This window comes from Heterocephalus glaber, unplaced genomic scaffold (genome assembly GCF_053883595.1).
Source record: "Heterocephalus glaber isolate CG9 unplaced genomic scaffold, H.glaber_assembly_v1.0 deba00001446, whole genome shotgun sequence".
Taxonomy (NCBI): Eukaryota; Metazoa; Chordata; class Mammalia; order Rodentia; family Bathyergidae; genus Heterocephalus; species Heterocephalus glaber.
In genome coordinates, this window is record NW_028258298.1 from 1,794,825 (window position 1) to 1,936,745 (window position 141,921).

General features: G+C 47.3%; 2 protein-coding genes and 1 long non-coding RNA gene across 16 annotated transcripts; 2 read left to right on the forward strand and 1 right to left on the reverse strand.

Moving 5' to 3' along the window:
- The first annotated feature begins 3,536 nt into the window (after positions 1 to 3,536).
- Positions 3,537 to 81,400, forward strand: Igsf9b (immunoglobulin superfamily member 9B). 11 transcript variants are annotated; one of them, XR_015452408.1, is made up of 22 exons: positions 3,537 to 3,753; positions 13,204 to 13,401; positions 15,017 to 15,163; positions 20,127 to 20,278; positions 20,481 to 20,598; positions 21,535 to 21,676; positions 21,985 to 22,130; positions 24,522 to 24,664; positions 24,954 to 25,094; positions 25,188 to 25,304; positions 25,549 to 25,699; positions 26,648 to 26,771; positions 28,849 to 29,024; positions 30,517 to 30,743; positions 31,481 to 31,565; positions 33,496 to 33,657; positions 33,983 to 34,028; positions 34,582 to 36,234; positions 36,839 to 36,932; positions 37,625 to 37,670; positions 43,631 to 43,668; positions 43,877 to 43,998. XR_015452408.1 is itself a non-coding variant. In XM_087214270.1 (21 exons), the coding sequence occupies exons 1-19, from the start codon at positions 3,690 to 3,692 to the stop codon at positions 37,668 to 37,670; spliced, it is 4,038 nt and encodes a 1,345-aa protein (XP_087070396.1). In that variant the 5' UTR covers positions 3,537 to 3,689; the 3' UTR covers positions 43,631 to 43,668; positions 43,877 to 43,998. The 11 variants fall into 11 exon arrangements, 8 of the variants coding, with proteins under 8 accessions (XP_087070396.1, XP_012934298.1, XP_021098442.1 ...); XR_002388774.2 differs by lacking the exons at positions 36,839 to 36,932; positions 43,631 to 43,668 and adding an exon at positions 46,655 to 46,673; XR_002388772.2 differs by lacking the exon at positions 43,631 to 43,668.
- LOC110345436 (uncharacterized) lies at positions 80,953 to 82,691 on the reverse strand. The gene is made up of 2 exons (XR_002388776.1): positions 82,586 to 82,691; positions 80,953 to 81,481 (listed from the first exon to the last, which is right to left on the reverse strand). It is a non-coding gene; the product is annotated as an uncharacterized LOC110345436 (long non-coding RNA).
- Spata19 (spermatogenesis associated 19) lies at positions 82,646 to 87,323 on the forward strand. 4 transcript variants are annotated; one of them, XR_002388775.2, is made up of 7 exons: positions 82,646 to 82,892; positions 83,069 to 83,125; positions 84,163 to 84,255; positions 84,416 to 84,507; positions 85,436 to 85,502; positions 86,048 to 86,123; positions 87,148 to 87,323. XR_002388775.2 is itself a non-coding variant. In XM_087214274.1 (7 exons), exons 1-6 carry the CDS (start codon positions 82,815 to 82,817, stop codon positions 86,112 to 86,114), a joined length of 465 nt encoding a protein of 154 aa, XP_087070400.1. In that variant the 5' UTR covers positions 82,646 to 82,814; the 3' UTR covers positions 86,115 to 86,123; positions 87,058 to 87,323. The 4 variants fall into 4 exon arrangements, 3 of the variants coding, with proteins under 3 accessions (XP_087070400.1, XP_004862716.2, XP_021098444.2); XM_087214274.1 differs by having other exon boundaries at positions 85,436 to 85,513; positions 87,058 to 87,323; XM_004862659.4 differs by having other exon boundaries at positions 85,436 to 85,513.
- Positions 87,324 to 141,921: the final 54,598 nt, after the last annotated feature.

Genomic DNA, 141,921 nt, shown 5'->3' on the forward strand with positions numbered 1-141,921 from the left:
GTGGTGGGGATATCCATCTTCTCCCTGCAAAGTGATACTATGTATCTTCCAAGGCTGAAATAGAAAGGGTAATAATGTCTTCCACTTTATCAATTCTATTTTGGGATGCTAGCCTTGGAGCGAAGCCACCATATTGTGAGGAAGCCCAAGCAGCCTGTGGAGAAGTCCACATGAGGATGAAACTCAGCCATGGGCTGCCAAGCCTGGCTAAAGATCAGCAGAGCTTGCCAGCCATAGCACGAGAGGGCCATCTTGAAAGCACAACTTTCATGTGCCAGTGGAGCTGATGTCATGTAGAGCAGACAATAACTGACTCTACCAAGCCCTACCCAAATTGCAGGTTCATAAGCAAACAAATGACTTGTTATTTTAAGACACTACATCATTTTGGGCTGGGTTTTTACATGCCAAGATAACTGATACAGTTTCTTAATTCTATAGACATGAAACATACTCTTTTGTACTTACTTTGGGCAAATTCCCTTGATTTAGAGCTTCCTGTCATCCTCACAAGAAGCTGTCCCTATGGCCATCCTACCCTAGATTCTAAGAGGGGGTCTGCAGCCACCAAGGAAGATGAGAAGTGACAGGTAAGCGAGCTATAGTTCTTAAGTCAGTAAGTGAGCTATAGTTCTTAAGTCAGTAAGCGAGCTATAGTTCTTAAGTCATGCTTGTTCAGTGAGTGTGAACAGGGAGTGAGAGGTTCATCTTCCACACCTGCACCTCTGTTGCCACCTTCTCACATGTCCTCTGAGGGGCATGGACATGTTTGGGTGGATGGCTAGCTGTGATTTTGCACAGGATAACAGATAAGACTGGCATTCTGCATTTCCAAAAGCAAACACTGCTGTGAGGTTAACAGAAGATGATAGATGTTCTCATACCTGATACATATAGCATTCCTAGAAAGATCTGTGTACTTATCAGGGATATTGATGACCAACCAGGTACACGTAGGAGCTGCTCATGGGATTGGTTGTCTTTCTCCCTTTTGCCCCCTTTGGACAGCTGGGATCCATGCTGCCTTTGTATACCCAGCTAGTTGTTCATGCCAAGAAGGAGCTGCAATCCATCCTGGATCCACAGCTCTGTCACATGTCAAGAAGGAAAGATTTGACTGCTCTAGTTCCTCACTGTTGGCTGGTGCGGTGCCTCTCTACTGAGCTGATCTGAAACTCTACTGACACGTTTGATATTAATGATGATGATCCTGAGCTCTCTCTCTGTGTATCTCAATTTTCTTCCCTTTCCTCTCTGCTGTCACTTCCCTGTTCCTCTCCATCACCAGTAGACCTAGCCCAAGGAATCTTATTCTCTTCTTTAGGTAGTTCCTTTGAATTCCTTCCCAATCCAACTCATGCTTTAAGCTCTATATACTTTTTCTTTCCAATCTGACAAATAGCTTTAATTTTTCAGCAGAAACCACCACCTTGAATAGGATGAAGTGAGCAGTGAAGCAAATATGACTGAGATGGATCGTGAGAGTGACTCTATCCTTTTTGTCAGCCTGCTGGGCACTTGTAGAAAGCTTCTTTGCCCAGATGCTTCCCATTCCTCTGCCTGTCATACCTCAAAAAAGAGAAGAAACTTGGACTAGCCCGATGGAGACTGGCATTTCCCTCTAGGCCACATTAGCTGCTTAGAGGTTTTGGAAGGGGAAGAATCCTGTTACCACCAGTTGTTTTAGGCAGCTTTTTGTTACCATAACAAAATTCCCAAAGCAGATTACTTCATAAAGAAAAGAAGTTTATTTTAGTTCACAGTTTTGTAGGTTCAAGGGTATGGTACCTGTATCATTTCAGTTCTGGTGAAGGCCCCATGGCAGATGACAATGGAGAAGTGTGTGTTGGGGAAGGCAGGTACATCTTAAGCCGGCGGGGGGAGATTGATTTTCATTCTGGGGCATGCTGCCAAGGAACATGCGTGTCAACAAGGTCTAGAGCTTCCGGCTCACTTCATAGCTCCAAGAAAGGCATCGTGGCCCAGAAAGAGAATGGAAAGCAATGGCCTGGTGGGTGCTTTCTTGAGTGTGGTGGGGTGGTTGTGGTGGTGGGGGTAGGAGGATATTCAAGAGCTCTGCTTCTCCAGATTATACTCAGATGCTAACCCTGCACAGTGTGTGTGCTCCTCCACCAGGGGTCCCGGTTCTCCTTCCTGGCTGGCAGTGAGCGGAAGTTCAGGCCTCAGGGAGGGCTGTTCCTCCATCATCCTGGCTTCTTGTTCTTGTTGGAGCTTCATGTCCTAGAGCCAGGCCTCTGTGGCTCATGGATGGTGTGAAGATGGAATTCCTGAGCTCTCCTTCACTGTCTCTCAGCCTTCCTTCCTAGGCCACTGGCCTCTCCCGGGGAGCTGTGCAGCTCTCACTCCTTGAAAGAACAAACGTCTTCCCTGCAGCCTCAGAGCACTGCTGTGAGGTGACTGTCGTAATGTTTCCATGACACTCATTTATTCCTTCTGGAAATACAACTGTTTTCAGGGGAAGGATGTGGAGAGGTCTGGGCAGGGAGACTGGGAACGCGAGGACCGTCCAGCAACCTTACCTATCTTCCTCTATAGGAGTAAGGAGCCCCTCTTTCCTTTTCCCTGTGTCTCTCCACCCCAAACCCCTAAGTCGCTCCCCCAATCCATCCTGGCTTCATGCAGCTCGGATGGGGCTAGTCTGAGTGAGGGGGAGGAAAAGCATCATGTGCATGAGGAAGCGGTGTTTATTCAGAAGGGGGAAAACTTTTATTGCTCGAAGTTGGGATTTAGTAATGATGAGCAACAAAGACCGGCACCGGGGGAGGCAGTGTGCTGCACATGTGTTCCAGAGGGGTCCGTGACACACTGCAGCTGAGCCAATGACTCATTCCGAATCCCAGCGACTTTTAGAGGTCATTTTAGTCATCCCCTGCCTTCGGGCTGGATGGAACCTAACTCACCGTCATGTCTGGGGGAGGTGGTGTGCCATTCAGAGGGACGGTGTGCAAGTGCAGGGTGGGGGAGGGGAGGCGGCGCGTGACCTCTTTGAAGAGCTCTCCAGCGAAGGACCTTCCCAGCCTTCCCAGGCTGCCCGCTCTGGGTTTCCCCATCACTGAATCAGTGTGGTCCTCCGGGAACTGCTTTTAGCTGGATGGAAACCGGATGTTGGGTTCCCTGGGTGGGCGGGGGCTCGAGCCCCACAGACCTGTCTGGGGTAATTGATACTCCAAGGGTCCCGTTAGCCAGTCCTAGAAGCTACCATTTCTTTCACCATAAACTTGCCATGCAATGTGAACAGAGAACAGAACAGAGCGAAGATGCTACAACGCCTTCTCCCAGGCAATGCGCATGATTCTGCGGCTGTGTGCTCGCCACTCTTCAACGCACCTTGAAATGGGCTCGCCTACTTTGGGCCGCGACGGGCAGGCCGGAAAGCCAATCAGAGCCCGGGTTTGTGGGTGATGTCCAATGGGAGGGCGGCGGGGGCGGGGCTGAGGCTAGGCTTTGCCGCTGACCTGGCTGCGCGCTGCCTCCGCTAGTAGTGCAGGTGCCGCTGCGCCGGGCCGGAGGCTGCGCTGAGGAGCGGGCCGGGAGGGATGGGGAGCGGGCCGCCGGGGCTGCTCGGGGACCGGCGCGGGGAGTAGCGGCGCGGGGCGCGCGGGCGAGGCGTGCGGGCGCAGGGGCACTTCGCGATAGGATGAGGCTCCGGGCTGGCGCGCGGTAGTACTATGATTTGGTATGTGGCCACTTTGATAGCAAGTGTGATCAGCACCCGAGGGCTCGCGGCTCAAGGTGAGTTGAAGTGCAGCGCCCCTCTGCCGCCCTCCTGGCTCCCGCCGCTCCCGCCCCGGCTGGGCACTGCCGGGCACGCGGGCGGGCGGGGCCGCCTGGGAGCCGAGGTCGACCTCGCCCCCCGCGATCCCCCGTGCGCCGCGCCGTGGCCGGGGTCGGAGCAGCCTCTGCTCGGGCTCGGGATTGCCGGCCTCGGGTCTCGGCCGCTGCAGCGCGCGCGGGGACGCCGCCGGGACCGGCACCCGCACCCGCGCCCTGGGCCCGCCCTGCCCACGCGTGTCGGCCGCCAGAGGTCGGGTCCCGCTCGCAGGGCCGGGGGCTCCCGGGGAGAGCGGCGGAGGCTGGGGCGAGGGGTGCCCGCTGTGGGCTTGCCCCACTCTGGGCTCGCCCCGCCTGGCATCTCCCGCGCCTGTGCTAGCTGCGCCTGGGCCGGGGCCGGGCAAAAGTTCCCCGGACCTGTGCCGACCCTCGTTGTCCTTCCTGGCCGGGAGGCTGCCGGCGGGCTGGGCTCTGCACCCCGGAGCGGGGCGCGGCTTCTCCTTCCTGGAGAGACGCGCAAGGGAAGCTAGCGCGCCCGGAGATGCGTGCGTGCGCGCGCGGGCTTTTACTGGGAGCCGGGCAGAGCGCCCCACGAACCTCTGGGTGGCACCCCGGCTCCCGGTCCTTGTATGGAAGTAGCAGCGGAGCTGGAGGCTGCCAGCGCCCTGAGCTCCTGGCTCCCAGCGCACCGGCACTGGTCCGGCGGGCTCCCAGGCCGGGGTGAAGTCCGCAGGCCAGGCGGGACGCGGGCTCCCCGCAGAGCCGGGGCTGTGCTGTCTACAGTGTTACCCGGGCGGTCCTCTCGTCACCTTGTTGGGGAGGGGGTGATTTGAGAAAGTTTCTGAAACGGAAGGAATATGTCTCCTGTGCTACTTGGGAGGGGGTGTCTGAAAACAGAACAGCGAAGGAAGGCTGAGAGAAGGATGGCTTTGTCAAGCGATCTGTTGATCAGGGTTGTTTTAAAACTCCCTATGTCCGGTGGGGACACTGTGGCCAGGGTGACTCCAGAAGCTGGGTGGGATGGAGGTGGATGCATGGTGGGTCGGGTGTGCCTGAGAGTAGCGCCTCCTACTCTCGCACCTCCTTGTTTCCCTGCAGTCTTCCAATGCCCTCGCCCTTCTCCCCTCTGGTTTTTGGTATGTTCCTGGTATGGGACTGTCACCGAAAGCACACAAGGATGTGCTGGGATCTTGGAATAAAGAGACACTGAAGGGAGGCTCGGAAATAGCTCCCAAACCTAAGCCAGCCTGGGGGCAGTGGACTTTTTTTGGAAGTTTAAGCACAGAGTCAAGGAAAATGGGTTTGTGATGCAGGAAAATGGGTTTGTATTGCAGAATGGCAAGACAGGAGGAAGAACTTCCCGATCTTGAAGATCGCTGGGCATGAAGGTTATACTTTCTGAGGGTGGGGAGGTGCTCTGCCCGGCTGCTTGGCATGCAATCTTCTCTGAAGGTGAAACATGATTGGTCACGGGGTCTTTTTAGCTTAACATGGCTTTTTAGCTTAACTACGCATGGTAGTGAACAACCTAAGTTTAGAGTTAATTATCTGTGTTCAGCTCTTGGCTGCACCACATGCTGACCCCATGACCTTGGACAAATTGCTCAACCTCTAAATGTCATTTGTCTCAGTGGAAAAAGGGTTAACAGTATGAGTTTATAGATTTCTTTTTTGTTGTTGAACAATTAGTGCTATAAAGAACTGAGTGGTTACCTGTTCTATAGTATGTGCTTATTAAACATTATTTCACTATCACTAGGATAACTGGCTGCTCCTCACTTTCTCTTGGGCCATTCAGGGAAACAGAGCTGGGAGTGTGTTGGGGAAAAGTTCAGAAGGCTGTCTAGAACTGAGATCCCTGAATGGGCTGACCTTGTCCCCTGCAATGTACAGACATACATCTGTGCAGGGTGGCCTCAGAGCCACTTGGAAGTCCTTTACAAGGTCCATGAAACTGAGTGTGGTTGGGACAGAGCCTTGTAGAAGGACACAGAGCCTAGCCTTGGGAGCGGTGGGTACCTGCCTACTGAGGAGTACCAACCAGTGCTGAGGCACTGGTGAGCCTTGTGAGAATCACTGAAGAGGTGGCTTCTGGGAAGATTCCTGAATTGGAGGGCCTGCAAGATGCCATTCATAGGATTTGGCATCCGAGGGAGGAGTGAAAGGGGGTTGCCAGGTTGGGTTGGGACTCAACCCATTCCTGTGGGGTGGGGGTGGGATTGGCCTCTTCTTTGACTTTGACAGTACGTGTAGGAGGTGGTTAGGTCAATGGAGGGATGGAGAGGTGAGGAGGAGAGGGGCTACTGGCATGGCCTCAGCATCCCAGATGTCTGTGAGCAAGCCAGCTGTTTCTATGCTGTGGGAGGACTCTTTGCCAGGCCTGGCTGACTTGGACCCTCAGATAGGGGAGGGAAGTCTGGTCTTTCCAAGGCTGACTCTGCTGTCTGCCATGGAGTCTGTGCTTGGATTATCCTGACTCCAGCATCCTGAAATAAAGTGGGTTCTGACAGATCCCGCTGCTGGTTGAAGCAGTGTCCTCTACTCTCTACCGAGCCTTGACCCACCCTTCTTCCTTTCCGAAATGGAGACCGGAGGGAGGAGGTTCAAACCCAGTGGGCAGCTGAGAGGAACCCGGCTCAGGAAGTGCCGGGGTGTGTGTGTGTGTGTGTGTGTGTGTGTGTGTGTGTGTGTGTGTGTGTGTGTCCAGCACCCGCATGCTGACGGCAGGGCTGTACCTGGTAGCATGCACCCTTGGAGAGGCTGGGGAGGTGATGGATGTGTTGGATAGGGCATGGTGTTTCAGCTACTGGCCTGTGGCCCGAGGTAGGCCAGGCTGTGGAGTTGTCAGGGCCCAGATCCTGGGTGGTTCATGTTTGAAGCTCTGAGCAAAGTGACAGAAAGCTGACATCTGGTTACCCAAGGAGCAGAGGCTGCCTCTTGGGGAGATCTGGAACACAGCATCTCTGCTCTCCTGCCTGTGCCTTGCTGTCTCTCCTGGTGTCTGCTTTTCCTTTCTGCCTTCTGCCCTGCCAGGGTGACTCCTCTCAGAGCCTGGCCCACTCTTTCTCAGCCTTGCTTGGCATCTACTTGTCTCCTCACAGTTTTCCTGTTTGCTGTGGGGGTGAAGATGAAAGAGAGCTGGGCCCGAGAGTTAACCAGTTCTCTTCCCTATGAGTGCCCCCATCCTGTGATCTCAGCTGCGGTGCAGGGTTCCCAGGGAGCGATCCCCTCTGACTGCTTCCTAGGATGGGTTAAGTAGCTTGTGTGAAGAGTGGATCTGAATGGTAAAAAGCTGTAACTGGTGAGAACATCCAGCTGTCTAGAGGTGTGTGTGTGTATATACACATGTATCACGTGTGCACCTGTGTGCATGTTCACGTGCCTCTGGATGCACTGTGTATGTACACACCTGTGTGTATACATGCATGTGCCTGTGCATTCCTGTATTGCACATGTGCTTCCTTTTGTCCACCTGTCTGCATGCAGCATTATGTCTATGTACATGTGTGTGCAAGTGCCCATGTGTTATGTGCATACATGTGGAATGTGGTGACACAGCAGGGGGAGTTAGGTGCAGATGTGAGGTAGCAGCCATCCCTCTTGAGTGCTTCAGTGGCAGTGAGACTACACATGCTCTAGCAGACTCCATGTTCTGCACCTGAGGTGAGAGCTCAGAACTTTCCAAAGTTGGTGGCTCCAGTCCAGGGGCTGCATTGAAGGATGCCTGAGGTTCTGGGACAGAGCCTAAATGACAGGTGGTGGGGGCAGTGCTGAGAACAGCCTGTCTTGCCAGGAGGAAGGCTCCTGGCCATGGTTGGCACCCTTCAGGTAGAGTAGGGTCTGTGTCCCTGGGAAGATGGAGGAGATGCTGGAGAGGCAGCTCTGAGGCAGTCCCCACCCTGAGGTACTGCCCGTGGTGTGGGCCTGGTCTGCCAGAGGCACTGACCTATTTTTCTCAGGAATCTTCCTGCTTTTCTGCTCTATCTTGCATGAATAAGCAGGAGAGGAGCAGATATGGGGGCTCAGTGAGGGTTTTGGAGAAAGAACCCATGGGGGCCAGGGCTAGGAGGGAGGTCCCAGACAGCCTGCCTGCCCCTTGTCAGCCCAGCCTCTGTCCCTCCTTAGTTCCCTGGCCTCCCTCCTGGTCACATGTGCTTGTCAAGATGGGCTGTGGCATACAGCTTGCACACAGACACACATCAGGAGGTCAGTCACTGTCCTCCTTTTCTGGCTTCAGAGTAGGGAATGTTGATGATTCGCTGGGAGTAAATGTGGAATTTTTGTTTCCTGCTTAGTTAGGATACCTGTAAGCCCCTCAGCAGTAGCCTGGCCTTGTGGCAGGTCCAGCCTGCTGTGCCTTCCCCTGGTGGCCTTGTAGGCTGCTGCCTGGCTGCTTGGGGGCCACACAGAGTGTGGGGGCAGGCCTCCACCCACGTGGTGGGGTGCAGGTTGTGAGGGTGGGAGTGTGGCTTCGTGTTTCTGCTGAGGAGTCATTAAAGGAACAGAACTGAGATTAGATTACTGACTTCCTTCCTGCCAGTGGCTCATGGGGAAAGGGCTCTTGGAAATACAATCTAGCAGAGCAAATTAAAGTCTCTAATAGCACCAGTGGCTCACTGGCTGCTGGGGGAGCCCAGCCCAGAAGGGTTAGTGGGGAGTTGGCCATTCCTGGCCCTTCCCCCTAGTGCCTAGCTGTTCACGACGTTGCCAGGTTTTCTGGCTGGGCCCATGCTGGACTTACCTAACCTTCAGAGGTTTGGTGGGTGGGGTACTGGAAGGGCAGTGAGGATGATGCCTTAGAGGATGGGGAGACACTCCTCTAAGAGGAGTGGGGTCCTTCCTAGAAGCACAGGGACACACAGGAGGGCCTCTGGGCCTCTTGCTTTGTGAGCAGGAGAGCAGGGGATCTGGTATCCTGGGCTTGGGTCTCTGCTCCTTATCAGGCCCTCTGGGTGCTCCTCGCCCAGGCGTGGGCAGTGGGGAGCCAGCCCTCTGCCTGCCTTTTGTGGACACCACCCACTTGGTGAGCGTCAAGTCTGCCAAGCTCTCTGGGATCTCCTGGAGCTCCTGGCTTGTTGAGGAGGAGGGATTGGGGACTATTGGGGGCCGAGCCTTTTTTGGGCTCAGCAGGGATTATTTTTAGGTTGGCAGATGGAGGTGGCGGTGGCTGTCACTGGTATTATTAGACAACAGGCCTGTGGTTTGAGAGTCTGGTGTCCAGAGGAGGAGGAGGAGGAAGAAGAGGAGGAGGCTGCCACTGGGTCTGTACTAATGAGCCACAGAGGCAGGTGCATCCCTCCCTTCCCTAGCCCACCACCAGGATGCAGGCTGGGGTTCCAGGGTCTCAGGCCAGGGCTGTTCATCCCTGTCCAGCTGCTTTCTGAGACAGGCCCGCCCTGTGAGCCTTCCCTGGTCCTCCTGGGCTGTAGGATCTGGACTCATGGAACCTGTTCAGAGTGTGGGGTGGGGGCAGCTGGGCCCTGACCCAGTGGTGCAAGGAAAGGGATGGTGATGGGGAGAGGCTTTGGTCTCCTGGGCCAAAAGGGTGGGTGGGATAGAGTGGGAATCCTGACCCTAGCACCTGTTACCTGGGTCATTTTGGGGAAGCTACATAGCCTCCCTGTGAAGACAGCTATCCTGGTCCTGGGGCCATTTATAGATATACAGTGACATTTATGGCATTCCTAGCAGAGCCTGGTGTGTAGTAGAGCTTTGTAGTATATTCAGTTTGCCTGCCAGCTCAGGCTCTTTCAGCCTGCCTGTCTTTCCTCTGGCTCTGAGCATTTCCCCTTCTCAGGACCCTTCCTCCTCCAGCCTTTCTCTGGTAGATGAGCTCCAGGTTGTGAGTGTTGGATGTGGGGCCGTGCCAGGCCTTGGAAGGCCTTGTGGTTCTGGGTCCAGAGTGGGTCTGCCGTCGGCTGTGGTCTCAGATACCCACTGGGTATCACCTGGCCCAGAGAATGGAGATTTGTGCTCTGTGGGGCTTCCCAAAAGGTCAGCCAGGCTGCAGGGGGCCCCCTCACTCTCCTACCCTCCAGCTTTCTCCTCCTTGCCAGGTGGCTTAGCTCCAGAGTGGCCAGGGCAGACCCCCAAGATGCAGATAAGCCAGGTTCAAGGTACAGTTTGCTGGCTTCTCAAAACGGAGCTGCACCTCATAGCCTCCTTCTGCTGTGCCCTACCCCCTGGCCATTGCCAAGCCAGTTTTCCCCTGGAGGGAGACATCCTGACCCCCCTGGGCTGCTGTGAAGGGGAGGGATCAGAGCGACCCCTGTGGTCCCTGTCCCCAGCTACCCCCAGGTCCCCATCCCTCTCCCTGGTTCTCCCTGCTCTGAGGATCTGTCTTCATCCCAGTGTTTGTCTTGCTGTCCCTGGCTGGCTGGGCATGTGTCCGGCTCACGGGAGGCCCATCTGTGCCTCTTCCTCTGCTCCTGAATCTCTCCTGAGTTTGGGTTTGCTCCCCCGCCATGTTTATTTCTCCTTTGTCAAGCCCCTCTTCCCCTTTACTGCCACCCTGATTACTTTGTCCCTTTTTCTCACCCTGAACTTTTCTGGAGAGTGTTGTATTAGACATACTTGGCTCAGCAAGGATCAGGCTTTGGGAGAAGTGTTTGTGGGTGATAGAGTAAGACTGCATGCCGAGCACGTGTGTGTGTGTGTGTGTGTGTGTGTGTGTGTGCGTGCGTGTGTGTGTGTGCGCGCGTGTGTGTATGTGTGTGTGGTGAGGGAAAGCAGGTGTATATTTTAGGATCTAGAAAGCGAGGCATGGCTGCCCGCTGCCTCCTTTCTGAGAAGCCATCTGGTCTGTCCCCCATGTCCTCTCTGGGGATGTCCTCTCTGCAGCTCTTCTCTGGGGTGGACAGGGTCCTTGAGAAGATCTGCTGGGTGGGGGGGTTCCTGCTGCCTTTGAGAGGGCTTCATGCTGGAGGTTGCCTGCTCAGCCTAGGGCTGGCTGGGCCGGAGGCGGGGCATAGAAGGAAGGTGTGAAGGAGCTGCCTCATTGCCGTGCAGTGAGAACGAGGCAGCTCTGGGTGCAAACGAGCAGCTGGCACTGTGGGAACCTATTTTGAGGCCACTGACCTCTTGGCATTGCCCCCAGTACCCTCCATCCCAGCAGCCTGTTCTGCAGAGCCAGACTGCACTGTTCGTGGTTCCTGGCTGCGCCCAGGCTCTGGAGCCACAGGGCCTACCTGTGTGATCCATTCTGCCTTCCCCCAGGACCCAGGCGCCCAAGAGTGACCCCCTTCATATCCCCCAGACGCCTGAAGTTTTTCTCATCTCCTCAGTCTGTGCTGCAGACAGGGTTGTTGCATGTGTTGCACAATGCCTGTGGGTGCCCACACAGATGTGCACACATGCTTACATACGTGTGCACACGTGTTGCTTCTCCTGCTTGCTGTGGCACCTGCTGCTCACCCCTTCCTCTGGTCCAGCGTTGGCCTTTGTGTTCCTGGATGCAGCTGCAGCCTTGGCCTTCCCAGGTGCCCTGGTTTGGGGAGGTGCCTGCTGCAGCTGGGCCCTCTCCTTCTCTCCCCGAGGGGCTGCACTACCAATGGAGCCTGAAGCCAGGTTGGGGTTGGGGAGCTGGGAAACCTGCTGGGGCCCAGGGCAGGTGAGTGCAACACTGCTCTGCTCCAAAAATACTCTGTGATCTTAGCTCTTTCTCTAGAAAATAGTGATGTCACCGGGAGCCAATCGGCTTCTGGAAGGGCTTTCCTCCTCCTCCTCTTCCTTAGGCAAGTTGCAGGGGAGAGGGAGGGGGAAGAAAGAGATGCAGAGACACACAGATGACATACAGACAGAACTGGAATTCACAGACATGCAGCAGAGACACAGCCCCTCACACAGATAAGCAGTCAGAGCCCTTCCCCTCACACAGACTGACAGACAGCCATGGACCCCTGCCCTCCACCCAGTGGACACAAACTCGTAGGAGCAGAAACAGGAAGATAGGCAGGCAGGTGGGCACTTACTCATGCAGTGGGAGCAAGAGAAAGAGACAGAGAGAAAGATGCTGATAGAGGGACATGGGGAAGGAGAGGACACACACACACACAGAGAAGAGCATGAGACAGACATACATGTATGAACCAACAATAGATGGACCAAGACACATAGAGATGAGTCAGTTAGAGAAACAGAGATGCAGAGAGACATACAGGGGACAGAGATGGAAAAGGAAACAGACAAACCCAGAGAAGGAGACACACACACACACACACACACGTGTGCGCAGCCAGACACAGATATGAAGGACAAACAGAGGGCTGGAGCCCTCGGTGGGTCCCAGGTGCAGAGCCAGGCCAAGCCTGCCACTCTCCTGCAGCACTGTTCAGTCCCCAGGGAGGGAGCTGGCATCGGCTGCTGTCCCAGGTGCTGCCCTGAGAATCAGATGCCCAGCTGGGCCCGGGGGTGGGGGTGGGGAGAGCCTGTGGTCCCTGTGGAAGTGGTGGGTTCAGGGGAGGCAGGCCTGAGGCTGTCCTTCGCTGTCCCTTTCACTGGCTGTCCTGGACAAGGTGACCTTGGGTCTCCCTCGCCCCGGTGGCCACAAGACCCGGCTGGGTGGGAGGAGTGTCTGCTGGAGTCATGCTGGCTGCATGACTGTTTGGGGCCCTGGAGTGGAGCCGCACTGCGTGGGCAGCGCCCTCGTGGGTCAGCTTTGCGGCTCTCTCTCCTTGCAGCTAGGGTGGGGGCGGAGGCCTCCTCAGCCAGCCAAGATGGGTAACCCCATCCAGTGGTCTCTGCCTGATGTCCTCTGCCAAAGGTAGGGGCTGCCCCAGGTCTTCCTCCTCACCCCCAGCCTCTGGTGTCCTGATGATGATGTCTGGGGCATCTTGGAGCGTCTGATAGATTTGAGGCTCGGAAACGGGGCCGCAGCACTCCCCCTCCCCTCTGCAGCATGGCTGGCGCAGTGCTGGAAGGAGGGGCTACAGAGGCCAGCCCAGGCCGGTGGGGTTTCCCTCTGGTGTTGCCGGGAGCAGCCCGGCTTAGCTTGTTAGGGATTCCCTGCTCCTGTGTGCAGCGCTCTTGTTTAGTGCTGGAAAACCAGGCTGAGGGGGCGGGGCGGAGGAGGCCGGCTGGCTCTGGGAAGCGCCTTGCTTCAGGAAGGAGGTTCCTCAACCACAGCAGCTCTGCTGGCGGGGCGGGGCCTCCGGCTCCACGTCCTCCGCTCCTTCTGGTCCTGGGGGAGAGTTTCCGAGCTGAGCACCCATGGTGATACCTGCTGCCTTTGGGGATGAGAGAGGGATGTTCTCGCTCCCCCCATTGGTAGGTCCTGGAGGCCCCCAAGACAGGGGGTATGAGTAAGAGACGGGGCCGGAACCTGGGGGCCTGGGGGCAGGTGTAAGGAGGGGGACAGAGGCTACTGCGGCAGGATCCGGCACCTTCCCCCGTCCCGACTGGGCTGCCCCACAGGTGCCCACAGCCTGCGAGAGGAGCCTGAGTTTGTGACTGCGAGAGCCGGCGAGAGCGTGGTCCTGCGATGCGACGTGATCCACCCAGTGACGGGACAGCCCCCGCCCTATGTGGTAGAGTGGTTCAAGTTCGGAGTCCCCATCCCTATCTTCATCAAGTTCGGCTACTACCCGCCCCACGTGGACCCTGAGTATGCAGGTAAAGGGTGAGCGCAGAGGGCTGGCCCGCCTTGCCTTGCCGCCCTCTGGGCTTGGGCCTCACATTCCTTCCGCCCAGGCCTTGGTGATCACCCTGCGGTCTCCAGTGCCCCCGCCTCTGTCTCTCAGTTCTTTCTCCTCCCGGTCTGTTATCTCTCTTCCTTCCACCTTTGCCTCTTTCTCCTGTTTTTGAACTCTGATGGGTTTTCACTAAGTGGCAGGAGGCAAGGACACAGGAGGACAGGGCACAGGAGGAGAGGCAGATGGGACACAGCAAGGGCTGGAGAGGGGCCAGGAGCACAGGGTAAGCTAGGCAGGGGCTCTGTGGGAAGGGTGCCAGGACCCCTGTCCAGAGAAATGAGGAGTCACGGCCCCACGCTGCCAAGTGTAGCATAGCTGGGACTTCAGGATCTGCTGTCTGCCAGTGCCCATGCCCTCTCTCCTGGTTCTGAAGCTGGATGTCCTCCTGAGCTGGGTATGGTTTGTCTCTCTGTCCCCCTCTGTCTGTGTCCCTGGCCTCTGCCTCCTCCTAGTCTTGCTTGTGTCTGCCATGCAGTGACTCTGGCTTCCTGGTGACTCACTGGTGCCACCTGCCAGCCTGGGGTGTGTCCCCAAGCATAAGTGTGTGCTGAGGTCCAGAGGGAGGGGACTGGCAGGGCTCTGCCTTCACTTTGTCTCTCCTGAACTGCCTTTCTCTCCTGACGATTCCCTGTTGGTCTCTTCCACCTGAGCCTGTTTCTCACTCTCCTCCTGACCAGGGTTATTTTGATGGCCTGGGACTTAGGCTGACTGCCAGTCCCAAGACTGGACAGCAGAGGAGAGGTGGCTCTGGACCTGGAGCTGGGGTGAGATGAGGGTTGATGCCAGGAAGGGGCCTCTGCAGAGAAGCTCACCCTCTTCATGTCCGAGGCCAGAGGTGGCCTCCTGATGGAGTGGAGGAAGGGTGGCTAGGGGTCTCCTCTGCCTGTCTTCCTGGTCCTCATCCTGGTCCTGTCCTCTGGTTTATAGGCCCATTGCCCTCAGCTCCTGGATCATGGGCTTTGGTAAGAGATGTACCTGGCAGCAGGACTGGGAGGGGCCTAGTGTTGGGCCGCCATCTCTCTGCCCTACCGTGGGGAAGGCGGCAGGGAGGGCGCTGGTGAGGCCGTCCTGGGCACTGAGCTGGGGCAGGTATGTTGTCCGGCCTTCGTGGAACTGCTGTGGAACCTGCAGAGGCTCCAAGCTTATCCTCTGTCTCTGTCTCTCTGTCTCTGTCTCTCTCTCTTCCTGCTCTGTATCCATCATGCATCATGCTTTTCTTTTGTCCCAAGAGATCTCCAAAAGAACAGGTGCATTCTAATGGGCGGAGGCTTTTCTCAGTGCTGCACACTGAACTGCTCCCTGGCTGGGGCAGGGCTAGCAGGGAGGGGACAGAGACTCCCTTATGAAGGTGTCCTGCCTTTCTCTTTGCTCCTTGCTGCTTGTGGAGGTGGTACCAACTGTTACCCTGGGGCCCTCCGTTGGAACTGGTTTGAGGGTCACAAGCTGTCCCTGCCTTTGGCTAGGGTGGGAGGTGGGGAGGAGCAGCTGACCTGGCCTGATGGTCTCCCTGGCTTCTGTCTACTCTCTTCCCCCAGGCCGGGCCAGTCTTCATGATAAAGCATCCCTGCGGCTGGAGCAGGTGCGCTCCGAGGACCAGGGCTGGTATGAGTGCAAAGTGCTCATGCTGGACCAGCAGTATGACACCTTCCACAATGGCAGCTGGGTGCACCTCACCATTAACGGTGCGTACAGCCCCTTCCGGGGCGGGGCTGCTCTGGAGGAAGCCCCTCTTCTGACTGCCCCCTGTACAGTCCCTCAGCCCTGCTGCTGCAAACCTGAGCCCCAGTGAGATCTCCACTTGCTTCTGTCAGCCCCCTCCCGTGCCACTTCTCTTCTGGGAGCCCCCATCACTGGGGTGCATGGGAACAGCAGCTCCTGTGTGCCAGGTGGTATCAGAGCTTCTTCGGGGGGAAGCAGGCTTGCTTCTGGAAACCTGGAGGGTTTAGGCTCTGTGGGGGCAAAATTGATCATTGCTAGTATCACTCCTGGCTGGGGGTCATCCTGCTAGTCCAGAAAGAGCCCTCCCTCCAGTGGGATTTCAGAAGTTTCTTCTTAGGTTGTTACTGTGGTTTCTTGTTAAATGCATTTATTTGAGTAATAAGTATTGAGGGTCTGTTATGTGCCCAGCTCTGCAGCAGATGAACGGTAAATGCGGCCCCTGCTCGTATGGGGTTTACCAGCTCATAAAACGTAGGAACAGTTTTAGTGGCTGTTATTTATGGCTCAGGTTAAGTGGATCCTGCTGTGTACAGACGCCTTTCCAGTATTAGGAGGAGCAAGGAAGCCGAGGTGAGCTTGCCCAGTTCTGGGTTGGCTTAGGCTATAGGCCTGGGCCCACAGGGGTACAGAGCCAGGAGGCTGGGTCTTCAGGGTCACCTGGGGGGAAGAGTTCCCTCTTTGTGTCCTTGGGAGTCCGTACCTGGAGATGCTTTAGAGGCGCCAGGAGGCTTAAAGCATGGAGGAACACTGGTCCCCATAGAGGGAGGGGAATGGAATATTTCGCTTTGGTTTTACTTTGTTCTTTTGGTCTGACACTTATTCTTTATTTAATTGGTGGCAAAAGTATATTGAGCATCTCCATATTGCAGACGTTGTGCTGTCTTTGAGGCTTTGATGGCATGTATGTTTGGATTTGCCACATGCAGTGTGGTGCTTATGTTCTGGTGTGTGAGGCTGTGGATACTGTGGTTAGAAGAAATTGATGTTGTTTCCGGCTTAGAAGCTTCTCTCAGGATTGATCTGCCCTAAAGCACGACTCCTTCCCCCTACTGACTGGTAGTAAGTTTGTCAGACCTGTGCTCCTTCTGGGTCTGAGAACCTGTCCAGGATCGTGGAAGAACAGAGTATTTTTACATTCAATATATTTTTATTTTTTGCAGTGCTAGGGATCAAACCCAGGGCCTTGTGGATTCTGGCCAAGTACTCTACCACTGGGCGACTCCTGAGCCCTAGAGCTGAGTATTTTAGCAAAGGCGCTGGCCTGTAGGACAGGAGACTTTAAAGATGACGGCTTGAGGTCAGTGTTTGCTTAGGCATTAGATGGGTGTGGCTCCTGCCAATCACTCCTCAGAGCCTGACTGCTGGCAGATTTTAAATCTTGGGTGCTTTGTCCTTCGTATCCAGCAAGCTATGAGTCACCTCCCTTTGATGCCAGGTGTTGTATGTGCAAGTAATGAAAACTCCTCTTAATATTAGTCCAAGCAAAACATAATTAGGAAGGTAAATCTGCTCCTCGCTTCGCTGATTGAACATCAAACCCTTCCTTTTTTCCCATACCCTTCCTTTCCTAAACAGAGTAAAGCCATCTGGAGGAGTGGCCTCTTTCCTTTCACATCATCCTGCTTGGTTGGTAGTGTCCACACCAGTATGCAGAAGCCACTCATCCATTACTCATATGACCAGAAGTCGAGTTTAGCTTGGAATTGTGTGTTCTGTCGAATGTCTGCCTAGCAGGAGTGGGAACTGGTTCTTTGGAAATTCCTAATCGCTCAGAGTAGAATCAGTGTGAACAGGACTCTTGAAAGATTTGGTTTATTTCAAGATCCTATTCTATGTTAGCTGTGTAATCCTTGGCAGGTTAGGTTACTTCTCTGAGCTTCAGTTTCCGCAGTTAAAAAAACAATGCCTTTTGCAGGGTTGTTGTGAGGACTCGATGGAAATGCACCAGAATGTATCTTGCCCAATGACTGGAACATTAATTACATGTGTATAATTACGGGTAAGATGCTGGCCATCTCCTTCTCAAGAGAGAAAAAGGATAGAGCCAGATGAAGATGTTAGCAGGGATGTCAGGCTGGAGGAAGTAAGGACTTTAGTAGTGGAAAAGTCCTTGTGAATTCAGCAGTGACTGCTCATTCAAAATATATTCTTGAGTGTCCACCCTGTGGCAGCCTCTGTGGACATGCCAGGGGCTTTTAAGGAGACTTCCAGAGACAGTCAGGGCCAGGGATGATTGTGTGGTGGGGAACACACAGGAGCGACAGCTTCCTGAAAGAAGTGGCCTCTGTTTGGAGCCCTGGTCAGGGAGAGATTTAGCCAGGAGCAAATGGGAGACGGGGAAGGGGACTCTGGAAGTCCCAGAGCCCTGTGGGAGGAGAGCGGCTCACTCAGGGAACACAGGCAGGTTGTTCATAAAGAAAAATTGAGCAGAGATGCTAAGATGCCACACCATCTGCCCATGCTCAAGAACCAGGCATGGCATCAGACTTTGTTGTGGTACAGCAAAGTTTGCCGTGACCCAGGGGTCACCTGTATAATAGGCAGAAGAGAGCAGATACCTTCCACCATGAGAGACATTTCCCTTCCCTTCCTCCTGAGTTCTGCGGTTCCGTCAAGCACAAACACTTCCAGCATTCCATTGCTCCCAAAGTAGAATGTGTAATGTCAGGCATTTTCTGACAGGGATCACCTTTGGAAATTGAAAGGCCAGGGAAAAATTAGAATGACAAGTGGTTTCATTCTCTTTCTGTGTTTTCTTTGAAGACCAGTTGGGTGGAAACAAACCCAATTATTTCTTTATCACATATAAAATGAGCAGGAAGCCCAAGCCAAGGCTTCTGTTAGGCCGGTGAATTACTTGGAGGAGAGGCCAGCCTGTTCCTAACCTGCACTATTAATTATAGGGCACTTGCAAAAAGAATTAAGCCTGGAAATACAGCTGGCACGCTAACACCTAATCAGTAAATAATCGAGAGTCAAACCATTATTTTCCTGAAAACTCGAAATTGTTCAAAGTACTTTCCTGATTAGCACCTAAATAATAAAGTAATTATGTAATTAGTAATTAATTTGTCACTCCAGGTCATAATTTAATTTATTATCTCTTTTTTAAAGCGTGACACCAGAGGTAACAGAGGCTGTGGCTGTGTCAAGTGTGTTTCAGGGGCAGGCTGGGTAGGGAGGGCTCAGTGGGAAGTGAGGCGGGCACACCAGCCAGGGCCTGGGTCAGTGTTCAAGAGCCCCTTTACAAGGGCCTGGGATGGCTCATCCTGCCATGTTTAGCGTTGGAGAGGATGTGTGTTGTGCACACTTGTGTGTATGATGAAGCACACTTCCTGTCAGCTCATTATCCCTTGCCGCATGCCTGTGCCTGTGCTGAGCCAGGGGCTTTGGCAACTGTGGGCCACAGTGGTCTCCCCAGGCTCTTGCTCTCAGAAGTTCTGTGTATTTTCATTTGCGGGGATCTGTAGGTGTGTGTGTTGTGTGCCCTTATTCATGGGCGTTAAGCATACTGCTAAGTGCTCCATGTTCAGAGGGTCCTTATTACCACTAATGGGGACAGAGAGGAAACAAATGACATGGCCTCAGTTAGTTAGAAGTGCCCTAAAGGAAACAAAACAGTAAGGCACAGAGAGTGCTGAAGTGACAGATCAAATGAGCTGACCAGGTGAGGCAGAGGTGAAAGGTACAGAAGACCTGAGCCCTGGATTGAGATCTGGGTTCTAGGCAGAGAGAACCATATGTGCAAAGGCCCTGAGGTTGGAAGCTCTTGCCACATTGCAGGAAGACAAAGAAGCCTATTGTAATTAAAGCACAGTGAGCGGAAGTGTGTTGGCAGATGGGTTTGGTAGGGGAAGGACTCAGCCCTAAAGCCCTGTGACTCAGTCTCCCACAGGGCTTTGTGTAGAGCAGGGAGCCCTCCTGAAACGACTTAGTACTTCAGTGGCTTCCCAGGGAAATAATGATAGTGGTGGCAGAATAACCAATGTTTGTTTTAAACATGTGCCTGCATTGAGCAAGATTTTTTTCACAGTGTTATCTCATGTATCCCTCATATCCATTCTAGATGATGCAGGTTTTGGATAAAGCCCAGAGAGGCTAAGCATCCTGCCCAAAGTCAAGCTTAGGGGTCTTGAGGAACCCCAATGGGCTCGCAGGCCAGCATGGTGGGTTTTCTGGTGGTGTTCAGAATTGGGGGCCACTTTGTCCTGCTGAAGACTTTGGCACCCACAGTCTGAGGGGTTAAGATGGATGGAGCTGCCTGCTCTCACAAGCAGCTCAGGGGAGTGGGACTATCTCTTAAAAGCTGATTATCCAAATAGGATGGTGCTTTACTCACAGCTCCAGCGCAGGGGGAAGATAACCTTTGTGGTTAGAGGGGAACTGAGGAGGGAGCTTCCCGCCCTTGTTATCCATGAGATCCAGAGGGGGAGGCAGGTGGGTGGTTTCCTCTCCGTGTAGAACCAGATTGCAGCCTGGGCCTGGGGTCTGTGTCAGGCCTAGACAGGGCTCTGATGGCAAATGTCCTGGAAATGTGGGGGGCCTGGCTGAGCTGGGGTGCAGGGGGATCCTGAGGGGAAACAAGGGTGGTAGGAGATTGTGGGGGGGGGGCTGTCCCGTTCATGTAGTGATCTTAGTGCTAAGCACAGCAGCTTCTCCACAGTAGATGCTCAGTAAACATTTCAGTGGGAAGTAGCTAAGTTTGACGGGAAAAGCATAGAATTTGGCCCAGCTAGACTGAGATTGGACCCTAGGTCACCCCTCCCTGTGATCCTCACCTGCAGGCTTTTACCACCTCCTGCTTCCTCCTCAGTTGTCCTCATCTCCTGCAGGTTGCAGGGAGTTCTGTGTGTGTGTGTGTGTCTGTGCGTCTGTGTGTGCGTGCGTGTGTGACCCCATCCCTCACCTTCATGGTCTCCTTTGCAGCCCCTCCCACCTTTACAGAAACACCCCCCCAGTACATCGAGGCCAAGGAGGGAGGCAGCATCACCATGACGTGCACAGCTTTCGGGAACCCCAAGCCCATCGTCACCTGGCTGAAGGAGGGGACACTCCTTAGTGCTGGTGGGAAGTACCAGGTGAGTGCCGCTCCGCCTGACCTCCCTCCCTCTTTCCTCTCTGTGTAGCTGGCCACTGCAGGCGCCCCCCCGGCCGTGATCTGCCCTCCTTACCCCAGTGCACTGTCCCTGAGCCATCGCAGCCCGGCTTCTCTGACAGCATCTTTGCCCAGTTGGTGGGCCCATGGTTGGGTGCTGAGGTCTGTCTGTCCTTGGCCCCCAGGTGAGTGATGGCAGCCTGACGGTGACATCTGTCAGTCGGGAGGACAGAGGCGCCTACACCTGTCGGGCTTACAGTATCCAGGGGGAGGCAGTCCACACCACCCACCTGCTCGTCCAAGGTAGGGGATTACTTCAGCCTCTGCGGCCCCATCCTCTTGCAGGGGCCTCCTGGCAGCTGGTGGAGACAGGCAGGCAGGGAGGAGCCAGGCAAGGGCTCCTGAGTTCCACATAGCTTGTGGCCAGATCTCCAGCCCTGGCTCCCCTGGGAAGCACATTGCAATGTGGCAGGGAGGCCCCAACTGAATGGGTTCTGGTTTCCCTCTGCCTAGATAGCATGCCTGCTGTGTCTTCACCTCCCTGGGGAGGAGACCTCCCTCGAGTCATCTGTCCATTAGTGCTGACATCAATAAGTAAAGATGCGAACACAGTCCAAGCCCCAGGCATTTAAACAACAGCAGGCATTTGGCAGAGCTGGGGTCTGTACAGTCAGCACCACGAGATGCCAGTGTTTCAGGCTGGGCACTCACTGTGCAGGGTGGGTGGGGTCCCCTGGAGGGGCTCTGCCTTTCCAACCACTGCCTGTTGGGAGGGGGGTTGGTGGCAGCTGTGTTCTGCTGACAGCTGCTGAGGTGGCACCCGCTCCTTCTAGGGCTGAGCAGCGGGCTAGGGCCAGAGGTCCCTTTGCAGCTCAGCCAGAGTCTGGCCAGCCTCACCAGGGTCTGCTGGAATTTCACCCTCCTCACTCTGCCCCTCTTCCGAGTTGCCCTCTTAACAGGCTGCTGAGGACCCCAGGCCTCTGTCTTGTCTGGAGTCTCCTGCTCAGGCTTTGAGGGGACAGGGATGGGCGGGAATGGGGTGTGTGTAGGTGGGGTAGAAGCTGGCTGGGGCTGTGTGGGCGGGGCACGGGCACGGTAAGAGCCTAGAAGCAGCTCCGTGGTGACTGCTGGGCCCTGCTGCTTCCGATGCCCCTTCCTGAGCACTTCTGAGTTTCCCAGGAGCCTGGGCGGCAGTCCTCCACCATGGCAGAGGTGATGTTTGTTCCCTGTTCTCTCCAGGGCCTCCTTTCATCGTTTCCCCTCCTGAGAACATCACTGTCAACATCTCCCAGGATGCTCTGCTCACCTGCCGGGCGGAGGCGTATCCGGGCAACCTCACATATACCTGGTACTGGCAGGATGAGAACGTCTACTTCCAGAAGTGAGCAGCACCCTGCCCTGCCCCTCTTGGGGGTCCCCACTGCAGGTGTCCAGGGCAAGAGCTCTGAGCAGGGACTGTGCCCTTGGCCTCAGGCTCTAGAGGATTGGAGTGGGGATGGATTGGTCCAGGTGTTTCTCTGCTGAGGCTAGAGAGGGGAAGGCATGGAGGACTCTGGGAATACTGGGGAGCAGGAGTCTGGAGCATCGGGGGAGGTGTATGTGACTCGTCGCTACCTGGTTGGGTGTCTGTTGGAAGACCATCTGTCACTTGCCAACACCCTTTCCCTCCATCTCCTTGGGGTTTTGCAGTGACCTGAAGCTGAGGGTGCGGATCCTGATTGATGGGACACTGATCATCTTCCGGGTGAAGCCAGAGGATGCTGGGAAGTACACTTGCGTCCCTAGCAACAGCCTGGGTCGCTCCCCTTCAGCCTCAGCTTACTTGACTGTGCAGTGTGAGTATGGGTGGGCATTGCAGAAGGTTTGAGCCCCTTTGGGTGGACTGGAGCCCAGAGGCCCACGGGCCAAGTATCATTTAGGGGAATGTGGGTGGAGGAATGAATGAGGGAGCAAGTGGGACAGTGGGCAGGGCCAGGACCGAGCTGGTCACAGCTGAACTGACACTGGCTGGGCATTCTCCGTGGGCTAATTTGTACATTGAGCTTCAAAGATGAGCAGACCTGTGTCCCTGGCCAGCTGTCTCTTGGAGCAGAATGGCTGGCCTTGCACTTAATGCTGGCCCACGCTTCTGAGCCTTGAAGGAGTCACTGGTGAGGGTTTTTCTCCAGTATCTGTGGGGCACTAAGAGCCAGCTCGAGTCATCTTCCTGCCTGCTTCGCTCTGTTCTTCTAGGCTGTGGACAGTGTCGGGTGGGCGCAGAGGATGCTGTTCTAGGATGACAGTCCATTCCCACACCCAGCTCCCTCTGGCAGCCTGTGCTCCTCTAGGGCTGCTGGGCTCCAGATGAGTGAGCTGCTTCTCAGGCAGGATGATCAAGCCTGCTGTGTGAATACAGTAATTCATTTGTTAATCTGTAATACTTGAGCTCCACTGGTTGCTTTTCCACCCTCTGGCAAGCCAAGCATTGTGAGAGTGAAGCAGGGAGAAGGGTGAGTAATGAGGATTAATGTCTCCCTTTTGGTTCGTGGATGGCCCTGTCACTCAGCAACAAAGGCCCGCTTTTCTGCTGCAAGTGACAGACTGACAGAGAGGGCCTGTGTGGGGGACTGGAGTGGCAGGGCAAGAACTGTAACAGTCTAGAGACCGGCTGGCCAGCTCAGCCCAAGGGCTGAATACAAGTCGGGGCACAGTCGGTGGCCTGGAAGGTGGAGTGCCTCCGACTGCTGACTGGAGTGAGGTGCTGCAGGCGACTCCCCGAGTGGACAGGGTGGTGGAGCCAGGCTGGGCCTGCTGGGCCCTGGGGCCCTCACCCTGTGCTCATGTCCCTTCTCATTCTGTGGAACAGCTCTGCTGGCAGAAGCAAAGGCCCCACTCTCTACCTCTTCTGTCACAACCCGAAGGCCTGGTCACAAGCTATGTGAGTCCCAAGCTTCCAAGAGCTGTGGAGCTGGGCTCTCAGGTGCATCCTGCCAGACGTGCGGTCAGAACAGCAAGTGAAGAAGGTGTTGTTCAGGGACTAAGGATGGGCCTGGGCTGCTCTGGAGCAAAAGTCCTGAAGTCAGGAAGGAACAGACGCCGCCTCATAGGCGCCCCTGTCCCTCTGGCCTGACATAGGCTGTGCCCCGGACAGGAAGGTGCAGTGGCTCAGGGTGCAGAACATCCCGGGGCAGTGTTCTTCAGGATGGTAACCAGGACCTCATCCCACCGTCTTTCTGTTGGAGAGGTGTTTTGGTTTCCCTGTCTCTCCTGGCACTGGCGCCACCACCCACTCCCACTTGTCCTTTTTTACCTCCTTTCTGCCTTCAAAGAGAATCCGGGGGGTTGAGATTTATAGGTGGGTGAGACAAGGATCTTTATTTCTGCTAAAGAGCAGTGTTCAGAGTATTTCCCATTCATAAACCCTGGAGGGAAAAAAAAAGACTACCATACGAAAGTAGGAAGCTATGTCTAAATATATAACGCGGTCTGGTATTTATGTAATGCTGTTCTCTAAAGAGCTCAGAATGCTTAGAAGATAGCAGCTCATTCATCCTCACAGCTTCCCTAGTTCTGGATCCTTCTCTGTAGCCCTTGCGGGGACCAGGGAGAACTGAGAGGAGGTGACTCAGCCTCCAACACAGGGCTGCTGTCCTGCAGGCTTTGTCTGTTTCCCGGCCAGGCTGGAGTCTGCATTTCAGTGGCAGGGCCCAGTGGAGAGACTGAGGCCAAGGGAGGCCGGACATCCAGCAGAAGGGACAAGAGAGGACAGAAATACTCACTGGGGCTACAGCTGAGATGTCTCCTGGGTAGAACCAGCTTTGCCTTTTGGTTTAGGATGCAGAGAGCTGAACTGCTTGCTCCCGAGACAGACTGGGATAAGGAGTGGGGAGGGAGGGTGTGGTCAACATGGAGAATTCGGAGGCTAAGGGGACTGGAGCTCCAGAGTCTGCCTGGCAGGTGAAGTCCAGCCTGGGGGCGCACTGGGACTGGGCCTGTGGAAATGTACCTTTGAATGCCTCCAAGTAGTCTTAACCCAGTGGGTGGGCAGAGGAGCCTGCAGCCTGACTTGGCGGCTAATGGTGGGTTTGTTGTCTTGTTATCCATGGTGGGTCCAGTCCTGGGCCGTGTTGGGCTCTGTGGAGCCACCCGGAGTCGATGTGCAGGCTGTGTCTGGCAGGGCTCTGGGTTTGTTTACCTAGATTGCTCAGCAGATGTCTCACATACCCCTCTTCTCTCCTGCTCTGCAGACCCAGCCCGTGTCCTCAACATGCCCCCCGTGATCTATGTGCCTGTGGGGATCCACGGCTACATCCGCTGCCCTGTGGATGCAGAGCCACCAGCCACCGTGGTGAAGTGGAACAAGGATGGCCGGCCCCTGCAGGTGGAGAAGGTGTGTGGGTGTGGAGCTCAGAGGACAGCAGCCCTCCCAGGACCCAGCTGCTTCCTCTGGGCCCAGTTCTCTGCTGGGCCTTCTGTCCCCAACACAGAATCAATCTGGGGAGACAGTGAGCTGCTTCATCCAGGGTCTGGCAGGAATTTGGCTGCTCTCTTAGGACACAGGGATGATGCCCACGCCCACCCCAGGCTGTAGCTGTCATTCTTGGCCCAGCTTAGGTCGAGTCCCAGGGTGCTGGGCAGAGTATCTGGCCCCTGACCATTGCCTCGTCTGTGTGTGGCAGAACCTGGGCTGGACCTTGATGGAGGATGGCTCTATTCGGATCGAGGAGGCCACAGAGGAGGCTCTTGGCACTTACACTTGTGTGCCTTACAATACCCTGGGGACCATGGGCCAGTCTGCTCCTGCCAGGCTCGTCCTGAAGGTGAGGCACCAGGGCAGTGTTCGGGGGCGGGGGGGGGCCAGTGTTCTGGGGCAGCCCAACCCTGACTATGCTCACGTGCCTGTGCTCCCCCAGGATCCCCCGTATTTCACGGTGCTACCAGGCTGGGAGTACAGGCAGGAGGCTGGCCGAGAGCTGCTCATCCCCTGTGCGGCCTCAGGGGACCCCTTCCCTGTCATCACCTGGAGAAAGGTACCTGGGCTCTGGAGCTCCTGGGCTGTGGGCAGGTGGGCACCCTCAGCCAGTTCTGCTCTGGACCTGCTCTGCTGGCCAGACATCCAGGGGAGAGTCAGCTTCCTGTAGCAGTGGATGCTGAGGGGGCAGAGAGCAGGGGCCGAGGGCCCGGGGTGACCTAGTACCCTTGTCACGCGGAGCCGAGATGGCTCCTCTTCTGACCTCTGTCCAGCCCGTCCTCTCCCTCCCCTTGTCCACCAAGGTAGGGAAGCCCAGCAGAAGCAAGCACAGTGCCCTGCCCAGCGGGAGCCTACAGTTCCGTGCCCTGAGCAAGGAGGACCACGGGGAGTGGGAATGTGTCGCCACCAACGTGGTCACAACCATCACTGCCAGCACCCACCTTACCGTCATTGGTACGTGCACAGGGGCATCCGCATGTCAGGTACTCCGGCTGCCTCAGTCCAGTCCTCAGCAGAGTGGGCTCAGTGAGGGAAGATCAGCCCGGGTCCTGTTCACCACACAGGTGGCAGCCGCGTGGCCAGTGGGCCATGGAGACTGAATTGATGAGCCTGTGAGAAAGCTGGAGGGGCTAGGGTGAAGGAGAGTTGGTGGTATGGCATCCTGGACCAGTGCTGGGCTGAGGCTTGGAGGGCATCCTGGCTCAAGGAGGCTGGGCAAGAGGCAGTGAGAGGGTTCCTCCCTCCTGGGGTGATTCCTGGGTGTGGCCGCCCAGGCACGTGTCTCCATGGCCTCAGACCTCAGGTCCCCTTTAGCCTGTCCCTCTGACAGCCAGTGGTGCCCAGGCCAGCACTCCCTGAGTGTTCACTACCAGTTTTAGGCTGTGGACCAGGTGGTCTGCATTCCTTGTCATTCACAATCGAGAATGTGGCATTTGTTGGGATGGGGCTGAGGAGGTGTGGGACTGAGTGCTGCTGGGCCCGGGCTCAGCCCTGAGCTGACCTGTTATCCTCAGGTGCTGCGTCCTGCTGGGGGAATGGGACTGTGTCCCCAGGCAGGGCCTTTGCCGGTGCCATTTGGTTTTGCCCAGGACCTCAGGAGGAGTGCTGCTATGCTCTCCAGAGGTGCACAGGAGTTAGACCTGGGACGAGGAACCTTCTGGCTTGTGTTTGCCCCACCTCCCTGTGGAGATCCCTGCATCGAGACTGCACGGTGGGGTGGGCTTCCTTCCTGCCCCTGGAGGGGCAGAAGACCTGGCACTCAGCGCCTCCCCTCCCCACCACTGTTGTACTGCATTCTGCCACTCCCTGCTTTGGTCTCTTGGGGTCTGAGCAGCCCAGATGATGGGCTCCTAGTCAGTGGGCTCCCTCCTTTCAGTCTGAGAGGTCTCCCTTGGTCTCCAGGCACCAGCCCCCACGCCCCAGGCAGTGTCCGGGTCCAGGTCTCCATGACAACTGCCAACGTGTCCTGGGAGCCGGGCTATGATGGAGGCTACGAGCAGACATTCTCAGTTTGGTACGGACCTCTGTGAGTCAGCCCCGCATGCTTCGCTCTCTGCTTCTTCCTCCCTGCCTGACTCAGGCAGTCCCGGGTGGGGGGAGCCTAAGGCAGTTGTGGTCTGCGAGTGCCAGCCCTGCAGGTGGCAAAGAGGCAGTCAGAGACGGGGTTCTTCTGGGTACTGGGTATGTAAAGGGACTCTGCACTCCTGCCCTGAAAGTGGAGGCAGCCAGTTTTGAGTCATTGCCTGAATCTCCCTGGACCATCTAAAGCTCTCCCTGGCTTATCTTGGTGCTCCCCATTTTTAGGGTCCTGCCTCATTCTTTTTCTGGGTTCCTCTGGCATCTTGAAGAGACTTCTGATGATTTTAAGAGCTGAAATAGCCCAGCCTGAAGCATAGGATCTACTTTCATTTCTCACAGTTGTCCCAGGAGCCAGTTTGGAGAACTGGTGCTCCCCTCCCCGGCCTTGCTGCCATGTCCACATTTCCTCTGTAAGACCCTATGTCTCGTGTTCTCATGTCCCTGTTATGATTTAGGCAGATGCAATGAAGCGAGGTCTTCTTTGCCCAAACCTTAGGGCAGGCAGAGATCTCAAAAACGCATGCACCAGGGTGACAACCAGAGGATCAGAAAGTGGGAGAGCGGCCCGGGGACCCCTCATCACCCTGGGGCTCCTGTTGCTCCTGTCCTGAGCCGAGGCCTGTAGCCACTTGGCCCACAGATGACCTGACAGGGAGGATGAGCCCCTCACTTACTCCTCTTCAGCCCTGTCCCACCCAGGCACATTTCCGGCGGGCTCAGGCTGAGCTTGGGGAGGAGGAAAACCCTGACCACAGAGCAGTGCTCAGGGGCACTCAGGGAGAGTACTCGGCCCACTGCTCAGCAGCAGGAGGTGGAGAGGGTGCCTGCTCTGTTTCCTCAGGAGGGTTGAGGGTTGGATGTCCTGGGTATGGGGCGTCATGGGTCCTGGATCGACTCACTGCAGTTACAGCCCCCTCCCACCCCATCTGTGTCTCTTCTCTGAAGCAGGGCTGTGGGGGCTGCTGTGGGATGTGTGGCAGGGGGTGGGGTGGGCATGGCCGAATCCTCTCTGGGGGTGCTGAGCAGAAGGTCTGGCACAGAGTGGGCTTCCCTGGCTGCTTGTGGCTCTCTCCACCTGCTGCTCATCTGCATCGCTTTGTCACGGTGTGCTCACTGCCTTTGGCCCTGGGCGGGGAGGGTGCCTTCCCTCCTTTCTGACTGCCTTCAGCTCTCTGTGTCCTGACTTAGATGTTTGGCGCTAGCTTCCTTTTGCTGTGCCTTCCACTGCCTTAGCTCACCCTTCTGGGCATACAAGGTGGCAAACCTTAAACCTAGAGGGAACCCCTGGGTATGTGTGCAGTTCCAAGGCAGGGCAAAAGGAGCAGGCTGGCTCTACGGGGCAATGTCTCCTCCCAGTGGTGATGTGGTGGCACTGCAGCAGATGGCTTCATTGGCTCCTGGGATGGCAGCCTTCTCAAACAAGGACAACTTTTGCCTGCTCAGTACTCTTTATGTACAGTATGATGTCCCCCTTGTCTGAGATTTCTAACCCTCAAGGCCTTAGGCATCTTGATCCCACGTTGGGAAACCCCAGGTCACTTTTGCCATAAGCCTTGGACGTCCTCAGATGACCCAGATCTGATTGGGTTGAGTGAGCCTCCCTGGTTACTCGGGGTGGGCAGCTGGGTCCCCCACCTGGGTCCCTTCCCTTGTCCTGCCCACACCCATGTGCTTTATCGTCACTCTCCAGTGTTCCTCTTCTCCCAAGGCAGAGCCTACTCACAGTATGGTGCTCAGGGTGGGAATCTCCCACAGTGCACTTGGTGATGTGACCGTAACTTCAGTGTGGTTTCCGCCCCAGGGCCTCTTTCTGTGGGGGAGGAGCCAGTGATGGAGTTAGCTGGTGTCATGAGGGTTGGCACAGCCAGAGCTGGGCAGGTCACCCACCTTGGCATCTCCTTTTCCCACCCTTGACCCTGGGAATGTAGTCCTCTCACCCCTTCTCCCTGAGGACAGTGCGTGACACTCTTCTCTCCAGGGTGACCCACCCACCCTTTGTTCCCCATCCTCTCTCTTTTGGCCAGGATGAAGCGGGCACAGTTTGGGCCCCATGACTGGCTGTCCTTGTCAGTGCCACCGGGCCCCAGCTGGTTGCTAGTGGACACCCTGGAGCCCGAGACTGCATACCAGTTCAGTGTCCTGGCCCAGAACAAGCTGGGAACCAGCGCCTTCAGTGAGGTGGTCACTGTGAACACTTTAGGTGAGCACCTTGGGGCTGGCATGTGTTGGGCTGTTCCCCGCAGAGCTGGGGCACACAAAGGTGATGGTAGTGGTGTTCCCATGCTGTCCTTTGGGGTTTAGAAAGTGCATGGCACCATACCGAGTACTCTCTGTGATGGTGGCTTTGGGTTTCCTTCTTAGGACTCAGCATGTCCTTCTGCAGGATCCCCTGGTCCTGTAGCTTGGTACTTTTGGTGGAATTCTTGTTGCAGCCTCAGGGAAGGAGTTTTGTATCTTACCTTTCCTCAGTAGCCTCAGGCTTGCATATTCAGTGGGGCTGGGACTCACCCTTCAACACTGCTTGGCTGTAATTGTTTCCCCTCCCCAGAGGCCTGAGAAGGGTCTGGGTGAGCAGGCTGTTTCCAGAATCCCTCCCTGTACAGCACCAGGGTGGGCAGAGGGGCAGGGTGGTCACCCCTCCTCCACAGCACTTCTGGCAGGCCTCATTTTGTGCTCCTGGCCAAGAGGGGATTGAAAGTGAACAGCACTCTGTGGCCTTCCTCTGGTTCCCGGGAAGAGTCATGTGTGCTTAACATCAATGTTACAATGTGAGGGCGCCTGAGAAGCACCAGTCTGCAGCACTGTGCAAACATCATGTATGTATTTACCAAACCTAGGTGATACAGCTATGAGAAATGGCACAGTCAAGCACAGGACATGCAGGATGTGTGGAGCTGGTGCTGGCTGCAAAGGGCATGCTACTTTATAGAAACTTTTTTATAAGTAGAAATACATTCTAATAATAAAATGTACCAATGTAGCTGAGGTCACGCCTGCAATCTCAGCACTCTGGGAGGCTGAGGCAGGAGGATCTCAAGTTCAAGCCCAGCCTGCGCAATTTAGTGGCTTATTCAGACTGTCTTGAAATTAAAACAAAACAAAAAAAGGAGCTGGGAATGTTGCTCAGAGAAAAGACCTGGGGTTCAATCCCTAGTAGTGCAAAAAAAAAACGAGTCTCACATAGTAAATACATAAACCAGTTGCTGTTGTTTATTATCATTGTCAAGTATTTTGTCCTGGACACAACTGTATGGGCTGCACTGTGTACAGCAGGCAGTGCAATAGGTCTGTGTACAACAGCGTCACCACAAACATGAGTACTGTGTTGTTCCATGATGTGAATACAGCTACTGTGTTACTACCAGACAGCAACTTCTCAGTTCCATTCAGACCCCACAGGCACGTAACATGTAGCCCTTGCTGACTGCACCTCTGTGTGGCCCATGACTACTTCATTGCACTTGGCTCTTCTCCCCTGAGCTGCTGTTCCTTCTCTGGTTAGGGGTACTTGGTTCCCTCATGCATGTTCTTTAGACCTACTCTGGAGGTTGGGGCAAGATGATCTAGGCCACCGGCCTTGGTCTCCCTTCCTGAGGACCAGGAGGGCTTCTCTAGGTGACGCCGCTAACAGAGGCTGCAGCTGCCCCTGCGTCCGCCGCCTTCCTCTTCCTCTCCCTCTCCCTCTTCTGCAGCATTCCCTATCACAACTCCAGAACCTCTGGTGCTGGTTACCTCACCAAGGTGCCTCACAGCCAATCGGACCCAGCAGGGTGTGCTCCTGTCCTGGCTCCCACCTGCCAACCACAGCTTCCCGATCGACCGCTATATCATGGAGTTCCGAGTCGGGGAGCGCTGGGAGATGCTAGACGATGCCATTCCGGGTACCGATGGAGATTTCTTTGCCAAGGATCTGTCACAGGTGAGGCCTGGCTTTTCCTTGCCTCTTTCCTCAGTCCTGAAAGCGGTATGGCTTTGCAGAGCCACTGGGAGCTCTGGGTGATACAGCTCAGATGCACGGGGTCAAGTCCTACACTGTTCCTCCTCACCTCCATTCCTGGGTGCTCCCGGACCTGCTGCTGAGGCTGCTGAATTCCCCCAGAACAGGGCCAGCTTGGTGGCAGTGGGGACTTATCCCACACACAGACACAAGCTCGGGCTGGGCAGTGTGAGAGGCTGACATAGTCCTCAGACCCCAGGTGTTTGCTTGGCCTTGGGGAGGTAGGTAGAGGAGGCTCCAGAAGGATGGTCTTCAGAAAGTACAGTATCTGCTTTTCACTGGCCCCTTTAAAACATAACTCTCTCTCTGTCTCCGGAGAGGAAGCTGCTGTTTCTGGGTACTGCTGATCTTGCGTATCTTTCTTCCCTGAATGCTGGTTTAGGGGCAGTTGTGCTGGCATCGCTCACAGTGCCTTCTCAGACCCCCTGTGCACATGTCTTCCCAACTCTTAGCGACCTCACGTTCGTAGCTTGAGATCAGTGGGAACATTTACCCCACAGCAGTGTCCAGTGCTGCCCATCACTGGCCAGGAAGCTCTTACTAGGACCCTGGTGCTCTGGGGTCCTGTTCCCTGGAAGTCCCGTGCAGGTTAAGTGGTGGCAGGGATGGTGGTCATCCTGGGTGCCTTGGCTGACCGGGTATTGTCCCTGTGGCTGTAGGACACCTGGTATGAGTTCCGGGTTCTGGCCGTCATGCAGGACCTGATCAGCGAGCCCAGCAACATTGCCGGTGTCTCCAGCACAGGTATGTGTGTGTAGGGGGAGTTGAAGGCCGGAGGACAGTTGGGGCGGAATTAAGGAGGTGGCCAGCAGAAGCTATACAAGTTGTAGCATCTCTGAAGCCGCTGAGATTCGTGCTTCTGTGACTCGTGGTATTGTACCCCACTGAAGGGCTAGGTTTTGACAGTTCTGTAGTACAGCCACAGAAAGAAATTCAACCAATCTTCTCATTACAGTCATCAAAAAGAGCCCTGGTAATGTTACTTCTCCCATGTTTGCTGTCTCCTCGAGTGCTGTGCTCCGATGGGGGTGGGGCAGTGGATTGGAGGATAGGAGCCAGCCGGTCAACAAGTGTTTGTAGGATGCCTGTTATAGGCCTCTTTATAATTACGTGGGTTTTACTGGAAAATTGTTGTTTGGTGTTGTTTTCCTCCCTTCCTTCCTCTCCCTAGATTTTTTCAGGCTAAATAAAGCCAACTCCCTGGCATTTTCTGCATTTATCGCTCTTTCTCTTGGCACCCGTCCCATTTCTACATGTCTTCTCTCTAGCTCCAATCCCGAGACATAGCCGTGTCCCCCCCGGGAAGTGGTGTCCTTGGTACAGAAGGGGCTCTTGCCTAGTAAGCCAGCAGTGGCACCACTTCTGTAGGCACTGTGTGTACTGAGACTTCCGGGCCCAGGGGGCAAGGATCTTGGCCAAGAAGCTCATGCAGCAAGCCCTGTGGAGCTACAGAAGCGCTGGCATGGGGAGCAGAGAGCTGTGGGCTCCAGGGATCCTGGGAGGAGTGTGAGTTCTGTCTCCTGGTAGGCACCCTGGGGCTCTTTTGGTGAAACACAGCCGCCTCCTATAGGCAGCAGAACTGAACTCACTTCTGCCTTGGCTCCCCTCCAGGGCTTACACTCAGAGGTGGAGGAGCAAGGAAGAGAGCAGAAGGCTGCAGCATTCTGGGGCTCATTTCCATGAACTTTTCTGTGCTCATAGCTTTATGCTCGGCTCTTGTTAGGAAGCGTGCCTTGTCTAAGGATTCCTCACAGGCCAACCAGGACGTGGTCACCTCAGCATTTCCCAACATTAAGGCTCCTGTCTCCAAAGGCCGTGGTGTTCTTTTCCTCTCAACTCATTGGCATAATTTGGGTTATTTTTATCCATCATTATTACTGACCTAGTAGTGCACACTGGCCAGGTATATCAGGGTGCGTCGGTTTTCCCTTTGATGGACCTGCGCACATGGCCCTTACTGACTGAACCGCCCTGAGTCTGGTGCAATAGACAGGGCCTAGTCCTGGCTCTGCCATTCGTTAGCTCTGCATTTGGGCACAAAGTCAAATTTTCACCTGTAAAATGGGAGCACTGATCCTGTTGCTACTGTCCCAGCCAACACAAGCATCTTCTGCAGTGCAGATGCCCAAGGCCTGCCCTTGCTGAAGGAAGTAAGTTGCATGACTGTCCTGGGAACAGTTAGGCAGTGGATGGCTCAGTTCTTTGCAACAATCCCTGTCCTTGCTCTAAGACTTTGCTCTCAAGATGCCTTCCTCTCTGAGCTCTGGGAGAGAGCAGGGAAAGCAGAAAATCCTGGACTAGAGGTCAGGACAGCCGGATTCTGGTTAGGGCACTGATAACGTGAGCTTGCACTCAGCACATGCCAGTGTGCTTTAGAGACTGAGAGCAACTACGTGTGCTGTCTCCTTGCGCTAAGGAGAAGATCTGACAACACACATCCGAGTTCTCTGCACATGTAGAGCACCAGGCAGATATCACTGCTGACTGATTGTCCATCCCCACGCTCTGCAGAAGTTACTGGGCTTCTGCACACTCCCCTTCTCCCTTCTCACAGGGCACGCAGACCTCCTCAGTGTGGCACAGAGTGTGCAGCTGAGCCCCAGCACTGTGGGGTGCACAGCCTGGGGATATGGGGCAGAGAAGGGACTCACCAGCACTCTGACCCTCCTTGCAGACATCTTCCCGCAGCCAGACCTGACTGATGATGGGCTGGCCCGGCCTGTGTTGGCTGGAATCGTTGCTACCATCTGCTTCTTGGCAGCTGCCATCCTGTTCAGCACTCTGGCCGCCTGCTTTGTCAACAAGCAGCGCAAGCGCAAGCTCAAGCGAAAGAAAGGTGGGTGTGTGCCGACTCCCCCTGCTCCACCTGGCTCTGTGTCAAGTGCTCCCCATGAGGAGAGGGGACCACTGACAGCATGGGCTCCCTGGGAGTGGAAATAGGGGAGCTGGGATCTCATAGGTGGAGCTGCAGGGGACTTGTTTGGACCGAGGGAGGAAGGCAGGGGCGGTGGGGGCTGGGGTAAGTGAGCTGGAGGGAGGGCCGCCTGGTGATGGTTGCAGGCCTCTGAGCTGGACACTTCCCTCTGTGGCTTTGCTCAGGCCCTGCCTTTGACACCAGTGGGTCAGGCCTAAGTGGGCTCCCTCCCGATTTTCCCTTGCAGACCCCCCACTGTCCATCACCCACTGCAGAAAGAGCCTGGAATCTCCGTAAGTGTTTCGGGCGGCTGGTGGTATGTGGTAGCAGGGGGAGGCTGGGCACCAGTGAGCAATTGCCGTGGTTGGGCCCACTGCCCTTCTTCTAAGTTGTTTCCTGTAAACTGGGCTGTGTGTTAATTTTAAACAGTACACAGAGCTCGAGGGAGTGGTAGATGATCAAAACTAGCCGGTCCTTCGTTTCTCTTTAGCCTTATGATGTTTTTCTATAATTTTTATCGTCCTAGCAGATTTACCTTCTTAATATGTTTTAAGTCAGTATTAAAATGAACTGTATTCCTTGACCAGCCTGGAAAGGATGCTGGAGGTGTGCTTAGACAGCATGTGCCAAATGAGGGGCAGGATGTGGCAAAGGAGCTTGTGGTTCTTCCTTCCAAAGTGGACAGTCTAGATGGCCTGGTGGTGGCCAGAGTGTTTCTCATCGAAGCACACAGCCCCTCAGGCCCCTTTCCTCAGCGTTGCCTTCCTGGAGTTAGTGGTCATCCAAAGGGGAAGAAGCCGTTGGGGGGCGGTGCATAGCCCTCACAGCCTTACTCTCTGCCCGCAGCTTGTCCTCTGGCAAGGTGAGTCCAGAGAGCATCCGCACGCTCCGTGCCCCGTCCGAGTCCTCTGATGACCAGGGCCAACCTGCTGCCAAGAGGATGCTGAGCCCCACCCGGGAGAAGGAGCTGTCCTTGTACAAGAAAACCAAGCGGGCCATCAGCAGCAGAAAGTACAGTGTGGCCAAGGCCGAGGCCGAGGCTGAGGCCACCACCCCCATTGAGCTGATCAGCAGAGGTCCGGACGGCCGCTTCGTGATGGACCCCTCTGAGATTGAGCCCTCAATGAAGACCCGGCGCATTGAGGGCTTCCCCTTTGCGGAGGAGACAGACATGTACCCTGAGTTCCGGCAGTCTGATGAGGAGAATGAGGACCCCCTGGTGCCCACATCTGTGGCTGCCCTGAAGTCTCAGCTGACCCCTCTGTCTTCCAGCCAGGAGTCCTACCTGCCTCCACCAGCATACAGTCCTCGCTTCCAGCCCCGTGGGCTTGAGGGGCCCAGTGGCCTGGGAGGCCGGCTGCAGGCCACGGGCCAGGCCAGGCCCCCAGCGCCCCGGCCCTTCCACCATGGGCAGTATTATGGGTACCTCAGCAGCAGCAGCCCTGGGGAGGTAGAACCACCGCCCTTCTACATGCCGGAAGTGGGCAGCCCCCTGAGCTCGGTCATGTCATCCCCACCCCTGCACACTGAGGGGCCTTTTGGCCACCCTACCATCCCAGAGGAAAATGGAGAAAATGCTTCCAACAGCACTCTGCCCTTGACTCAGACACCTACGGGAGGGCGTTCCCCTGAGCCCTGGGGCCCGCCAGAATTCCCCTTCGGGGCCCTGGAAGCCCCAGCCATGATGTTCCCCCACCAGCTGCACGCCCGTGATGTGGCCGAGAGTCTGCAGCCCCAGCCCTGCCTGCCTCGAGGACTGCCCCCCACCTCCCTGCAGGTGCCTGCAGCCTACCCGGGCATGCTGTCTCTGGAGGCGCCCAAGAGTTGGGCAGGCAAGTCTCCTGGCAGGGGCCCTGTCCCGGCGCCCCCAACAGCCAAGTGGCAGGACAGACCCATGCAATCCTTGGCTAGCCAGGGGCAGCTGAGACATACCAGCCAAGGTATGGGCATACCTGTGTTGCCTTACCCCGAGCCAGCTGAGCCGGGGGGGCATGGTGGCCCCAGCACATTTGGCCTGGACACTCGGTGGTATGAGCCCCAGCCCCGGCCCCGGCCCAGCCCCCGGCAGGCCCGGCGCGCCGAGCCCAGTTTACATCAAGTGGTGCTACAGCCCTCTCGGCTCTCACCTCTGACCCAAAGCCCCCTCAGCTCCCGCACTGGCTCCCCTGAGCTCGCTGCTCGTGCTCGGCCTCGTCCGGGCCTCCTGCAGCAGGCGGAGATGTCAGAGATCACCCTGCAGCCGCCCGCTGCGGTCAGCTTCTCTCGCAAGTCCACGCCATCCACTGGTTCCCCTTCCCAGAGCAGCCGCAGCGGGAGCCCCAGCTACAGGCCTGCCATGGGCTTCACCACTCTGGCCACAGGCTACCCCTCCCCTCCACCGGGCCCTGCCCCTGCAGCGCCCGGGGACAACCTGGATGTGTTTGGACAGACACCTTCCCCTCGGAGGATGGGGGAGGAGCTGATCCGGCCCGAGCCCCCAACAACGTTACCTACTTCAGGGTGAGTGTGAGCTGCCATGGGCCACCCCTCCCCACCTCCTCCCCATGCCTCACCCTGCCCACTGCCTTCCACCACCCCAGGACGGGGCTCGCGTGAACAGGCTGCGGCATCTCTTGGGCAGGAGTGCTGGCCGCTGCATTGGCAGGGTGTGGTCACAGGGCCAGGGTGGGCTCAGGTGTGCCCATGAGGAGCTAAGGGGTTTTCTCCACCCAGCCCTGAGCTCATTGGAGGCCCACAGCTGACCAGGGATCGTGGGAAAGGGAGGGGCCGTGGTGAATCAGAGGGGGACTCCGAAAGTGGTAGCCTGGGATCCAGGCCCTCTGTGTGCCCGTGATCTTGCTGCTGGGGACAGGTTCCCTGGTGTTGCCCATAGACCTGTGTCCCACTTCCTCCTTTCCCTGGCCCCTCCTTACAAGCAGGACCCTGGAGCCAGGAGCCACCTGCTCTGAACGCCTGCCCCCAGCTCCCCTAATGAGTGAGCACTGGCCAGCCCCTGTCCACAGCCTCTCCAAGAATGGTGCATCCTGGAGGCTGGGATGGGAGGGAAATCTCAGGCTTTGTGTGCCAGGAGCCACATCCCCCCACACACCTGTGTACCTCGCAGGAAGCTGCAGAGAGACAGACAGACAGACAGACACGCCCCTGCGATCAGCCCGCCCGAGAGAGAGCACTCTAAACTGTAGCAGCTGGTGTTCCAGGTACCAGAGCGGCCTGGACGCCCACCTGCGCCTCTTCTTCTGTCTTCCTGCCCCCTCCTCCACCTCCTTGCCTGTCCTCCCTTCTCCAGTTAGTCTCTCGTCCGCCTTCTTCCTTCTCCATCGCCTTTGGGTTCACCTGACTTGCTCAGAAGAGCCGGCCACCACTCTGTGCCCACCTCGCCCACTCTTCCTCTCTCCCTCCCTCTCCCCCTCTCTGGTTTGTACTTTGGTCTCTTCTGGATGTAGTAGCCTGTGGATGGGAGCAGTTCCAGAGGAGGCTGTCCTGGTGGGTGAGGATGGGGTGGCCTGGGAGGCCGAAGCTGGCGCCCTCCCCCGCCCCACCCCCTCCCACCCTCTCTGGTACCTGGAAGGGCAAGGTCACCTCTACCCTCCATACCCACCAGGTGGGCGCTCTGTGGGTAGAGCAGCGTGTGGCTGGGGTGGAAGAGAGCTCTAGGAGGGCGCCCGCCTCTGTCTGCAGGATGCTGTCGTCGCCCCTGTCTGTGCTTTGTGCAGCACGCTCACCTGCTTTGTTCCATCATGCGTCTGGTTCTCCGTCTCTCTCCTCTCCTCCCTCACCCATTCTCTGGCCTCGCCTGTGGGACTCTGCTCACTGTGCCCCTCCCCTCTGGGTGTGCGTGGGTGGTTCCCCCAGCCTTGTTGGTAACTGCTTTGTTTCTGATTGATCTCAGCTATCTGGGCAGTGTTGTCGAGACAAGCCTCTCCTCAGCTCAATAGGTAAGGGAGCTCCTCGGCTGGGCCGGGTGGGGGTGGGCAGCGGACGGGGCTTCCGCAGGGCCATTGCTTCCTTGACAGGGGATCCAAATCACATCCCCTCACTGCCCGTGGGGACAGCTGCCACTCCTCGATTCCCATGGCTTCTGGGTTCCCCACATCGTGCTGTCTGGGCTGCTCCAGCTGCCCCCTGGGCCATGCCCAGCACCATCTGGCTGCAGCTTTTAGCCTCCCAGTCCACATCCAGCCCCTCCCAGAGCCCCTGCGGTCCCCTCTCATCCTGCTGCCGACATCTAGAGCCTCCCTTGGCAGCCGGGACTCTGCATGCACCCGAAGGACCAGAATCTGCTTTGCCTCTGCACTCTCAGGCCCTCTGTGAGCCACACTGATGTTCAGGATCCTCCCTCACTACCCTGCACAGTTCTGCCCTGTTTTCCCAGCAGCCTCAGGCATAGTTCTCCCTTCCTCACCTAGCCCTAGACGCTTAGATCTTACCCTGGGCTTGTGTTTCTTCTCTGCATTCTTGGGATCTTAGTGATTCTAGGTCATCTCAAGGAGTCAGGAGTCCCCCTAACATTTGGGGCTTCCTCAGGGTCAGGTGGGCTCTGGTCCTGTTGGGGCGGGGGTGACAAAATGTCACCACTTCCTCATGCTCCTTGCATCCTGCAGCAGGTTCTTGGTTAGAGGACTGAAGTGTGACCTCCTCTCCAGTCCTAATTGCTTTCAAGGACCCTGCAGTAGCTTTGCTGTCCTCCTGGAGTTATATTGTTAAGGGGTCTTGGCAGTAGCTCCCCTGGGGAAAGTGGGCTTCCCCCAGGCAGAAGGGAGCTGAGAGGAGAACACTGCCCCTATCCCAGTGTGGCCAGCTCTCACTCTGCCTCCCTCCAGGGCAGGCCAAAGAGGTGTGGCCACTATCAGACCCTCAGATCTCTCAAAGAGGCTCAGGGTGACCCACAGAGATGTGACTTTTTGGCCTGGACTCTGCTTGTGCCTCGGGAGCACGCACGCTGTCCTGCTTTCTGGATGCAGAAGGGGAGCCTTCCATCTGCGTGCAGTGGGCTGCCAGTAGCTGTGTCCCTTCCCACCTCAACATGCCCAGGGAGGCCAACTTTCCTAACTCAGGGCTATACATCTCACTTTGAACAGCGACCCCCATAGAGACAGCTGCCTTGTAGAACTGTCCGAGGCCACGAGGCCCCAGGACTGTGTGTGAGGCTGTCTGGTGCCACACTGCAGTCAACCAGCACTGGCAGGAGCCCAAGGGCATTATGAGCTCACCTGCTGCGTGGCCTCCTGTAGCCTCCTGTGTGGATGCTGTGGGGGAGAGAGGTGGAAGCTGCCCTGTACCTTCCCAACCTCTCCAGTTAGGACTTCTCTTGCCCTGAGGGTCACAGTCGCTTTAGACCTGCTCTCATCCTAGCTTTTGCCAAGTATCTCAACTCCCTTCCCACCTGTTACTTCCCTCCTGTCCCTTCCTACCACACTCCCCCATTCTTCAGTGCTCCCCCATCCGAGCGAACCTAGTTACCCTACCACTGCTGTGGCAAACCCAGAAACCAGGGGCAGCGACGAGGGACTGTTGTTCTTCTCCCGGGCCTGGCCAGTGTCCCCAGCCTAGGAGAAGGAAGTCCTCCCACCTCCTCTGAGTTAGACCTTCATGGTGCTGGTCAACAGGAGCCTCTGCTCATTCTCCTGCTTGCTAAGAACCTCCCTGGGGTGCAAGAGCTGCTGGGGCCATGGGGAGATGGCGGCTCCTTTGCAGACGCCACCTTCACGCCATGCCTTTGCATGTATTTCCTCTCCGTCCCGCTTGGAGAAGTTGTGACACCTCCTGTCGATGTCCGTTCGCGCTGTTTCTTTCCCGTTGATTTCTCCTATTCCTTCTGCCACTCTTGTTGTTTCCCCCACCTTTCCTCTGTTCTCTCTCCCCCTTTTTTCCTCTTCCCAACTCCCATCTCAGTGTGGGGAGTTGTTCAGTGTGGACCTGTACTTCTGTGGATGGCTGGGGGCTGAGCCATTGCCCAGCTCCCATCTGGTGTACCTCTACCCCTCATGTCTTTGTCTGGTGCCCTTTCCCTTAAAATCTGCTGTGACCTCAGTGACACCGGGCTCTGGAAGCAGGAGGTAGCCCCCTCTTCTTAGGTGAGCCATAGAAGGGAACTCCCATTTGGATCGGAGCCCCTCCTGAGTTCTTTATGCTGACCCACTGGAGAGAGTCCACCTGTGTGTGTGTGGCTGGTTGGGGCTGACCTGCAAACTCTCAGCAGTCCATGCAGTCCATGGGGAATGGGTTCACCTTTTCCAGAGCCAGAACATGTACATGAGTGGGTTTCCTCTGCCTCCTCTTAGCCACAGTGTCGCACCAGGCAAGTGGAGTTTGTTCTCAGGTGGTGAAGAGAGGAGAAAGAAGTGCCCTTTGTGTCATTGCCTCAGCCTGGTGGCTGGAGGATTAGGAACTTTGTCATAATAGTCCATCCTTAGGGAATCGAGGGAAAATGTGTACAAATGGGTTTTGTCTTTCCTGTCCTGAGGTTTGCCTCCTTCTTGTGTCTGGTTGCCTCTTCCCTCAGCTACCCTAAGTAAGCAGAGAACTAAGCCATAAGACGTCTTATGGGAGGGAGATCAGTTAATTCCTGGCAATTAAGTTTTAATAATTAGGGAACTGGGATTTATGGGAAGTGGGGACCCAGAAAAGACCATAGACTTTGATGCTTTCATCTTTCCGTAGAACCTTTACTTCCTGAGAGAAGAGGAACCCCAGGATTTACAGCATTCCTGCGTTTTCAGATGAATTTAGGCCGATAGGAAGGAGATCTCAGACCTCAGCTTCTTAAGAGTGCCCATGGGCAGGTTGTATTGTAAACGGCCTTCCACAGGTCAGATTCTGGTTACTTCACAGCTTTATTCCAGGGTTAGGAAGGAGTTGCTTCATCTCACCTTCTTATATGAGACAGCACCAAAGACTTCACAACCAGAAAGGCTCCAGCTAGGCTTGGCATTGACAGGGACATGGTCCCCATGCCAAAAAGGGGAGGGAATCTGGCTCCAGAGGGCTTTCCGTGCAGTTGGTAAAGTCTGAAGGAACGTATTTCACATATCTTTTCTGTATAATTTATCAAAAATAGACCCATTTTGCTTAGCCCCTTCCTTTCACCTGTCCTGCTAGACACTTGCTTTTATTTTTGCCTTTGGCATTAGATGAGTGTCCTGGTGCATCTGGGAACCTTCTTCTGTCACATTGCCGTGTTTGAGTGCTGAGCCAGGAGCTGAAATAGCTGGGCAGCAGGTGTCCTGGAAGGTTTGGAGTTTGGCTGGTTCTCAAGGGAAAATTGGCTTCTTGTTCTCCATAGATCATTACTGTTTGGGAATTTTTGCCCAAAGCCATAACTTCAGTTGGTTTCCCCCTCCTGGTATGTCTTACTTACCTGGCTCTGACCCTGAAGCACAGGACATCAGCATGTCTATTGCAGGGCAGCTTTATTTCTCACATGTAGTGTGGGAGCAGTGTTGTTCTATTGTAGCTTCTACACCTGTGTCTATTGGAAGAAAAAAGAGCAGTTTAGCAAAATGCTAGAGTCAGATTGTTGGATAAGTTGCTAAGCCTGTCTAAACTTCAGTTTCTCCATATAAAAAATGGGATCAATGTAGTATTCAGCTCTGCGGGTTGTTGTAGACATTAGAGACAACTGTACTGAACATAGGACGGTGCCCAGCCTGGTAAGTGGTAAACACGTTAATGATGAAAATGATAATAATCATATGTTGGTTATAATAGTAATAACCCCTTGGAAGTTTCACCTGGTTTGAAGACAGAACTTTTAGTGCTGCCCTGTACAGCTTCCTGCTGTGCACTGACCTCACTGGGGAGGAGTCATTTATTATAGGCTAGTTGGGACTGACCTGCGAACTCCTGGCTTTCTATGCAGTACACAGAGAATGGATTCATCTTTTCCCTATCTATAGAAAGTCCACGAGTGAGTTTCTGCTGCCTCCTACCCACAATATCTCACCAGGCAAGTCGAGTTTGCCTTCAGGTAGTTAAGGAGAAGAGGAGGAAATGCCCTCCATGTCACTGCTTCTGCCTGTTGGTTGGGGGTAATTGAGACTGTTGTAACTGGGATTATCCAGGGCTCTGTTGGTGGCCACTGTCCTTGCCTATCATGTGCCACCTCAGACCATCCATCGCTCAGCTTGTATAGTGTTTCTGAAGAGGCTGGCCAGGACCAGGAAGTGGGGAAACTGAACAGGTAGACTCATACCTTTGATCTTCCTTTTAGGGAGCATGAAGAAGCCCTGGTCATGGCCAAGAGGGGATCAGGACATTTCCCCAGCCTCGGGAAGGCAGGCTGTCTCCTGCCCTTTGCCTCCAAATTCCTTTCTAGTTGCTGCTCCCACCATAGATCTCTGCGGGTCTTTGTAGAAGATGAAGGAATGGGTCATTGGCATACTGGGTCTTTGGGGAAGACCTGATTTCTGTTCTGGAGCTGGATAACTTCTCTGTGAGAGGTGTGGGCCCACATAGGGTGCTTGGTGCTACTGTTCAGGCTGTGGAGAGTCAAGAAGACGTCTCTGACTTGAACTTTGAGGGAGCTTCTTGGTACTTTATGCTCTGAAAGACTCTAGAATGATACCCATCAAAGAAGATGGAGGTTGCTCTATGGCCAGTAATGTCAGGAGAACCCAGAGACCAGAGGCTTACCTCCACTGTGTCTGGAAGTCTCTTCTCCATGCTCGCGGGGACATCTGATGTGGTGGAGATGGGGTTGCAGTCTTTTCATCTTTATTTATTTTTTTTAATGACTTCAGGTGCCTCACTCACATTTGGGGACTTGGTCCTCATAGGCTGTCTTTTTCTTTTTTTTTTTTTTTTTTTTGGTACCAGGGATTGAACTCAGGTCCTTGTGCTTGCACAGCAGGTGGTGAAACCACTGAGCTAAATCCCCAGCCCCTATAGGCTGTCTTTTGATCAGGATTTACCAAAACCTAATTGTGGTGGAGATGGGAGAGGGAGATGTGGGTGTTGAGGAAGGGAAGAGCATGTTATTTCCATCCGCCATAACCCAGAACATCCCTACTTCTCTGATCATGCGCCCATACGTGCTGGTAGAAAGAAAGAGTGCCCTCTCCCTGCTTTACCCTTTATTCCTCAGGCTCCAAGTTGGCTTACTTTGAGAAGAAATGAAATGGATAACATTTTTCTAGGTTTTCTTCTTTTATGACTCTTGAAAAGTTCTGTTCCAAATGCACAATTGTCTTACACTACTGTCCTCTCAGTTTGCTTTCATCCCCTGTGATACCCGCGCTACAGGACTCTGGTTAAATATTTGTCTGTGTCTTCACCATACAGTCAATCTATCAGACAAATGATGATGTCTGTTCCCAAGCAGGAGCGGAGAAAGAGAGACCTGTATGCAGGGGTCTTCTCTGCCAGCAACCTCAGCATCTCTGTTGAGGCTTAATATATAGCATTCACTGGATGCTTGTGACCAACAGCAAGGGCTTTGTGAGGGCTGTAAATTGGAACACCCTGTCATAATCTTCCTTCTTCTGTCTTCTTACAAGACCCAGTGAATCTGAGCCTCATCTGCAAAGGGTCAAGTAGGCAACACTTCTGCTATGTTGGCCTACGACAAGAGCTTGTCGCCATCACTGCGGAGGTTCCAGCTGCATCTTGCAGATGAATGGGAAGATCAGTGAAGCTGGGCTTTATGGAGTTTCCACTGATGTAGGCATTGGGTTTCTCACTTAGCCCACCCCCTTCTGGGGTTGGTGGACAGTTAAATGGGATTGGAATTGCTTGCCTTCTGCTTTAATCTGCTCTTTTACTTTTCAGTTGAAGGTCTTAATTGTGATGACTTCTAGGAACTGCAGACATTGAGCCTGCTTCTGTTTTGACCCATACTCATCCCAGCTTGAGTGATGTGATGGGGCTTACTATTAAAGACTGTCTCTCCCTTTCCTAGGGTCTTCTCATCACTCTACAGCTTGGTTCCCACCTGAGGTAGGCCACCTGTTGTTGGAGCTTTCTGGGTTTTCTCCCTTCCAGGAGCAATAGCAAGGCAGGTGTCAAGGGACCATAGTGGACACCTTGGACTCCATCTCCTGGGCTCTGTCCTTCTGTGGACCAGCTCTTTGGCTTTCTTCCAGTCCTCTTCCAAAGCTCCCCGCCTCCGGGAGCTGACCTGTACCTCTCTAATTGTCCCTTGCAGAATACTCCCACCTGCTCCCGGGAATGCTGCTGCACCTGAGAGGCTGGAGGCTCTGAAATACCAACGGATAAAGAAGCCCAAAAAGTCATCCAAGGGCTCCTCGAAGTCAAAGAAACAATCCGGTAAATGGTGGGAAGCATCTGTGCCTCTTTCCACCTGGCTTTGTCCTTAAGGTTGAGGATTATTGGGGCCAGGCTCCCAGCCTGGGCTTTTCTAGAATTGAATCCACCAACTTCTCTTGTTCTTGATTTCCTTTTAACCATTCATTTTCAAGTAATCACAAATGATTTTATGTAGAAAGCAAGAAAGGTGATAATCTGATTGCCTTCCCCTCCCTCCCAGCCCCTCCCCCAGCTAGGGACCCATCTCTCTACGGTTTGTGAGCCTGCAGAGCCTCTTCTGTCCTACAGCTTTAGAAAATACCAGATATGGTTTTAATGTGTTTCTTAACAACGTAAATAGTGTATATATATATATATATGTATATTTTCCCATTCTACAGCACACTTGAAAATGTCCCAATCTTATGTATTTATTTCTCTTGTATTACTTCAAGCCTTCTGGTTGACAAGGGAGTGATAGGGCTTGGGGTACATATGGCATGGGACTACCCTCTGCAGGGTGACCAGACTTTTCTTTGTAGATGGAGTGAGGTTTCCCTACTACATACAGGGCAACTCCACTGAAGTATATCTTGTGGTTATCCAGCAGTGACTGATACCTTTTAAGACAATGTAAAAATAATTTAGCCCTCTTTTAGAAAATTCCTTAATATTTATCAAATTCTCTTTGCTGATGGCTCTAGGAATATTATAGCAGACTGTCAAGGAAGAATGCTCAGCAGTTTCCTTGCAGATCTTTGATAACAACTGTAGAGTAACTTTCCTTAGAGCTAGAGTTATGGAAGAAAGTGTTACGCAGAGGTGAAGCCTACTGCATTGCTGGGAGATGGTGATGGCCAATCAAGAATTTAGCCTTGGGGGCAGGCATCAGTTTCCTACCAGTTTATAGGTGGAAATACTGAGGCAGAGAAAAAGAAAATGAATATTTTACGGCTTGGGTAAGAAATTGGAGCCCAAAGCTGAATTTTCGACCAACTTAAACCCATTATAATTTAAGACCTGTCTGTCTGTCTGTCTGTCTGTCTGTCTACCTTCCTACCTGTCCTATATATGTGTGTGAGTGCATGTATAGTCAGTCACGTGTCACCTAGTGATAAGGACATTCTGAGGATTGCATTGTTAACCTGTTTTGTCACTGAATGAGCATCACACAGTGTGCGTACACAACTAGGATGGCCAGGGTATCACTGGGTGGTGTGATCTGTGGGGCCACCATCAACAAATGCCATTGTTATGTGGTGATGACTTTAATTTATAATAAGTCAAATTTCTTTGCTTATTGGAGAATAAGCTACAGTGGATGTTTATGTTCTCACTTGTAGTGAGAGTGGTTCTGGTACCTGTTCTGTTTTGACAGCTCTCAAATGTCTGTCTTCAGTCCAAGTATCTTCTTTGAGGTCAAGTTCATATTTGCAGTTGACTGTTGAACTTGCACTTAGATGTTTTATAAGCCTGCAAAGTGTCCCAAGTAGAATTGTGGCTTATCTTTTACAAATCTGCTTCACCTGTCTTCTCCAGTTTAGTAAGTTGTGCTGCTTCCTACCCAGTTGCTCAGGCGGCTTCCTCCTGCATTCTTCTCTTGCCCTCTCAGTTACACTGAATCCACTTGGAAAGGTCTATTGCCTCAGCCTCAATAATATGTCCAGAATCTTGCCACTTTTGCTGTCTACGCTACCAAAACTGCAGAGTGAGCTCCCTTTTCTTCCTGGGCTGCTGCAGAACCTGGCAGTATCCCTGGGTCCCAGTCCATGCTCCTCCGACAGCATGTTCTGCACAGTCACCATAGCTTCAGAGAATGTGACAGTATGTGTGTGTGTGTGCGCACACACTTATGATGGAAACCTTCCAGAAGCTTCTCCTTGCCGCCAAAACAGATTTCAGAGTCCTTGACACCCTGCTTGTCTTTGCAGCCTCTCTGTGATGACCTCTGGGACATACCGCATTTACTCTCGACTCCGGGTTCACCTTCGAATGGGAATAATTTCCCCTCATATCTGGGGAAGGCTCAGAATCTCAGACATCCTTAAAGAACTAACCTTCAGGGGATAGGAGCAGTGCCTCGGTCATTGGTTATCATGGGACCCTATTTTATCCTTCTTTGTCAGAATCTGAAAACTTTTTTTGGTATTTCTTATGTTTTGACAGTTTGCCCCTCCTTCCTCCTTGCTCATTTACTAAATATAATCTAGAAAACAGAGTCTTTTCTTCTGTGTCCCCAGAAGGGCCACTAGGTGGAAGAGTAGCCATGGCAGGCCATCCAGAGTCCCACCCTGACTCTATTGCATGTCATTAAAATCTGTTATGGCTTGGGGTAAGTGAGAAAAATGTAGAGTTCCCACCCATTCTTAGAAGCCCTGATTCCTGGCACCTAGAAGAGGCACTGCAAAGGAAACATTTATAGATTAATCAGGGAGATCTGTGAATTTACAGAAAGAAGAATCATCTCCACCTCCCTTCCCTGACTCATGAAAACAAGGGAGCAGGGCTGGGCTGTCTGTCGTTGTAGCAGACAAGAAGGTGTATTCTCTGTAGTGGTTTGGTCTCAAGTCCCATGTGCTGAGATGATCTCTTATTTCAGTATTGGAAGCTTAGAGTGTGCACTCCGGCCTTTTCATCCCCTTTCTCTTCTTTTGTGTGTCTGTTTTCTCATCTTTAGACGGTTCTGCCTCTCAGGCTCAGCAGCTTCCCAACTCTCAGGTTCTGTGGCCCGATGAAGCTGTCTGCCTCCGAAAGAAGAAGAGACACTCTCGTCCTGACCCCTTTGCCCGGCTCTCAGACTTGTGCCACCGCCAGCTTCCAGAAGACCAGACGGCTATCCTCAACAGCGTGGATCAGGATGACCCAGGCCACGCCACTCTGCTGTGACTCCACACTACTCTAAGTGTCCCCAGGGCAGGGTGGGGCCGCAGGTAGGGAGGGGTTTCATGAGGGGGGCCTTGTCCCCCTCTGTCCACCAAGGGATGGCTCAGTGTCCGGCTTGGCCCTTCTCCCCCAGGTCCTAGCCACCTGGCCTCATCTGCAGGACAGGCTGGGGGCAAACCTTCTGCCTGTGGTCAATCGGTGACAGGAAGTCATCTGGCTCTGTCCCACCTCTCCCTCTTCACTTAGGTGGAATTTTCTCACCTCTTCAGATGTCTTTGGAAGTGAAGAAGAGGAAAGCAATGGCTTTTACTGCTCTGCTTCTGTTTCAGTTTTTTGAGTTGTGGGAGAGGGCTGGACCTCTGTCCCATCTTCCAGACTCCACATATATATAGATATAGATACAAATGCACATGTATGTAGTTGGTGGGTTTCTCTATGTGTATATATATGTACATTGCAGCAAAGTGCTGTTTCCTTCTCTGGTCCATGGAAAGGAGGAGCATAGTGGACAGCTGGGGTTTGTGAGTAGGGATGGCCATGGTTGGCGGGGCACCCTCTTGTCTGTCTTGGGGGACTGTTCCTGTCGAAACAGAGTTCATGCCTCTTGGCTGAATTCACCATTGTCCTCTTTGGCTTCCTCCATCCAGAGCAGAAATGAGGCCCTGCTGAGATAACCAGCTGGGGTTACCAGTGAGTTACCACTGAACAAACATAAGCTTTTATTGCTTGGTTGCTGGTAAGGAAAGGGTAAGCAGGCGTAGGGCCAGCCTGGTGTCTTTCTTCTCCACAGTTTGTCTCACACTTCAGAAATGTAAGCTGCCTAGTGGTGGGGTAGACAGGCAGGGCCCTGGTGCACATGCCCGAGCCCACGTGACCATGCCTCAGTTCCTTTTGGTCCAGCCTGGGCCCGGAGCCCTGCAGCCAAAGGTCCTCTCATCTGGAGCCACCTGTGCAGAGCCCCAAGCTGCTGAGGCTCTATTTATATCCGTCTCTACTTAGCTCTCTGGGGCGCTGCTCCGCCATGCTGATCGGCTCCTCCTTTTCTCTTGTGGAAGCTAATTCTCCAGATTGATTAATTGCCACTTGTGCAGAGCCACCCGCCAGTCCTCTGCATCCTCACCATGCCTGCCTGCTGCCCTGCTTTGCTGGGGTCCTCCTCCCTCCTCAGAACCCACACTCCTGTAGCGTGGGCTCTGGTGAAGTGAGGGTGCTCCTTCCCCAGGACGCCGAAGGCGAGCTGGCCCAAGCTTAGGAGTGAAGGTGGGAGGGGTGGTAGCTGGGGACCTGGCCCTAGTCCTCCTCCTGCCAAAATCTTGTCCTACTTAAAACCGTCAGCACCCAGAAGCTTTCGCAAGGCAGTCTTCCTGTTCAGGAGTATCCCTGTTTTCCCAGCAGGTCACTGGGCCGAGGGTTGGGTGGAGAGTGTGTCCTCGCTCACCATCCCCTGCTCCTGTAGCTTGGTCTGGCCCAGGATGGCAGGTGCCACCGGGTTCCTGGAAGTGTTTTCTTCTTGGTGTTGCTGTCCTGTGGTTTGGGGACATGGATCTCTCCCCAGTGACCTGCTTGGACATCGGCCATGTCAGAGCCCTAGCAGGCTTCTGCTGGTCTCACTGTAGCTGCCAGTGGCTTGGCTCAGTGGCAGAGGTGAGGTGTGGCCTCCAAGGCCTAGGAAGCTGGTCCTTTTGCTGGAGCTTCCATCTTGGGGACAGATACTGTCTCTGCCAGCCAGGCCTGGTGCTTCCTTCTCTTTCCTAGTGAGCGGGGTTCTCGCTCCACCATGCAAGCCACACCATTACAGTTCATTTCTGGACATGGGTGAAAGAGGTGCAGAGGGTGGTTTCTGTCTCTGGGACTAGCTGTGGGCCTGGGGTGAACACCAGATGCCTTCCTCTGGAGCCCGAGAATCCACTTGACCCCTGGGTAGCAGCTCTGGCAAAGTTAAGAGTAGAGCTGGGTGGCTCTCTGTGATCCTTTCAGTGGTGATGCTACCTCTGTCACTCTGCCACAATGGGCTGCTCCTGGGGCGTCTCCCAGGGGCTGTCAGGAGCAGGCCTGCCTGAACTGTCAGCTGGTGTGAGATGTGAGGCTCACAGTGGGTCACAGTGGCCTCTGTCCCCCTCTTGAAGTGTGTGACTTCTCTTTCAGGATGTCCAGCCCAGGTCCTGGGGTGCAATGTGAATATGGAGCATCAGGGCTGCTGCACATTAGGATGAATTAGGCCCTGAAGCCATCTGGGGCTTGCAGCTAGGAAAGGAAAGAAGGGAAGTTGAGGTGGAAAGCTGCTTTGTTGGGATGTCATCCAGGGCTGGGAAGCACAGCTTGTGGCTGAGGTGCTCTGGCCACCCCTGGGCTTTCCTGGGCCCTGTGCTAACAAGGTGCTGACTCCTGCCTCCTTTTCTTGCCTCTGGCAGTGCCCCTTACCTCAGCTGAAAAGACCAAATGGCAGGAGCTGTGCTTTTGCTGGCCACTGGGTGGCAGCTCTGCCGAGGCATTGCCAGGGCTGGAAAGGGACGAAAGGCCTACCTGTTCCTCAGTGGCCTCAGACTTGTTCTCCTTCCAGCATGGCTTCCTTCTTGTGACTGTGTCCTTGGAGGCCAGCATCCTTCCTGCACCTCTGGGAGCTACTTCAGTCCTTTAAGGACTGCAGAGGAAGTTGGCAGAATCCAATTTCGTTCACCCATGGGATGGAGGATGGAGGTGTTGCAGGCACCCTGTTTAGTGCTGCGTGTGGACACATGAATGCAAATCTGTATGATGAGTGTATCCATTTCTAGGGACCAGTGTCCTTTGGACTCTGCCTTTGAACATGGCAGTGACCACTAGGAAGCTTCCTAGGACTTTTCACCCTCTACTCTGTAGGAGATCAGTCTTCCTGACTTCCCCCTTTAGGATCTGGTAGCCTTGCAGTAGAAGTAGTTCAGATAAAAACCTGTTCTTATATCTTGGATTTTTTTTTCTGCAGCTTTATTCTATATCTTGGTTCAAAACAGTGGCTATTGGGGCAACAGGTGGTCCACACAGACCAGGAAGACAATATGATGGTCTCTGAGGGGCTTGAAAGTCTGCAAGTGCTTAGGGAAGAAGATGAGCAATACGGAGGTGAACGCTGTTTCTTGATGAACTGGCTGGCCACCGGTGGGCTTCATGGCTGTGAGCAGAAGGCGGTGTGTGAATTGCCTTTGGTGGTTCCTGCCCAGCATCTGGCCAGGACCCTGCCTGCTGGCCAGCCTTTCTCCCTTACAGTCTCTTGGAGAGACCAGGGTGGGAGAGGCCCTCTACACACCTACTTTCTCAACAGGAAGAGTCCCTCTGTCCCAAGGACCAGCAGGACCTGGGTCTCTCTCAAAGGTCTAGGTCTACGCCATTGTGAGATGGCTCCAGCACCAGTGGGCTGGGTAGGGTGCTTACTAGTATTTTTCCACGCTCTTCACCTTCATTTTTGATCTAAAATATTTGGGGTTAGATGGATTTCAGCCGTTTATTCCTCTGTCCTTTTCTTGCACAGGAAACTAGATAAGGTTCACATACAGAAGTTCCTTTTTTTCTGGCAAGGCTGACAAGCAGATTCAAGAGGAAACAGATGCCACAGAACATCAGGCATCTTTTCTACCACCCAGGGTTTGAATCAGACCTGACGTGTGTGTGGCTGGAGCAGTTTCTTCCAATATTGTTGGCAAACGTCTTTTGGGGTTTTGGGGTGGGATGGGGAAGAATTGTAGATAAAGTACATTTTATTAATATGTAGAGAACCCTAGGAGAGAACACTAATGTTTAATCTTGGGCTTGCTTTTAGCATGTAAAGGAGCTTTGGGGGGCATTGCAGGGACTTGGGAGGCAGCAGGAAGGAGTCAAAGGGCAGAGATGGGCAGGAACAAGGAGCAGCTCCCTGACACTCTCTGGGAGCTGGGAGCCTTTCCACCCGTGCTCTTGGCTCGGTCTGCCCTTTTGTGTCTTCTCCAGATCAGAGGCAGAACAGGCTCCAGGCAGATGGAGACTTGGGGTCCTGCTTCATGACTGCTGAGGAGAGGGCTCAGGAGGGTCTCAGGGGCCAGCTCTCTGTTAAATAGTCATTGATGAGCAGGAATGCTTTAGGAGATGTTAGAGAGCTGGAATATGAGGAAGCCTGATCCTTTGCCATGGTGAGAGAAGGAAAGAGTGTAGAGTGTTGAATCTGTCATGGGGTAGGAGCAGGGGTCCTGGGACAGAATGGTGGAACCCAAGCAAAGGCACCAACCCTTGCCACTCTCCTTGGGAAATGTGCACACCAACAGTGTAGTGTACACACTGGGGCATTATCCCAAGGAGAAAAAGTGACTGCCCAGTGAGGGGCAAGTGAAGGGGAGGTGGCACTGGAGGGTTTGGGGAGAGAAATGGGAAGGGTCATTGCCACTGAGAACAGGTTGGGGCTGGGATGGCATGCAGGCTCAGACTGTTGTCTCAGAAGAGGTCTTGCTTCTTCTAGAATTAGCTTCTTGCACTAAGTGCCCAGACATGGTTATCTTTGTCATGTGCTTCAGCTTGATGTATTTGTTTTTGGGGCATCCTCAAGTCCAGACTGGTCTTGAAATGGCCAGCTCTAGGTCAGTAGAGAAGGAAAGATTGTTCTCAGGGGCTCCTTGTTCTTGGTCTCATAAGCAGAAGTGGCAGGCTGCCTTTCTCTGTCCATCATCTGAAGATGTTCATAGGTCCCTGGTGACAGTGATGGCTCGGCTATTGTGCTCATCACCCTTCTTGGGTTACAGAGGATTCCTTCAGATCGTGGTGCTGCACGGTGATGTTAGGGATTGAGGTTTTGTCTTTATCTTCTTTTGAAGGTTAAAGGAACCAGCCTACAGCTGAGGTAGGAATGCATTTCACCCTGAAATCAGAGACCAGCCTTTCTTCCTTTCTTATTGTCTCCAGTTTTGTTTCCTTTTGGATCAAGAGGTAGAATTAAAAATCTCTTTAAAAGAAGTCAGAAACCAAGGATCAAAGCCAAGATTGGACTTCAGCACTCTTACCAACTTGATGTTTGGTTCTGGGTCTCTCTTATCTCTGACAATGCACCTGCACAGGGCCAGACCCTTATTTCTGGGCCCCTATCTATACTTTCAAATAAGCCTTTCAGGAACAAACATGCTACCCCCACCAGATGTTTTGTGTGTCAGTTTGCCAAGAGGGTAGAGGTTTTTCAGGATCAAATTTTAAGCTGATAGAAAAATTCCCAATCTATTGAGTCTAGTCCAAAGACACCTGTAGACCCTAAGGGTTTCTGTGTCAAGGAAAAATTAATCATTATTGGAAATACTGTTAATGGTTGACCATGCCTTAGAGGTGGAAGAGTTAGGGTATCTTGACTGATAAATACTTTGGCAGAACAGCAGCCAGTCACCGGTATTGCTTGGAAATTCTCTTTTGCATGGGTTAGTAGCAGTGGCTAGGGATTCTGAAGAGAGCTGATGAGACAGCTATCAGCTTTGGATGCTGGCTGGGAAAGCTAGACTGTGAGCTAACCAAAGAGGAATGAAGCCTCTCTTCCTCTCCTTGGTCCTGGGTTGTCTGCCTTTCCCATCCCACTACATGGTGATGGGAATGGCTGGCTGAGCCTATTTTTCTTTTGGGTCTTGAAATCTGTCTCACCAACCCCATGCCCCTGCCCCCAGCACTGGATTTCCTGGATTCATTTTAGGAACTAGGGCTAGCTCTCCCCATGTACCCCACATACTCACGAGTTAGGTTCCCTTTCCTTCCCTCCTGCACTTCTGTATGGCTCCAGGGATCTTGAACTTGTGCATGGTTTACGATAGGGAAGTGGTTGGGGTGGGAAAGGGAATTTGGGAGGGTACTGGGGTTGGGCTGGGGAGGGGTGTTTGCATTTTCAGCCTTAGCAATACTGCAAGCATGCTTTGGGCTGTGTTTGGGGTTTCACCTAAGTAGATGGAAGGGGCCAGTGCCCAGTGCCCCCTCATGTCTATGATGAGGACCTGGGGGCATTATATGTCCTTCTGGCTTAGGGAATCTATGAAACCTTGTATCTGGTGAGGGGACGAACCCTCCTGATCATCTTGCAGTCCTCAAAAGGGAAACTCTACCAATGAGTATTTCTGTTGCCTACTGTGGACAATGAGAGGCCTGTCATGAGTTGACATTGTCCTTGGCTGGGTCAGTGGAATGGGATTCCCTTACCTGTCTTTCTGCAGGTACTAGGCATCTCCCTGGTCTCTAACCCCGCCAGCTGTTTATTCTAGTGTTCCTTTCCTGGATTCAGGAAATGTGTGTTGTGGGTGTGTGCGAGAGTCTGTTGTGTGTGCATGGAACCTGTGTGTGTTTGTGTGTGTGTGTGTGTGTGTGCCTGTTGTGTGTGCATAAGAGATTGGTAGGGACACACTGCTTTGCCTGGATAGCATCAGGCATAGGTGACCCTCTTTTTTGTTGGCTCTTTCTTTGCTGGACAACTTCTGTTTTGGTAGGAGGGTCACATTAGTAATACACCATCTTGGGTGTATTTTTTATGGAGATTGTATATACAATTATATAAATACATATAATGTGTTCTATTTTAAGGAGACGGGGAACTTATGTTGGGGGGTGAGGATCAGATGCAATAGTAGTGACTTACACTGGGAGCCTCAGGCGAGTGGTCCACACAGAGTGGGACTGGACAAGCCAGAGACGCAAGCTGGGCTGGATGCATGGGGCCTGTGCCCCTGCACACATATATAAATATAAGGAAAACCTATATAAAGTCTGTCTAGCTAGCTTATCTATATATCTATGAAGTCATAGTTTGCTTTATTTTTGTACCTGTGCTTAGAGATGCTTTGAGCAGTGTCACCTTCCCAAGCAGTCTGGGAAACTAGCTCATGCCTTGATGCCGCCTCCCTCTCTGTCCTTCCTGGGTTACAGTCTATGTTCAGAGATGCTTGGGTCTTTCTCACAGAAATGTGTATATATGAAAAAACTTTAAAATTAAACAAAGAACTCACTTGTAGAAGGACAAGTGAGCTGAAGGTTGTGGGCGAGTTATGGGATTGACGACCCCAGAAAACTCTGGTCCAAGTACCTCTTGGCACTGGGAAGGGTCACTGTGGTGAGATGCTTGATCTCGTGGGGGTGCTGGAGAGCTGGAAGTGCCACAGAGCATCCCTGTATGGCTGCGCTTGGTATCCAGCTCCTTGGAAGGAATCCAGCTCAGCAGCTGGGAAAGGGGATGGTCATGATAACTATGGCTGTCCTGGCTTGTAGCACCTGGGCTTAAGCAACTCTTGGCGGTATGGCAGTGAGAGAGTTTGCAAGGCTGACTGTGTGAGCCCAGGCTTGGAAAAGAGATACCCTGGGGATTATCACTGCAGATTTTTGGAACCAGTGTGAATGTAATATCTAGTATAAATATGTCATTGATGCTATTTTCATTTATTTTTAATTTGAAAATAAAATGCTGTTGGAAATGGGATGGTCCAGTCCTGGGACAATGAGTGGATAGTCAGAAATAAGAGATTAACTTTGGGCAGATCCGGGAGGATGGGTCTTCCTGGGACCTTCCTTCTGGTACCCACTTGGGGACTTACAGAACTGAACAACGTATTGGACAAATGTGACCAAGAATGGGAGATTCTGGCGGGAGGGTCCACTTGAGTTTGAGCAGCAAAGTGTGTGTGGGCTGAAGGATACCTCTCTGAGAATTCAAGACCTCATATATGCTGCAAAGGCAACATGCCTTGTAGCCTCGGCATGCAGCTCCTGGTGCTAGTTCTTCCTTCTGACTTGCTAAGTGCTCAGAACAATGTGTTTGAAGCTGGTGCAGGGCCAGATGGTGCAGGGATTCTGGGGAGTCTCATGACTACAGTCACTCATCTCTTATTTCTGCTTGAAACTCAAAATACGGCAATGCTAGCCCGTCTTTCCCAACCAAAATGTGATGTTCTCCAAGAGCTCTTGTCTGTGGATTTGACCATTTGAGGATCTCAGATGCCTCAATCCCGGGAAGGGCTCTTTTTTGCTTTTGAGGAGTGTTATGAGAAGAGGAGGTTGGGGTAGAGCTTGCATCTAACTTCTGATTCTTACTGGATCTTATATGGCCCTGCCATTCATTAGGACACTGTTCTTGGGGCTCCACGATTGTGTGTTCAAAACATTTCCTATTGTCCACAGACATCACAGGAGAACAGGCCTGTTCATGCAGTACTGGGAGGGCTCCAATTCTGGCTGCAACTGATAGGTGACTGATCTTTCCCATATCCTCCCCAGGAGGCCAGGAGAAGATGCAGCCAGGTATTTCTTATAAGATTTTCTGGGAGGTGGAGCAAGAGGAAGAGCAGCGAATTCTAGGTCCCTCCCCAGCTTGCACCCTCTACTGAGCTACCAAAGAGGGGTTTCCATGACTATGCTTTTGGCTCTTAGAGCCAATCTTTTCTCTTTCTCTGGAGACTCTGTCCTGTTCCTGGTCACATGTAAGCTGCAGAGTCAGCCAGTTCAGCACACAGTCACCTCAAAGGGCTCATCCTCCATGAGGTCCAGAGTTCCTCAACATTCCATCTCTCTCCACATTGAGCCAAAGGCTTGATCCTTAGAAACCTCAGCAGCACCAAGGTGCATGAGATTGGGAGACCCTGCACATTGTCATCGCATTTCTCAGTGTCAAGTGGATGCTTTATTTGGGAGAAAACAGGGAAGACAAGGACCTTGAAATTTTGGAGCCTGGACAGGAAGTGTTACTTACCTATGCCCTTTCCTTGACATCTCCCAGAAAGAGGGTGCAAGGCTGGGCATTGGAGGGGAAAGGACAGATATCCCAGCATCAATCTCCCATTTCTCAGAAGAGCCATCCTTTCACAAAGGCATGTGGAGCAGAGGGGATCGGGATCTGACTGTGTGGAGTAAGCAAGATACTCTATTTTTGAACCTCTCAATTAATGGGACAGGTGGGTGGGAGGGGTCTGGTGATGAAGCTTTTGAGGCCTACAGCCACTACCAGGGATCTGAGCTGCCCCCTATGCTGTTACTTATTCCTTGGTCCCTAGATAGTGGAAGGGATATGGAATTTTGGTGCTTTTCTTTTTGGTAGGAGGTTGAGAGAATCTGTAGAGTTGTTCTAGTTAAGCTACCTCTGTCTGTTACATGGAAGCAGTGTGGAGTAGATAGGTCTGCTTGGAGTTGCTCTCCCAAGGATCAGTGTGGGCACTGTTCTCTTCCACATCATTATCAACAGGGAGCTAGGCAAGAGGGAAGGGCTTGCCCATTGTCCTTGGAACTGCCTTGGACAAAATAAAAGTGGGTGGTGAGGGCACAGTCGCGCCTGCACAGCACTTCCGTGGGTGAGGAAGTGGCTGTGCCTTTGGGCAGGGGTCCCTGCTGTTGCACACTGTGAAGCTGGATGGGGAGGACTTGCTCTGTGGGATGATGCGGATGCTAGAACTTGAGATGAGGAGTGGGGAGGGGAAGGGTAGATCTGACGCTCCACTTACTAAGTTGTATCCATCAGAGTGAGAAAGCCTTCAAGTTCCATTTAGATTTAATTTCCTAACTGCTGTTTGTGGGGCCAGAGATGGAGGCCATGGACGAGGTGTACGCCACCAGTTGCCTGTTCTTGTCCATAGCCTGATGGGGAGGGATGGCCTCCTGCTCATGTGAGCATCTCTCAGCCCTGTTACCCACTTACGCTCTCCCACCTGGAGGGACTGTGCCATCCTGGACGTGCTTCTTCCATCGCACATAAGGAGGCAGTTCTGTTTCCCACCTCTCATCGCCCTGAGTTCTACAGACATGCAGAGGGTAGGGGTGAAGAGTGCTTCAGGAGGGGCAGCTCCCACCGCCCTCCCCAGGGCTCCTAGCAGACTTCAGACCTTCAGATGCCTGGCAGCCTCCTTCTTTTGGTTCTTTTCTAACAAGTCTGGATTGACTCTTGGTTTCGTCATGAGATTTCTTGCTCTCATTTCGAACTCTCTTTTCTTCCTTCAGCTTTCTTTGGGGCTTCCCCCATTCATACCAGGTCTTCATGTGAAGACTATCCAAACCTCATTTCCATTTCTTGAATGTCGAGTATTATCTCATCACCACACTAGGGTGCTTTATGGTGCTGTCTGAGAGGCCAGCAGGGTGGAACTGGCTCCTCCCACTGGTTCTTTAGATCTTGCTGTATTTCGTCTTCTTTTTTTCCCCCATAGCGATTTGGGGTGGGTGACTTGGGAGTAGATTTGTGTTTTCTCTCTCTTTCTTTTGTGTATGAATGAACTGGTAAAAGTCAGTTATCATGAGTAGCTGACTTCATGGTATTGACTGGTTGGCTGACTTTGGTTCCAAATTAAAGACAAACCAACATGTTGTATAGCTGCGTACAGAACACTTTTGAGTGTGAATTTGGATGGTGACTAGAGGCTTACTTTTTGAACTTCAGGTATGTAACTCAAAAGTAAATAAAAACACTATTTTTTCAGTAAGCTTTTTTTTTCTTCTAAAAGATAACTTAGAAATCAAACTACAAAACATTAAATCGGTGCTGTACCTAAGCCTTATACAAACATTCTACACTCTGTATAACCTGTGTCTGGGGCACTCCTTGCTCCATCACCCTCTTCTCAAAGCCTGGAAATGCCAGTGTATGCCAAGCCTGGGGTCTTGGGTACCAGTGGGCCCAGGGGACCCCAGGAGCAGAGGGTGATGGTGGAGATGGGGCCTGGTTCTGCTACCTGAGCAGATATGGGAAGGAAACCAGGTGCTTGGGTGTGTGTGGCATGTGTGTACACATGTGTATGTTTGTGTGTGTGCAAATGTGTATGCATGAGCATACAGGTGCACAATGCCAAAGTGAATGCACCAACTGGGGCTTGAAAGGGAGACCCGGGTGGGCCCCGGGAGTGGGACAATTGGGATGAGGGGGCACACTCCCTCCCATTTCCTGTCTCCTGTTTCTTCTCTGTCAGGGAGTGGAGGTATACTGGAAATAGCTACATTCTTAGCTGGGTGCTTCTTCTTCAAAATCTCCAAATGCTAAGCACTTCTAAAGGCCCCATCCAAGGGGCAGGCATCTCTGGCCACCAAATCAGACTGCCAGGACTAGGAGGAACCTTTCTTCTCCCCAGCCCTTACTTGGGTTTTGAGGAAGAGAGCTCCTCCTGCAGGGTCCCTGCATCTCCCCTTCCTGGGCCTGGATCTGCTGTAGCTGCCACTCTCCAGCTGGGCTACCATTGGCTATCTTGCTCCTTCCTAGCCCACAGAGAAGACCTCCCTGGAGATGACCCCTACGCTACACTGCTCTGTGGCCCTGAGCAATAATGCCTGCCCTGGTTACCAATGACAGTGATTCCTTTGGCCTTGGACTTGCCACTTAAAAACTGACACCCCAAACTCAATTAGGGAGAGAATTTGCAGTCTGCTTGGGTCAGACTGCTGTGCCAGGCTCCACTCACTGGTATTTTCAGGCTTGCTGAATACTAACCAACTCATTGTCAGTAACACTGCATGTTCATACCCTGAATTAAAAATCAAAATGAGCTAACAAGTACATGAGTGAACCAAGAGCGAGAAAAAGCGGCATGTCAAATGACAAGATGTGTAGCCAGTGAAGGTGCCCTGGGGAGTGTCTCGAGTTAAGCTAAGTAAAAGAAGTTTAGTATTTAAATTGCTCCTCATGTAACATTACTCTGCTTCAGAAATGTTTTGTATTTTGATATAAATAAACATTTGCTAAAAAAAAGTTCACTTTCTAGTTCTGTTTTGTACCTAGGAATTATTTTCTGATGTTATCTAATTTTGCCACTGGCTGCTGGAGCTCCCAAAATCAACCCAGTTTAAACTCATGGCACAACACGATTCTGAGGAATTGAGTCTTGAAGATGAAGGGGCTGCTGTTCATTCACTGAGCAGTTGTGTGCTGAGGGTATATTGTATGAGTCACCAATCTGTGCCCTGGGATCTTCCAGGGAGCAAAAAAGACAAAGCTCCTGCTCTTAGAGGGCTTGTAGTCTAGGAAGATGAGCAACACATGAATACTGCAATAAGAAAACTATGTAGAACACAGTGAGGTGCCCAGTGCATGGAGGATGGTGCTGAGTCAAAGGTGGGGCTTGCCTGGCACCCAAGGGTGCCCAGGGGCAGCCTGTCTCAGTGACAGAGGCACAGGAACTTTTCCTTTCTAGGCTCTTCACACTCCTTGAGATCTTTGCTGACTCTACGATGCTGTGATGAAGGTCACTTTCTGGTTTGATTCCATCCTTCTCCAAATGGGTACCTGACCATGACAGGCTGGCCCTCAGCAAAATCTCTGTCACTTACGAGGATCCAAGGAACTGTGTTGTTCCTTCCACTTGAAGAGATTAGCAGGTGTCTACTTCACCCTCATCTCCACATTTGATTTGGTGGATTTTGCTACCTAAATTGGCCTATTTTCCTTCCCTGACCACATTGTCTTCCTCATTTCTTGACATCTTTTCTTCCTTGTATCAACCTAGGCCATGCTCCCTGGTTTATGGTCAATAACTGTGCTTAGTTTTAATTTCATTTGGGATTTAAGTAGAGGGAGAAATACCAAAATATATTCCTTTTTAAAACAACCAATGAGACAAATAGATCCACCTGCAAGTTTAAAAACATCTGTCATAGGTAATCTTGGTCAAGAGGACCTTTACTATATCAAATAGTGATAAGGGACTTCAGTCTATTTTTGTCCCTATCTATATTTTGCAAAATCCTTTCGCATTTCATTTGGTGTTCATAATAAGCTTATGTATGAAGTGAAATATGTCATTTTTGGTCAGAACCAATGAGCCAATCAGTGGCCTTCCTGTCCTCTCCTCCCTCATACCTTTTCTTGTCCTGCAAAGGCTTTAAAGCAGAAAAAAGTTGTCTAGAAAAGAGAAATAAGGCCCAACACTTTGCCTGCATCCTTCTATATGGAAAGGACACAGCCCCAGGAGTCCTGCAGTCCCCCAAGTGCAGTCCAGGGCCCTGGGAACCACCCAGTATTTAGCCCTTTCCTTGGTAGAAACTCAGGCCCATGACTGTGATGAAAGGCTTCGGAGGAGACCACATGACAACAGAGCTCAGACTTTATCCACCTCCACAACATCTTGGGGGTCTAAGACTTGGCTTTTAGGTTTTGGGGAGAGATCTGGCTGGTCCTGAGACCCCTTCATCATCCTGCAGATGGTACGGGGCAGGGTGAGCCACACTGAATCTGCAACCAGTCCAAGTCATTTTTGTGTCCCCAGCCTCCCCTTTATAATACCTTCCCCCTCTTTCTATAGAACTCTTTCCTTCCTAACCAGGTCCCAGGCCCCTCTGCCCACATACCCAGTGCAAGAATTTCAAGATGCCCAGGTAGATGCCCTGCGGGGAGGCAGGCGGGATCCTGAAGTCCCAGATCCTAGCTTCATAGCTCTGCTGTTGAGAAGCCGTGCATTCCCCTTCCTCCTCAGTCCTCGCTGACAAACCATCTGCATTTACTATGCCATGCTCATCCACCCCCAGGGGGAAATCCTTCTTGTTGTGCTGTTTGGTGAGAGATGGACTTGAGAACAGTACTTACCCTTTCTGGGGAGTGTCTGAAGGAGGGGGTGTGGGAAAGGATGCACAGCTTCATGGTGTGCACTCTCCAGTGTCAGGACTTCTTAGCAGCACCAGGCTGAGCCTCCAGGTTTTGCAGCTGGGCTGCAGCCTTTCCAAGGGTGGAGATACCACGTCCTCCTTGCTGGCCACCCCAATTGCTATGACATTATTTTGGAGCTGTTTAATTTGGCTTTGAGGGGGAAGCACTCTTTCCACCAACATAGGGAGGGAACAGAAACACTTAGAAGTTGCAGACACTCCTCAGAGACTGGACTTCAACCCTCCATTCATCTTTGTCCCCAGCCTGTCTTACCAGCCACAGGGTGGGTGGGTAGTGCAGCGGCCATCCTGCTGCATCTGGAAAGCTGTGCAGGAGACACCAGCCTTCTTGAGGAGAGACACTTAGCTCCCATCTGTCCTTACTTTGGGGGTGTTAGTCACCAAGAGGCAACAGGAAGTGCCCCTTAATGATCCTTTATATGCCCACTGTGTGGGGGGCACATAGTGAGGCACTATGACTCACTAGTGGGAAAGCTCCTTGGGGTGGGGCCCTCTTATACATATTTATAGAAGGAATGAGTGAATGTTCAGAAAAAATGCCTATAATATTTGAGATCATTGAATTTGGGGGTCATCAGTGCCCTTAACAAGAGCAGCTTCCATGCAATGATGGGAGCAGAAACCAGATCAGAGAAAATTGAGGAGACCAGGTTACAGACAGCATTCTGAGAAGCCCTGGGTTTTAAGAGAACATTTGAGGTATAGCAAGGCCAACAGACAAGGAGACAATGGTCTCTGAAAAGGTGCTGTGTGGTGCACACACCATGCTATGCCATGCCACACAGCCACATGGGGAAGCACTGGGTCATAAGAAGAGGGAGGGCAGGGACTGTGGACAAGAGCTGCTACTGTGGAACAAGTTGAAGGAGGAGGATGTGGAGGTTTGAGGTCTAGGTAGTTTAATTTCATTGAGTTCTTCGGTGTAGAAACCCTGAGTGTCTGCACTTGGTTCTGAGATGTTTGGGGCAGGAGGACAGCAGCCCAGATTATGAGAGCCCATTAGAGGAGAAGGTAGGAGGTGGGCTTTGGATGGGGTTTGTCTGAATGTAAAATGTGCAGTCACAGATGAGTTGTTTTACCAGGAATTGGTGCCAGCCCTGGGTGGGGCAATGTCTCCAGGGTCAGTGAAGTTAAACCATCAGAATACAGAAAATAAAAAGAGTAATTAATATTCTTAGTAGCAGAGAAATGGGGTGAAAGTCTGTATCACAAACATGGGCATTATTTGTTGTTTAGCTGGAAGATATTAAAGCATGTTCTTAAGCTTCTGGAATCATCCAATAGGAGAAGCAACTGATGCTACTAGAGAAAGGAACAAGATCCCTAACACAGAGAGTGCAGGGGAGCTAGCCCACATGTAGATGGATTTCCCAGGAGGAAGAAGACTCCCAGATGTCAGGGGAGCAGGAGGGAGCTCTCACTTGATAACTTGTATTTTCTTATGAAGTTAGAAACAAGGTTATTAGCTAAAAGGTCAGAGGCACCATGGTGGTGATAAAAAATTATGAAAAATTAATGAGCTCACTAGGGAAACGCTAAGAACTACTGGACTGGGTTGTGTGTCAATTTGAGGTTAGTGATTATTAATATATTGTGGTTTATCCAGAGTTGGTGATTTTCCAGGAAAGTGTATGGAGTGGGACAAGATAGTTGAGGGAGATTATAAAATAATAAACATCAGAAACCATGGAATCTGAGGTTGGTAAGTAAGATAGGATAAGGCTGATAACAAAATGATAGGTCCAGTGGTTTGGAGTCTTGATTACTGCTTGGCTTTGGAGTAGGAGGACAGGGTTGAAATTCTGTGCTTGAATAATAGGAACCCGTAGTCAGATTCTGGTGTCAACAATTTAAAGGAAGAATTTCCAGTAGCAGTCAGGTCCATGGTGTGCCTGTGAGAGTCACTGGCTCAGGCAGGGTAAAGAAAAGTTCACTGAAGTTGAGGTGTGGGAAGAACTAAGAGCCAGGATGGTGACTGGATCACTGGGCAGGGTTCAGCACCGAGCAGATCACAGGTGTGAACCACTGCACCCAGCAAACCTAGGAGTCGTTCTTAATTCCTCTTTCCCTTACCCCTGACGTTGTCTCTCGGGAAGCCTGTGGTCTCTCCCTTGCAGACATACCCCAACTGGTCTACCCCCTCTGTATCCCCATGTGGTGGCCCTAGTCTCAAATGCCATCTTCTCAGCTTTGGGTGACATTAGAGATCTTTTTACATGTCTTCCTGCTTTGGTCCTCACCCTCCTCAATTCATTCTTTCAGAGAAGCCAGAGGGACTTTTATTTTTTATTTTTTTGAGACAGGCTCTTGCTTTGTAGTGCAGGCTGGCCTTGAACTCACTATGTAGCCCAGGATGGCCTCGAACTTGCAGTGATCCTCCTCCCTCCGCTTCCTGAGTACTGGGATCACAGGAGTGCAGCACCACACCCAGTTTGCTAGAGGGATTTTTTTTTAAATTAAATTTTTTATTGGTACATTGTAGGTATACAACACAATTACATTTCTCATTGGGAATTGTACCTTTACATAATGCATCTTGGTTCTTATTTTTTCCCCATTCCTAGCCCTCCCTTCACACCCTCCACCCTTCCCTATTTACAAAGACTTTATTTCCATTTTTTCCATTTCTCAGCATTTTTCCTTTCCCTTCTTTCCTTTCCCCTGCCCCTCCCACTACCCCTACCCCTTTGGACCTTTTCTTCCTATTTGACATTATCGATTATTCATTCTAATCATTGGTACATTTTAGGTATACAATATAATGACATTCATCATTGGAAATCTGAACCTTTACATAGTCTCTCTTGGTTCTTATTTTTCACCCTTGCCCAGCCCTCCCTTCAACCCCTCCAGTCCTCCCTATTTACAAAGATTTTGCTCCTATTTTTCCATTTTCTCATATTAATCCCATTCCCTTCTATCCTTTCCCCTAGCCCTCCCACTTCCTTCCCCTTTGCCCCTTTTCTTCCTATTTCACATTACCTATTATACATTTAGTCCTTATTTACACTTTCAGTTTCTCACACCAGAGAAACTATTTGGTATTTACACATGTGTGTCCTATTTATTGCACTTAAGAGTATCGCCTCAATGTGCATCCACTTAGCTATAAATGTCTCTAATTTCTCTTTTTTTATGGCTGCGTAGTACTCCATTTTATAAAAAACCAACATTTTCTTTATCCAGTCTCCAGTTGATGGGCATTTGGGCTGTTTCCAAGTTTTAGCTATTACAAACTGTGCTGCTGTGAACATGGGAGCACATACATCACTGTGGTATGATTCTTTTAATTCTTTGGGGAAGATCCCCAGCAGTGGAATAGCGGGGTCAAATGGGACTTCCAGTCCTAGTTCTTTGAGGTATCTCCATACTGATTTCCACAGTGCTTGCACCAGTCTACACTCCCACCAGCAGTGGAGCAGGGTTCCTCTTTCCCCACAGCCCCACCAGCATTTGTTATTGGTCAATTTCATGATAGCAGCCATTCTTTCTGGAGTGAAGTGGAATCTCAGCATTGTTTTCGTTTGCATCTCTGGAACGACCAGTGATGTTGAACATTTTTTCATGTATTTATTTGCTATTTCTACTTCTTTCTCTGAGGAATGTCTGTTCATTTCAGATGCCCGTTTTTGGATTGGGTCTTTAAATTTGGGAGGTCTGATCTTTTTAAGTTCTTTATAGATTTGAGATAGTAGACCTTTGTCTGAGGAAGATCAGGTGAAGATTTTTTCCCACATTGTGGGTTGTCTCTTCACACTGCTGGTGGTTTCCCCTGCTGTGCAGAAGCTTTTGAATAAGAAGAGATCCCATTTGTTGACTGTTTGTGCTAGTTCATGGGCAACTGAGGTTTTGTTCATAAAATCTTTTCCTACACTGATGTCTTCCAGGGTTCTACCTAACCTCCGTTCCAACTGGTTCAGAGTTTCTATTTTAATATTTAGATCTTTAATCCATTTTGATTTTAGTTTAGTGCATAGTGAGAGATATAGGTCTAGTTTTAATCTTTGGCAAGTTGAAGCCCAATTTTTCCAGCACCATTTATTAAAGAGGCTATCTTTCCTCCAGTGAGGGTGCTTGGCTCCTTTATGGAAGATGAGATGTCTGAGTGTGTCTGGCGTTGTTTCCGCATCTTCTAATCTGTTCCACTGGTCCTCAAGTCTGTTTCTTTACCAGTACCATGTTGTTTTTATCACAGTAGCTTTGTAGTATACTTGCAGGTTGGGGATTGTGATACCCCCTGCCATGTCTCTGTTACCTAGAATTGCTTTTGCTATTCTGGGTATCTTCTTGTTCCAAATGAATGTTTGGATTGTTTTCTCAAGGTCTACGAAGTATGCTGCTGGGATCTCAACTGGAATTGCATTAAATCTATATAACGGTTTTGGAAATATGGCCATTTTCACTATATTAATCCTTCCTACTCAGGAGCAGGGGATGTCTGTCCATTTTCTGATATCATCTTCAATCTCTCTTTTCAGAGTGCCATAGTTTTCAGGAAAGAGGTCTTTGATTTCTTTCGTTAGATTAATTCCTAGGTATTTCATTTTTTTGGATGCTATTGTGAAAGGAATTATTTGCCCTATTTCTCTCTCAGTGAGTCTGTCATTCGTGTAGAGGAAAGCTATTGATTTTTGTGTGTTGACCTTGTAACCAGCTACTTGACTGAATTTGGTTATTAAGTCTAGAAGACTTTTGGTGGAGTTCTTGGGGCCTTCTATATAGAGTATCATGTCATCTGCAAATAATGACAATTTGACTTCTTCATTTCCTATCTTTATTCCTTTTATTTCTTTCTCTTGTCTAATTGCCATGGCTAATGTTTCCAGAACTATATTGAACAAGAGTGGTGATAGTGGACATCCTTGTCTTGTTCCTGATTTTAGTGTGAAGGATTTTAGTTTTTCAGCATTTAGTATGATATTGGCTGTTGGTTTTTCATAGATGGCTTCTATCAGTTTGAGGTAGAGACCATCTATTCCAATTTTTTTGTAGGGTTTTTATCATAAATTTATGTTGGATTTTATCAATTGCTTTTTCTGCATCTATGGAGATAATCATATGGTTTTTGTCCTTGGTTCTATTGATATAGTGTATTACATTGATTGATTTTCGTATATTGAACCATCCCTGCATCCCTGGGATGAATCCCACTTGATCAGGGTGTATGATCTTCTTGATGATCTTCTGCATTCTGTTTGCCATTATCTTATTAAGGAATTTTGCATCTATGTTCATTAGTGAGATTGGCCTATAGTTCTCTTTTTCAGTTGGGTCTTTCTCTGCTTTGGGGATCAAGGTGATGGTTGCTTCCAGGAATGAATTTGGGAGTATTGCTTCCCTTTCAATTTCACTGAAGAGTTTAAACAGTAGTGGCAGTAGTTCCTCTCTAAATGTCTTGTAGAATTCAGCAGTGAAGCCATCAGGGCCCAGGCTTTTCTTAGTTGATAAGTTTTTAATTACATTTTCAATTTCATTGGTTGATATTGGGTTGTTCAGAATTTTTAGGTCTTCTTCGTTCAATTTTGGTAATTCATATGTATCTAGGAATCTGTCCATTTCTTCTGTGTTGTCCATCTTATTGGCGTACAGGTTCCTTGAAGTAGGTATTGATGATCCTCTGGATTTCTGCTGGGTCTGTTGTAATTTCACCCTTTTCATTCCTAATTGCATGGATTTGGGCCTTTTCTTTCCTTTTTCTGACAAGGTTGGCCAAAGGTTTGTCAATTTTGTTGATTCTTTCTAAGAAACAACTCTTGGCTTCATTGATTTTTTGTATTGTTCTCTTAGTCCCCATTGCATTGATTTCTGTTCTGATCTTTATAATTTCCTCCCTTGTATGAGCTTTGGGGTTGTCCTGCTCTTCTTTTTCTAGAAGCTTGAGGTTCAGCATCAGGTTGTTTAATTGGGCTCGTTCTGTTTTCCTAATATGCATATTCAGTGCTATGAATTTCCCTCGTAAGACTGCTTTCATTGTGTCCCATAGATTCCGATATGTTATATTGTCATTGTCATTTAATTGAAGAAACTGTCTGATTTCTTCTTTAATTTCTTCTGTGACCCATTGGTTATTCAGAAGTGTGTTGTTCAATTTCCATGTGTTTATGAAATTTTTTGAGTTTCTTTTGCTATGGATCTCCAATTTCATCGCACTATGGTCTGATAATATACAGGGGATAACTTCAATTCCTTTGCACTTACTTAAACATGTTCTATGTGTGAGTCTGTGGTCTATTTTGGAGAATGAGCCATGTGCAGCTGAGAAGAATGTGTATTCTGATGTTGTGGGGTGGAAGACTCTGTAAACACCTGTTAAGTTCATTTGCTCAAGAGTTCAATTGAGTTCTAGTATTTCATTACTTATTTTTAGTCTAGTTGATCTATCTATTTGTGACAGTGGGGTGTTGAGGTCCCCCACTACAATTGTATTAGTGCATATATAACTTTTCATGTCTGTTAGTATTTGTTTTATATAGTTGGGTGCACTAGTGTTTGGTGCATAGATATTTATGATTGTCCTCTCTTCCCCTTGGATTGTTCCCTTTACAAGGCTGTAGTGTCCTTCTTCATCTCTCTTAATCAGTGTTGGTTTGAAATCTACTTGATCTGCTGAGAGGATAGCTACTCCTGCTTTTTTTCAGGTTCCTGTCACATGGAGTATTGTTTTCCACCCTTTAACTTTCAGTCTATGAGTTTCCTTTTGAATTAAATGTCTTTCTTTTATGCAGCATATTGTTGGATTTTGCTTCTTGACCCATTCTGCCAGTCTATTTCTTTTGATTGGTGAATTGAGACCATTAACGTTGATGGTTATAACTGAAACGTATTGACTTGTCATTGCCATGTCTTTTTCTTTTTGTTGTGTTCTCCCCCTTTACATTTAATTTCTTGTCATGCCAGATGGGTTCATTCTGTTTTGCTTCCTGGGGTTGTGATCCTCAATGTCTGTTCCTAGGATATTGTGTAAAATTCTTTGGAGTGCTGGTTTGGTATTCACGAAGTTCCTAAGGTACTCTTTGTCATGAAAGTATCTTATTTCTCCATCAATTTGAAAGATAGTTTTGCAGGGTACATCAATGTGGGTTGGAGGCTGTTTTCTTTTAGGGCTTGGAATATGTCACTCCAATGTCTTCTTGCCTTGATGGTTTGTGTTGAGAAGTCTGCTGTGATTCTGATGGGCTTTCCTTTGTATGTGATTTGTTTCTTTTCTCTGACTGCTTGGAGAACTTTGTTTTTCTGTTGTGTTTCTGGAATCTTAGCAATTATATGCCTACGTGTAGATTTTTTTTTGATCAAGGCTATTTGGAGTCCTATATGCCTCACTTATCTGTATGTCAAGCTCCTTTCCCCTGCTTGGGAAGTTTTCTGCCATTATTTCTATGAAGAGATTTTTTATGTCATCTCCACTCTCTCCCGTTTCTTCGTTGAGCCCAATCAGTCTTATGTTATTCTTCTTTGCATTATCTAGCAGCTGCTGGATTGATTTCTCATGTTCCCTTATAATTTTGAAGCAATTCTTCTTTTCCTGGTCACTAATTGCAATCTTATCTTCTATATCTGAAATTCTGTCTAGAGGGATTTTTTTAAAGGACTAATTAACTCATGACTTTTCTAAGCCTAAAACTCTCTATTGGCTTCCCATCACCTAAGAAAAAACCTAACTCCTCATTCTGCTTTACAGCTGCAGCATTATCTCTTGCTACTTCTTCCTTTCTCATTCATATTGCACACTTTCTTTCCATTCATTATAGAAAACTCACTGCCACCTTAAGGTGTACATTCACTGCACTTCGACCTAGGATGGTCTTCTCTGAGAATTTCACCTAGCTAGTTCCTTCTCTTCAACGTGGTGACAAGGCTTAAAGGTTACTCAATACCTAATTTAAATACCTGCCCTAATACCTGCCCTAAAGCAGCCAACCAGAGGCTCTATGCCAGTAGATAGGGGAATCTTTTGGAGCTTTCAGTGATAAACAACCTGCTGAGGCATGCGTGCCATAGGTTCAACACCGCCGCTGCAGTCTATGCTGTACCCTCCTACTCAACTATGAGTAATGCACATTATAGTTTTACATTGATTGATTAATTGAATGAATGGGCAACTGACTACCTGGCTCCCTACACCAGAAAGTAGGTTACAGAGAAGTTGACCTCCCTCTGCTGGTTCCAGACCATTTTTTCCTCCTGCTCTGCTAGAATTTGTCTGAAAATGTATCCTTGAGTACTTCTTTTCCAGTCCTGTCTAGCTTTCCCCTTGCCCCTATGTGTTTTTTTTGTCAAAGATTATCTTCATGCCAAAGGACGCGCGCGTGCACACACACACACACAGTTGCTTGTTTTAGGCTCTGCCCATAGGAAACCTCTTCCAAGACCTGCTGCTATTGAACCCTAAGAATGGAATTCTGGAGTTGGGTCCTTTGCCAGCTGGCTGGCAATAGGACCGTATAAGAGTGGTAGATACAGTATTCACATCCCTGGCATGTGCTAATCGTGCCATTGCTAACATTGTTACCTATATGGAACTGAGGCAGGGTACAAATGAAAGGAAGATATTGACTCAGAGTATCATGTGAGAAATAATGGAGAAAGAACACTCTTAGGATCTGTGGGATGGAGCAGCTATTGCTTTGACAGAGGAAATTCAGGATAAAGGTAGCTGGTGAAATCACAAATTTATTGCAAAGTGAGTCAGAATGCCACCATGGCAACTTTAAAGGAGGCCCTCTTATGGAGTGGAAGAGCAGACAAAGCTGAAGTCCAGACCCAGGACTTAATTGTATGAGTGGTGGATATTTGAAGGCCAAATCTCAGCCTGGATAAATCTATGCTGAAGTCATGGCTCTAAGGAAAGGAGGGTGTAAAAAGACCTTGAAGCTCCAGATTTCCCTGAGACCTCTGTCCTTGGTGGAAGACAAAGCCACCACCCCCCGTTTGAAGAACAAGCAGATCTCTCAAATGAAGCAGGTGTCTGACAAGAAATTCGCTGCATCCTCAGCTTCCCCTCTCATCCCTTCCTATCATTCAGACAAATAGAAACCTCACCTATCACTTCCTATCACTCAGTCAAACCTGGGTGATGTTGAATTTGCCAAGAAAAAACCAGGATTTTTTCAGATGTGGTCTGGGCTTGAGTGTCCTGGGAAGGGACTGGGGTGGGGGAGGTATGCCTAAGATGGGTCGTGAGGCTGTTGGATTGAGAGTGTCCACCTCTAAAGGGGAGTTGGTTAGTGTGGGGCAGCCCTGCGATGCAGGACTTAACAATCTTGCAAGGTGCCTGGATGGTGATTCTAATTGCTGCTGGGATGGTTCTTGGAAACTGGCTGAAAGTGACGGCCCCCATGAAATGAAGCAGACATGTTAGAACTCCACTGCTATGGAGTGGGGTCAGAGGCTGGGATAAGTGGCTGTGTTAGAATGGATTTGCTGTAAGAAAACTAGAAAACACCCTAACTGATTATGTTTCTGGCTGGACTCATGGACTCTGTACTCACCAAGGAAAGAATGGCTGGGAAAGAGCCCCACATGGAGGGACAGCTCAGCAGTGGCCAGGCTGGGGGTAAACATGCTGGTGCAGTCCTGTCTGCCAAACTTAAAAAAGGGTCATAATCTGTGGTGGGACATAAGCAGCATTCCCTCTAAGACCCAGAACCAGGAAAAGGACATCAACTTTATCATGAAATGGTGTGCCAGAAATTCAAGTGGTGAAGAAAATAAATGCAGAAAAGCTGAATTTGGAAAGTAAACAAAATTTTCATTATCTTCAAATAACATTAATACCTACCTAGAAAATCTGTGAGAATCTATAGATAAACTTAAAAAAGGAAGAGGACAAAGCAAGATTGGAAGATCCAAGGTGCTGTTTTTTTTTTAAATAAAATTAAATCCAAATTTTAAGGATTTCAAATTACATATTTCAAATTTCTAAAATGGAATAGAACCATCTTGGAATGAAGAAAGGGCATAAATGAACACTGACATCCCTTGAAATTCAAATTTTTTTTTTTTTGGTACCGGGGATTGAAGTCTGGTCTTTGCGCTTGCGCAGTAGGCGGCGAAACCACTGAGCTAAATCCCGGCCCTTGAAATTCAAATTTTACAAAGAAAACAATTCCTCTGCAATCCACAACACCATTATGTAACAAGATGAAATATCATCTACCTCGTCACTTTGGCAATAGCCATTTCCTGAAGGAACGGGAAAAAGTGATTCTGTTACTTTTATAAGTTAATTAAAAATGGGATTCTATCTTTAGAGTAAAATTTTAAAGATCAGAAAAAGCTATGTTTAGATGAAATATGGTTACAAAAAAATCAACATAGAATGTCTAATCAAAATTCTGAAAATAAAAAGGAAAAAACTACTGTGATTGGTTAAGGATTTCCAGTAGTTAAGATTCTCAAGAGGTATGGATAGTTCCACACAAATGTGTTCACATTTGGGTTGTTTTTGTTTGTTTGCTTTGTTTTATTTTATTTATTTATTTATTTTATTTTATTTTTTAAAAAATATTTTTGGTACCAGGTATCGAACTCGGGTCCTTGTGCTTGCAAGGCAAGCAACGGAACCACTGAGCTAAATCCCTGGCCCGCTTTGTTTTATTTTTACCAGCAAGTAAAAAAGCAAGATTTAAAAGTTACTTTTGTAGTAGTAATGACAGCCACAACATAAGATAAAAAAGAAATAAATCTAAAGAGAGATGGACAAATGGAAAGATTTAATTGAGAGAAAGAAATAGATGGGGAGCTCAGATCTAGGAAGACCAGCATCTCAGTCTTCCCACATTGCTCCTTCTTTTTTCTTTTTTCTGGTACCGGGGATCGAACTTGGGTCCTTGCGCTTGCCCAGCAGGCCGTGAAACCACTGAGTTAAATCCCACACATCTTTTTTTATTAAGAGCAGGAAAAATTTATTGAGCGAAAAATGCTCCTGTCTACGAGAGCTAGAAGGGGAACCAGAAAGTGGGTTACCTGCTCACCCTGCTTCTCAAAGGTGTTTTATGGGACAAAGCCATGAGGTGAGGCAGGTTCAAGGTGGAACAAAACTATAATCAACCAATAAAATTACAAGTACAGTTGCTTAGGTAGCATTTCCCCACCTTGCTTCTTTCTCTGGGGATGTGGTCCTTTGAGGGCTCTGGCTTTACATGGCACAAAAGGACCAGCAGTCTGCCTTGCAGAGTCTGACACCTCCTGCTGGGTGCTAAAACCCCAGCTCATTCCTTATAAATTTAGACCATTGCCCCTTCTCCTTGTAGCAGACACCTCTGTCCAGTATGAGTAGGATATACTGGCACATGCTTCTTGCCCCTCCATAATTCAGCTGTGTTACATTGAAAGTAGCAGAGCTTGGCTGAGTTCACTCCCAGTCAGGGTCAATTGACTGCAGCTAATTTCTTCCCCTCTAAATTAACTGTTTGTTCTCTTCCACAAAGATATGCTTGTGTCCTCATTCTACAGTCCGGCCTGCTGGATACTTGTTATCAGCAGGTGTCCCAAGGCCTGCCCAGTTTCCCCCTTCCCACACTTGTAATGAATAAACACTGGATGTCCTGGGAGTTCTTTGTCTTTGCTGCCCAGAGTAGCTTAGATCAGCCCAAGACTCAGTTTCTCTCAAGTCTCTGTCTCTGTGTTTCTTTTAATTCCCACTTTTCTATCTCGTGGACTTTGCACTGGCTTGCAAGAGGCCAGGACCACCGTAGGGCTCTCTGGCAACTCCCAGTATCCCTTCCCGATACTTCTTGCTCTCTCTCTCTGCTCAGGTCAACTGGGGCATCAGCTCAGGCTTAGAACCCTGATTTCCAGTTCCCTGCTCATCATTGGCTGATGGTGGTTACAACTTCAGCAATGCACTCAGTATGCTTGGTATAGCTTATCCAGTCTTCTAGATTCTGGGGGCAGGTATCTTTTTCAATGATCTTGTTTGGCCTGATACCAGCACTGGAGGCTTTCAAACTTCCTTTGTCTGAAAGGATGCTATTTTTTTCTAAATATAATATTAAGGTTGACATGGTGATGCACACCTATAATCTTAGCACTCTGGGAGGCTGAGGCAGGAGAATCACAAGTTTAAGCCCAGCCTGGGCAATTTAGCAATTTAATAAGACCCTGTCTCAAAATAAGAAAAGGGCTGAGGATGTAGCTCAGTATGGTAGGCACTGGTTTCAATTCCAGTACTGCAAAATAAATAAATGTATAAATAAATAGTGTTTTTATAAGACTATTTCTTAACTTGGTCTGATGGTCTATTATTCAAAGGAGCATTCAGTTTGTTCACATTGAGTAATAACTGATATGCTTTGTATAGCATTTTATCTTCTTTTGTATTTTATTTTGTGGTTTCCTAATTTTTCTTTTCCTTATTTTTTCTGGCTTGTACTATTTATTTTTTCAGTTGATGGTTATTGCCTTTTCACTTCTTTATTAAATTTGGAAGCTTAACTATAATTTCCCATTCTATTAGGTTTGTGTTTCATTTTCAAATCCATATTTCCTTCGGACTGTTAAATAACAAAATGACAACCTCTTCCTCCACCCAGACTCTCTATTATCTAACTGCTTCACTTCCCTATTCTTCTTTTTGCTTACCTAAATGATACCTCTGAACATTCTTACTTCTACCTCCCCAACTTAATACCTAGTTTTGCTGAGAGTTTAGTTTTATTTACTCTAGCTATTTGGATTGATCTTGCAGCAAGTGGGCCTCTTCTGTTTAAGAATTCCTTCTTAGATTAGAATTACTTCTTAGATTACACATTTTCAGCTGCTTATTTTTAATACATATGTCAGAATCCTCGAGTGTTTACATGAAGCTCAGAATCAATCCTGGGTGTCTTCCTTGCTTGCTTGTGAGGATGGGGATGCAGGAGCCCTCATCAGCTCAGAGGACACTGCCTGGCTGACTGTACTCGGAACACTTCCTGCCCCTGTCAGTGTAGGTAGAGAGGAGCATATCTGAATGTGGAAGGAGGCAAATACTACTGCTGTGCCCCAACACCGCAGAGACCACCTACTGCTTACACTAAGTCCCAGCTTCCTCTGTTTTATGTGTTTATTTTTGTTTCTGCTCAAGACATTCATTTCTCAGAATCTCAAAGAGTAGAGATCAGCAACTTTCTCCATTTTCTTCCCTTCTGCTTCAATATAATGTACTGGCTTTGGTTAGATGAGTAGAAAAAATAAAATCCAAGTCCTAAATGCAAATGGTATACTAGAGAGAGAGAAGAGAGAAATGCATGTTGCCCCACGTGTAAGCTGGATTTCGACAGGAAAGAGCTAATTATGAGAACATTTATTTATTAAGAGACCATTTTCACAGATGTGGGAGGGGTTAAGAAGACTATGTGGGTAGTGCAAGAACCCAATGGAGTCAATGGCTGTCACTGTTCTAGACTTGAAGACAAGAAGGGAAGGAGAGGCCACCATAACTGGGAAAGAGGAATTGTATATAGAGGAGGCCACTTTGAAAGGAGTAGGGTTTGAAAGATAAGGGTTCTGGCCAACCCCAGGTGATCTCACAGATATGGAACTAAGGGAACAAATTCCTTGATCTCATTATCCTTTCCTCTACAATCTTAAGCAAAGGATTCCTGCAGGTGGAAGCCAACTAAAAGTGAGAAGGCACAGGACTCCATTGACTGACCCTCATAGTAAGAAAGGCAACGAGGGGAAGAATGGAAAGGGGAAATAAGAACTTGGCACAAACGCGAGTTGCCTTCAGAATGTGTGATGTAGATTGATGCTCAACTAACATGTGTTCAGTAGAAATAGCAGGAGAGGAAGTCAAATTAAAGTGGACTGAGTAAGAGGAAAGATGAGTAGATGGAGATGTGAGAAGGACTTTCTCAAGAAAACTGTAGTGAGAGAAAATTAGGACAAACTTGGCCTAGAACAGTGATGGCAAACCTTTCAGAGCTTTCAATGATACAAAAAGCCCACTGTGGCACATGTGCTATAGGTTCGGCACTGCCATTCTAGGAGATCACAGAATGTAAAATGGAGATACCCTCCATTATTTCTCTGTTCCTGTATTCAAACCCACTGCAGTGTACCTCCACAGTAGCATCTTCACTCTACCTTGGACTTGGTTGGCTTGGCCGGAGGGATGTCTTCAGGAGTCACGCAAATGAAGGATCGAAATGAGCCTGTGCTTTAGGGCTTGCTTTATTGAGCTACTATCCTTGCTGTGAAAATGTGTCTGTGGCAGCCTGGTGGACATAGAGCAGAAACATATTGTGCTAATAACTCTTATGTAGGAGCCAGCCTACATAAGCCAGTGTAAATCAGCTGATCCCCAGGAATGTGGATTATTCTAGCCAAGGTCAAGAAACCCACCTGATTCCTAAGGTAGGATTCCGTGTTTTCACTGGTTCATGATTCCAAGAGCCTATACTGACAAACACTGTTCTCTGTCATTGGCATTTTATAGCTGACTTTTAATGGACATTATTGAGGCAATCAGTATTGATGGACACATTAAACTAATATTCCTTAATACACTTCCAAGTGATTGGAAACCTAGAGGTAAAAATTTATATGTGAAGTACTAGGAAGAAGAATGACTAAATTCATATATAATTTGGGGTGTGAGAAAAATTTATTCATTATAACTAAAAGTCTAGATACAATTAAAAAATTAGTACATTTGACTACAAAATTTTAGGAAAAAATTTACATAGCCAAATGCCATAAGTTAAGCAAAGTGAAAAATGATAAACTCAAAAATATTTACAACAAGTATCATGTAGAGAGGATTAGAATATGTAATGCATAAAGATCTATCAAGAATTCACATGAAAACATTGTTCAATAGGAAAATGGGAAGAGAACATGAAGTGGCTCGCTCTTACTCCTTGGGCTGCAGCAGCACCTCTGGAACCTGTGCTGGGTGCACAGACATGAACACTTGGCCTGGCTGAACTTATGTCTTTCCCTCCACTCCCCAAATGCTTAATGGCCCCATTTACTCACATTCCCCAAATTTCTGTCTATATTTGAAAAATTTAGTTCTCACACAAAACATTGTTCTTGCACAGTGTAGTGTACCTCATCACTGGTTGTGGTATCTCAACTTTTGGACACTGGCCCTGAGGACAATCCACAAAGCAGGGGGAGTTTCCTCAGAGGGATGAAAGAGCTCCTTCCTCTGGCAAAGAAGACTCAGAAGAATTTAGGGTTTCAATGTCCCCAGCTTTATGAGGATCTTTCCAGATATTTCTATTTCAATTTTCAGCTTCGCCCTACTCCCAATCATGACCTCACTTTAATAATAAACACCTTGCAAACTTAGTCCTACTGTATGATTATTACTGTTAAATACCAGCAGATTTTTATTTATTTTGCAGACATTGGCAAGCTGATCCTAAAATTCATATGTAAATGCAAGGAACCCACAATAGCCAAGACAATATTAGAAAAGAACAAACTTGGGGAACTCACATTTCTAATGTCAAAATATATTAAGATACTACAGCAAAATTCAAAATCAATGTTAAATAATCAATAGTTTTTCTATACACCAATAATGAACTAGCTGACAAAGAAGTCAGGAAAACAATCCCATTCACTAGGGATCAACCTAAGGAGATAAAAGATCTCTACAGTGAAAATTTCAGAACACTGTAGAAAGAAATTGAAGAAGATACTAGAAAATGGAAAGGCCTCTCATTTTCATGGATTTGCAGAATTAATATTGTTAAAATGACCACATTACCAAAAGCAATCTACAAACTCAACATATCTACAAAATCAATGACATTCTCCTCAAAACTAAGAAAAAAATCCTAAAATTCATATAGAAACACAAAAGATCCAGAGCAGCCAAAGAAATCCTAAGAAAACAGAGCAACACTGGAGGCATTACAATTCCTGATGTCAAATTATATTACAAAGCTATAGTAACAAAGCCAGTATGGTACTGGCACAAACACACACACACACACACATCAATGGAAGAACAATGGTCACAGAATCCATGTACCTACAGCCATCTGATTCTTGACAAAAGAGCAAAAACATATTTTGGAAAAAAGACAGTCTCTTTAAAAATGGTGCTTGGAAAACCGGATATCCATAGATAGAAGGCTGAACCTAGACCCTATCTCTTACCAGAACAAACATTAATTCAAAATGGATCAAAGACCTAGGTAGATCTCAAATTTGAAACTACAGGAATGAAAATGGGAAACACTTGAAGCCATAGGCACAGGAAAAGACCTCCTCACCAGGACTCCAATAGCACAGGAAATAATATAAAGAGCCAACACATGGCACTGCATCAAATTAAAACGTTTCTGCACAGCAAGTGAAACAATCAATAGAGAAAAAAGACATCCTAAAATCTTTGCCAGCTACTTTTCTGATACAGGATTAATATAAAATATATAAAGATTTTAAAACATACTGAAAAGCTCAATAGCCCCTTCAATAAATGGAGAAATGAATTGAAATGACACTTCTCAAAAGAAGTACACATGACCTATAAGTGTATAAAATGTTCAACGTCTTTAGCCATTAGGAAATGCAAATCAAAATGACACTGAGATTCCATCTCACCCCCGTCAGGATGGCAATCAGCAAGAATACAAAAAATAATAAATGCTGATGTAGTCAGAGGGGAAGGAACCCTTCTGCACTGTGGGTGGAAATGTAAATTAGTAGAGCCACTAAGGAAATCATTCTGAAGGCTCCTCAAAAAAAAAAAAAAAAAATAGAAAGAAGGGAAGGAAGGAAGGAAGAGAAAGAAAGAAAGAAAGAAAGGGAATAGGGAAAAAATAAGAACCAAGATACACCATGTACAGGTACAAATACCCAATGATAAATGTAAACATACCGTATACCTAAAACATACCAATAAAAGAATTTAAGCAAAAAATTAAAAAAAAGAAAGAATGGAAACTAAAAATGGAACTATATCCTATAATCCAGCTATACCAGTCTGGTATACAGTCAAAGGAATTAAACTCACCATACACTCAAAGTAATTAAAGTCATCATATTGTAGAGATACCTTCATAGCCATATTTATTGTGGCACAATTCACAATAGTTAAGATGTGCAACCACCCCAGCTGCAAATCAACAGGTCAAAGGATAAAGTATATACAGAATGGAGTATTATTTAGCTATAAAGAATGCAATTCTGTCATTTGTATGGAAAATGGATGGAAATAGAAAACATCTTGTTAAATAAAATAAGCCAAACTCAGAAAGAGAGGTATTGCACGTTTTCCTAGTATGCAGAATCTAAAAAAGATGATGTGAAAGTAGGAGAGAGACTATTATTAAATGAGAAGAAGGGAATAAGGGGGAGAGCGGTATAAGGGAGGGTGATGGGAGAATGGAAAAAAGGAATTATTAATTATATCATTAAGAAATCATGATTTTGATATAAATTTATTGAGGTAAAAAGTGCCTATTATACTGTTAAATAATACAGCAGATTAAAAACACTATATATGAAAAAAAACACTATATATGTTTCATTGCCAATATTTTTGTTTTCAAAAATGAATTATTGTATAGGGAAAACAAGAAGTTGTCTAGAATGCTGTTCATTTAATTTTTAAAATTTGTATCTGGGAGTGAGATGCTGAGCACATTTTTCTTGTTTAAGAGTATTTTTTTTTTGACTTGTACTATTATAAAATGTTTCTAAACAGAGGAAATTAAGAATTGCTGTAAATATGTGAAGTGGTGGATATGGTAATTGGCTTGATTGTAGTAATCATTTTACAACATATATGTATCTCAAAATATGATGTTTTATGCTTTACATGTATGATTTTATGAATTATACTCAATAAAAATTTAAAAATTAAATAATTAAAAAGAAAAAAGAAAACTACCATAATTAAGGCCGTGGTGATGACAGTCCACCAATAAACTCTGAATTTTATGGTTATTCATTTTTTATAAGAGCAGGAAAGTAATTCAATAGAGAAATAATATTCTTTGCAACAAATAGTACTGAGATAACTGGATATTCACACTCAAAGGATGAAGTTGGACACTCTGCCTTCTACCTCAAGATGGATGACAGGCATAAATACAAGAGCTACAATTATTAAACCCTTTGAAGAAATGTAGGATAAATCTTCATAATCATAGGCTAGGCAATGGTTTCTTAGATATGACACCAAAAGCACAAGTAACAAAGGTAAAAATAGATAAATTGGACTTCATCAAAATTCAAAACTTGTGCTTCAAATGACACTACCAACAAATGAAAAGACAATTCACAGAATGGGAGAAAATACTTGCCAATCAGATATCTGCTATGCACTTGTATTCAGAATATGTAAAGAACTTATATAACAATACAGTACACAACCAAAAATACAATTATAAAATGGGAAAGGATGAGTAGACATTTCTCCAAAGAAGATACATGAAAAGATGCTCAGTGTGATTAATCATCTGGGAGAAAGAAATCAAAATCATAAGGAGATAGACTTCATACCCCTCAGGATGACTGAAAAGAAAACAATGGGCAATAACAATGCTGGCAAACATTGGAACCCTCACATGCTGATGGTGGGAAGGTAAAATGATATAGACACTTAGAACACATTTCAACAGTTCCTCAGAATATTAAACAAAGGGTTAACATGAAACAGCAGTTCTGCTAAGTATAAATCCAAGAAAAATGAAAACATGTCTACACAAAAGAGCATAGTAGCATAATTCATACCAAAACATAGAAACAATCCAAATGTCTATTAAATGGTGAGTGGATAAACAAAATGTGGTACATCTGTACAATGAAATGCTACTCTGCAATAAAAAGAAACAAATTACTGACATATGCTACAATGTAGAAGACCATCAAAGACGTTGTATTAAGTTAAAGAAGCCAGTGACAAAAGACCAGATACTGTATGATTTTATTCATTTCATGTTCAGAATAAGAAAATCTACAAAAAGAAAACAGATTAACGATTGCTAAAGGCTGAGGGCGGGATTGGGGGAAACTGCAGTTGACTGCTCATTGGTACAAAGTTTCTTTTTTGAATTATTGAAAATATCCTAAAATTGAATTGAAGAGATGGTTGCACACCTCTGTGAATATACTAACAAGTACTGAATTATACACTTTAAATGAGTAAATTTTGTGGAATGTGAATTGTGTTTTAGTAAAGTTGTTTTTTTTCCTTAAAGAAAAAGTATTAACATAGTTACCAAACCACTTCTAGGAATCTACCTAAGAGAAATAAAATATACAAACACATAAAGATTATTCTTCCCAAATGCTCACTGCAGTGTTATTCACAATGGTCTCTAATTCTATATGCTCATGAGCTGGTAATGGATACACAAAACGGGGTCTCTTCATGCCACTCTACAATGAAAAGGAATAGATTATTGGTACCTGCACGATATAGATGACTTTCAAAAACATACTCAGAGAAATAAATAAGGCACAATATGATGTAATTCCATTTGTATGAAATATCCAGAAAAAAACTATATCTGTAGAGATAGAAAGTAGATTGATGGGACTAAGAATGAAAATTGGAGTTGACTGAAAATAAGCATGACACATTTTTGGGTGATGGAAATGTTCTAAAATTGGATCCTTATGTTAGTTTCATAATTCTATAAAGCTATAAGACAATTTAATGGCTGAGTTTTATATTTTTTATATTAGCACCTCAATAAAACTCATTTTAAAAATGAACTTCTGTCTCAAAGAAGACAATACTAAAAGAGTGAAAGGCAAGCCAAGGATTGAGATAAAATAATTTCAATGCACATATCTGATAAAATGTGGTCTACAGTACATAAAGAAATCCTACAAGTCAAAAAGGAAAAGACACTTCACGCACACAAAGAATACCCCAAAGTGTCTGTGGACAAATATGAAGTTGCTTAACATTGTTAATAATCAGTTAACTTCAAGCTAAATTATTATTACTTACCACTACACTTTCAGCAGACTGGCTAAATTTAAAGGAGTGACAATACTAAGTATTGACAGAAGTATGGAGTAACTGTTATGGGCAGTAGATTTGTACAACCACTTTGCATTACTCATTGGTATATACTAATGTTGAAGGTATATAAAACCTATGATCTAGAAGTTCCAATCCCTGTTAAATACTCAGAAGATTTAGTGCTTATGCCAACCAAAAGGTAGATATGAACGTTCATAGCAACATTTATTTTTAAAAAGTACCAATCTGGCTATAACATAAATGCACATCAATAGTAGATTTGATAAATAATTTGTGTTAAAGTAAAAGAACAGAATGCTGTTCAAAGATGAAATAATGAACTATAGCTTTATGCAACAGCAAAGCAGCTAGTGAGAAAAGACTGCATACTTATGTTTCTAGGCAAAACTTATCTATGGCAATAGTGGTAAAAATGCTTTGGGGAGGGGCACTGCCTGGAGGTCTGCTGGACTATTAGAAATGTTACATTGTGTATTAAAAAAAGCAATGTTTATATATATATATATAGTGCATGTTAACATTTCTCTGAGCTGTACGTATATTTGTATATTTTACTGAATGCATTTTTAGTATTGTAACAACAAGAATAGATTTATTTGATAACATAAACACAGGATATATAGCCTATTGAAAACTTACTCCTTAAGTTAGTTAGAACAAGGTTGAAGGGATGGAGTAGAAGATAAAACTTCTCTGAATGTATCTTTGCGTGTACTTTTGTTTTTTGTATCACATTAATATTTTACTATTAAAACAAAATTATTTTAATAAGGGTGGGCACATAATTTTTAGGGGATAGTAGCAGACACAGAGACCTTGAAACATCATTTTATCTGCCATTGTACAATTTTTTCCTTAGCGTTAGCCTGGGGCCATGTGACAAGGATGGGCCCAAAGACTTTGAACAGCAGCGTTTGAACTGAAACCTGGAAAGGCTGCCTCGACTCCCCATGGCTCTCTGTTCCTGTTCTGAGGATCTCGGAGGCCACGTCCTGAGAAGAACGGAACTGCAGGATGGAAGTTTCCTAGATCTCTGAGTCAACTCATGGAGCACAGCTGTGATGGAGAGACACCCACCCTGCATCAGCATTTCTGAAAGTGAGAAATAAACTTTAATTTGGGAGTTGTTTGTTGCGTCAGCTCTCAGCCCATCCCAAACCAGAAAAGATACAAAACTGAGATGGAGAAAAGTGAGGAGACATAGTGTTATATTAAGAAAATCGGAGAGATAAACGTTTTCTATCATCCTGAGAAAAATGAGAATTTGAACTCTTACAGACTATCACGGAAGGGAGAAAACTAGAGACACCATTCTGTCCTTTTCATTTTAAGACAAAGAAATCAGGACCAGACCAGCTAGTGATCAGCTAGTGTAGAGACAGGCCCACAGACTTCTGAGACCTTGAGAACAGTCTTAAGCCTCAGATTCAGGCGAGTTGTGCTGCAACTGCTTTTGAGGGTAGCTGGACCTTTGCTTAAGTTCTGTTAGGTTATTAAGAGCTTCTCTGAATTTCCTTGTAACCAGTCTGAGCTGGAAAGAGCAGTTACCTGAGCCCCTTTCAGTTCATTTTTACCCCCAATTCTGAAGTCACAATACAATCCTCTTTTTGTTTTCACCTTACTCTTCTTTCACCAAGCAGGAACAAAAGTAGAATAATCAAGAAACATCTTTTAAAGAAGTGGCACTTTCACTATTTGCTCATATTTCTTATGATTATATTAAATTTTTGTTGTTGTTTTGTTTTTTTGGTACCAGGGATTGAACTTGGGACCTTGTGCTTGTGAGGCAGGCGGTGGAACAGCTGAGCTAAATCCCCGGCCCCTGTTTATATTACTTTTTAATGATTTGAATAACTTATGCAGACAAATTAGACAAAAATAAAGAATATACCCCCATTGAGAATTTGCCTCCCAATCTCTGGTGTTATTATTGGTGCATAACAAGCTCTTTTCCTCCCCTGTATGTGATGATACCAACAGGAAATATCTCAGCATTGTTTTGAATGAGGGTTCAGGTAAGTTTGCCACAAATTTATTCTTTTGATTTGTACAACTCCTGTTTTGTTTCAGCATTGCTCTGGAGCAGGTGACCAGCCATCAATTTCAACTCCGGCTCCTGCCCTGAGATTCTCTATAATTTGGATGGTGTCCCCTTTGTGTATCACTTGGGCTCATACAGCAGTTGCTTATCCTTACCTCCTGCCCCCCTCCACTTCTGAGCCAAGATCAGCACTAAGGCAGAAGCCTCCTGACCTTTCTTTTCCATCTCTTCTTTGACCCTGGAGGTCAGTGGAGGTCATTGTCACATCATCACTAGTCAGCCAATCAGGACACATCTACCCTCACTGCCCTCCCTGTCCCATAGGAGTTCTCAGGCAGCTTCAATGGAAGGAAGCCAAGAAGGAGGCCTGGTATAAGTTCAAAGATGATAATTACAACATGGATTGTGTACATTCTTGCCCGGAAAGGTGTAGGACTCCCCTTCCCACCAAAGACTAGCTCGGTAAGCAGAGTTGCTGGTAGCTACATGGAATAGTTTCTCATCTGTCTTTTCCCCCTGTGCACCTTACTGCACTTTAGAGAGATCTTACAATATCTAAGTTCTGATGAGAGCACTGAGGGTAGGGAGAGCTGGGATTCTAGCTTTCCTAAGTTCATTAACTTACCAATTTGTTCCAGGATGTTGAAGTTGTGGAAAGCGAGGCTGTATTTGTAGTTGAGCATTGGATGAAAAAAGTGAGTAAGGTTCTTTCCTGACTCAGGACCCCAAATTCTAGACGTTGATCTTAGGCAGGGTGGGGGTCTTGACTCTTCTCTCTATACACCTGGGGAACTCTGCTTACAGTTGAGTCCAAGGGGACCCTGGGACTCTTGGTAAGACCCTGGTAAGAGATGCACTAGCACTATTGTGGCAAATTGGAACAGCTCAGTGCTATAGCCAAGTGTTACAGCTCAGTGTCACAGCCAAGTGTCACAGCTCTGAGGCATAGCTGAGTGTTACAGCTCAGTGTTAGAGCTCTGGGTTGAGGCAATTGCAATTTGAAAATCAAGAATCTGATGGTGGCTTGAAGAGGTAGAGAAAAACCTTTTTTACCCTGGCAGGCTCAAAGCAGTTCATACTCAAAAGTCTGAGGACCTCACCAGAAATGAAAGCCTCCTTATATAGGGATCTAGAGGGTAGGTGAGCATGCTCACTAAACCAGAAGGGCAGAGTTTCAGAACATTCCTGAAACACATGCTGGGTGAGTGTGCTCACTGAAGCAAGGGGGTGGAGTTACAGAACATTCTTGAAAGGGGTGGAGCTAACAGAACATTCCTGAGACGGATGGAGCTAACAGAACATTTCTGAGAGGGCAGGAAGTTCAAACAGTTACAAAACAATTTGATGCACTGGGCAGGAGCTGCCCAGCAGCACAAACTGTTAAGCTTCTAGAACAAAACATTCAGTAGGAAAAAAAAAATGGAGGTAAGGCAAGGGCCTATATCATTGTATAGTATTGCTCTATCAGCATCACTGCTCACTGGCTTTGCTTCCCAAGCCTCTTGATAGAGGGATTTCAGTTCAAGGGTGTCTCAGAAATACCTTGGGATAGGTCCAGAGACTTGGGGAACTCCCTGGACTTCACCAAAAAGAAGCAATGGAAGAATTTAGTGCAGGGTCTGGGGGATATGGAGGATGTGTGTACAGACATGTGGCATGTGTTTTGTGGAGAAGAAGATGAAAGAGGGGAGGAGGACAAATGACACTTACAGAAGGAATTAATCACTTTCAGACAGAAGAAGAGGCTCCCAAAGGCATTAAGGAGAAGATGTCCACCAACCCCTCTCCCACTCATGGCGAAGACATACATGTGACCAGAGATGTGGTAACTGAGTTTGAGACAATTGGCCTGGGACTGAGGGTGTGGGAAGAGGCAGGCTGGCCCACTGAGGGTGCTGAGCAAGGGCTCAGCCCACTGCAGTTGTGGGGTGGGGTGAGGTGCGTCCACAGTGGCTAATAGTCACGTGTCCCGCCTTATTTCCTAGGTGAAGCACCAACTCTCAAAGGCTGATCTGTGTGCAAACCCAAGCCAAGAGGTCCTGGAGGAGAGAACAAGAATCCAGTTCATAAGATGGAGGTAATGTACCCCTTTCCCCTGAGCAGAGGAGGGTGAGGCCTATGAGAAGGCACAGGCCCCTCTCTCCAGAGTCCTCAGCCAACACAAACCCATGGCTCCTCTTCTTTCCAGATGCAGTATTCTTTGGCTGAGAAATTTCTGGGCCTTTCTTTGGGGTCTTAAGGGAACATTTGGCTGTCTTGAAAGCCCAGCTCATTCTTGCTTTGAAAATGACTTGAGGGTTTGGGAAACTGGGTTTGCTCTCCATTTCTTAAACATGTCTGATATTTCAGAATTCTCTTATTTTTGTACTTGAATTGTTCAGAAATGACTGCACTTTAAAGAGCTACAAGAAAATAAGCTCTTAAAATGCAAAAACTTGCCCTCATCTGCAACTAAGTGTGTGGCAGTTTCCAGCACCCAAAGCTAGAATTCTCTCCTGTCAGCCACAGCCCACACCTGCCAGCCTCTGCCTGAACTCTGAAGATGCTGTCTCCAGGCAGAGTGAGCTGGGCCTGAAGCTGCCTTTCTCCTGGGTGGAGGCTTCCCATTTCCTATCTGGCTCCTGAGTTTTGGTGCTTGGGGAACTGGGTTTAAATGGTCCACGCACACACCTAGTTTTCTAGATGTTTCTCTAAAGCCCAGTGAATATGGTAGGATAGTGAACATAAGAGCAGATCATGAAGTTAAGGGAGGACATCAGAAGGGAAAAGTCCATAGGCCACTGACCTCTGGACATTGGTAAAGGTGAGCAGTGCCTATTTCCCTAACTCCCTGGGACCGCTGCCTGCCTGCTCAGGGCAAGGTACCCATTAGTGAAATAGCCTTTCATGAGAGGAGCAGAGACCAGCTCCAGAGGTCACAGTGAGGGGCATCCCAATTCTGGCAGTTTCATTCTGCCTCATCCGAAGGAGACTCAGAACCTGCATGTCTGAATGGCATTTTGCAGCCACACCCGCATCTTCCAAGTGCCAAGCGAGATGATGGGCGAGGTCATGCAAGATCGGATAGAGCAGGTGAGACGAAGGTGAGCTGCTGGGCACTGACCTCACTCCCACTGGACCTGTGCAGTGTGGCTGCTGGTCTGCACCAGTGATGTTGTTTGGTGTTCCTTTGAATATCCAGAGCAGGGACAAGCTGGGGAGAGTGGAAGTGCTCTCTGTGAGCCCAAGGCAGAAGGATGGCAAGTTTGAGCCCAGCCTGGGCAACTTAGCAAGACCCTGTTTCAAAATAAAAAATAGAGAGTTCTGGGGATGTAGCTCAGTGTGAAGGGCCAGTGTCCAATCCCCAGAAACACATGCCACACACATGCAAAGGTGAGCGGTTCCCAGGGCTGCTGTCCTCTCTCCTGTGCTTCTCCCAGTGCTGCTAATGCACAGAAGAGCTCTGGGTCAAGGGTCTCCTCCTAGAACCCCTGCCGAGTCTGTGTGTGGTGATAACCCATGTTTGAGCTGCCCATCCCAGCCCCTACCCTCAAGCTGTGGTTGGGCATGAGATCTGGGTGGGCTCTGCTGCCTGGCAGCCTCTCCCAACCTGGACCTCTCTCTACTGTCCCCTGTAGTTTATCCCACCTTACCTGTGACTCAGCTCAGGACTCAAACGTCAGATCTTCCTTCACAAACTGCTAAGAGCAACAGGTGAGAGAACCAGCAGGGGAAGGCCTGGGCCAAGAGGATGGTCAGCCAGGGCAGTGACAAACAGTGCTGGGATGAGTTAAGGCTTAGCCTTTCCTTGTCAGTGAGGGGCCTGTGCTTGCCCCCAGGGCAGCAGGAGAAGAGGAAGCTGCCTCAGGATCTGGCAGTGCCTCTCTGAAACTTGTGGAAGGGCTGGTGGTTGAGTTACAGGTTGCCTTCTCTGACTCCTTTAATGGTGGCACAGATACCAGTGCCCACTGGTGGTTCACAGGCCCAGGACCTCATGATTAATAGACTGCAGAGGGACCCAGAAGTCTGCCTTTCTGACAGTCCCTGGGCAGTACTGCTGCTGATCTGTGAACCTCACTTTGCTTCACAGGATCACAGAGGCAGGAGCGAGGGTGGATAGATGTTGGAACCCACTCATCGGGGACATTCATGTCCTTGAGTCATAACACTGGTGGTCTGTGTGTTTCTGGGTGGTGGAAGGCTGAGCTGTTGCCCACCCTGCTAGGTGAGAGGTGGCAATGGCCACTGTGGAGGTACAAGATGTGATTTACGTACAACTGGCCTCTAAAGAAGGCCATAGAGATATGATTTATCAAGCACTTCCTCTATGCCAACTTCTGCACAAGGCACTTTGCCCACAGTCAACCATTATACAGGTGGTAAGGCCTGAGGAGCAGGCATGGTGCCAATCCAACTGCACCTGGCAGGTTACCTCATGTCTGTGTATGTCATGTCTTTATCTACAGCAGGAGTGTTCACCTCAGAGGATCTTGGGGTGGTGTGTAGCATGTGGTAAATGACATCAGCTGTTTGCTGACATCCCCAGAGATGAGGAAGGGTGGCTGAGGTGGGGAGGAGCAGAGCCAGGCTTCAGTCCCAGGTTCTGACGAAACCCTGCCTTTCCTTTCATGGGTCTTCTGCTGTCTAGGCTGAGCTCTGTGAATGGAGAGAATGGTTAGCGGAGAGGGAAGCATCACAGCTCTGTGACGTGTCCCCTGGTCACTTCTCTGCTTCCCAGGTTGAAACCTTCAAGGTCAAGGAACAGCCTGTGTCAAAGAAAAGTCCACCTCCAGCTTGACCTGAAGGTGCCCAGACCTGGGCACAGAGATGGCAGTGGGTGAGCCCTGTGCTGCGACAGAGGCAGCACGGGAATCCTTTGCTGAACTGCTAATAAAGAGACACACTATTTAACAACCTGTCCCTGTGTCAGTGCGGAAGCCTTGCCATTCAGTCTTCCCTCTTTCCCTTGCTCCCTCCTTTCCTGTAATGCTGAGTGCCTTAGCCTGGCTCTGGGCACACAGGGCTGGGGACCTGTGGGGGAGATGATAGGCTATTCCAGAGTTGTGTGATGAAGGCAGTGCCGGTGCTCCTGGATCCCTAGGAGGGGTGCAGGTAAGAGCGGGGCAGGGAGGACTTCCTGGAGAACTGTGCTGATTTGCTTTGTGTATTTGTCTTACCTCCACTTGTTCCTTCTCTACTGCCTTTACTTTTTGTAGACTAGAGTTTTGGGCCATATCCCTTTCCTCCTCTCTGAAGTACACATGCATTAGTGACAGTTACCTTAAATTTTTGTTTGTTCGATCAGGTCCCTATTTCTTTTCACTTTTGAGGGATAACTTTATGGAATATGGAATTCTAGGTTGGAGATATTTTCTTTCACTCCACTCTGTTCCTGTTTGTATGGTTTCTGAGGAGTTGTAATTCTTTTTCTTTAAATTTCATTTTATTAATACATTTTAGGTATACAATAAAATGACATTCATCATTGGAAATTTGCACCTTTACATAATCTCTCTTGGTTCTTATTTTTTCCCCATTCCCCTGCCCTCCCTTCAACCCCTTCATCCCTCCCTATTTACAAAGACTTTGTTTCCATTTTTCATTTTCTCATATTAATTTCATTCCCTTCTTTCCTTTCCCCTACCCCTCCCAATTTCCCTTCCCCTTTTTCTTCCTATTTCACATATCTATTATACCTTTTAGTCCTTATTTACACTTTAAGTTTCTCACACTGGAGAAACTATTCAGTATTTACACATGTGTGTCCTGTTTATTTCACTTAAGTGTATCATCTCAATGTGCAACCATTTAGCTATAAATGTCTCTAATTTCTCATTTTTTATGGCCGAGTAGTACTCCATTTTATAAAAAACTCCCACATTTTCTTTATTCAGTCTCCAGTTGATGGGCATTTGGGCTGCTTCCAAGTTGTAGCTATTACAAACTGTGTTGCTATGAACATGGGTGCACATATATCACTGTGGTATGATTCTTTTAATTCTTTGGGGAAGATCTCCATCAGTGGAATAGCCAGGTCAAATGGGACTTCCAGTCCTAATTCTTTGAGGTATCTCCATACTGATTTCCACAGTGGTTGCACCAGTCCACACTCCCAGCAGCAGTGGAGCAGGGTTCCTCTTTCCCCACAGCCCCACCAGCATTTGTTATTGGTTGATTTCATGATAGCAGCCATTCTTTCTGGGGTGAGGTGAAATCTCATGGTTGTTTCATTTGCACCTCTCTAATGACCAGTGATGTTGAACTTTTTTTATATGTTTATTTGATATTTCTACTTCTTTGCCTGAGAAATGTCTGTTGGTTTCAAATGCTCATTTTTGGATTGGGTCTTTAAATTTGGGATGTCTGATTTTTTTAAGTTCTTTATAGATTCTAGATAGTAGACCTTTGTCCGGGGGACATCTGGTGAAAATTTTTTCCCACATTGTGGGTTGTCTGTTCACACTGTTGGTGGTTTCTCTTGCTGTGTAGAAGCTTTTTAGTAAGAAGAGATCCCACTTGTTGATTGTTTGTGCTGGTTCATGGGCAACTGACATTTTGTTCATAAAATCTTTTCCTACACCAATGTCTTCAAGAGTTTTTCCTAAATTCTCTTCCAGCTGGTTTAGTGTTTCTGTTTTAATATTCAGATCGTCAATCCATTTAGATTTTAGTTTAGTGCATGATGAGAGATATAGGTCTAGTTTTAGCCGTTGGCAAGTTGAAACCCAATTTTTCCAGCTCCATTTATTAAAGAGGCTATCTTTCCTCCAGTGAGGGTATTTGGCTCCCTTTGTCAAAGATGAGGTAGCTGAGTGTGTCCGGAATTGTTTCTAAATCTTCTATTCTGTTCCACTGGTCCTCAGGTCTGTTTCTCTGCCAGTACCATGCTGTCTTTATCACAGTAGCTTTGTAGTATAGTTTCAAGTTGGGGGTTGTAATACCCCCTGCCATGTCTCTGTTACCTAGAATTGCTTTTGCTATCCTGGGTCTCTTCTTGTTCCAAATGAATTTTTGGATTATTTTCTCAAGGTCCATAAAGTATGCTGGTGGGATTTCAATTGGGATTATATTGAATCCATATAGCAGTTTTGGAAGTATGGTCATTTTCACTATGTTGATCGTTCCTACCCAGGACCAAGGGATGTGTTTCCATTTTCTGGTATCTTCAATCTCTCTTTTCAGAGTGCTATAGTTTTCAGAGAAGAGGTCTTTGCTTTCTTTTGTTAGGTTGATTCCTAGGTATTTCAGTTTTTTGGATGCCACTGTGAAAGGAATTGCTTGCCCTATTTCTCAGTGAGTCTGTTGTTCATGTACAGAAAAGCTATTGATTTTTGTGTGTTGACCTTGTATCCAGCTACTCTACTGAATTTGGTTATTAAGTCTAGAAGACTTTTGATGGAGTTCTTGGGGTCTTCTATATAGAGTATCATGTCATCTGCAAATAATGACAATTTGACTTCTTCATTTCCTATCTTTATTCCTTTCTCTTGTCTAATTGCTGTGGCTAATGTTTCCAAAACTATATTGAACAGGAATGGTGATAGTGGACATCCTTGTCTTGTTCCTGATTTTAGTGTGAAGGATTTCAGTGTTTGACCATTTAGTATGATATTGGCTGTGGGTTTTTCATAGATGGCTTTTATCAGATTGAGGTAGAGACCATCTATTCCAATTTTTTGTAGAGTTTTTATCATAAATGCATGTTGGATTTTGTCAATGCTTTTTCTGCATCTATTGAGATGATCATATGGTTTTTGTCCTTGGCTCTATTGATATTGTGTATCACATTGATTGATTTGTGTTTGTTGAACCATCCCTGTATCCCTGGGATAAATCTGACTTGGTCAGAGTGTATGATCTTCTTGATGAACCTCTGTGTTCTGTTTGCCAGTATCTTGTTGAAGATTTTTGCAGCTGTGTTCATTAGGGAGATTGGCCTGTAGTTCTCTTTTTTGTTTGGGTCTTTCCCTGGTTTTGGAATCAAAGTAACACTTGCATACAGGAATGAATTTGGAAGTATTGCTTCCCTTTCAATTTCATTGAAGAGTTTAAACAGTAGCGGGAGTAGTTCCTCTCTAAATGTCTTGTAGAATTCAATGGTGAAGCCATCAGGTCACGGGCTTTTCTTAGTTGGTAAGTTTTGAATTATGTTTTCAATTTCATTGATTGATATTGGCTTGTTTAGAGTTTTTAGGTCTTCTTCGTTCAACTTTAGTAATTCATATGTATCTAGGAATCTGTCCATTTCTTCTGTGTTTTCCATCTTATTGGTGTATAGGTTCTCAAAGTAGGTATTAATGAGCCTCTGGATTTCTGCTGGGTCTATTGTAATTTCATCCTTTTCATTCCTAATTGCATGGATTTGGGCCTTTTCTTTCCTTTTTCTGACAAGGTTGGCTAAAGGTTTGTCAATTTTGTTGGTTCTTTCAAAGAACCAACTCTTGGCTTCATTGAATTTTTTGTATTGCTCTCTTATTCTCCATTGCATTGATTTCTGTTCTGATCTTTATAATTTCCTCCCTTGTATGAGCTTTGGGTTTGTCCTGCTCTTCTTTTTCTAGAAGCTTGAGTTTCACCATCAGGTTGTTTAATTGGGTTTGCTCTGTTTTCCTGATATGAGTATTCACTGCTCCGAATTTCCCTCATAAGACTACTTTCATTGTGTCCCATAGATTCCGATATGTTATATTGTCATTGTCATTTAATTGAAGGAACTGTCTGATTTCTTCTTTAATTTCCTCTGTGACCCATTGGTTATTCAGAAGTGTGTTGTTTAATTTCCATGTGTTTATGAAATTCTTGTGGTTTCCTTTGACATTGAGCTCCAATTTCATTGCACTATGATCTGATAATATGCAAGGGATAACTTCAGTTCCTTTGCACTTACCTAAATATGTTCTATACGCGAGTATGTGGTCCATTTTGGAGAACAACCAAGTGCAACTGAAAAGAATGTGTATTCTGATTTTGTGGGGTGGAACACTCTGTAAACATCTGTTAAGTTTATTTGTTCAAGCGTTTGATTGAGTTCTAGTATTTTGTTGCCTGTTTTTTGTCTAGTTGATCTATCTATTTGTTATAATGGGGTTTGGAGGTCCCCCACTACTATTGTATTAGTGCTTATATGATTTTTCATGTCTGTTACTATTTGTTTTATATAGTTGGGTGCACTAGTGTTTGGTGCATAGATATTTATGATTCTCATCTCTTCCCCTTGGATTGTTCCCTTTACAAGGACGTAGTATCCTTCTTCGTCTCTCTTAATCAGTGTGGGTTTGAAATCCACTTGGTCTGCAAAGAGGATAGCTACTCCTGCTTTTTTTTTTCAGGTTCCTGTCACATGTAGTATTGTTTTCCACCCTTTAACTTTCAGTCTATGAGTTTCTTTTTGAATTAAGTGTGTTTCTTTTATGCAGCATATTGTTGGATCTTGGTTCTTGACCCATTCTGCAAGTCTATTTCTTTTGATTGGTGAGTTGAGACCATTAACATTGTTGGTTATAACTGAAACGTATTGACTTGTCATTGTCATGACTTTTTCTTTTTGTTGGATTCTCCCCCTTTGCATTTAATTTCTTGTCATGCCCAATGGATTCATTCTGCTGGGCTTCCTGGGGTTGTGATCCTCATTGTCTTTTGCTAGGATTTTGTCTAAAATTTTTTGGAGTGCTGGTTTGGTATTCATGATGTTCCTAAGGTACTCTTTGTCATGAAAGTATCTTGTTTCTCCATCAATTTTGAAAGATAGTTTTACAGGGTACATCAATCTGGGTTGGAGGCTGTTTTGCTTTAGGGCTTGCAGTACATCACTCCAAGCTCTTCTTGTTTTGAGGTTTTTGTTGAGAAGTCTGCTGTGATTCTGATGGGCTTTCCTTTGTATGTGACTTGTTTCTTTTCTCTAACTTCTTGTAGAACTTTGTTCTTCTGTTGGGTTTCTGGAATCTTAACAACTATATGCCTATGTGTAGATTTTGTTTTTGGATCACAGGTAGTTGGAGTCCTATATGGGTCACTTATCTGTATGTCAAGTTCTTTTCCCCTGCTTGGGAAGTTTTCTTCCATCACTTCTGTGAACAGCTTTTTTATGTCATCTGCACTCTCTCCTGTTTCTTTATTGACTCCAATCAGTCTTATGTTATTCTTCTTTGCATTGTCTGGGAGCTGCTGGACTGATTTCTCATGGTCCCTTACAATGTTAAAGCAATTTTTCTGTTCCTGGTCACTAATTGCAATCTTATCTTCTATATCTGAATTTCTGTCCTCACATTGGCTCCTTCTGCTGCATAGATTTTCAGTGGAGTTTTTAATCTCCTGCAAATCTCTTTGCATCTGTTTTTTAGATTCCATTTGTTTCCTATGTTGGGATTCTATCTTGTTCCTCAGCTCCTCTATTTTTTAAATCTGTGTCCTCTCTAGATTTATTAATCATATCTTGCACTATGGGCACAATCTCTGCTGTTATGTGAGAAAGTATTTCTGATTTCACTTTTTCCAGATCCTCTTTTGTTGCTAGTTCAGGGAGTCCAGGTGGTTGAGTATCAGAGTGTTCCATGTCGTTTTCCTTTGGGGTTGCTTTAGGTGTTCTGGAAGTCTGGTTTTGAGGCTTGTGTACATGCCCACGTGGTTCACTTCCTCTGTGTTGGGAGTGGTGGTGGTATGTTAGCCCAGAAGTCTCCTACTGTGCATTGCGAGCTGTGGTACGCTGATCTGGAAGCCTCCTCCTCTGTGCTAGAAGTCATACTTCTTATTCTTGCTCTTCTAAAATTCTTTTAAGACTTTTTTTTTCACTTTTTGAGTTTCTGCAACTTGAATAATATGACTGGTCATAGAGTTTTGGTATTTATCCTGCTTGGTATTTTCTAAGATCCCTGCATGTGTTGTTTGGTATCTGTCTTAAATTTTAGAAAATTCTCAGCTATGCTTATTTGAATTTTTCTGTGCTCTTTTCTCTCGGTGTTCTCCTTCTGGTACTCCCATTACACATATGTTTCATCTTCTGAAACTGGCCCACAGTTCTAGGAAATTCTGTTCCACTTTTTTTCACTTTGCTTTTTAGTTTGGTGTATTTTTTCAGTCCTGGTATTGAACCCAGAGCCTCGTGCATGCTAAGCACATGTTCTACCACTGAGCTACACCCCTGCTTCTATGACTACTTCTCAGAACTCACTGACTCTTTGTTGAGTCTTGTCCAGTCATCTGATGCACCTGAAGAGAGGTTTCATTTCAGAATAGCATTTTTTGTTTCTGACATTTCATTTAGATTTTTCTGTTAGAGGTTCCAGCTCAATGCTTATGTTACCATCTGCTCTTGGACATTGTCCACCTTTTCCATTAGGACTCTTGGCATATTTATCATAGTAGTTTTAAATTCCCATTTGGACTGTTCCAGCCCATATACTTTATCTGGGTCTAGTTTTGATACTGGCTTTGCTCTTCTACACTATTCTTTTACCTTTCAGAATGCTTTGTAAGTTTTTTTGTGAAAGGCAGACATAGTGAACCAGATAAATGAATGGAAGAGTATAGGCCCTTAGTGGGATGCTTTATGTTTACCTGGCTAGGACAGGCTTCGTGTACTGTCTACTGTAGCTGTAGCTGTATCTGTAAGCTAAGATTTCCTCTGATGACCTTGTTCTTGCTTCTCTGTTACCTTTGGATTTCCCTAGAGACTCCAGAGAGTCTGAGGCTTGCATTCTTTGCACTGCAATCCTCTGCTGTTATTAGACAGCAACCCTATTTTCACAGCAATGGATGTAGGGAGGGTGAACATTCCATAGTCCTGGGATTAGGTCTTAGTATTTACTGAGCCCACACCCTAGGATGTGACTTTCTTAAGGGCTTCTCAGCTCTCCTCACTCTTGCCAACTCCAGGAAAGACAGGAACATTAGAGAGGATGGATTGCGATTCGGTATTTTCCTTTTCTTCTGAAAAGTTCTGGAAAAATAGTCTCCCTTGAGGGCAGACTTCTACTTAGGAGAACAAAACATTCTGTACATATTTAAACATGGCTACTTCTCCTCTATCTGGGAAGCAAGAGGGGCATTTTCTTCAGTCTCCACTGTGAGAACCAGGGAGGGCTCCTGGTGGTGACATTCATGACTGTGGCTCCCACGACTCTTGGACTTTTGAGCTCTTGGACTTTTCAACATCACGCTTGTTCACACACAGCCTCTGGGCAGGTGGGTGTTACAGGTTAGGGTTTCCCACCCTGCCTGTGGCTCCCCAGGGGGTTTCTCTCTCACACTTCTGCTCCGAGAAATTGCAACTCTCTGTATCCACCTGTCTCTCCTGTTTTCAGCTTGGCCATTTGCCCTGTGAATTCAATCTATGATGTTTCCCAGAAGATCTGTTTTGGTTTATTCAGCTTTTTAAAAATTATTATTATTGTGAAGATGGGAGCAATGACTTCCAAGCTCTTTCCAAATCAGATGAGAAACTGGAAGTCTCATTTAAGTATACTGAGCATCTGCTAGAAAGATGTTGTTTACTGAGCACATATTATGGGTGCCTAGTCCTACTGGAGCACTTTAAATGTACTGAAGTGCTTAATACGAGCAGCCCTTGGAGAGGAGAAAACATAAGAGCAAGGAGGCTGAGTCTTGACCAAAGTTGCATTGATGACTGGGCACTGTTAGAGCTCTAAACTTTTCTTTTTCAACTGTGTGTTACACCACATGTGAACCCTGGACTAGGCCCTGGGAATACAGCAGTAGATAAGACCCAGCTAGTCATTGCCCTGGTGGAAATTTCATTTTGACAGGGGAAATGTGTTTTTAAAAACTAATAATTTATATCACAATTCTCATTACTCTAAGGAAGTACTGTATATGTTGAGAACTTGCCCTAATCAGAGAAGAAAGTGGAGATTTGCTTTTATTTTAAAATTATCATCTCTGTGATAGTTCATTTTCATTATCAACTAGAATGAATTAAGGAACACCTGGGAAATTAGTAAAGCACACTTCTGAGTGTGCCTGTGAACACACTCCTGGGTGTGTCCAGAGATCGCTGGCAGGGGGACAATGAGGGAGCACCTTCCCTGACAGTGGGTGGCACCATCCAACAGGCCAGGGGTCCAGAAGGAAGAACAGCAGGAAGAGGAAGCCATCCAGCACAGGCTCCTGCTCCCCCTCCCACTCTGCTTCCTGGCTGCCTTGAGAAGAGCCACTTTCCCTCACCATACCCTCTGGTCATCATGCCTCTGCCTCTGGCCCCTAGCAATGGAGCGGGCTGACCATGGACTGATACCTCTGAAACTGTGAGCTAAAGTAAAATGATCTTCCTTTTCTCAGGTATTTCTTACACTTACAGGAAGTTAACACAAATTTTATTTTACAGATGTGGAACTAGAAGTTCAGGGAAGGTGTTTTCCCTGCAAAATATGACCATTCCATTCCCAGCTTCGCCAGGACTTACATTTAGATGGTTACAAACAGTGCTCAACCACTGATCTGTGTAGCTACCTGGGCAAGAAACTTCTTGTTCAACATGTCAAAGAAAGGGAAAGGGGCAGAGTAGGGCCGGTCTCTCTACTGCCTTTCACAGCAGGGCTTTCATCATTTCATCATTGCCTGCCTTGCCAGCCCTCCCTCTAATAGGGCAGGAGGCAGAGAAGAAGACGAGAATTTGTAGGGTGAGCTGGGGGCAGAGGGTGGGTTTGAGACCTGGCTGGTGACCTGTGGACTGGGAAGGACCAGGGCCCTGGGGTGTGTCCTGGCCACCTGGCTTTAGCTACTAGGTCAGATTGGTTTGGGTCCTGAGCTGGGGTGTGCAGGATGTCCCAGTTCCGGTGGACACTTGGCTGTGCCGCTGGAGGAGTGGAGGAGGCAGCTTGGGGCTGTGCAGAGGGTAGAGGTCGTCTGTGCCAGGCTGCGGGCAGGTGGGAAAGGCCAGCCTGGATCCCGCTGGGGCAGAACCCCTTCCTCAATCCATCCTGCCAGGAGAGACTGCCTTGCTCCACAACACCAGATGGCGCCAAGTCCATGCAAACTACATTTTCTGAAGGTGACCTGGCGTTTCCTTGGAGTCAGCTTCAGGCCAGGGCCTGGGACGGATTTCAGCACTATTTGGGACACAGATGGAACGCCTTCCAGCATCTCAGTTTATTATGAACACAATTCACATCTGCACACATGAAACAACATAGGGATCAGTCGTTCAAATCCGATGCACTGCGCATTCACCCCCAGCACCATGCCAGCGCGTGGGGCATCCAGGTGAAAGAAGTTCTGCCACATCCTCAGGGAGCTGGGCATGCTGGAGGGGCTGCCACAGCAACAACAGGGAGCCACTGTGTACGAAGAAGCCAGGAGTGTCAGTGACAGAGAGTGATAGGCAGGGCAGATTTTCCTTGCTGGAGAGGAAAAGGACTGACAGGTTGCCAGAGAAGGTGACTTCAAACAGATTTCTGAGATATTTCAAGGCCCTGACAACACAGGGGACTCCAAGGCTCAGGGAGAGTCCAGATGGGAAGGAAGTGGGAGGTGCCTGGGGGACTAGTCCTGGCTCTGAATATCTGGAGTGCAGCAGAGGGAGGCTAGGGGAGGAAGACGGAAGGACAAGGGGCTGAGGAGGACAGTCCAGAGCCTAGGGTGGGTGTGAAAATAACCCCGCCAGACAGGCTCGACTTTTCAGGGGACAGAGATACACCCAGGAAAACAGGGACATCCCACAGAGGACATGAAGTGGACTACAGTTGGCAGCTTAGCCTGGCAAGCCATGGATGAGGAGGGACAAGCTCCCCCCTCTCCCACACACAAACATCTGGAGTTTAGGGAGAAAGGGACCTACGTTAGTATTATAGCCACAGTGCCTTCAAACCTAGGGTGGAAATAAAATCATTAAGTAGCTCAAATGGAGTTTTGTTCTGTGCATGATTAACCCCAGGAGGGGAGTTTGGGAACAAATATGACTCCTCTACCTGTATTACAGGGGGACTGAGCCACGGTAAATTGAAAGAAAATCACCGGCAAATTTAGGACCAGTCAGCTGTGACCAAGCCATTTGTGTAGTTAAATGGAGCTGAAAGAGCTAATCAAGGCTTCGTGGGTCATGGATCCCTCTGCCAGGGGAGAGTGTGGAGATGGGGCCGCAGGTGGGCAGGAGCTGGCACAGGCTGGCAGTAGGTAGAGGTTTTCCCCAGGGTCTTCTTGTGGTGGTCCTGGTCGCTGTGATGTGGGCCTGTGGGCTGTCCTGGCCATCCAGGGATGTGTCATTTCCGAATGAGACCTTGTTAATTCTAGACAGACAGGCACCTAGGCCTACCAGAAGCTATGGGCGCCACGGACGATAGGAAGGGTTTATTCACAAGTCTCCAGCAGGTGTCTCCGGAGAGAGTCCCTGTAGAGTGGTATGCGAGGGGAAACTTAAACACAGATGCCCTCTCCTGAACTATACTGTGCTGTGGGGACTCCCAAAGGGAAGACAGAGCCAGTGCTCTGGGGTGTCCACTGCCAGGTGGAGGAGGGCTCCAGTCCATCCCAGAGAAGGTTGGGCACCAGCCAAAGCAACACTTACAGGGGCCTTGCTTGCCTTAGCCTTGAGACTGCCAGGTTGCTCTGCCCAGGGCAGGTGGGCAGGTAGGCAGGAGGGTGGGGGTGGGGTGGAAGGTGTGCAAGGGCAGGTGGCTGAGGAGGGGCTGGAGGTGAAGCGGAAGTGGAGACAGCAGGGAGGGGCTTGGGCTCCAGACCCTCTAAGGTCAGAGTTAGTGTCAGGGGACAGCGCGGGTACAGGGCAGAGAAGCCCACATGAGGGAAGCCCACAAGAGGCCACTGCTAGGCTGCCCGGGCCAGGTCCCTCTCCGGGGCCTGGGTGGTCAGCGTTGCTCCGGGGTAGCACTCACATACTGTGACTCTTTCGGTTCTATCCCCAGCACTCTCTGTGGCTCTGAAACACAACCTATTTTAACAAGTGGCCAAGACCCCCACCAACGCCCCCCAGCTGCTTCTGCAGCGTCTCCCCACACGGACAAGGGCGGGGGGGACCCCGAGACCTGGGGAGCGCTCTCCTAGAGAGCAGAGGAAACCTGGAGAAGCGAAGGCGCTCCGCCTCCGCAAAGCAACCAGACACATTGTTCGACATGTTTTCCAATTACTTGGCAGACTCTGCAGCGATGCTCCAAATTCATTTTCCATCCTGAGAGGGGGGAAAACAAAGGCAAGAGAAAACGGCAGCTGCTCCTTGAGTTGGAAAACTTCGGGGCAGCCAGCCGGAAGTGGGAAGGGAGCGCGGGGTGCACGGGAGTTGGTGGCAGCCCAGCCCAGCCCTAGCCCCAGCTGCATCCGCTGCCACCCAGGCGGGCGGGCTAGTGGGACCCTCCCGGCCGCCCGCTGTCTGCGAAGAGCCACCCATTTGTTTTATTGTCCAGTTGTCTCCACCTTTAGCGCGTGCACCCCGGGATGGCAGAAGGGCCCCTCTTGGTTCCTGCTGCTTCCCCAGTGCCCCTACCTGGTGCCTATATAGGGGTTCAATAAGCACTTGTAGGAGGAGAGAATGGCTGGCTGCTGCGCCTCCGGCCTGAGTCTGAGCTTCCAGGATGATGCTGCTCTTGCCCCAACGCGAACTTCCATTCTGGGGCCTCCTCCAACCCTCCCGGGACACTTGTTTCTGTGTCTTCATGTGACACTTCTTTGTGGGTGGGCCCGGGGCAGGGGTTGTTCAAGGGGGCTGTGTGCCCATACACATGGCATGATTTTAGTGAAGTGGTTGTGCCCACGCCAGTGTTTGTGTGTGGAAGCCCTGTTGCATAGCGGCTAGGGCTGGAGGTTCTGGCTTTAGACTGCTCAGGCTGTAATCCTGGTGCTCCCGTTTGGCGCAGTCCCGGTGAAGATGAAGAGTGCAGTGCGTGCCTGGCCCTGGGTGCACCCCCAGACGGGGTGGCCAGGGGTACTCACGTCCAGGAAGAGGGAAGGGCCCCACACCAGCACGGGATGCCTGCTGGTTGTCACTCATGTCCTTAGCCTGCTGCAGTGTAAGTTGGTGAGCTGATCACTCCATAGAAATATTCAGTCACTGAGAATTATGGGGCCTGTAAAGATAACAGGGCAGGGTGGTGGGGATGCACACAGATAAATACCTAGGAGAAATGAAAGTTTCCAGTGTCAGGACTGGAGGTGTGGTTCAGTGGTAGGTTGCTTGCCCAGTGTGTATGAAGCCTGGGGTTTGGTAAATGTACATCTGGGTGCCAGTGTGGGACAGGATTTGTCAGAGATTCGTGCTTGGCCAGCATGGGGTCAGGAGCTCTTCTTTCCTGTGTCCCAGCCCTATAGACTCTGAAGAGGTTCTCCAGAGGACAGCCTGGGCCCAGCATCCCCATACTTTGGGGATGGGGCTTGGCCTGGGCTGTGCACAGGCTGGCCAAAGGCTGCCTGTGGCTGGACCAGGAGGAGGTGCTGTGGCATGCTGTGGCCAGCAGATGACGCTGTTGGCCCAGTGATGCCCCACCAGCGTGTGCAATACCAGACTGCGAAGGGCTTACTTTCCGCTGAGCACGGTGTCAGAGCCCCTGGCAGTTAGCTCCACCCTTGTGCTCCTATGGGGTGAGCTTCTCTGCCCAGCTAGGGCTGAAGTGGCCCTGGGGCTTGGACAAATGGAGGACAGTCAGCCTTTTATTCTGTCATGGGGAGAGATGCTGTGCTCTGCTGGGCTGCTGCAGGGACCACTGTGACTTTGGGGAGAATGGAAAAGCTCAGTTCCCACTGAGCACGTGTCATGGGCTGAGAAGCCTGAGAAAAGGTGTTGTGGTGGTCAGGCAGGGCAGGTACAGACAGAAGGAGCATCGCTATGAATCAGAGTCTCAGGGCTCTCTGGCTGTATTTGGGGACCGTGTCCTACATCCACTTCATTAGAGCCTGGGATGACACATGCTTCTCCATCCTCCCTGGATTTGTCCTTATCAGGAGGGTACTTATTAAAATTGTGGATCACTGAGCACACCTGGTTTCACTTAGATGAAGGGCTTGGGGTGGAGCCTGGAAGCTGCATTTTTCTCAGTCCCCTCTGGGTGATTCTGGGACAGCTGTCCTTAGGCCAGGATAGAGACACGCAGGGATAAATATGCTGGTCTTCTTAGTTGAGAACATGGCAACTCCACAGTCAGCACCAGGACCAGGGCATATTTGTTTCTGCTGCCCTTCACTTGGTCTTTGAGGCATCTTTGCCAATTACATCTGAGACCACTTCCAGGTGTACTGCTTGGCTGTGGTCCGGGGGAGTTAACAAAGAGAGAAAAGCAGACAGGAACAAGTTATGAATGCTTTGGCTCAAAAGGTATCCTGTTTTCATGTTCAGCTTGAACCTTTTAGCACACCTCTCCTTTCTGGGTCCTCCAACTTCCACTCCAGTGATCTAGGGCCTGTCACATCTCTTGCTGTCCTGAGTCCTTCTCCAGGAGGATTGGCTGTGATCCTTGCAGGGAAAGACCTACCCACAACATGAGTGTTGGCAGTCCCTGCATCAGGTCACCACTCTTACTGCAGAAACATGCACACTATGAGCATGTGTAGCGTGTGTGCTGTGTGTGCATAGGTCACCACCCTGGGATCAGATAATACCTCGGTGAAGTAAAAGAAGGGAGAAGGAGCTTTTCTTTGCATTTGCACCATTTCAGATTTCCCCTGAGGGCTGTTGGGGAACACAGAGAGGGCGGTAGAAGCTGTCCACAGTGCCTCACTTCTCTCCTTTGCTGTGAGACCTGGCTCAGTAGTTCAGTAGGCTTCCTCTCCTTCATAGAAAAACTTGGTTTCAATCCAGATGTTCCCATCACTTCATGTTTTGAAGGATCGTGAAATTTCAGAGGGAATGTTGCCCATGAACAAACTTAAGTTCCCGATGGGAAGACACTTAATTTCCTTGTCTATAGCAGGGACAGGAGAGCTACACTGTTGATGGAGGCTGCCTCCCACCAAGCGGCCAGTTTGAGATACCCTCCAATTTCAAGATTGCATCAGCAAGCTTGTTCCTGCGGCAGTCAGTGGGCAGGGGTTGCATGCAGTTAGTTGTCCTTGTGATATTTGGGCACATCTATACTTCCCAGGTTCATTTTAAAAGATGAGCTGACATCTTCAGAGTTCATCTACTTTCTGCTGTAGACCCCAGCAGGTCAGTGCACCCACTCAGACGGGAGGACCTGCTGCTCCAGTGGTCTGTGAGCTCCGCCTGTTGCCTCGCTCCCTTCTCCTGGGAGTCCGTGGGAATCTACTGTTCTTCTGGCTGGAGAACCCTCCCAACCTCAACTCTCTGGCTTCAACATTCCCCTCACCCTTCAAGACCCAGCTCCAATGCCACCTCCTTTTGAAATGTGTCCTCTTTTCTTTTCACTTTTAGGACTCTAATGAGAATCAAGTTCAGCTGGGGATTTAGCTCAGTGGTTTCGCTACCTACCTTGAAGGCACAAAAGTCCCAAGTTCAATCCCCGGTAACAACAACAACAAAAAATCAAGTTCATTTCCACATTATTGTCTATAGATTTAACATAAGCTCTTTTTAGAAAATCATATATATGATATATATATTTCCCATTTATGGGCCTGTCAAAGATTCTTTAGGGCAAGATCTGGGTCTTTCCATCTTTAATGTGTGCTCATTAAAGCCTAAATGGCTCAGTGAGGCCTTAAACATCACACTGAAGTGTCAACCAATGTGCCTGCAGCCTGCTACATGCTTATTCCCAGGCTGAGATGCTCTCCCTATATCCCTGGTACTCACATCTTCTGTACCGCCCAACAAGGTCCCCACATTCTGGTCTGTAGGCTCTGTTTCCTTTCTCGAATGGAATTTTGTTCTGGGTATGACTAGGCTCCTGATCATAAAAAGAAATCACTCTGGTGACAGTTCCTATAGTGATGAGCAGTCTCAGGGTCATTGCTTGGGATTGTGTTTATACTTCTAATTGAACACACACATCCTTTCAGGGGAACGGGAGGGCTGAGAGGAAGGATGGGTTAAAGTACTCGCAAAGTCTCCCCCACTGGGTCTCTCCCTCCCTCTCATACCTATCTAATCTGTGCACCTCTGTGTCCATGTGTGTGAGTCAGCTTTTCAGCACTGTGACTACACACCCAGGAATAACAATGGAAATGGAAAGGTTTGTTTTGGTTCATAGCCCCAGGGGTTTCAATCTGCAGCAGCTGGCCGTTTCAGTTGTTCTGGGTATGTGGTAAAGCAGGAGCACCATGGTGGAGGGTGTGGTGGAGCAAGCCTGCTCAGCTCATGTCAACCAGGAAACAGAGGAAGAGAAGGAGCCAGAGTGGGGTTGGGGTCAAGCTGGTCCCCACAGTCTCAGTGCCATGACCCCTCCCTTTACCCAGGCTCCACCTCCTGCTCCTTCACCTCCCATTAATGCCATCACATTGTGGTCTCATCAAGCCCATGGTGAGGGCAGCACCCACGATCCGATCACTTTCCAAACTCCACCTCTGGACACACATGAGATTTCCAAGGGGACATTTTAGATCAAAACATAATTCTAGGTACCTATCCTCATTTTCTCTCCCTCTCTCTCCCCAACTCTGTCCTTTCCTCCTGCTTCCTCCCTCCCTCTGTCCCTCCTTTTCTATCTTTGCACAACTTTCACCTTCATATTACAATACCCATCAAGACACTTAATCCATTGTTAGGGAATATACTTGCCTGTCCTTCATGATAAAAGTACAAAGTGAAAAGGGACAAGTGAATCTTACCATTTAGTAAGAGAGGAGAAGAATTCTCCCACGAGGTTGTCCTTGAAGGGGCCTGGTGCACATTGTTTAGGGTCCAGATTCCTAGGTTATAACCCCAGCTTCCTCCTATTCTCCCAACCCTAGGTTGCCCCTAAGTGCTGTTGGGTCATGAGCATGTGGCTGTAGGGGACACAGCTTCCTCAGTCACTGTGAGACCTCCTTGACTCTAGTGGTCCTCTTCAAATCATGGCGGTCTTGATTTGTATTTATTTGATTTGGATTTTCATGTGGCAGGAAGAACATCGCACTGGAGGTCCTAGCTCTGCTACTTCACAGCTGTGTGATTAGGAGAAAATGGCTTAATTATACATATCTGTAATGAGCTCCTGTTTTTTGTCCTGCCTATCTGAGAGTGTGACTGAAAGATTGAGAGCTGCCAAGAGCAACCTAGGTGAGTTCCGCGAAGGTGAGGATTGGTGTGTGTCTTGATCATAGCTGCCTCTCCTGCAGTGTGCCTAGTGCTCAGCACCCAGAATGGGTCATAAGGGAATGTGTGAAGGCTGCTGGGAAGGGTCTGAGATGGCTGCCAGGCTGCGTGAACGGCTGAGTGATAGCAGAGAGAACAGGAGCCTGGAGCCTCTTTTAAGGACAGCGGTGATGGAGAGTTTGGCTGTTGTATATAATTGTTGGGAGTCACCCACATTGAGGAAGTAGGCTCAATGCCCATCTCAGCTGCACCAGGGCAAACTGGTCTTCCAAATATAGACAGAAAATCAGGCAAACCACAGAGGCTGAGGCTAGAGGAAGCGTGGGGTCATGGGTGAGTGGGATAAGGATGCTTTGGGTAGCAAGCTAAGGCACACAAGACTAACAGTGACTGGACTGTCAAGCCACACAATCCTCTCACACTACAGCTTCTGGATTAGGCCAGCTGCCTAGGGATGGCGGTATCAGGCTGGTTTCTGTCTGTCCTTCTTCCTGCATATTCAGCCTGTCCATTGCCCTGTCTCCTCCTGTGAGCAGCTGTGGTTGTAAGATGGCGGCCACAGAAAAGCACCATGTGGGCACACAGCAGCATCCTGAGTGGAGAGGCAAAGGGAATTTCCAGAGGAGCTTTGCTTGGGGTGGCTCTCCTGCTAACTGGCAGGAAGTGGTGTCCTTTGCCATCTCGTTGCATTACTGGTCAAGGAGGAGCCAGGCTTCTGTGACTGGCTTTAGCCAGGGATACTTCATTCTGGGGGCTGGGCACAGTGCAGTCCTCACACAAGTGAGATCCTGTTACAGGGGAGGTAGAGGGAATGTCTGCCGGACAGGCAACAAGCAATGTCTTACCAGGGTGGGGGGAAAGAGTCTGCACAGTGGTGGCTGCCCCTGCTCTGAGCACAGTGGGGGTGGGGTGGGGTTGGGAGGGGTTGCTCATGGTGCCATTCAGATGCTCTGCTTCCACTCAAAGCAAAGAGGGAGGAGGCATGAAGGCAGGAATCTTGGTTAGGAGAGAGGTTAATGGCTTTGGTTCCAACTGTGCCAGACACTTGTCTGGGATTCTGGTCAGTTAACCTCTCTGGGTATTTTTTGTTCTTAAGAGAACATGGTACATATTGGGCCCAAATCACAGGGTTAATCCTAATGATTATTGTGGTTGTGATGGCAAGGACAATGACTGCAGTTATAATAATGGTGATAGGTAACATCTCCTGAGCATCTACTCTATGCTCAGTTATATCCCTTCCCTCTAAGCAACCTGATGTTGGTGCTGTCCACACCTTTATTTCACAGATGTTGTAGCTGAGACTCTGGAGGCTGAGAACCTGAGGCAGGAGTGTACAGATGATTGTATCAGTGGAGGGGCCAAGGTTTCAGCTTTGCTATTTGACTCCCAGCCTGTGTGTCTGGCAGCCTGTGGATCTGGCCCTTAAGCCCATTGTCTCTTGGTGACCAAAATCACTGTGAGGGTGAAGTGGATTCACAGGACTGTTTGCTGTTGCTGTGTACTGTGCCCTTTTATTTCCCAGGTGCTCCTGTAGGCTCTGAAGTCACAGTAGGAGGCAGAGGAAAGTCCCTGCTCTTGCATTCTAGTGAGGGCAGGGCTGGGCAGTGAGCAGATTTGTAGAGAGATGATAGATAATAAATGATGGATAGGTAGATGATAGACAGATGTCAGATAGGTAGAGGGCCAGTGGCTAAATATGCTTTGAAAGAAAGTAAAGCAGAGAATGGAGAAGGAATAGCTGAGGGTTGCTGTTTTATATGACATGGTCACTGACAGCTTAGGGATGAACATTTAGGGATGAACGCAAACAAAGGGAGGAAGTGGGCTACAGGGGAAAGGGTTTCAGCCAGGGAGACTCCTATTGCAGAAGTCCCGAGGTAGAAGTGGACTTGGCCTGTCCATAGAACAGCTGTTGTGGCTGGAGCAGAAGAACAGGAAGGACAAAGGATGAGGGACAAGGGATGAGGTGACAGATGCAACGCTAATGTGGAGCATGATGGTGAGGCCCAGAAGGAGGCCAGTGAGGGTGTCCTGGGTTAGGCTGCAGGACTCTGGTGAGGTTCCCAAGGTAAAAGTATAAGCAGCACAGAATATGATCGACTTTGAGCCTTCCAAGGTCTCTTGCCAGTCTCTGCCATACAGTTTTCTCATCTATAAAATGAGGATGGTGCCACCAAATCTCATAAGATATTGTCATGTTCAAATGAAATGTTTGATAAGGGCTGCTTGCAGCTATGATGCATGATGCAAACAAAACACAGGCCACAGTTTAGTAATTAGGCTGCTTCTAATTGCCGCATGGATTTCCACTTCTCCAGGCCAGTGGGCAAATGTCTCAGAACTCAAAGAACTTTTTCCTTCATAATGTCCCTCAATCTTCACATCCTGTCCAGAGTGACTGAAATGATTATTATTCCCATTTAATGGAAAGGGAAATCAAGTTTAGGGAATCCAGAGAGGTGAATACCCACAGCTAGCAAGTACTGGAGAGGTGCTTTTAGTTAAAGCCATCTGATTTTAAATTTGGTTCCCAAGAAGATGGAGGAGGTGTTGGCAGAGGTTGGATACGGGGAGGTCAAGGTTAGATTTAAAGTTGGATTGGACTTGAGCAGAGATGGATTTATTTAGAGCAATGACAGTTATGGACACATGCATAGTCCTTGGAAAAATAATGCACATTACAGACTGCACAGATTAATGCACAATAAAAATTGCTGCAAATGCTTCAGGCAGATGCCAGCTCTAACACAGAGAGGCTTAGGAAAATAAGGCAAAGTCATAACATACCGGCTGATGGCAATTAACCACAGATGACAGAAGAATGGGACAGTTCAGTGAAGATCCAAGGGCCTTGCTTCAACTATGACATTGGCCACTGAGACAGACTGTGGAGGTAGGCAGTGCTTCTGTCTGCCAGGAAAGCTCCTCAGCTAGGCTCCCTGTAGGCACAGTCCTTAGGAAGCTGGAGAAGTCAGGGAAGAGCTGCAGCCAGTATCCCTGGCTCACCCCAAAGTCCCACTGGCCTGCACCCTGGCATTTTCAAGGCTCCCAGACTTCCATGAAAACTGGGCTTCAGCCAGTCCTTAGGGTCCTGCTTTGGTTTTGAAGTGTCAGAGGGCCGGGAAATGCTGCAAATGTCAAAGGCATCCTGGGTTGCTGAGCAAGGAACATTTCCACAGGAGTCACTTAAAGGCACCCTCAGCCTCCAAGCAAAACTCCTGTGCTCGAGCCAAATGTTCGGCCAGCACCTTCTCCAAGTTTGCAGAGGAAGGAGTTCTGCAGCCTTTGTTGTGTCTTCCTTTGCCAAATGTTCTCTGCTGAAATGGAGACCCACTCATTCCTCTTGTTCATTCTTTATCCCCTGTCTTGGCTTTGGTTGTTCTCGGAAAAGCTCACTGATGCTGAGTTCGCAAGCTTGTGGGAAACAGAAGTGAGGGCAGGGACAGGGTGAAGAGGAGAGGAGGAAGAGGGCAGGGGACCAGCGGGGGGTGGGATTCCAGCCTCCTCTTGCAGCAGGTCAGGGCTGGGGTGGAGGGAGGTGTCCCTATCCGCTTTATCAGCATTATCATGCAATATTCCCAGCCTGCTTTGTCTTTGCTTTGCATTTTATCAATAGCACTGGCAGAACCTGCTGTCCCTTTCTGTGGGTTTATTAATATTGCCCTCTGATCTATGGGTAGCTGCCACACTTTATATTCCAGCCCCATCTTGGCTTCTCCAAACTCAGACACCATATTTAATTAGATTTTCTCCCTGGTTCAGGCAAACAGAAATTGAACTCCCAGTGTATCTCTATTGCTCTGGAGCTTGCGCCTGACAGAAGTAGACAGCTCTCTTTCCCTCTTCGACTTTGTCTGCCACGTCCCCTCCATCCCCACCTCTGGTATTAATATTCCAACACAAACCTACTTCTAAGTTCAGTCTTTGGCCCCAAACTTTGAAATTCATCCTCACGTTACCTACAGCCATTCAGATGAGTCATGTGCTTGAGGTCTGTGCTGCGGGAACATTTTGGGTCTTCCTGCAGATGTTGGGCTGGACCTGATGTTGGAGGGTAGTGAAGACAGAGGAGGAGAGGGAGGATGGAGTTCCTCGACCTATATGCCAGTGGGTCTTCAGGAGAAGTTCTGTCATTTCCCCTTCAGCCACCTGCATCCCCTTTTAGAAGTTCACACAATGCTGTTGAGCCTCAGTTTCCTGACAGAGAAATGGGAATAAAGACAGCTGCCCTGTTCACACCCCATAGCTGCGACTTCAAATAGAACCGTGAATGTTACTGTGCTGCAGAAGCTGTGACATTCCTTGTTAGGACAGGACCTTCACACTCTCACTTACACTTGTATTTGTAGTTGCTCCTGGGTAATATAAACTAGAAGACAGTAATGTAATTTTTATTTGATGATGAAATGATTTTTATTTTCTTTGTTCAAGAAGTTTACCATTATGATCAGCTACTCTTGTCGGAGCACTTACATGGACCAGTAGCAGAAGGGATTTAGGGATTTTGATGACAAAATATAAGTAAAACAACAAAAGAAGGAAGGAAACAGCAGCGAGGATGCTTTATTCAGATTTCCTGGAATGGCTTTATATCAAGATAAAGAGATACACACATTTACTTAAGTCACGGTGAGCATTTAGGGTACCTGTGAGTAGCCACCCCAGTACTGTGGAAGGAGAAAAGAGCCCCAGAACAGTGACCCTTTCCCAACTCAGAGAACTGTGCTCACCCCACCATGGGCACAGCTCTCAGAGCAGCGCCTGGCATGTGGGGAAGGGAGCAGCTCCTCACGTGGGGGCTATGGGCTGCCTGGTGAGCACACAGGGGGCAGGGAGACATCACGCCCCTCCAGCTGACCACAAGGACAGCATGAGGCTGTGCCCTGTTGGTGTGAGGGCCTCTGGAGTCATAGGTGCATGCTACGGCTCTGGTTGTGCCTCCTGGTGGTGTGACCTCTGGAGCGTTACATCTCTCGGTCTCAGTCTGTTAGCCTACTGTGCAGAGCTGGAGGGTGACCTGTGTCCTGCAATGACCACAGTAGGAGAGTGTCACCCACATGGGCCCTCTGTTCTTGTGAGCCTTCCCTGCCTCACCACCCAAGGGCCCAGTGTCCATCAGAGTGGGGCCAGGAGAGGCTGAGTGCCTGCTCAGGGCTGCTTCCCAGTGAGCCATGTTTGCATTTCAGCTGAGGTCCTATTGTCTGGGGTGAGTGGGATCAAGAAAGGTGAGAAGTCAAGTCCCTAAGGCAGCACCAAAGGTCACTAGGGATGCCCTGGAAGCAGATGGTTCTGACTTTCTTGTACCAGCTCATGCCTTCAGCTCTCATGTTCCCAGAAAGAACCCTCACATGATAGCCAGAGTCCCTAAGGGTTGAGCTGATAGTCCTGCTGGGTTCCCTTTTGGTGAGTCTTTGAGGCCACACTCCTGTGTGCCTCAGGGGGGCAGGTGTGAAAACCAGCCATTACCTGTCTTGTTCTGGTCACAGGGCTGGTTCATGGCAGAGCTGATTCTACAACTAACTCCTAATCCTTATCTCAGTACAGCAAGACAGAGGAGTGCCTGCTGCATATTTTAAGTAAGATGACCCGAGCTGCTCCCAAACATCAGTGGCTCTTGCCATCAGAGTATGTTTCTGGCCTGTGTAACAGTCCAGTGCAGAATTTCTGAGCAGCAGATGGTGTTCCATGCCACAGTGACCCGGGAGCTCCAGATCTTCCATCAAAGGGTTCTGTGAGCTCCTGAGGCCTTGCTGCCTTCTTGTGGATGGTGGGAGGAAAGGGCATTAGGGATGTAGAGGCCTCCTAGATGTGTTCAGCTGGAAAGACTTCTGGCCCTCTCACCATGTTTCATCAGCAAGAGCTCACATATGTAGCCACATCTCAGCGTAGAGGGAGTGGGAAACATCATAGCCCCCTTATCCATGGGGGATGGGACTCCAGACAGTCTGTGGATCCCTGAAACTGGGGCAGTACCAAGCACTATGCATACTCTGTTCTTTTCCTGTACACACATTCCTATGAAAAAGTTTAATTTGTAATCTAGATACAGTAAGAGATCAAACAAAAAGTAATATTAAAATACAATAATTATAACAATATCCTATAATGGAGTTGCGGGGAATACGCTGAATCAGCCCGCTGCACACAGGAAGGTCTGTGGATGCCCTACCGAGGTCCTGAGTCACATGGAAGACACTGAATCTCCCTGCTGCAGACAGGCAGCCACCTGGTTCCACACTACAAAGATGCAGAGGACACCAGACCACCAGACCAAGGTACTGAGTCCCGCTGTTCCCGGCCCAGAGGGAGGGGCTTCTGAGCCATCGTCCCACTGCTCCAGGTCCAGAGGAAGGGGCTTCCTGGTCACCATCCCTCCCGCTGCTCCCAGCCCAGAGGAAAGGACTTTTGGGACACCTTCTGTCCTACTGCTCCTGGCCCAGAGGAAGAGGCTTCCAGGCCACCAATCCTCCCACTGCTCCCGGCCCAGAGGGAGGGGCTTCTGAGCCACCATCCCACTGCTCCTGGTCCAGAGGAAGGGGCTTTCTGATCACCATCCCTTCCGCTGCTCCCAGCTCACAGGAAAGGGATTTTGGGTCACCATCCCTACCACTGCTCCCGGCCCCTATCCCACCTCACCCAGCTCAGAGGAGGTAATCCATGCAGGCGCTAACAGCCCCCCGCCCCAGTTGAAATGAGAAAACACATAAGTAAGTCTCAAAACCAGACTTCCAGATCACCTACAGCAACCCCAAAGGGAAAGGAGATGGAACACTCTGATACTCAACCACCTGGACCCACTGAACTGGCAACAAAAGGGGATCTGGAAAAAATGGAATCAAAAATAATTTCTCAGATAAAAGGAGAAATTGTGCCCCTAGTGCAAGACATGATTAATGAATCTAGAGAGGAGCTCAGGAACATGATGGATCCCAAGATAGGAAACAAATGGAATCCATAAAAGAGATGCAAATAGATTTCCAGGACATGAAAAACTCCATTGAAAGTTTACACAGCAGAATGAGCCAATGTGAGGACAGAATTTCAGATATAGAAGATAAGATTCCAATTAGTGACCAGGAAAAGAAAAATTGCTTCAAAATTATAAGGGAACATGAGAAATCAATCCAGCAGCTGCTAGATGATGCAAAGAAGAATAACATAAGACTGATTGGGCTCAAGGAAGAAACACTAGAGAGTGGAGATGACATAAAAGATCTCTTCACAGAAATAATGGCAGAAAACTTCCCAAGCAGGGGAAAAGAGCTTGACATACAGATAAGTGAGGCATATAGGACTCCAAATAGCCTTGCTCAAAAAAAATCTACACATAGGCATATAATTGTTAAGATTCCAGAAACACAACAGAAGAACAAAGTTCTCCAAGCAGTCAGAGAAAAGAAACAAATCACATACAAAGGAAAGCCCATCAGAATCACAGCAGACTTCTCAACACAAACCCTCAAGGCAAGAAGAGCTTGGAGTAACATATTCCAAGCCCTAAAAGAAAACAGTCTCCAACCCACATTGATGTACCCTGCAAAACTATCTTTCAAAATGGATGGAGAAATAAGATACTTTCATGACAAAGAGCACCTTAAGAACTTCATGAATACCAAACCAGCCATCCAAAGAATTTTACACAATATCCTAGGAACAGATATTGAGGATCACAACCCCAGGAAGCAAAACAGAATGAACCCATCTGGCATGACAAGAAATGAAATGTAAAGGGGCAGAACCCAACAAAAAGAAAAAGTCATGACAATGACAAGTCAATACGTTTCAGTTATAACCATCAATGTTAATGGTCTCATTTCACCAATCAAAAGAAATAGACTGGCAGAATGGGTCAAGAAGCAAAATCCAACAATATCCTGCATACAAGAAACACACTTAATTCAAAAGGAAACTCATAGACTGAAAGTTAAAGGGTGGAAAACAATACTGCATGTGACAGGAACCCGAAAAAAAGCAAGAGTAGCTCTCCTCTTGGCAGCTTAAGTAGATTTCAAACCAGCACTGATTAAGAGAGATGAAGAAGGACACTACATCCTTGTAAAGGGAACAATCCAAGAAAAACAGATGGCAATCATAAATATCTATGCACCAAACACTAGTGCACCCAACTATATAAAACAAATACTAACGGACATGAAAAGTCATATATGCACTAATACAATTGTAGTGGGGGACCTCAACACCCAACTGTCACAAATAGATAGATCAACTAGACTAAAAATAAGTAATGAAATACTAGAACTCAATCGAACTCTTGAACCAATGAATTTAACAGATGTTTACAGAGTCTTCCACCCCACAAAATCAGAATATGCATTCTTCTCAGCTGCACATGGCTCATTCTCCAAAATAGACCACATACTCACACATAGAACATGTTTAAGTAAGTGCAAAGGAATTGAAGTTATCCCCTGTATATTATCAGATCATAGTGCAATGAAATTGGAGATCCATAACAAAAGAAACTCAAAAAATTTCATAAACAGGTAGAAATTGAACAACACACTTCTGAATAACCAATGGGTCACAGAGGAAATTAAAGAAGAAATCAGACAGTTCCTTCAATTGAATGACAATGACAATACAACATATCAGAATCTATGGGACACAATGAAAGCAGTCTTATGAGGGAAATTCATAGCAGTGAATACCCATATTAGGCAAACAGAATGAGCCCAATTAAACAACCTGATGCTGAACCTCAAGCTTCTAGAAAAAGAAGAGCAGGACAACCCCAAAGCTCATACAAGGGAGGAAATTATAAAGATCAGAACAGAAATCAATGCAATGGAGACTAAGAGAACAATAAAAAAATCAATGAAGCCAAGAGTTGTTTCTTCAAAAGAATCAACAAAATTGACAAACCTTTAGCCAACCTTGTCAGAAAAAGGAAAGAAAAGGCCCAAATCCATGCAATTAGGAATGAAAAGGGTGAAATGACAACAGATCCAGCAGAAATCCAGAGGATCACCAATACCTACTTCCAGAACCTATACGCCAATAAGATGGACAACACAGAAGAAATGGACAGATTCCTAGATACATATCAATTACCAAAGTTGAACAAAGAAGACCTAAAAACTCTGAACAACCCAATATCAACCAATGAAATTGAAAATGGAATTAAAAACTTATCAACTAAGAAAAGCCTGGGCCCTGATGGCTTCACTGCTGAATTCTACAAGACATTTAGAGAGGAACTGCTGCCACTACTGTTTAAACTCTTCAGTGAAATTGAAAGGGAAACAATACTCCCAAATTCATTCCTGGAAGCAAGCATCACCTTTTTCCCCAAAGCAGAGAAAGACCCAACTGAAAAAGAGAACTATAGGCCAATCTCACTAATGAACATAGATGCAAAAATCCTTAATAAGATAATGGCAAACAGAATGCAGAAGATCATCAAGAAGATCATACACCCTGATCAAGTGGGATTCATCCCAGAGAGGCAGGGATGGTTCAATATACGAAAATCAATCAATGTAATACATTATATCAATAGAGCCAAGGACAAAAACCATATGTTACCTCCATAGACGCAGAAAAAGCATTTGACAAAATCCAACATGCATTTATGATAAAAACCCTACAAAAAATTGGAATAGATGGTCTCTACCTCAAACTGATAGAAGCCATCTATGAAAAACCAACAGCCAATATCATACTAAATGGTCAAACACTGAAATCCTTTACACTAAAATCAGGAACAAGACAAGGATGTCCACTATCACCACTCTTGTTCAATATAGTTCTGGAAACATTAGCCATGGCAATTAGACAAGAGAAAGAAATAAAAGGAATAAAGATAGGAAATGAAGAAGTCAAATTATCATTATTTGCAGATGACATGATACTCTATATAGAAGACCCCAAGAACTCCACCAAAAGTCTTCTAGACTTAATAACCAAATTCAGTCAAGTAGCTGGTTCCAAGGTCAACACACAAAAATCAATAGCTTTCCTCTACACGAATGACAGATTCACTGAGAGAGAAATAGGGCAAATAATTCCTTTCACAATAGCATCCAAAAAACTGAAATACCTAGGAATCATCCTAATGAAAGAAATCAAAGACCTCTTCTCTGAAAACTATGGCACTCTGAAAAGAGAGATTGAAGATGATATCAGAAAATGGACAGACATCCCCGCTCCTGGGTAGGAAGGATTAATATAGTGAAAATGGCCATACTTCCAAAACTGCTATATAGATTTAATGCAATTCCAATTGAGATCCCAGCAGCATACTTCATAGACCTTGAGAAAACAATCCAAAAATTCATTTGGAACAAGAAGAGACCCAGAATAGCAAAAGCAATTCTAGGTAACAGAGACATGGCAGGGGGTATCACAATCCCCAACCTGCAAGTATACTACAAAGCTACTATGATAAAAACAGCATGGTACTGGTAAAGAAACAGACTTGAGGACCAGTGGAACAGATTAGAAGATGCAGAAACAACACCAGACACACTCAGCCATCTCATCTTCAACAAAGGAGCCAAACACCCTCACTGGAGGAAAGATAGCCTCTTTAATAAATGGTGCTGGAAAAATTGGGCTTCAACTTGCCAAAGATTAAAACTAGACCTGTATCTCTCACTATGCACTAAACTAAAATCAAAATGGATTAAAGATCTAAATATTAAAATAGAAACTCTGAACCAGTTGGAACAGAGGTTAGGTAGAACCCTTGAAGACATCGGTGTAGGAAAAGATTTTATGAACAAAACCTCAGTTGCCCGTGAACTAGTACAAACAATCAACAAGTGGGATCTCTTCTTATTAAAAGGCTTCTGCACAGCAAGGGAAACCACCAGCAGTGTGAAGAGACAACCCACAATGTGGGAAAAAACCTTCACCTGCTCTTTCTCAGACAAAGGTCTACTATCTCGAATCTATAAAGAACTTAAAAAGATCAGACCTCCCAAATTTAAAGACCCAATCCAAAAACGGGTATCTGAAATGAACAGACATTTCTCAGAGAAAGAAGTAGAAATAGCAAATAAATACATGAAAAAATGTTCAACATCACTGGTCGTTCCAGAGATGCAAACGAAAACAATGCTGAGATTCCACTTCACTCCAGAAAGAATGGCTGCTATCATGAAATCAACCAATAACAAATGCTGGCGGGGCTGTGGGGAAAGAGGAACCCTGCTCCACTGCTGGTGGGAGTGTAGACTGGTGCAAGCACTGTGGAAATCAGTATGGAGATACCTCAAAGAACTAGGATTGGAAGTCCCATTTGACCCCGCTATTCCACTGCTGGGGATCTTCCCCAAAGAATTAGAAGAATCATACCACAGTGATGTATGTGCTCCCATGTTCATAGCAGCACAGTTTGTAATAGCTAAAACTTGGAAACAGCCCAAATGCCCATCAACTGGAGACTGGATAAAGAAAATGTTGGTTTTTTTATAAAATGGAGTACTACTCAGCCATAAAAAATGAGAAATTAGAGACATTTATAGCTAAGTGGATGCACATTGAGGCGATACTCTTAAGTGCAATAAATAGGACACACGTGTAAATACGAAATAGTTTCTCTGGTGTGAGAAACTGAAAGTGTAAATAAGGACTAAATGTATAATAGGTAATGTGAAATAGGAAGAAAAGGGGCAAAGGGGAAGGAAGTGGGAGGGCTAGGGGAAAGGATAGAAGGGAATGGGATTAATATGAGAAAATGGAAAAATAGGAGCAAAATCTTTGTAAATAGGGAGGACTGGAGGGGTTGAAGGGAGGGCTGGGCAAGGGTGAAAAATAAGAACCAAGAGAGACTATGTAAAGGTTCAGATTTCCAATGATGAATGTCATTATATTGTATACCTAAAATGTACCAATGATTAGAATGAATAATCGATAATGTCAAATAGGAAGAAAAGGTCCAAAGGGGTAGGGGTAGTGGGAGGGGCAGGGGAAAGGAAAGAAGGGAAAGGAAAAATGCTGAGAAATGGAAAAAATGGAAATAAAGTCTTTGTAAATAGGGAAGGGTGGAGGGTGTGAAGGGAGGGCTAGGAATGGGGAAAAAAATAAGAACCAAGATGCATCATGTAAAAGTACAATTCCCAATGAGAAATGTAATTGTGTTGTATACCTAATATGTACCAATAAAAGAATTTAATACAAAAAAAATCCTATAATGAACATCACTTAAAACTTATGAATTGTTTGTTTCTGGAATTATCCATTTACTAATTGCAGATCACAGTTGACCATGGGTAGCTGAGACCATAGAAAGCAAAACTGCTTGATAATAGGGACTGCTATATAGTCTTGCTGTGTGCCCAGAAAGAAGAGGAAGAGAGAAAACCCGATGTGGGAGACAGTGAGCAAACTATGCCTGCTGCCCTCTTGGTTAGTGAATATCCACTAGGTATTCTTTCCCTTGCAAAATTCACAGACAGTATTCCCTGACCTCCAAGGGTGCAATCTTCTCTCTCAACCTGTGCCTTAGAAGGGCCACTTTCCTCCCCTCAAAATACAAGGGAGGAGCGCAGACCAGGCCCTAAGAACACCTGTCTGGGCAGTGCCAATAGCAGCCAAACAGCACCATGGCAGTGATGACATCCTGCAGGGCTGGCTGCATGAGAATGCTTGCCTGGCGTGGGGGCCAGTCCTTGCTTGGTCCCTGCCTCTGTGCTCGGTGAGCAATGTCCATGTCCCTTGTTCTCCAGAGCTCCTGCCCCAGTGGTTTGTGGCAACGCTGGCTCTTCCTTGGCTTCTATTGCTCATCTTATGTCCCATCCTCACATGGCACCGCCCTTGTGTGAATATCTCTGTGTCCACATTTTCCTTTAAAAGGACATCAGGTGTGGTGGCTGGGGTCCTTTTCTACCCCAGTGTTACCCCATCTTGCCTAATTCCATCTGCAATGACATTCCTGCCAAACAAGGTCGTATTCTGAGATGCGGGGGATCAGGGCTTCATGCAAGCCCTCTGAGTGCAGGAGGGAAAGCAGCATCTTCAATTTGAAATCTGTGGCAGGGCTGGGTGCCTCTGCTTAACTGAGAATTATTAATGGGGCTTTGTTCCTCAAAGCCCCTTTCAGTTTCTTCTCTGTTCCAGCCCTTCCGTGACCCAAATTTCTGAACGCTTTTCAAAGATTCTTCCTAGAAAGAAAACCCGTGCATGTCAGGAGGAAAGGGAATTAACATATGTTGAATACCTACTCTGTGCTGCCATGCCACAACCTGCATCTTCTTTTAAGCTGCAGAATGTTAGGATTCTGTGGAGCTAGGATCCTCCCTGCCGGGGAGGGAGCTTTTCCCATGCAGCTCCTACACTACATGCACGCTCCCTGACCTTTTCAAGTCTTTGTTCCTGTGTCAGTTTCTAGGTGGGCCTTCCCAGAACACCTATTTAAAATTAGACTGCACCTGCTCTTTTCCTCCATGGCATTTATCCTTACTACTTTATCACAGAGTGGGTAATTTTCTAATTTTCATTTTTTTCTTGTTTTGCAGTGCTACCAGGCTGCACAGAGACACCAGAGATCCTGCCTGCTCAGTGTACTGAGTATTCTCGGTACTTAGGGTGGTGTTGGGTATGTCTTCACCGCTTCAGGGAAGGGCGAGTGTCCCTCCAGGGTCTGAAGGTGTCTGGAGCCCACCTCCACCATGGGGCAGACGCAAGCACCCACACTTGAATCAGAACTGAAGTTAAGCAGATGGGTTTAGACTCACCCAGGTCTGGTTTGAATCCAGCTCAATGCTTTACTGGGTGACATGAGCAGAGTTCCTTTATCTTTCTATTCTTTAGTTTCCTCACGGGAAAATAGAGGCAACAACAGTGCTTCCTGCTTAAGATGGTTAGGAGGATTAATGAATATGTGGTGTGCAGAGATGCTTGGCAGAGGGGATGGCATGTCAGAAGTGCCCAGTAGGTGCTACCTTACTTGTCGGGGTTGTTGCTACTAATATTAAAATACTCAAAAAAAAATCTCTCTGACCCTTTCTATGTCTTTTTGCTGTTGATAAATTTTTTGAATTTGACTCCTTGTATTCATCCATTTTCTGTTGCTATAACAAAATGTCTGAGGCTGAGTACTTTACAAAGAAAAGAGATTAATGAGCTCACAGTCCCGGAGGCTCAAGAGCATGGGCTCTAGTGAAGAGCTCATGGTGGGTGACTTCACCATGGGGGAAGAGTATGCAGATGAGATCAAAGCTGGGACAGGAAGCTGAAGAGGGAGAGGGAGAAGACAGCCAGGGTTGCTTTATAGCATCCAGGTGCAGTAGAATCAGTCCACCCTGGAGGATCTGTGTCACCCCCTTGAGGGTGATGTCCTGAAGGACCTAATCTCCTTTTACTTGGCCCTGCCTCCTAAAGGCTCTATCACCACCCCAGAGACCAACCTTCTGGCACATGAGCCTTTGGGGAACACATTTAAACCAGATCCAGACCATGTGCCCTCTTCCCAGAAGTTTTGCCAAGACACCTTCCTGAGTAAGAGCACAGAGCATGGTTCCCACGGCAGCACCCTCCACTTCTCTCCCAGCTTCCCTGGGCTGGAGCAGGTGACAAGGCACTTGGCCTGCCATTCAGCTTGCTTCCCTCCCAGCTGGGTCACCTTGCCCTTGAGTTTTATGATGTTCCTGGCTTCAGCTTCTTTATTGAGTGGAATAATGGGATTTCTTTCTTGGTGGCACATTGCAGAAAGTTTCAAAATTTGGATCAACCAAAAGTTTGGGATAGAGATGAAATTGAAAGATGCCTTAAGGAACAAAATCCAGTAAAAAATTTGGAGTTAAACAGAGGGAGCTTCCAGGGCCAACTTGAGTCCATGGTGTGGCCACAATACTTTTTTACAGTTCCTGCCCCTGTGTCCCTGCCTCTGGGTTGCTTGTATGTCCTGCCAGCTGCACTCACTGGTCTTCTAATACTCACCTGTTAGGCTGGATTCTGCTCTGGCTTGGAGAAGGTCTTTCCATATGATCTGGTTCTCCATTGTCAGGGTGCAGTGTCCCCAGCTCCCTGGCACAGACCAGAAAGGAGTGTGTGGGAGCAACAGTGTGAAGGGGCGAATGAAAGTCACCCAGGAGTCCTCTGTTACTTCTCCACACAGAGCTCACTCTGGGCAGCAAAGATGGGACCAGATGATTATACTCTGAGTTGCATTTTATTAATGAAGGGAGAAGACAGCAGAGGCGACTGTAATGATATCACACTATGTCTGATCTAATTATGCTAATCAATTTTATGGCTCATCAGAGGGAATCCCGACTGGGCTGTGTCAGGAATTCCCTGGAGGATCTGGAGCTGCTGTTCCAGGACTTGGGAGAACATCCTAACAGCCTACAGTGTTGGGAGCTTCCTAGCCATGTGCTGCCCCATTTGGTGGTGTGGCAGGGAAAGTCCGGCCCTATGAACTGGGGAGGGAGAACCAGCTCAGAAGGAGGCAAGGAAGAGCTGGGCTGCCAAAGTGTGGTTCTACAAGGAGTGTAGAGGGCACCCATGTGGCCATGAACTGAGCACTGCAAACCCAGGGCTGGCCCACAGACTCTATGCTTCTTTCCCACGCACACACTGTAGAGCACCCTTAGCCCCCATAGGCTCCCCTTTCCCTGCTATGTCCACAGTGTCATCCAGCTCTGGACCAGGCCTTCCATTCTTACCTCTCCTCTCTTTGCTAGTGCTGCTCTTCTGCCTCTCCCACAAATACACACATGTTTTCATGTCTGGACTAGACCCCCTTTTAGGTGGAGGGGTAGCATTTTTTTTGGAAGTCATCCTGAGAACACTCAAACTCAAAACTCCTTCTCTCACCTTGCCTGATGCCTAGAACACTACACTCCATTTTTCTGGGTTTAAACTTTTTGTGCACGCATGTTAAAGGCTCCCACCTCCAGGGCACATGGATGAGGGTGTGTAAGGTTTTATGGCATCATTCCCCTGAACAGTTGGGGGCCCTTTCCAGACCCTTTTGGGTGGGGAGTTGTTGAAGGTGGTAGGGAGAATGGTGGCCTCATGGTGTACTTTTTCCTGTGCTTCCTAAGCCTACGTCTCCAAAGGTCCCATAGGACACTCCAGGAGGTCTGTCTCTGTGTGCAGGCTGTGTGAGTCCCCCTGGCTGGATCTGGGCAGTCTGCTGCCTCTCTGCTCTACCAGAGGCCAAGCTCAGGGTCAGGCCAGTGTCTACATAGCATATGGCTAGAAGGGCATGCAGGCAGCACCACTGCCTGGCATACAGAGGTGAGAGCTGTTTAGTTTTCTATTGCTGCTGTAACAAATGATCTCCAACCGACTGGCTTAAAACACACATATTGTCTACGGGTCAGAAGCCCAACAGAGCTAGAATAAAGCTATCAACAGGGGCATTTCTTCTCTGTGTTTCTCTTCTGTATTTACTGGCCTTTCCTAGGATCTAGAGTTCCTTGGTGCCTGGCTCCCTTTCCAGCTTCACAGCCAGGTCTGTTGCATCTCTCTGAGTATATCTCCCTTTCTGTCCACAGCTCGGGGAGGTTTCTCTGCTTCCAAGTTCTTGTGTCATTAGATTGGTCCTTCTGGACAGTCCAGGCCACCCTCAAATTCTTAACCCTATTCACACTCACAAGATCCTTCTTGCTGGGTTGGGGTGACATATTCCCAGGCCAGGGACTGAGAACAGGGATATCTTAGCCTGCACACCACTCTGGCAATAGCTAGACATCACTAGCAAGTTTCTAAGAATGAGCTGCAGGAAGGCCTGGACACAGAGCAAACAGGAACCCTGGGAAGGGGGCTGGACAGAGCAGGACATGGCTATACCCAAACTTTTTCCTTGGTCTGGGCTGTGTGGAGGACATTGGTTCATCAACCTATTTCCTCTTCTTGAGGAGACAACTGATGTCATATGCATTTATCACCCTCCCATTACCCACAGGGGAGATGTTCTAAGGTCCTGGCTCCATGATAAGAGGAAGGAGGTGAGAGACGGTGGTTGGAGCCTGTGGTTCCTGTGGGAGGGCGGCTTGGACACTTGCTCTGGATACCAAGGCAGCCCATCTGGTAACTGAGCAGCTATTAAGTACCCAATGGATAAGAGTATGTACAGCATGGGATACTGGACAAACAGGTGATTCATGACCCAGGCAGGAGACAGCAAGACCATGAGAGGTTTAAAACAGAACCCAATTTAAACTTATGCTTATTTCTGGACGTTTTTTGTTTAGTATTTTCATATTACAGTTGTCTGCAGGGCATTGGAACTGAAGAAAACAAAACAGAGATAAGTGGGATTAACTGTAGCAATGCAGGCTCCCATGGCTGAACTGTGGGCAACGGGCTGTGGGTTGAGGCCAGGTGATTCCTTTCAGGTCAGGTCCCAGTGCACTGTAGGGTCCTGCCCTTGAGTGGAAAGACATACCAGATAGAGGGGGACTGCCGTGCCTGGTGACAGAGAGCCAGTAAACAGGAGGAGCCAGGACTAGCAACCAGGGGTGGCCACACTTTGTGTGACAATGAAATTCTCTAGGGCTAGCTGTCGGATGGCCAGCTTCTTTGTCACAGAAGTTAGTCTACTTTGAGTAACATAGAAAATGGTACCAGAGGTGGGTGCTTCCTTAGCAAAATGTCCAGAACATGGGACACTGATTCACCCCGAGGCAGTGGGCAGTGAAGAAATCCAAGGTGGAGGCCAGAAGGCCTAGGCTGTGGGGGCAGAGCTTTGTAGAATGTCACAGTGGTCATCTGGAAGACAGCAGCAGAGCTAGGGTCAGTGTTTGGGAGGTAGTACATTAGTAGTGTGCGCACATCTAGGTGGGATCAGGGTCTACTGGCTCCCTTTGGCAGTGCATTATAGGAAAAAGGGAGTTGGGAAAAAATGAGCTGATTTGCAAAAAGAAAGGGTAATAGACAGGATGCAGCAATGTGGGCATTAACTATGTTGTAGCTATTATGGATGTGTAACAAATCACCCTACTATTTGGTGCCAAAAGCCACTTATTATGCTCCTGGACTCTGCATCAGAAATTCAAATAGGACATAGGGGATGGCTTATCCCTGTTCCTCGAAGCTTAGGGCTCAGCTAGAAGACTTGAGGCTGAGGATTGGAACTGTCAGAGGCTCATTTGGTTAGACATTGCTAGCTTATTCTGGCTTAGCCTCAGTGCCTCTCCATGTGGGTCATCAGCTTCCTCATATCATGGATGCAGTTGTGTCATCTTTATGACTGAGCCTCCACTTTCCCACAGGTCACTTTTGTCTTGGCTCATTCATTATACCTGGTCACTAAGCCCAGTCCACATTAACATCTGTCTCATGATGGCTGAGTGTCAGGTTCTGTGAAAACATAGGTCGTCGGTAAGATTGCTATTGTCATGGACATTTTTTGAAAATACATCTTCTGACAGAGGGGCTGGAAAAGCTGACTGCTTCTTAAGCAGTAGGAGGTAGTTAAAAAGTTTGTTGGAGACAGCAACCCAATAAAATGTTCTACTTAAACAAAGTGACTGGATCCTGTAGCATCCAGCCTGTGGCGATTCATTCAAGCCTCTAGTTCCAAAGAGTCTCAGGAAGCTGTGGAGAATAAAGGAGGCAGGGGCAACAAAGAAATTGAGCATAGCTCAGCACTGTGCCCAGCAAAAGACCTAGGATGTGTCTATTTTGCAAATGGAACTGCCCAGAAGTGAATGGATCGGAAGGTACTAAATTTTTAAGTTTAGAAGGTCCAGTAGAGGACTCTAGAACCCTGCAAGATGGGAGAACCATAGAAGGAAGGAGCTGTGGGTCTTTTGCCTCCACCTCCATCATCCCCCTGGCCTCAAGCAGACCAGGACATGAGCCTTCAGGGTTTTCATACATAGTCAGTTTCCCCTGACTAATACAGGCTGTTTTTCTTTGAAGAAACATTAATAACATCTATAATTTAGTCCATTTCTCTAATGGACTGGCACACCAGGCCCTGCCCCGGCCTCTTCCACCTGCCAGGCTGATTCTTTCAAGGGTGTGCTGACAACACACGAGGTCAACAAGATTGCCTACTGTGGGCATTTGGAATTTGGGAGTGCAGTGGGTTGGTGTCATGCATTCGGGATGAGTGAGTTTCTCTGGAGCTGTTTCTGTACACACAGGGGACCGGGTCAGAGCGCGCCAGGCAGAGAGGAGAGTAAGGGGAGGCTGTGTATCTGGGACAGTTAGGGAGAGTCCCAGGTGCTGGGCCCCATTCTCCAGCTGTCTTTTCTTGCATTCTATGAGAGATTCCTGATTCATGCAATAGGGTCCCATGGCCATGTCTAGTTTTAGTGGATTTCATTTATTGTAAACAGCTATTGATGTAGACAGAAGCAACATGCAAGAGTGTTCATGGTATTTCAGGTGGAAATAGTAGGTTACAAAATAGATTGTATGTTATGACCTTGAATTTGTGACAATAAGTATCAACATTTAAGGACTAGGCGATAAACATCAATAAATAGTTGGGCCGGGGATTTAGCTCAGTGGTTCTGCCGCCTGTCTTGCAAGTGCAAGGACCCAAGTTCGATCCCCGGTACAAAAAAAAAAAAATAATGATTGTCTTGGGAAGTAGTGGGAAAATATGGGTCATAGTTTAAAGTTTTCTTGTGTTTCTAGTTTTTACAAATTTTTCCCTGTGGAGAATATATATTGTTTTAGTAATCAGAAAATAAATCAGGTTTTAAATATGTAATGCACCGTGAAAGGGAAATTGAGGAATAAATGAAAAATGTAGGTAGCCACAGATGCACGGGGCAGCTTGCTAGCCTGCAGCTTTCTCTTCCCAGGACAGTTTGGGTCTCTAAGGGATCTTGGGCTGTGCCCTCAGCACCAGTTCCAGGCTGCATGCTGTGCTGCGCTGTCTCTGTTCTCTACTGCAGCTCCGGGCAGCAGCCTCTGGCTCTTGGGAAGATCAGTGTGTACCTCACAGGACTGGACCTTGGTTGGGTAGCATTCAGCTGACCTCTTGGCTACTCACGTGGTCCCCAAAAGTTATGTTGGAAAGGCCAGGTGGTCCCTGCTCTTACCTTCTCCAACTCTTCTGCTTCTCCCCCTTTCCCCTTTTCCCTCTGTATCACCGTCTCCCCACCTCCAGTCTACTTTCTGGTCTAATTGGCTCTTCTTTTTTTTTTGTAGTACCGGATATTGATCCCAGGGCCTGCACTGAGCTACATTCCCACCCGTTCAAATTTATTTTTCTTTTTTTAAAGTTTTAAAACAAAATCTCTTGTTAAGTTGCCCAGGCTGACCTTGAATTTGTGCTCCACCTGCCTCAGCCTCCTGACGGAGGTGGGATTACAGGTGTGTGCTGCCATGCCCAGCTCCTAAGTCTCTTCCGAGGACCAGCTTGCCAGGTTTTAAGGTTGGCTTTTCCCCTCTGGTGCCTTTTGAATTCTTAACTTTTGTTCCACCTTGCCCTATTTGGCCTTGATCTTCTCACTTGGCTTGGATTTGTCTGATTTTCCAACGTAGAGATGATTGGCTCAATTTGTCCCAGTGAATATACCTTCTCCTTCTATTTGTCTCTTAGGGGTGTGATGTTTCAGAGCTCTCACAATTACCCTGCAAAAGCAGCAGAGCTCCAACTCACAGCAAGGGAAAGACTTGGTCACTGAGCAATCTGTGCTTTCCTGGCCAGCTCCCCAGAGGGCCCAGACAGATTCTGCTCCTGAAAGGACATGGGTAGTCTCTCTGCTTCAAAGGATTTAGGGTGTCTGCCAAAATGGACTAGTCCCAGCTCTGTGTAAAGTGCTATTGGTTGAAAACTCATATTTTCAAAATGCTGATGAAATTTTCATTTTATTGTTTGTTTTAATTATCATCCTCTCATCGCCTTGCGGTAATGTTCTCTCCCTCCTGCAGAAAAGTCAGTGGAAACAGCTGCATCCTCAGGCGAGTGCCGGAGAAGGGGCCCAAAGGAGTGAACCCAACTGCAGGCACAAAGTGCATATGAGCACAGCCGTCCTCGTGGACTCTGGATGTGGGCCATGTCTCCGTCATTGAGATGTGCTGCGGAAGAAGCAGGGTTCCCCAGGGGACAGCACTGCTGACCCGCTTCACAAGGCCTGCACGTTCATCCTCAGAGGTGATTGTCTTTGGGAAGGGAAAGATGTTTTGGGAGATGGGATATAATCAGGAAATCAGAAGTTATAGTTAAGTGGGAATCCATAGTTTATAGCCACTGAAGAAATTCAGAAGTGACTTGGTTGTTTTAAATGATATCTCTGTTTATGTGAGGCACCCTGTATAATTCATGAGGATTTTGTATCATTTACCAGCAGGGATCAGAAAATATGGCTTTCACATCTTTGTAATCTTGTAGGGACTAGCGCTGTACAGGGCAGCTTGAGAGATCTCTAGCCTGCCACAGAGATTTTGTGATGAACATAGCAGGTCTCACTAGTCTCAACTGTCACTGACAATAAGAATTAATGGCCTCAAAACAAGCCAGAGAAGTACATGCTATTCCCACACTCAGTCCTATTTCTACCCTGGGGAACCAAGGCACTAGAAAGTTGAGTGTTTTGTCTCTGGTCTCAAAATCATGGAGCCTGGAGTAAAACTCATGACCATTTGGCCCCAAGGCTCATATTTTATCTCTCTAAACACAGGAGTGATGAGAGTAAAACACACAATAGAATGTAATGAAACAAAGCTTCTTATTGTTGCTTGAAGGACAGCTTCTGCCCCCTGTGTTTCCATCATTTAGGTTTTCTAATATGCCTTTGGAGTGTAAGGCTGTGACCAAGGGAGGAGAGACACAGCTTAGGGTTTCCAAAGCCTCCAATTTTTTTTTTTTTTTGTGGTACTGGGAGTCAAACTCAGGATCTTGCACTTCTGAGGCAGGTGGGGCTCCAGTGAGCTAAATCTCCAGCCCTCTCCAAATGTTTTGATACTTATTTTGATGTAACAGGATTTGGTGGGGCTTCACTAGGGAAGTCCTGGGTTAGTCAGAGAGTGTGTGATGTGTGACAGGTGGAGAACATATTAGCTAACCATGGGTCTAGAGAAGGACTAGGCAGTAATGGCATGTGTTTTATCGGTTTTTCTTTTAAGATAAGAGATGTTAATGCAAGAGTTGTGTTTTCTAAACTAAAACCTCAGTATTCCTGTTTAATTGCAGTTTTGGTACTTTGAGATAAATAAGTGGGTTTTGGGCTGCAGTTTGGGCGCTCGTCTCTAAAAGGTTTGCCCATTGCTGGACTAGGGCAAGCACCTTGAACTTGGTCTCTGATGGTTGTGCAATGGAATCCATACTCACCATTCACCCTGTATTCACCCTCTCTTGTACTGTTGACTGCCTCCCCACACATACCTCTGATTTTCTATGCCAGGGGAGACAGAATTATCCACATCACCATTACACTTTCAGAGCACACAGAACTGTGTGCAGAGGCTTTCCTTAGCTTTTCTTCGTGGATCCTTTCAAATTTAATTGTCTTATCTGAGGATCAAACCCAGTGAATGCTTTACAATTAGGTTTCTGTGGAAAAGAGATGGGGAGAAGAACCAGGGTCACAGCCTCCAGTGTCAAATATTATTTACTAGCCCAGGAAGCTGCTCCTGGGGGTTTCTGAGTCAAACACTAAGAAGCTCAACACTTTTGATCTTTAAAAGCTCAGGAACTGGGCCTCATAGGCTGGCAGCACTGTTCTTTGCTGTGTAAGTTGGTGTTTTAGCTGAAGGTCCTTTTCCACGCAGGCAGAGGCCTCTGTTAAAAGCAGGGTCAGGATGGCAGCTGTCCCAGGCCTGGCTCTGTTTCCTTTCCTCCCCCATTTCTCCTTTCTGGGGTGACTTTCTTGGGCCCAAGGCCTCTGGGGACTCATCAGGTACACCCCATTCACTGGGCTTCACTGTGTGCGATGGGGCTCAGCTGGAACCAGCAAGTGTGTGTAGGGGGGAAAGGGTTGATTGAATTTGGTTTTGGACCGGTTCCAAGTCCTGCAAGGCTTGCAAATGTCTAGGGGGTGATTTCCATATCACTCTAAAGTTGCTTGTCTTTCTCCCAAAGGCAGAGGCTGCTGCCAAGAGTGGAGGACTTGGTGCTAGAGGCCTCCCTAAAGGTGGGGAAATGAAGCAACTCCATTTCTGGACACCCCCCCCCCCTTCCCAGAGTTGGTTTTGGCTCCTTGTTAATTCCCTAGAATAGAGATCACAGTGCCAAGGACAAGCCCAGGCTTCCCTAGGCATTCAGTCAGGCCAGTAGAGGCAGTGTGATGCCTGGAGAGAGGATTCTTGGACAGAAAGGGAGAGTTGTGAAGTGGGACCCTCGGGCATTGTGGCATGGCTTTGCAGGACAGGGTGGCCATGAGTTTCCAATGAACTTCAGTGAAACTGCAGGTGAGGAAATAAGAGAAGGTGGCAGGATGAATACATTTACAATTCGATCGGTTGCAACTCCTGTGGGCAGGTCACTTGCAGGCTCTGTGCTTCATGGTTTCTAGATTGTGAGTGGAGATAATAATTGTCTTGGAACTTTCTGGTTAGTGGCTCTGCAAGGAAAGACAGTACCGAGTTGGATAAGTCCCTGTCCTTGCCTTGAGAAGCTCACTGTTGAGATGCGGAGATAGGTACAACATTTGGGGAAGACTGTGCTATGTATCATTTGGTGGGAGGAAGAACAGGTGACTTTGGGGTCTTTTATAATTTGAAGGTTCTGATTTTTCTACAAAGCTAGGATTGTAAGTCATTCGTCATTTCTTGGATCACTTAGGAGTTACATTGTAAGTATCTTTAATAAGCCAGGTTCTGGCGATATACTGAGAAACTAGACAAATTTCCCTGTGCAGATGGAGCTTAGAGTGTGTCTCCAATGCAACAGTGTTGGGAGGTGGCCAGATGAGAGGTGTTCAGGTCAAGAGCTTGACCTCATGAATGGATTAATGCAAATTCCATGATCTGTTACTCTCTCTCACTCTCTCTTCTGTCTTTGGCCATGGGAGAAAGTAGCAAGGTCTTCACCAGATGTGAGGATCAAGACCAAGTCCTTGAAACTGGACTTCCTAGCCACCAGAAGTAAATTTCTTTTCTTTGTAAATTTCTCAGTTTCAGTTATTTTGTGATAGCAATACAAAATGGACAAGACAAGGTCCTAACAAATTTTGAAGAGAGAGTTGTGAGAAAGGTTTGTATAAGGAAAGAAAATATATATGGCACCCAGACTGCTCTTTGGGGTGCTTATGTATGGCTGTTGGCATAAGTGACCTTGAATTGATATCTGGTAAGAGATTTACCAAGGGAAATGGGACAAGAGACTCTTCACGACATTTTCAGGGATCAGAGAGGTGTCTGGTGGAAAGCTAGGGAGAGAAAGTGAAGACAAAGTTGGACAGGGAAGCAGCCATTGAATTGTGTCTGGCTTTGCCATGAATTATCCCTATCCATGAGAAGGGGAAATGATGAAAAGCTTACAAAGGGGAATATGGCTCTGTCAGATGTCAGGGCAAAAGTCACTCCTCAGAGAGGCCTTTCCTGGTTGTCTCAGTTGAAATTAGGTCTCCCTGGTTAAGCAATACAGAGCACAGATTGTTTCCTTTAGAGCATGTATCCAACTTACAAATGCTTTTCCTGTTTAATTTTTAATGGCTTTCTCTCTCTCCTGCCAAAATGACTTTGACTTTTCTAACCAGTCTGTGTCTGGTGCTCATCACAGTGGCTGATGCAGGGTGGAAATGTAATGGCTGCTAAATAAATGGATATGTGAGTCAGGGTTATAGTTTTAAGGAGTCTTTTGCCTGAATTGTGAATGTCTCTTGATGAAAATCCCAAAGAGGAAATAAAACCAAATTCAAATGGGTGGGTGATGGCAATAACCAATGAAGAGAAGTGGGTAAAACTTGAGAGGTACTTAGGGGGTTGAGCAGAAGATCTTGTGGTCAGGTAGGTGAGAGAAAGGGAAGGATTATGCCTGGGTTTCTGGCTGGGAGAAGGGTAGTATTGCTTACTGAGACAAGAGTTGCCGAAGAGGACCTCCCTGTGTGCATTGGAGGTGAAGACAGTGAGTTGAGTTTGGGGACTGGCTACCCCATCAGTAGGCTCTGGTTAATACATCCGACTTCTTACTCCTTGCATGTGAGAAGTTTCCCCAAAAGACCTCTGACTTGCCCTCCCTCATCATTTGTACAGTGTTCTTTTTCCTGGCTGGCATGCACTGAGTTTGTGCTCCCTGCCAAGAATCTGATGTGAGGAGTTATCTTTATTCAGCTCTCCAGAGGGTCACTTCAGGCATGGTGTAGGACAGCGCTAGAGTGTTTCTGCCTCATGTGCCCTGTCCTTTACTTTTGAGCAGGCTTCTGCTCTAGTTCTGTGTAATTTGCTCCTCACTAGAAGGAAGTTGACAGGCTGGGTGGGGGGCATTTGTGTGTATTAACCAAACCTCTCCTGTAAGAGTCTTACTGACAGAACTACTCCTTTTCTCTTAGCCAAAATAATTGGATTAGAAGTAGACATTTGACCCAAGGCCAGGTAACCCTGGGTTAGCCATGGTCAACCTGACAGTCTTGGGAATTTGTACAAGAGCTACACAGACATGGGTGGTGTGGGCGCTGAAAATGAAAAGTCAAGTAAGTAGACCTGGGGCCCTGAGAGGAAGATGAGTAGGTAACCCATGGTGAAGAGATGGAAGGAAGGGATAGACACACAAAAGGCAGAGATGAGAGATCAGTTGGAGGGAGAAGAAGACTGTTTTCTAAGTTTTATGACTTCTGCTGTATTCTATTTCAGTGAAGTTGGAGGGACTTTATTTTCTTTCTCCTTAAATATTAACTGCAGCCCACAGAGAAGGTTTTGCTTTGTTTTGTTTTCCTTTTTTCCATGTAGAAACAAGCTGAGAATGAAAGTTCTCCAATTTGTTTATATCTATATATGTACTTTTTAATTTCAAAAGATTAAAAAATGTTTCACACACATAGAAGAGTAGAGCAAATACCTGTGTACTTATCAACTAGAGGTACCAAGTCTCAAGATTTCCCCTTTGCTATATTTAGTTGAAGTACCTTTTATTTTCCCACTTCCATTCTCTTCTTTCTCTCTGTCTCTACCCACTACTCAAAATTTGTTGCTTATAAAATATAATTTTACCATATTCAATATGCCAATTGACATTGCAAAGTGTCCTTCTCTTTGGTATTAAACTTTATACAATTGGTTTTGTTCTGTGAAAAAGTCCATAATATTTTTCCACTCAACATTATATATTTTAGATTTGTCCGTTATATATTTTAGATTTATCACTGGCATTACCAGAGGTCTAACCTTTTCATTTTTACTTCTGTAGATTAGCCTGTTGCATAAACATATCAAGATTTATCTGGTCTTTCAAGTGATGCCCTTTCTGAATGAGTGTTGTAGCAAATATCCTGCTACGCACCTCCTAGTATACCCACATGGGACTTCCTAAGGAGTGTGCTGAGCACGGCAGTTGTGGATCTAAGGGGAATACACAGAACTGACAAAAGTACATTTTTTTTGTATTAAATTCTTTTATTGGTACATTGTAGGTATACAACACAATTACATTTCTCATTGGGAATTGTACCTTTACATGATGCATCTTGGGTCTTATTTTTTCCCCATTCCTAGCCCTCCCTTCACGCCATCCACCCTTCCCTATTTACAAAGACTTTATTTCCATTTTTTCCATTTCTCAGCATTTTTCCTTTCCCTTCTTTCCTTTCCCCTGCCCCTCCCACTACCCCTACCCCTTTGGACCTTTTCTTCCTATTTGACATTATCGATTATTCATTCTAACCATTGGTACATTTTAGGTATACAATATAATGACATTCATCATTGGAAATCTGAACCTTTACATAGTCTCTCTTGGTTCTTATTTTTCACCCTTGCCCAGCCCTCCCTTCAACCCCTCCAGTCCTCCCTATTTACAAAGATTTTGCTCCTATTTTTCCATTTTCTCATATTAATCCCATTCCCTTCTATCCTTTCCCCTAGCCCTCCCACTTCCTTCCCCTTTGCCCCTTTTCTTCCTATTTCACATTACCTATTATACATTTAGTCCTTATTTACACTTTCAGTTTCTCACACCAGAGAAACTATTTCGTATTTACACATGTGTGTCCTATTTATTGCACTTAAGAGTATCGCCTCAATGTGCATCCACTTAGCTATAAATGTCTCTAATTTCTCATTTTTTATGGCTGAGTAGTACTCCATTTTATAAAAAAACCAACATTTTCTTTATCCAGTCTCCAGTTGATGGGCATTTGGGCTGTTTCCAAGTTTTAGCTATTACAAACTGTGCTGCTATGAACATGGGAGCACATACATCACTGTGGTATGATTCTTTTAATTCTTTGGGGAAGATCCCCAGCAGTGGAATAGTGGGGTCAAATGGGAGTTCCAGTCCTAGTTCTTTGAGGTATCTCCATACTGATTTCCACAGTGCTTGCACCAGTCTACACTCCCACCAGCAGTGGAGCAGGGTTCCTCTTTCCCCACAGCCCCGCCAGCATTTGTTATTGGTTGATTTCATGATAGCAGCCATTCTTTCTGGAGTGAAGTGGAATCTCAGCATTGTTTTCGTTTGCATCTCTGGAACGACCAGTGATGTTGAACATTTTTTCATATATTTATTTGCTATTTCTACTTCTTTCTCTGAGAAATGTCTGTTCATTTCAGATGCCCATTTTTGGATTGGGTCTTTAAATTTGGGAGGTCTGATCTTTTTAAGTTCTTTATAGATTCGAGATAGCAGACCTTTGTCTGAGAAAGAGCAGGTGAAGATTTTTTCCCACATTGTGGGTTGTCTCTTCACACTGCTGGTGGTTTCCCTTGCTGTGCAGAAGCCTTTTAATAAGAAGAGATCCCACTTGTTGATTGTTTGTGCTAGTTCATGGGCAACTGAGGTTTTGTTCATAAAATCTTTTCCTACACCGATGTCTTCAAGGGTTCTACCTAACCTCTGTTCCAACTGGTTCAGAGTTTCTATTTTAATATTTAGATCTTTAATCCATTTTGATTTTAGTTTAGTGCATGGTGAAAGATACAGGTCTAGTTTTAATCTTTGGCAAGTTGAAGCCCAATTTTTCCAGCACCATTTATTAAAGAGGCTATCTTTCCTCCAGTGAGGGTGTTTGGTTCTTTTGTCGAAGATGAGGTGGCTGAGTGTGTCTGGCATTGTTTCTGCATCTTCTAATCTGTTCCACTGGTCCTCAAGTCTGTTTCTTTACCAGTACCATGCTGTTTTTATCACAGTAGCTTTGTAGTATAGTTGAAGGTTGGGGATTGTGATACCCCCTGCCATGTCTCTGTTACCTAGAATTGCTTTTGCTATTCTGGGTCTCTTCTTGTTCCAAATGAATTTTTGGATTGTTTTCTCGAGATCTATGAAGTATGCTGTTGGGATCTCAATTGGAAATGCATTAAATCTATATAGCAGTTTTGGAAGTATGGCCATTTTCACTATATTAATCCTTCCTACCCAGGAGCAGGGGATGTCTGTCCATTTTCTGATATCATCTTCAATCTCTCTTTTCAGAGTGCCATAGTTTTCAGAGAAGAGGTCTTTGATTTCTTTCATTAGGATGATTCCTAGGTATTTCAGTTTTTTGGATGCTATTGTGAAAGGAATTATTTGCACTATTTCTTTCTCAGTGAGTCTGTCATTCGTGTAGAGAAAAGCTATTGATTTTTGTGTGTTGACCTTGTAACCAGCTACTTGACTGAATTTGGTTATTAAGTCTAGAAGACTTTTGGTGGAGTTCTTGGGGTCTTCTATATAGAGTATCATGTCATCTGCAAATAATGATAATTTGACTTCTTCATTTCCTATCTTTATTCCTTTTATTTCTTTCTCTTGTCTAATTGCCATGGCTAATGTTTCCAGAACTATATTGAACAAGAGTGGTGATAGTGGACATCCTTGTCTTGTTCCTGATTTTGTGTGAAGGATTTCAGTGTTTGACCATTTAGTATGATATTGGCTGTTGGTTTTTCATAGATGGCTTCTATCAGTTTGAGGTAGAGACCATCTCTTCCAATTTTTTTGTAGGGTTTTTATCATAAATTCATGTTGGATTTTGTCAAATGCTTTTTCTGCGTCTATGGAGATAACATATGGTTTTTGTCCTTGGTTCTATTGATATAGTGTATTACATTGATTGATTTTCGTATATTGAACCATCCCTGCATCCCTGGGATGAATCCCACTTGATCAGGGTGTATGATCTTCTTGATGATCTTCTGCATTCTGTTTGCCATTATCTTATTAAGGATTTTTGCATCTATGTTCATTAGTGAGATTGGCCTATAGTTCTCTTTTTCAGTTGGGCCTTTCCCTGCTTTGGGGATCAAGGTGATGATTGCTTCCAGGAATGAATTTGGGAGTATTACTTCCCTTTCAATTTCATTGAAGAGTTTAAACAGTAGTGGCAGCAGTTCCTCTCTAAATGTCTTGTAGAATTCAACAGTGAAGCCATCAGGGCCCGGGTTTTTCTTAGTTGATAAGTTTTTAATTCCATTTTCAATTTCATTGGTTGATATTGGGTTGTTCAGAATTTTTAGGTCTTCTTTGTTCAACTTTGGTAATTGATATGTATCTAGGAATCTGTCCATTTCTTCTGTGTTGTTCATCTTATTGGCGTATAGGTTCTGGAAGTAGGTATTGATGATCCTCTGGATTTCTGCTGGGTCTGTTGTCATTTCACCCTTTTCATTCCTAATTGCATGGATTTGGGCCTTTTCTTTCCTTTTTCTGACAAGGTTGGCTAAAGGTTTGTAAATTTTGTTGATTCTTTTGAAGAAACAACTCTTGGCTTCATTGATTTTTTTATTGTTCTCTTAGTCTCCATTGCATTGATTTCTGTTCTGATCTTTATAATTTCCTCCCTTGTATGAGCTTTGGGGTTGTCCTGCTCTTATTTTTCTAGAAGCTTGAGGTTCAGCATCAGGTTGTTTAATTGTGCTCATTCTGTTTTCCTAATATGGGTATTCACTGCTATGAATTTCCCTCTTAAGACTGCTTTCATTGTGTCCCATAGATTCTGATATGTTGTATTGTCATTGTCATTCAATTGAAGGAACTGTCTGATTTCTTCTTTAATTTCCTCTGTGACCCATTGGTTATTCAGAAGTGTGTTGTTCAATTTCTACCTGTTTATGAAATTTTTTGAGTTTCTTTTGTTATGGATCTCCAATTTCATTGCACTATGGTCTGATAATATACAGGGGATAACTTCAATTCCTTTGCACTTACTTAAACATGTTCTATGTGTGAGTATGTGGTCTATTTTGGAGAATGAGCCATGTGCAGCTGAGAAGAATGTATATTCTGATTTTGTGGGGTGGAAGACTCTGTAAACATCTGTTAAGTTCTTTTGTTCAAGAGTTCGATTGAGTTCTAGTATTTCATTACTTATTTTTAGTCTAGTTGATCTATCTATTTGTGACAGTTGGGTGTTGAGGTCCCCCACTACAATTGTATTAGTGCATATATGACTTTTCATGTCCGTTAGTATTTGTTTTATATAGTTGGGTGCACTAATGTTTGGTGCATAGATATTTATGATTGTCATCTGTTCCTCATGGATTGTTCCCTTTAGAAGGATGTAGTGTCCTTCTTTGCCTCTCTTAATCAATGTCGGTTTGAAATCTACTTGATCTGCCAAGAGGATAGCTACTCCTGCTTTTTTTCGGGTTCCTGTTGCATGGAGTATTGTTTTCCACCCTTTAACTTTCAGTCTATGAGTTTCCTTTTGAATTAAATGTGTTTCTTGTATGCAGCATATTGTTGGATTTTGTTTCTTGACCCATTCTGCCAGCCAATTTCTTTTGATTGGTGAATTGAGACCATTAATGTTGATGGTTATAACTGAAACCTATTGACTTGTCATTGTCATGACTTTTTCTTTTTGTTGGGTTCTCCCCCTTTATATTTAATTTCTTTTCATGCCAGATGGGTTCATTCTGTTTTGCTTCCTGGGGTTGTGATCCTCAATATCTGTTCCTAGGATATTGTGTAAAATTCTCTGGAGTGCTGGTTTGGTATTTACGAAGTTCCTAAGGTGCTCTTTGTCATGAAAGTATCTTATTTCTCCATCCATTTTGAAAGATAGTTTTGCAGGGTACATCAATGTGGGTTGGAGGCTGTTTTCTTTTAGGGCTTGGAATATGTCACTCCAAGCTCCTCTTGCCTTGATGGTTTGTGTTGAGAAGTCTGCTGTGATTCTGATGGGTTTTCCTTTGTATGTGATTTGTTTCTTTTCTCTGACTGCTTGGAGAACTTTGTTCTTCTGTTGTGTTTCTGGAATCTTAACAATTATATGCCTATGTATAGATGTTTTTTGATCAAGGCTATTTGGAGTCCTATATGCCTCACTTATCTGTATGTCAAGTTCTTTTCCCCTTCTTGGGAAGTTTTCTGCCATTATTTCTGTGAAGAGATTTTTTATGTCATCATCTTGCAGCTGCTGGATTGATTTCTCATGTTCCCTTATAATTTTTAAGCAATTTTTCTTTTCCTGGTCATTAATTGCAATCTTATCTTCTATATCTGAAATTCTGTCCTCACATTGGCTCATTCTGCTGTGTAAACTTTCAATGGAGTTTTTCATGTCCTGGAAATCTATTTGCATCTCTTTTATGGATTCCATTTGTTTTTTATGTTGCGATTCCATCATGATCCTGAGCTCCTGTCTAGATTTATTAAACATGTCTTGCATTAGGGGCACAATTTCTCCTGTTATCTGAGAAATTATTTCTGATTTCATTTTTTCCAGATCCCCTCTTGTTGCCAGTTCAGTGGGTCCAGGTGGGTGAGTATCAGAGCATTCCATCTCATTTCCCTTTGGGGTTGCTGTAGGTGATCTGGAAGTCTGGTTTTGAGACTTACTTATGTGTTTTCTCATTTCGACTGGGCCAGGGGGCTGTTAGCGCCTGCACGGATTACCTCCTCTGAGCTGGGTGAGGTGGGACAGGGGCCTGTAGCAGCGGTAGGGCTGGTGACCCAAAATCCCTTTCCTGTGAGCTGGGAGCAGCGGGAGTGATGGTGGCCGGGAAGCCCCTTCCTCTGGACCAGGAGCAGTGGGATGGCGGTTCAGAATCCCCTCCCTCTGGGCCAGGAGCGGTGGAAAGGATGGTGGCCTGGAAGCCCCTTCTTCTGGGCCAGGAGCAGCGAGACAGAAGGTGGCCCAAAAGTCTTTTCCTTTGTGCTGGGAGCAGCGGGAGGGATGGTGACTGGGAAGCCCCTTCCTCTGGACCAGGAGCAGTGGGACAACGGCTCAGAAGCCCCTCCCTCTGGGCCGGGAACAGCGGGACTCAGTACCTTGGTCTGGTGGTCTGGTGTCCTCTGCATCTTTGTAGTGTGGAACCAGGTGGCTGCCTGTCTGCAGTGCGGTGATTCGGTGTCTTCCGTGTGACTCAGGACCTCGGTAGGGAGTGCATAGACCTTCCTGTGTGCAGCGGGCTGATTTGGTGTCTTCTCGACAAAACTACATTTAGCCACATTGTTTTACAAGTGTTCTACTCTTGCCTTGCTGTGAGTTCCAGTTGATCTATATTCTCCCCAGTGTTTGGTGTCACCAGGCTTTTCATTCTTTGCCAATAAATGAATGTGAAATAGCAAACACAGTTGGAATGTGCGTCAGTATGATCACGAGTAGGGCTGGCTATATTTTCCTAAGTGTCCTGGCCATTTCAGCCTTTTCCCCTGTGAGTTGCTATCGATTCCAGTTGCCAATTTTCCATAAGTTTCCCCTTTGCTTACTGAGTTGCAGCCTTTATTGATCTTGGATATATAAAGCCTTTGTTGATTATGTGTCTGGCATATTTCTTTTTCTTATATGTGGTTTGTCTTTTTAATTTTTGTAACCTAACTTTTGATATCCATAGGTTGTCAATTTTTAATGTAGTGACATTTATGTAAGCCTTCTTTATGGCTAGTTCTTTTTGTGTTTTAAGAAGTTCTTCCCTGGGCTTGTGGATGTGGCTTAGTGGTAGAATGCATGAGGACTAGGTTTAATCCCCAGCACCAAAGACAAAGACAAAACCAACCCCAAAACAAAACAAACAAAAGAAACCAAACGAAGCAAAAAAACCTTCCCTTGTCCTGAGGTTATATAGTCTCTTGAATTTCTTGTAAAGGTTTTTGAAGATTTGCTGTTGTATTTAGTTTTAAAAATCTACATGGACCTTTTAGCACCCAATGATAAATGTAAACATATTGTATACCTAAAATGTCCCAATAATAGAATTTAAGCAAAATAAAAAAATCTCCACAGAAGGGGAATTTAACCTTTTTTTCATGTAGAAACAAGTTGGAGGTGAAGGTTCCACTATTTGTTTATTCCTATTTATGTAGTTTATAGTTTCAAAAGATTAATATACTTTTGACATGGAGTGAAGAATATCACTCATTTTCCCCTAGATGCTCACTGTTTATTCCCTATTTTCCTTGCAGTACCTTATGCCATCTCTTTCCCATACACCGGATTTTCTCATAGCTGAGCCTTTCTCTGTCTGGGGCCCTCTATTTTGTTTTAGCTATTTTGGCAGAAGTCCACATTATCTTGGATATAACTTTATGGTACCTTCATATTTGATATAATGATTACTTCTACTTTGTCATTTTTCAAAAATTTTGGTCAATCTTTTAATTTTCACTATGTAGTTTACAATCAGCTTGTGACAGTTATTATAAATCCTTCTCTGTGATTAGCATTGCACAAAATCTATAGATTAATTTGAGGACAATGGACACTTTCATAATATTATCTTCTCCTTTGGACATGGCATATCTCTTCGTTTCTGTATTTCTAATATCTTTCAATAAAACTTTATTATTTCCTTCAAAAATGTACTGTATACCTTGTTTGTTACCTTTATTTCCCAGTACCCTTAATATTTTCTACTTTTTTGGTCATCTTTGAAATTTAAAATACATTTTAAAACTATCTTTGCTGATGTGTAGTTGCACAGCGAATTTTCAGAAACCAATTTTATCTGTGACAAAGTTCTGAATTTCTGGTTGGTTTTAATTCTTTGTTTTCTCCAAATTGATTTTGTTCTTTTTATTATTTTCTTTAAAAACTTTCTTGGGTATTACCTAGTTATTTTTCTATCTTCTTGATATTTAAGTGTTTTTCAATATGTATTTTCTAGTAAATGCATTTTAAAGTCTATCCATTTACTTCTAAGTCCAACTTTCACCATATCTTTTAAGTTTTAATACATTATTTTTTGTTCAAATCTAAATATTTTGTTACTAGTGATTTATTATATACAAAGGGTAATTTAAGAATGCACCCAAATATCTAACATATGTATTTCTTGGACTATCTTGGTCTGTCTTTTTATTGTTAATTTTCACTTAATTAGTATTTGTCAAAATATTTGTTCTATAAGACATTGATACCTTAAAATTTTCTGAGATATTCTCTATATAGATCAAATATAATGAGTGATCTGTATGTGTTCTTTGTTTATTGGTGCAGCATTCTACATTCATGTGTTTGATCAAACTTGCTTACTTTGTTGAATGAGTCATTAATATTTTTGTTTTTAAAAGTTTCATTGAGGTATTAATATACAAAAAACCCCACTGCACTGTTTACTGTGTATAATTTGATAATTTTGGATATAGACATACACTGCAAAACCAACTACAATGAAGGTAATAATGTATCTGTCAGAAATTTCCTTGTGTATGTATGTGTGCATGTTTTGTGATAAGACCACCTAGATCTGTTTTAAAAATTAAGTGTACAATACCATATTATTAATTATAAATACTATATTATTTTATCAGTCAGTGTTTATTAGAGAAACATATATAATACAAAATACACAAATATATAGGAATTTACAAGTTTGGCTCACAATGGCCACCATGGAGTCAGATGAGGAAGAGAGCAGAGGATCTGTCTGCATACTAGAGACAGAAAGATTTAGCAGAAGGTCTGGAGCTCATTGCGGTGTCCTGTGGGAGTCCGTATCAGGAGGCTGATGGGTCTCTGCCAGAAGGCTAAAGGGTCGATGCTGGAAGCTGAAGAGTCTGCACTGGAAGCCAGAATATGATGGCCAACATGAAGGTGAAGACTAGAGCTCCTTGGAAGAAACAGAAACAAGCTGTCCTTCTTCATTTCCCTTTTATTCCATTCTGGTGACAAGCTGCCCTAGGGTGGGTCTTCTACACCCAGAACTATGCTGAGCCAATTTAGTAGGGCATTTCTTACTCAAGTTGATACAATCAACCAAGCATCACAATTATATAGCATATATCTACAGCTTACTTATCTCTCATAAATGATAATCATCTTGCAAAACCAAAACTTTATACCCATTAATAAGAACTAATTTCTCTTTCTATCTTCAGTTCCCGAAGACTTACCATTCTAACCTCTGCTTCGAGTTCACCTTTTTTATATTCCACGTTAAGTGAGATTGAACAATATTTTCCTTCTGTGATTGGCTTGGTTCACTTATATAGTTTCCTCCAGCTTCATCTATATTGTCCCAAATGATAGTATTTTCTTCTTCTTAAAGGCTGAATATTTCATTGTGTGCATATATTTAATATCTTTATTAATTCCATCTACTTTATTTACCATTTTGGGAAGAAACACCCCAAAATCTCAAAGTATGATTATAACATTGCCATCTTCCAAGTGCAGTTATGTCAGCTGATAAATATTTTGAGACTAAATTATGATTTACATAAAATAACACAATTGTTATAATTTTCTGGTGAATTGTTTTGTTAATTATTAATTATGCAATGACCCATTATTATAGATTGCATCATTGTGAAAATATTCACTTCCCCCTGCTGATGAAATATTATATTCCTTTCCCTTGGACATAAGTTTTAGTTGTGTGAAGTCTGAGGGGCAGTGAGAAGTCTGATTCAAGAGCTGGTATGACTCCTACTGTATTCTTCCCTCCTGCCATATGGCCAGCAGTGTTCTAGACAGAGACTAATCTGTCAGCCTGGTCCAGGGGTGAGCATTACATAGAGCATGGCTGCTCTCATTCTATGACTAATATGTGGCATGAGTGAGAAATAGATCGTTGGTTAAATAAGTTCTTGAATCTTTGGGTTTGTTTGTTGTAATAGCCAAACCCAACCTATCATAATTAATATTTACAACTTATTCTTATTAATATCTTTGCCCTAAGATCAATTTTGTCTATCATTGTTACAGTGACTCCAATTTTCTTTGAAATGGTATTTTCCTGGTATATCCTTTTCAATCTCTTTCTTGTCAACATTTTAAGTCTTTAATTTTTGGCAGACCACATTGAGCTAAATTTTATTTATATTTTTTATTCTACTTGGAGATGTCCTGTCCATTTAAATAAGTTTTTGCTAGTGTATTTCTTCTATATTCTTTTGTGATTTTTAATCATAATTAGCTCTTGCCTTTCCCCTCTCTCTCAACTATAATGTGATGAATGGTAGTGAACAAAAAGATATACCCACCTTCTCATCCCTGGAACATGTGAGTATCCATTTATAGGGCAAATAAATGAATTACATGGCAAAAGATGTGGCTAAGGATCTGGAGAGGAGATGCTTATTATCCACTGTATGCTACATGCAACAATATTTATAGGTTTTTTTTGGTACCAGGGATTGAACTCAGGACCTTGTGCTTGCAAAGCAGGCATGAGCACCACTGACCTAAATCCCCAGCCCCAACAATATTTATCCTTAAAGATAGGTACACAGAAGAGGAGCCAAAGTGACTCTGGAGGTAGAGATTGGAATGATGAGGACACAAGTCGAGGAAGGCTTATAACCACTAGAAGCTGACAGAGGAAAGGACGAATTTCCCCAAGAGCCTCCAGGGGCAATATGGTCTTGCCAGTACCTTGATTTAGGACTTCTGGCACCTGAAACTGAGAGAGAAAAAATTTCTGCTGTTTTATGCTACCCAGTTTGTGGTGATTTGTTACAGAAGTCACAGGAAAGTAATATAACTGACTATTATAGTGTTCTTATCCTATAGTGTTATTGTGAGTATTAGATGAGATGATATAAGTAAAAGACTTGTCTGTTTGTGCCTGGCCTACACTGAATACTCAATAAGTGTTACCTATTGCTCTAATTATTATTCTAAGTAAAACTATGTTTTAGATTCATTTATGTAGAAATGTTTGAGATGAAGGTTATTGTGAAATCTAGTTATTAAAGGAGTAGAATATCTAAGGAGGTGAAGTAAGCAAGGTAGAACAAGGAAAGAACCCAGACTCCAGCTGCTAGATTAAAGCTGAAGTGTAACTTCAGCCTGGCTGTATGGAATCCAAGAAGGACACTCAGAATTGTCTGAGTTCTGGGTAACAGAGCTAAGCTGTTCTCTCCTTGTATTGTTAGTTCGCCATGGGTTGGGGCAAGGGGATGGGTCATGGAGTGTAGGAGCAGTGTAGTGTCCTTGTCATTTAGGACAAGGCACTCTTCCCAGGTAAGAGTAACTCTCCTGAGAGGGCATAGCAGGGAGATCCCAGCAGCCACTCTTCACAGCTGCTGGGGAATATCATGACCTAGGGAGAAGGGGGTGCTGGGGCATTGCAGCACAATGGCAGCTGAAAGACAGTGGGGCAACACTTTCAAAGTGCAAAAGACAAGTAACTACTGATGCACACTTTTAGCTTCAGTTCAGATGTTATTGGAGAGTGAGGGAAAATGCAATAGACTTTTCAGACAATAGAGTTTTCCACCCATAAACCCTCAACAAAAAAGTGTGTATATATGTATATATATATATATAAATGTATTGTATTTATTTTATAGTAATTTATACTTTATAAATAATTTATATACATATTTTTTGCAGCACTGGGGATTGAACTCAGGGCTTTCACATTAAACTACATCCCTGGTTTTTAAATTAAGTAATTATTTTTTTTTGGTTTTGAGACAAGTTCTTTCCAAGTCACTAGGTTGTCCAGCCTGGGCTCCAATTTGTGCTGCTTCTGTCTCCCGGAGTAATGGAATTACAGGTGTTTGCCAAAATACCTAAGCATATATATATTTCTAAATCACAGTAAATTGTTTGTAAATATTAATAAACCAATACTAATGTGACATGGAAAGGTAAAAGACTCAGAACATCTAATGCAGTAGGAGGACCCATCGATGGTATTCAACCTCAAGGCTTCTTATGAAGCTACAATAATCAAGACAGTGTGGTATTGGAGAAAGGACAAATATAAAAATAGAACAAAATGGAGCTCCAGAAATAGATCTACAGAAATATAGCCAAATAATCTTTGACAAAAGATCACAGGCTATTCAATGGAGAAAAGGTGGTCTGTTTAATAAGTAATACTGGAAAAACTGGATAGCTAGGTGCAAAAAGTAAATGTAGACCCTGATGTTACACTCTTCACAAAAATTAACTCAAAATAGATCAGGGATCATAAATCTAAATGCAAAACTATAAAACTTCTAGAAGATAACAT

Excerpts from the sequence above, each read along its gene's own strand:
- Igsf9b (XM_021242783.2), top strand. The coding sequence starts at position 3,690 with ATGATTTGGTATGTGGCCACTTTGATAGCAAGTGTGATCAGCACCCGA. Across the intron at positions 3,754-13,203 it reads CCGAGGGCTCGCGGCTCAAG|GTGCCCACAGCCTGCGAGAG; the intron begins GTGAGTTGAAGT and ends GCTGCCCCACAG. Across the intron at positions 15,164-20,126 it reads GGTGCACCTCACCATTAACG|CCCCTCCCACCTTTACAGAA; the intron begins GTGCGTACAGCC and ends TCTCCTTTGCAG.
- Spata19 (XM_087214274.1), top strand. The coding sequence starts at position 82,815 with ATGATAATTACAACATGGATTGTGTACATTCTTGCCCGGAAAGGTGTA. Across the intron at positions 84,256-84,415 it reads TACATGTGACCAGAGATGTG|GTGAAGCACCAACTCTCAAA; the intron begins GTAACTGAGTTT and ends CTTATTTCCTAG. Across the intron at positions 85,514-86,047 it reads ATAGAGCAGGTGAGACGAAG|TTTATCCCACCTTACCTGTG; the intron begins GTGAGCTGCTGG and ends TGTCCCCTGTAG.